General features: G+C 50.9%; 9 protein-coding genes and 1 pseudogene across 13 annotated transcripts; 2 read left to right on the top strand and 8 right to left on the bottom strand.

Annotated features, from left to right (window-relative positions):
• Window positions 1-4,397: 4,397 nt before the first annotated feature.
• Window positions 4,398-8,156, top strand: CDIPT (CDP-diacylglycerol--inositol 3-phosphatidyltransferase). Its single transcript, XM_082856159.1, has 6 exons — window positions 4,398-4,843; window positions 4,943-5,077; window positions 5,761-5,914; window positions 6,356-6,437; window positions 7,018-7,099; window positions 7,219-8,156. The coding sequence occupies exons 1-6, from the start codon at window positions 4,801-4,803 to the stop codon at window positions 7,362-7,364; spliced, it is 642 nt and encodes a 213-aa protein (XP_082712285.1). The 5' UTR covers window positions 4,398-4,800; the 3' UTR covers window positions 7,365-8,156.
• Window positions 8,157-14,874: 6,718 nt separating this feature from the next.
• On the bottom strand, window positions 14,875-28,490 carry MVP (major vault protein). The gene is made up of 14 exons (XM_082857199.1): window positions 28,349-28,490; window positions 27,957-28,152; window positions 24,466-24,589; window positions 24,228-24,359; window positions 23,237-23,331; window positions 22,758-22,994; window positions 20,756-21,037; window positions 19,655-19,899; window positions 19,373-19,570; window positions 17,812-18,198; window positions 16,872-16,988; window positions 16,543-16,669; window positions 15,830-16,018; window positions 14,875-15,126 (listed from the first exon to the last, which is right to left on the bottom strand). Exons 1-14 carry the CDS (start codon window positions 28,471-28,473, stop codon window positions 14,908-14,910), a joined length of 2,673 nt encoding a protein of 890 aa, XP_082713325.1. The 5' UTR covers window positions 28,474-28,490; the 3' UTR covers window positions 14,875-14,907.
• Window positions 28,491-30,660: 2,170 nt separating this feature from the next.
• LOC309972961 (cytochrome c oxidase subunit 5A, mitochondrial-like) lies at window positions 30,661-32,992 on the bottom strand (annotated as a pseudogene). Its single transcript has 2 exons — window positions 32,959-32,992; window positions 30,661-31,156 (listed from the first exon to the last, which is right to left on the bottom strand). The product of its transcript is annotated as a cytochrome c oxidase subunit 5A, mitochondrial-like (transcript).
• A 3,431-nt stretch (window positions 32,993-36,423) lies between these two features.
• Window positions 36,424-38,915, bottom strand: PAGR1 (PAXIP1 associated glutamate rich protein 1; the record flags this gene model as incomplete). The annotated part of the gene is made up of 3 exons (XM_082856460.1): window positions 36,424-36,791; window positions 38,151-38,233; window positions 38,434-38,915. The coding sequence occupies 3 exons, from the start codon at window positions 38,913-38,915 to the stop codon at window positions 36,592-36,594; spliced, it is 765 nt and encodes a 254-aa protein (XP_082712586.1). The 3' UTR covers window positions 36,424-36,591.
• Window positions 38,916-40,877: 1,962 nt separating this feature from the next.
• PRRT2 (proline rich transmembrane protein 2) lies at window positions 40,878-42,337 on the bottom strand (the record flags this gene model as incomplete). The annotated part of the gene is made up of 2 exons (XM_082856233.1): window positions 40,878-41,072; window positions 41,429-42,337. 2 exons carry the CDS (start codon window positions 42,335-42,337, stop codon window positions 40,878-40,880), a joined length of 1,104 nt encoding a protein of 367 aa, XP_082712359.1.
• Window positions 42,338-44,375: 2,038 nt separating this feature from the next.
• MAZ (MYC associated zinc finger protein) lies at window positions 44,376-49,140 on the bottom strand (the record flags this gene model as incomplete). Of its 2 annotated transcripts, none has more annotated exons than XM_082856157.1 (5): window positions 48,644-48,943; window positions 47,704-48,560; window positions 47,227-47,290; window positions 46,780-46,951; window positions 44,376-45,431 (listed from the first exon to the last, which is right to left on the bottom strand). In XM_082856157.1, exons 1-5 carry the CDS (start codon window positions 48,833-48,835, stop codon window positions 45,280-45,282), a joined length of 1,437 nt encoding a protein of 478 aa, XP_082712283.1. In that variant the 5' UTR covers window positions 48,836-48,943. The 2 variants fall into 2 exon arrangements, with proteins under 2 accessions (XP_082712283.1, XP_082712284.1); XM_082856158.1 differs by lacking the exon at window positions 44,376-45,431 and adding an exon at window positions 45,762-45,964 and having other exon boundaries at window positions 48,644-49,140.
• Window positions 49,141-49,992: 852 nt separating this feature from the next.
• Window positions 49,993-64,786, bottom strand: KIF22 (kinesin family member 22). The gene is made up of 14 exons (XM_082858261.1): window positions 64,710-64,786; window positions 57,942-58,137; window positions 56,269-56,396; window positions 56,024-56,178; window positions 55,587-55,796; window positions 55,276-55,506; window positions 54,986-55,139; window positions 54,724-54,859; window positions 52,676-52,844; window positions 51,990-52,158; window positions 51,539-51,606; window positions 50,541-50,753; window positions 50,388-50,447; window positions 49,993-50,297 (listed from the first exon to the last, which is right to left on the bottom strand). The coding sequence occupies exons 1-14, from the start codon at window positions 64,762-64,764 to the stop codon at window positions 50,250-50,252; spliced, it is 1,992 nt and encodes a 663-aa protein (XP_082714387.1). The 5' UTR covers window positions 64,765-64,786; the 3' UTR covers window positions 49,993-50,249.
• A 9,853-nt stretch (window positions 64,787-74,639) lies between these two features.
• On the bottom strand, window positions 74,640-76,038 carry ZG16 (zymogen granule protein 16; the record flags this gene model as incomplete). Its single annotated transcript, XM_082856655.1, has 3 exons — window positions 74,640-74,958; window positions 75,668-75,800; window positions 75,984-76,038. 3 exons carry the CDS (start codon window positions 76,036-76,038, stop codon window positions 74,640-74,642), a joined length of 507 nt encoding a protein of 168 aa, XP_082712781.1.
• Window positions 76,039-96,672: 20,634 nt separating this feature from the next.
• Window positions 96,673-98,080, top strand: LOC309973375 (transmembrane protein C16orf54). Of its 2 annotated transcripts, none has more exons than XM_082857597.1 (2): window positions 96,673-96,762; window positions 97,392-98,080. In XM_082857597.1, the coding sequence occupies exon 2, from the start codon at window positions 97,392-97,394 to the stop codon at window positions 98,064-98,066; it is 675 nt and encodes a 224-aa protein (XP_082713723.1). In that variant the 5' UTR covers window positions 96,673-96,762; the 3' UTR covers window positions 98,067-98,080. The 2 variants fall into 2 exon arrangements, with proteins under 2 accessions (XP_082713723.1, XP_082713724.1); XM_082857598.1 differs by having other exon boundaries at window positions 96,721-96,767.
• An 11,828-nt stretch (window positions 98,081-109,908) lies between these two features.
• On the bottom strand, window positions 109,909-123,462 carry QPRT (quinolinate phosphoribosyltransferase). 2 transcript variants are annotated; one of them, XM_082856929.1, is made up of 5 exons: window positions 123,399-123,462; window positions 116,912-117,015; window positions 111,636-112,171; window positions 110,928-111,059; window positions 109,909-110,848 (listed from the first exon to the last, which is right to left on the bottom strand). In XM_082856929.1, the coding sequence occupies exons 2-5, from the start codon at window positions 116,991-116,993 to the stop codon at window positions 110,630-110,632; spliced, it is 969 nt and encodes a 322-aa protein (XP_082713055.1). In that variant the 5' UTR covers window positions 116,994-117,015; window positions 123,399-123,462; the 3' UTR covers window positions 109,909-110,629. The 2 variants fall into 2 exon arrangements, with proteins under 2 accessions (XP_082713055.1, XP_082713056.1); XM_082856930.1 differs by lacking the exon at window positions 116,912-117,015 and having other exon boundaries at window positions 123,399-123,456.
• Window positions 123,463-123,765: the final 303 nt, after the last annotated feature.

Genomic DNA, 123,765 nt, shown 5'->3' with positions numbered 1-123,765 from the left:
CTAGGAGCGCGGGCTTCAGTAATTGTGGCACGCGGACTCAGTAGTTGTGGCTCAAGGGCTCTAGAGTGCAGGCTCAGTAGTTGTAGCACACGGGCTTAGTTGCTCCGCGGCATGTGGGATCTTCCCAGACCAGGGCTCGAACCCGTGTCCCCTGCATTGGCAGGCGGATTCTTAACCACTGTGTCACCAGGGAAGCCTCAGCCTGTTTGTCTTAAAGTCTTTCTCCAAATCAACTGAATTTTCCTTAATTAAAATTTTATAATTAAATATAATGAAACATTTTTAGGACACTCAAAAGAGGATTGGATTTTGGAACACGAGGCAAACCGACCTTGATAATAGCCTAAGTTTTTTTGGCATTTATTCTGTGCCAGGCATTGTGATGAGCATGTATGCATTATGTTTTTAACTCTCACAAGGCCCTTGTGAGACAGGGACAATTATTCCCATTTTTCAGATAAGGAAACAGAGGCTGGGAGATGTGAACTGACTTCCTTACGAGGCTCCAATAAGTGGCCAGACTGGGATTTAAATGCAAACGTCACAAAGCCTACTGCACTGCCGTCTGGTTAGTAACAGGCATGATATGTTCCATAGCCATGCGGCTCCAAAACGTGGAGGGGAGACCTCAACACTGACACTGGTGGCCGGAGGGGCTCCTCAGAAGCAAAGGTGGACCCTCTCAGACGCCACAGGCACCTTAAGATGCTGGAGTTTGGCTGGGAGGCTGGATCTGGACCCAGGAACTCATCTCTGCCAACAGGTTGATGGAGAATAGGTTGATATCTGCCTGAATTAGAGCCATTCCAGGGGCTTCCCTGGTGGCACAGTGGTTAAGAATCCACCTGCCAATGCAGGGGACACGGGTTCGAGCCCTGGTCCAGGAAGATCCCATATGCTGTGGAGCAATAAGCCCGTGCACTACAACTACTGAGCCTGTGCTCTAGAGCCCGCGAGCCACAACTACTGAGCCCGTGCGCCTAGAGCCCGTGCTCCACAAGAGAAGCCACTGCAATGCGAAGCCTGCATACCACAACGAAGAGTAGCCCCAACTCAGCCATAAGTAGATAAATAAATAAATAAATTTATTAAAAAAAAAAAATCCATTCCAGGGGAATTCCCTGGTGGTCCAGTGGTTAAGACTCCGCATTTCCACTGCAGAGGGTGCCGGTTTGATCCCTGGTCTGGGAAGTAAGATCCTACATGCCACGTGGTGCTGTGAAAAAAAAAAAACTAAAAAAGAAAAATCACTCAAAAAGAAAAAAAAGCCATTCCAATAATATGCCCAAGAAACTTAACACCCCATTGTAAAGCAAATATACTCCAATAGATGTTAAAAAAAAAAAAGGAATAGGAATATTGTAAAACAATTATACTCCAATAAAGATGATTAAAAAAAAAGGAATAGGAAATAAATAAATAAAATAATATGCCCACATATCTGGCAAAAAGGGGGAGGGGCACTCCTCCCACATCACCCCACAGAGAGCCCAGCCTGAGAGGAGGGAAGGATCTCTGTCACTTTATTAAAGTTTTTGATTTCTGGTGGTGTCCTTGCTAGCTGAGGGTGGAAAGGTGTGTGATGGTTCCAGAACCCTTTGGAGGCTTCAGGGGTGATGTTGCTCATGACCAGGAATCGCCCCAAAACCAAACTGTTGAATGAGTTGTGAAAGAGGAGCTTTGGTGCATGTTCTAGAGGAACAGAGTGGGGAGAGGGCACGAGAGGCCAAGAGCGGCACCAGAGTTGGGATCATCCTCCAGATGTCAAGTTGCTAGGCAGAGCTCCCTAGAAAAGAATAAGAGTCTTTTGACTTTAGATTCAAGGTTCATGTCTTTTTATCTTTCCATCCTTCACCTATCCATCCAACCCCTATCCCCCATCCATCTATTTATCCATCCACCATTCCCCACCTATCCATCTATCCATCCACCCACCATTCTCTTTCCATCCATCCACAAATCTACTCATCATTCCCTATTCATAATAGACACTCAATAAACATTTGCTGAGACTTCCCTGGTGGTGCACTGGTTGAGAAACCGCCTACCAATGCAGGGGACACGGGTTAGATGCCTGGTCCGGGAAGATCCCACATGCCGCGGAGCAACTAAGCCTGTGCTCTAGAGCCTGCGAGCCGCAACTACTGAGTCCGTGTGCCACAACTACTGAAGCCCGCGCGCCTAGAGCCTGTGCTCCGCAACAAGAGAAGCCACTGAAATGAGAAGTCCGCACACCACAACGAAGAGTAGCCCCCGCTCGCCGCAAGTAGAGAAAGCCCGTGTGCAGCAACGAAGACCCAACACAGCCAAAAATAAATAAATAAATTTTAAAAAGTCATTAAAAAAATAAAATAAACATTGCTGTCAGTTCCTTCTCTACCATCTTCACGAACCCCTCTCTCCTCCTCTGCCAACCCCTTACTTGGAGACGTTCTCCAAGGCTCCATCCTCAGCGCCCCTCGTCTTTCTCACTCTGCACAACCCTCCATCCCCCGACCCCAACCCCCACCAGGGCAACTGCACACCCTTCAACTGCCAACTTCCTCCTAGATCAGATCTCTATCACCAGCCCAGACCTTGCCACTGAGTTCTGAAGCCATATTCCCAACTGTCTACAGAGCATTTCCACCTGGAGTTCCCAGGGGCCCCTCACACATAATCTGTCCAAAGGCGGGAGCGTGCCTGCCACGCCCCAGGAAGAATGAGGAGGCTGGCATAACTGGAAGCAGGGACTGGAACTAGTGGTATCGGAGGGTCTCTGGACAGAAGGGTCCTGGCGTGGGGTTCACCGTGTTTGGATATCTGAGTCCCTTGGTCTTGTGTCTGTTTTTCTTTGATGGGCACAGGATTCATGTGGTAGGCAGCGACAAACAAGGCCTCGTCAGTGAGTTCTGCGCTGATCTGTGTCAGGAATTCCTCAGAATGGGAAACCTTCTGGAAAAGGGAAAGTCAGAGGGGCTCAGCCTGGGAGTTCCTACATGGGAGTCCTGGGTCTGGAGGCTCCCAGGCTGGGGGCTCTGGGTCTAAGGAGTCTGGTATTGGACGGCTGGGTCTTGCAATTTGGCCTGGAAGGTCCTGGAAGTGGAGGGCAGCCTTTGGGGACCTCAGGGGTGTAGTGCTGGGGGCTCTGGGCTCAGGGTTGAGGCTAGAGTTTCCAGGCTGGCGGTCTCAGTGCCCTAAGCCTAGGAGCTCTCCACTTCACTTCACCCCCACCCCAAGAACTCCTCTCCAATGCTCACCGGACCTCCACCCAAGCAGGCTGCAGAGTCTGTGGCTTGGGATTGCCCGCTGCTCTTTTTCTCCACATTCCTGGTAGCAGTGGATGCCATCCCCCTGGGGACAGCGGAAGCTCAGGTTAGGCTGAGAAACCAGCCCACTTCTCCCAAACCCAACACACCACCATTCCCCGCGGCCTTGAAGAACTGTGTCAGTTCTCTCTCTGAAAAAAAGAAAAAAAGAAAAGAAAAGAAATCGTTGCCTTAAGTCTTCCTGGGGGGGGGGGAGGGAGGAGGTGGGACTCCCACAACACCCGCCTCCCGCCCCCCTCACTTCGCCCAGCAGGGGCCTCTCTTCCCTTCTTCCCACCCAAGACCTTTCCCAAGACAAGGCAGACAACTTGCCGCCCCGACCTGGCAGATGGGTCGAAATCTTGGGCTACTCGTCAGGAGGGGAGACGGGGAGGTCTATAAGGAGCCCTTTTATGGGCCGGGGGACGGGGGACTTGGGAGCTGGGGAGGAAGGTTGGAAAGAGGGGAACCGGGAGCGGCGCCGCTACCCGTCGCTATAAAAACCTTGGCGTCTGCGGAGGTTCAGCAGCACCGTAGGGAGAGTAGGGATTCTAGAACCAAAGCTGGGAGGGCATTTTCCCCGCTTGTCGCATTCGCTCCTCCGGCCTCTCCTCCACCCCCTTTAGGTCCCTCCTTGGGGGTAGTGACCCCCGCGCCAGTGACCCCCGCGCCAGTGGCCTTGAGAAACTTGGGAAGATCAAGGTGGAGCCTGGCACCTAACCCTCCCACCACTAGGGGCACGCGAGAAGCAACCCCACCCGAGGCCGCCCTCCAACCTCTCTGGCTATCATCTTTTTGCCTGGAGCCTGTGAGAGCAAATGGGGCCAGAGAGAGGGGGCGGGGAAGAAAAGGTGTGGGCTGTGCCAAATAACCTGGCCTCTCGGGGGTGCAAAGAATCGGGAGGGCGGGATCTTTTTTCCTTATCTTTGTCTTCAGGAGTCATATCCTCCGCAGAAAGGAAAGTAGAGACATTTACCTAGGCCTCCTTCTCTTTTGACCTCTCCTTTTAAGTTCCTTCCTTTGCTCAGCGTTGATGGTTCTTTGCCCCCTCTCCTCCCTCTTTACTTTGGTACGAACCGATGGAAAGGGGAGGAGGGAAGAAAAGGAAAAGGAAGAGGGCAGGTCTTAAAGGGGACGCAGCCATTTCTTAAGCCTCTTCTTCCTTTCTCCAATTTTGCAAGGACGAACCCTGAAGAGTAGGTTCCGGAAGCTAAGCACAGCTGGAGGAGCAGGGGCCGCAGCTGGAGGCAGGAGAGCCGGCGGGGCAGGCGGAGGCCAGCGTCTGCTCAGGGGAAGGGCTGGGTGTGCGCGACCTCTGTGCCCCACGCACAGCTGTGTCGGCCCATGCTACGGCAGGCAAAGAGCTTTAACATCTGGGACCTGGCAGGGGCAGCGGGGACCTGCGCGCAGTGGGCGCGGCCGATGAGCCGGGCTGGAGGGTGAGCCTTCCGCCGGAGCTGGGAGAGAGCTGGCACCTCCAGATAAGGCCCAGGGCGGCCAGGGGACCTCCGCGATGCCAGGCGAAAATATCTTCCTGTTTGTGCCTAACCTCATCGGTGAGTGCTACCCGCGGCTCCGGGCCGAACGGGAGGGCTAGGGACCTTGGGCAGGCTCCCTGATCCTGCCCTGTCTCCCCCTGCCGTCTCAATCCCAAGGTTATGCCCGGATTGTCTTCGCCATCATTTCTTTCTACTTCATGCCCTGCTGCCCTCTCACGGCCTCCTCCTTCTACCTGCTCAGCGGACTTCTGGACGCTTTCGATGGACACGCTGCTCGAGCCCTTAATCAAGGTGACAGACACCTTTTCTCAGCCAGCCTTGAGACCCAACAACCCTCTGCCCCCTTTTCCTGCTTCCTTAGGACCTCGGGGTAGGCGGGTACTCGGGAATCAGAGGGCTCTGTCATTCCCATCTCTGTAGAAAGCAGAACAGAATGGCCTGATTTTGTAGCAGAAGGGATTTAAGCTCGCTGTGGAGAAGAACTCATTGATAGCGAGGGGTGTGGGATACCAAGACCCAGCATGGCAGTGCAAGTGCTGGAGGCCTCTCTGAATAAAAATCCATTCAACAGGTGTTTTGGGGGCATCTGCTGTATGCCAGGCACAAGCCATAAGGATTCCAGAAAGCATGTTTAGAGGGAGGATGGAGAGGGAAGGGAGATGGTTTCTGGAGAGATGATTAATTTTTTTAATCTGTTCTTCAGACCCACCTCTAAGACTTCCCATGCTAGCTTTCTCACTCCCTTCTACACTGTTTTCTCTACACTGCCATGCTTCCTTGTTTTATGATATGGTGACCCTTGCCTTTTGACCTTCATACTCCAACGATAGCAGTCTGCTTTCCTCCCCAGGCAGTGGATTGTGGGCCTTTTCTCTCTTAGACTCTGCATTAGAGTGATACACTAAATATGGCCTCTGTCACAGATGCATTGCCCCCTTACAGCCCCCATCCACCTAATAGTTGCCATTTTTCAGGAACCCGATTTGGGGCCATGCTGGACATGCTGACAGACCGGTGCTCCACAATGTGTCTGCTGGTCAACCTGGCCCTGCTGTACCCTCGCGCCACCCTTCTTTTCCAGCTCAGCATGAGCTTGGATGTTGCCAGCCACTGGCTGCACCTCCACAGGTCAGTGATTCTGGGGTTGTTGACCGGTTGAAGAAGACACTACAGTGGGGAGGGGTGAGACCATATGGGAGGTGTCTTCAGGCTTCTTGGGACGTCTCCTTTTTAGCTCTGCTTTGTTGAAGGACCCTGGGCAAATCTTCTCTGAATTAGCGTCAGTCCTGTTTTACGGTTGGATTAAGTAATCCCTAAAACCCTTCTGAGGATTCCAAAGAGTTAGCATCCCTTGGGAAGGGGCATGAGGCTTTTGAATCCTGATTCTTCCCCCAGCTACCCAGCTAGGTAGTGTGACTTCGGGCAAGACAGTGGTCCTCAGCTGTGCCCCAGTCCCTCCTCTGTTCAACAGAGGCAATCCCAGTACCTACTTTGTGTGGGTTGAAATGTGGATTAGGTGGGCATTCGTGGTAATGAAAGCTCATGGATTCCGCCTACTTTCTCCCCAAGTTCTGTGGTCCGAGGCAGTGAAAGTCACAAGATGATCGACCTGTCTGGAAATCCAGTGCTTCGCATCTACTACACCTCCAGAGTGAGCATTTGCTGCCCCTCCCTATTCACTTAGCTTATGGGCAAGTCCTGGGCTGAGCCCTGGGCCCGGGGTGGGATTGGTGGGAAGGGCTCCTGGGCTGAGCCCTGTGAATTGCTGGAGAAAGCAAGTGGGCCTGAGGCCCAGGTGCGCCCAGGGAGAAGGAACTGAGTGGCTTGAGGGGAGAGGGAGGGAGGAAGAAGCCAGGGAGGTGTGCAGAACCAGCTCTCAAAAGGCCTTAGGCTGTGAGAAGGAGTGTAGTCTTTACACTGGAGGCTCCAGGGTGGAACACCTCCAGGTAAGGCCCAGGGCTTCAAGGGGGCAGCCCGGTAAAAATATCTTCCTGTTGGTTCGTAACCTTGTGGTGAGTGCTGCCCACAGCTCCGTGCGGAAGGGGAGGGTGAAGGGCCTTGGGCAGGTTCCCTGATCTGCCCTGTTCCCCTCTATGCCCACCCACATCCTACCTGTACCGCCCTGCGCCCCTCTTTCTCCAGTACAGTTCCTGGCCCCCCGGCCCTTAGTTGGGGGATCGGGGGCACTACCCTACCCTCTTGCTTAAGCAGCCTTTTTGCTGTCTGTGCAGCCCGCTCTGTTTACCCTGTGTGCTGGAAATGAGCTCTTCTACTGCCTCCTCTACCTGTTCAATTTCTCCGAGGGACCTTTAGGTAGGAGATGAGGGGCTGGGCAGGAGGGTGGGAGGGGGTCGGGCCTGCCCGGGGAGTCAAAGGCCCCTCCCTCACCCGCATCCTGTTTTCTCTGTATCGCCCCTGCTCCCTTCCCACAGTTGGCTCTGTAGGTCTTTTCCGAATGGGCCTCTGGATCACAGCCCCTATTGCCTTGCTCAAGTCCCTCATCAGCGTCATCCACCTGATCACAGCCGCCCGCAACATGGCTGCCCTGGACGCAGCAGATCGTGCCAAGAAGAAGTGATCCTGGAACCTCCAGCCCCTGGCTACCCACCTGCCCTGGGAGTCTCACTGTGCCACGCGGCACCCCTGTCCCTCCTAGGAGGTCCCAGGCACATGTCTTCCCAATGTGTTGTCCAGCCTGCTGGGGAGGGGGACCAGCCTCTTTGGTGATGTCATGTTCTCCGTAATCCTGGGGACCAGTCCCACCCCTGTGATCTCCAGGGACCTGGACTTCAAATCAGGAAGGATGCTCAGGAGGCCCCGCCCACACGGGCAGTGCTCCCGGGCCCGAAGAGAGCTGTGTGAGCATCGGGCATAGTCACACCTGCTGGCTCAGCCCTGGGATCTGGCTTGGCTGAGACCTTAGGGACGCTTGAGTGAGGGAGGTGGGGCAGGGGCCAGGTTTCCCAAAAGGCAGGGGTTCAGACCTCTGCCCCTGGCTAGATGGAGGAAGCCTGTGGGTTCCATGGCCCAGAGAGAAGGTGCTGTCGAGATCCCCATTGCAATCTCTGTCCTGGCTCCGAAAGCCTTGATTATAAAGGTGGGAGCATCGCTGTTCTGGACTTGGTTTCCTTTGAGATAGTCTTGGACCAGGGCCTGGGTCGAGGGGAGCTTGGGGGAAAATGAGGATCCATCTGGATACTTTTGCCGCAGTAGTTTACTGGCTGGCTCCTTCCTGTCATTCCTCAGTGACCTCAGAGAGATCCCCTCCCTGCCACCCAAGCGCATTCTACGTCCTCCGCCCACCCGCTTTATTTTCTTTACGACACCGTCACTGGCTGTCTACCTTTACTTGTGTACCTGATATTTTCTACCCTCACTAAAATGTAAACTCCACGAGGGCACAGACTCTTCTTGTTCTTTCTCTATCCCTACAAAGAAGATTAACCTTGACCTGACATATTGTAGCGGCTTAAATACTCACAAATAGATCGGTTGGTTTCTCAGAATGTGGTCCTTAGACCACCTGTGGGATACTACTTGAAAATTCAGCTTCTTGGACCCTGTGCCAGACTTTCAGAGTTGGAAATTCTAGGGATGGCCCCAGAAGTCTGAAGTTTTAATAAACTCCAGCTGATTGATTCTTCTTCCCAGTTACACTGAGAATCACTGTTCCCTCTTAAACATTTTTTTGGGTACTTATCATAGGAGACATTGTTCCAGGCATCTGTCCCTGACAGCTATCCCTCCTATCTGAGCAGAAAGCTGTCTGGCATCAGCTTTCTTTTTAAGACTGCATTGAGCCTACCATATGCCAGACCCTGTGCTGGGGCTTCATTGCAGATAGTACTTATTTTATCCTTGTAATAGTTTAGCCAAGAGGGCCTCATGTCTGAGAGGGCTGAAATTTATCCGATGTGTATTGAGGGACTTCCCTGGCAGTCCATTGGTTAGGGCTCCACGCTTGCGCTGCAGGGGGCACAGGTTTGATCCCTGGTCAGGGAACTAAAATCCCACAAGCCGTGTGCCACTGCCAAAGAAAAAAAAAAGATGTGTATTGAGCCTCAGCTGCTCTAGGCCCAGGGGATTCAGTGGAAAGGAGGCCACAGGATAGCCAGGAAGGCGATGATGCAGTTAGGGAGGTGCTTGTTGGGGGATAGGGTTAGAATGTGCTGTAGTGCTTTGGGTGTCTTAAGTAGAAAACTGGTAATAGGAATTGGGGCGGGAAGGGTTAATGCAGAGGAGAGGACTGATTCTCAGCTGAGGGAGCTGGGAGGCCAGAGAGCGCCCTGAGCAGTTGCCAAATGGGAGCGGATTGATTTGCTGGAACGCGGAGCACTGGGGGTTGGTGGCTGGAGAGCTGAAGAGAGGTGGGGTGGAAGCCTGCAGCAGTCTGAGGAACCCAGGAGGGCTTTTGGATTTCACCCTGAGGGCCACATGGAGGAGCTGAAGGAATCTTTCAAAATAATAGGTAAGTTATTCACATGTAAAAATAGTAAATTGCACACATTACAGAAGGATGACAAGTCTGCCACTTTAAGCTCCCAGTTCTCCCCAGAGGCAACCACTGCTACTCACTGATTCTGTGTCTAAATAAATTCTTCACGTCTACACGTATTCTGTATTTTAAAATTCATTTTTTATATTTGCTGGTCCGCTAATGAAACCCAGCAGGACCCTGTGGGGCTCCCAGGTACAAATCCTTTCCGTGTCTCCTGTTTCTTGTTTGTAGGAAATAGGCTTCATTCAGCCTCCGTGACCTTCCCTGAGTTCCAAAGGGCAGGTTCAAACAGTTGCTAATCAGAAGGGGAAACAAGGGAGGAGATGTCGAGAGACAATAGTGCAGCCTTGGCGTAACAATATCTTTTTTAAAAAACTTTATTTATTTTACTGCACGTGGGCTTTTTCTCTAGTTGCAGCGAGCGGGGGGTGGGGGGGGTGGGGTGGGGGGGTGGGGGGTGGGGGGTGGGGTGGGGTGGGGTGGGGGGGCGGGGGGTGCTACTCTTCGTTGCAGTGCGCGGGTTTCTCATTGCGGTGGCTTCTCTTGTTGCAGAGCACAGGCTCTAGGTGCGCGGGCTCAGTAGTTGTGGCTTGTGGGCTGTAGAGCGCAAACTCAGTAGTTGTGGCACACGGGCTTAGTTGCTCCACGGCATGTGGGATCTTCCGGGACCAGGGCTCAAACCCGTGTCCCCTGCATTGCCAGGCAGATTCTTAACTACTGTGCCACCAGGGAAGTCCCAAGATAGATTATTTTTAACTCATGTTAAGGCCTAATCAGGAGCTCCTGACTGGGAGCTCCTGAAGCAGAGATTCAGGGACTCAGGCTCCTCCCGACTTACGGTTCTGTGATTTTCAACACACAGCTTCCAAGAGCACCCTGCTTGCCTTCATCTCATGCAGGCAGAGGTGCACCTGGAGGACTGCACGAGGCTGGTTTATGGGAAGGCAGGGAATTGGCACGTGCTACTGCCACTCCCGTTGCATTGGCTGCAACTCAAGTCATGTGGCCACATCTACATGCAGGGGAGGTTGGGAAAGAGATTAGTTGTGGGACTAGGAGGAAGAGCAGATAGATTTGGTAGGCAGTGTCTTACCATATAGAGTGTGGTTTTGCTGTTTAAAGACAAACTTTTCTTGTACAAGGCGTACTTCAACAAATCAATTTATTTGGTATTCAACCAAAGAAAAGCCATTTGCTCCAGTGCTGGAGGAAAACAGGCTGTGTTGATCTTCAGCACAGGTCACACCATTCTGTATTTAATGGGCAATTTAAGGGAACTTCAAGGATAAATTTGGTACCAAGGGACTGACTGAGAATTGGGCTCCGGTGTGAGCTGGAACTCCACTATATTTCCAGCAAGGCCTGTTTTCCAACCACAGAGGTATGTCTTGTCTCCCCCACTATACAATAAGTGCTGGGGAGACAGTGAAAACCTGTCTTAATGCAAAAAGCTTCTATTACCTTATTGGATTTCACAACTTTATGAGGTACATGTAGTCAGGATAGGCTAGATTATGCTGTGGTAACACCCCCCCTCTGCTCCCCCGCCAAATCTCACTTAATGCAGCAAACATTTCTCCCTCCTGCTGCATGTCTATTGCAGGTCAACTGTGGCTCTGCTTGGACATTTTTCTCTGGGACCCAGGCCAATATTTGAATATTGCTGGTTAACATGGGCAAGGAAAAAGTATGGTGATGTCACTCCGTCTTAGATTTCATTGGCCTGAATAGGTCATATATGTGGCCAAGCCCAATGACCACTGGAGATCTATGTGGAGACATCAAGTCATCAGTTGGAAATGAGCTTAGAGCTCAGGGGTGAGATCAGGGATGGAGAAATGGATTTTTGAATATAAAGCCATGAGACTGGCCAAGAATGTAGCTGAGTAAGAGAACAAGGCTCTGGGAATTCCCCGGCAGTCCAGTGGTTAGGACTCCGCGCTTTCACTGCTGAGGGCCTGAGTTCAATCCTTGGTCAAGGAACTAAGACCTCACAAGCCGCCCGGCATGGCCGAAAAAAAACAAGGCTCAGAGTGATTCATATTTAGCGGCTGAGCAGAGAAAGTAGAGCTGGCCAAGGAGGCTGAGACACAGCCAGGGAGGTGGATAGAAAAGTGCAGCAGGCTAGGTCATGGGAGCCTGGGGTGGAAGAGGGGTGGCCAACTGTGCTGAATGATGGGAGAGGCTGAACGAGAGGACCTAACTGCTGGGTTTAGCAACAAGGACATCACTGGTGATGCCGAACAGAGCCATTTCCATGAAGCAAGGGGTGGAGACAAGCTAATTGGAGTGGTCTGAGGAGATAATGAGACGTGAGGCAGGGAAACTGAGGACTTCGGCTGTGAGGGAGGACATGTGGCAGCTGGAGGGAATGTAGGGCTGAGAGAGGTGGTTCTCCACGGGAGGGAGCAGAGCATGTTCATATACCGGCGACACCGATCCAGGAGACAGGGAGAAGCAGACGGTGCAGGAGAGAAAGGAGGTGGGGACGGAGGAGTGGACCCTGAGGACCTGAGGAAAAGGGGGCGAGCTGGGGTCAGCGGGACACGTCCTCAGTGGGAAGAGGAGGGAGGACAGAGTCCAGATGGGGTCGTTTGTTACATGGGATGCTGGAAAGGGCCTTCCTGCCCCATGTGCTTCTATTTTCTCAAAGAGGTGAGAGAAAGTGGGCAGGGGTGTGGGAGGTGGAGAGGAGAGGGGGTGTGAACAGCTGTTCTGAAGGGGATCTCACGCAAGCTAGACAAGCAGAGTCAGAAGCCATTAGGTCTCTCAAGATTCGTTGCCGTGAGTTTCAAATGAGATCAGTCAGTGGGTGGGGTGTTCTTCCTCCAGGAACACGCAGCTGGTCAGGGCGGGTGGGGGGGCAGCAGCTGGCTCAAGTCGGGATGGGGCGTTTTCCACTGAGCACCGTGGGGTGGGGAAGAGGCGAGGAGTGAGGGAGGTTTTTTTTAATTGAAGTATAGTTGATTCATTTTAATTTTTTTAGCTCTCATTACTTATGATCACTCCTCATACATAATCTTAGGCAATCAGTCATGGGATATAATTTTTTAAACCTTTACCCTATTGCCCACCTACATCTAATCCAGCTTCCCCTCTGGCCACCGCAGGGTGAGCGAAAGGAGATTGCCATCCAAAGACATCTGGTTTGGAATACGGGGACAATCAAACATCCTCAGTGGGATGTCAGCGGGGATCTGCCACCACTCAAAACTCAGCCCTTATGTGGTCTTGAAATTATTCCTGGCTGCTCCGTGTAGGGGCAGATCTAGGCACAACTGTGTAGTCCGTGAAGTCTGGTTTCTGCACTTCTTCCATGGCCCCCAGAGCTGCGCTGCTCTTCCCTGCAGCTGAGTCCTCCCCTGTGGCTTGTGCTTCACGGGCAGCTCTGAATCAATATGATGTTAATTTCTGCTGTACAGCAAAGCGATTCAGTTATACATATATATGCATTCTTTAAAAATTCTTCTCCATTATGGTTTATCATAGGATATTGAATATAGTTCTCTGTGCTATACAGCAGGACCTTGTTAATACATCCTGTACATAAAAGCTTACATCTGCTACCCCCAACCTCACACACCATCCCTCCCCAACCCCCTCCCCCTTGGCAACCACAAGTCTGTTCTGTGTCCATGAGTCTGTTTCTGTTTCATAGGTTCATTTGTGTCCTATTTTAGATTCCACATATAAGTGATATCGTATGGTATTTGTCTTTCTCTTTCTGACTTCACTTATGATAATCTCTAGTTGCATCCATGTTGCTGCAAATGGCATTTCACTCTTTTTTATAGCTGAGTAGTATTCCATTGTATATATGGACCACACCTTTTTATCCAATCATCTGTCAATGGACATTCAGGTTGCTTCCATGTCTTGGCTATTGTGCATAGCGCTGCTAGGGACATAGGGGTGCATGTAGCTTTTTGAATTATAGTTTTGTCTGGATATATGCCCAGGAGTGGGATTGCTGGACCATAGGTTAATTCTGTTTTTAGTTTCTGAGGAACCTCCAAACTGTTTTCCATAGTGGCTTCACCAACTTACATTCCCACCAACAGCGTAGGAGGGTTCCCTTTTCTGAGGGAGGTTTTGACTGAGAGTGAGTGAATTACACAACAGACGACAAAATCTAAGCTGGGCAAGATTGAAAGGAAAGGGGTGTGGGGTGCAACGTTGAGAAAGTGGTTGAGAACAAGGTCGCTGAAGCCTGGAGTCGGAGGAAGATTTGTTGGAAGGCAAGGATGAGGCGGCAGGCGTTGATTTCAGAGGTGCTGTGGTTATTAGTAATGACAAGGTCAAAGGATGGCCACGGGAGCCATGGCTGAGACAGGAAGGAACTTACCCTCCATGGGCAACCTTACCTGCTGTCACTTATCCCCAGAGGCCCTTGGCTATAAACAGTGCTAACACAGCACTTAGCACATGCCAGGTACCAGATGAAGAGCTTTAAATCAGTTACCTCTCCTAAGGGAAGATGTAGGGGATTTGTAGGGAGCAGGGGTGGATGAGCTGACCCCTTTGCCTATTCTATCCACACTGAGATGACACCACCAAGTGCTGTGGGCTAAAGACAGCCCCCCGCCCCAACCAGCTCAGACTCGAGTGGAGCTACTGGTCACCAATGCAACTCGAGCTGGAAGGAGACAAGAGCTCATGGGGCCAGGGCCCAGTGGGGGAAAAGGAATAAGACCCTAAAAAAGCTTCAACCCTGCTCAGGAGGGGAACTGCTGGCCCATTTCACAGATGAGGAAAAGAAAGATCAGGGAGGTTGCATTCTCGTTGCACAGTTAGTACATCCAAGCTTCTCTCTCTACCCCGAGACTTTTTTGCTTCCTCAGCAGAGACCAGGCAGGCCTGGCACCTACAGCTGTACCTGGGTGGGAGGGCTGGTGCACCCTGCCGCCTCCATTTGTGTGCCCAGACTGATTGTACCTGGATCCGTCCCCCAAATAAGGGCTCCTCACTGGTCATGGGGGAGGGTGAGAAGGGGGCACCCCTTCCTCAATGCTCCGAAGACCCCAATTCAGAAGCCCAGGGAGGTGCTCCAGTTCCTATGGCCCTGGTGCAGTAACTTCCTCTCAGATCTGACACCCCCATACGAGAAGGGACGCATGCACAGGCACCACGTGCAGGTGTGTGATTCAACCAGCAGGTGGCGCCAGAGAAAGCCTCCCAAGTGCTGGAGGTGGGGAAGCCAGGATGGATACACCCACAGCCAGAGGGTTAAGACTCCAGAACTCCCAGACCAAGCTGGGGTCTGGGACGAAAGGGCAGTGAGAAGAGATGGCACAGGAACCATCCCAAGGGGTACAGGCCCATCCTGTCACCTGTGGCATCATCTCCCCCAGCTGGCGTCTAGGAAAGCTGACTGCCAAAAGGATGGTCTGACTGTTGAGCCAGATTTGGGGCCCACACTCCCGTCAGCCTGACTGGGTTAGTCTTCTTCCTGCCTCAGTTTCCGCTCCACTTTACAGATGAGGGTAGCCTCTAGTAATTATCAAGATTTCAGGGGTATCTCTTCCCCACCACCATTAAACTCCCTTGTGATGCGGACTTATGGCGACAGAAGAGGGTTTAAATGCCCAGAAGTGTCAGTTTTATTTGGCAGTGCAGTAGGGAGCTAAGGCATGACCTGGTTGCTTCCAAGAGTTAGAGGGCCAGCAGTGGAGGGGAGAAGCAAGCCCTCTTGGGCACTGGGCGCCGAAGCTGCCTTCTTGGTTGTGGGCTGGGCCTCAGACCCGAGCCCCAGCAGACCCAAAGCTGTGTTGAAGAGGTTGATGGGGGCAGAGCCATCGGTGATGAGGGCTGATTTCAGGCCCAGGCTCTGGAGCAGTTTTACCTGGAAGGAGCAAGAGGCAGGCGAAAAGTTAGTCAGACCCTGGTCCCTTCTTATCATCCCCTCGGCCGCCTCTCCAGGGTGGGCTGCCCCCCTCTCTGGTCTGACATTGTAGCCCAAGCCATCCTCATAGGACTAGTCAGTGACAAGCAAGGAACATAAGGGGAGCCTGAGGGTTGCATCCCCTCCGAGGCCTCGCGGGCCTGAAAGCTCTGGGAGCTTTCAGCCAGGTTGCAGCCGTCCAGTCCTTCCTGTTCCTTAAATGCACCAGGTTTCATTCTTTGCACTTGGACCCTCTCCTGGGAAGCTCTTGTCGACTCTACAGAGCACTTAAGTATCCCCTCTTCGGAGGGGCCCTCCTTCCCCAGCTAACTTGACATGTCACCTCCCCCTTCACCATACCACCCTGTTGACTTCTTTCAAAGGGCTTGTCATAGACTGATGTCCCATCAGTTTACTGCTCTCGCAGGAGCTCCCACTCACTGCTGAGTCTAGTACTGTACCTGATAGGACACCATGCTCGAATGACATGGGATACAGAGACAGTCCAAGTTACCACCTCCCCTCGCCCCTCTGTCCCTGACATTTTTCTAGGTGTTGTGTTTGCCTCCCCGGCTCTGCCTTCTTGGTTCCAAATATGGTCCCAAGACATACACACAAAGACATATACACACACACCCATGCCTGCACTCTCCCCCCACCTCACCTGCATCTCCGGTCCTGCCACAGCAAGGTCCCTGATGGTGCTGGGACCCAGGGCCTCTGTCATCTGCTTGAACTTCTTCACCTCTACCTCAGCCAGCTGCTGGGCCTTGCTCACCTCCAGCTCCAGCTGGGCCCGGGCATAGATCAGTTCGAGCTCTCGCACTTTCTTTACTCGCTGGAGCTCAGCCTCCTGGAAGGGGAAAACCCAGCATTCTTTTCATTGTGTGGCCCCTGGACATGTCCAGCAAGTGCCCCAGCCAGCAAGCCTGAGGGAATTCAGATGGAGGGGATGGAATGGTAAACTTACCATCAGTTAGGGGTGAACCCCGGCTATGCCACCTTTTAGCTAGTGACCCTGGGAGCCCCTTAATTCAAGCCTCGGTTCCCTCCTCTGTAAGATGGAGAGAACTCGTACCCTTAATGGGATTTCAAGCATTAAATAAGATCTTGCATGTAAAACACAGGCAATACCTAGCATAAAGTGGGCCAGTGTTGGAGCACATGTCTGTAAGATGGGCGTAATCATCATCCTTACCTTCAGAGCAGGTATTAAGTGAATTGAAATAGGGCAAAAGACTTTGTAAACCACGAAATATTTGGACAGGGCTTTCTGTTAGGGTACTTGGTTTCCCACATGGCTTCAAGGACTGCAGCGATCGGGGCTTCTTCCAGACCCCAAGGCCACACCCTTCCATGGGCATCTCCCCCACTCACCGTCTCAATGGCCAAGGCCTCTGCCTTGAGCTTGGCCTGGAGCACGGCGCCTTCTCCCTCAATGCGCGCCGCCTCTGCGCGGGACTCGGCCTCTGCCTTGGCGGTCCCAGTGCTCTCCACTGCGGTGCTGGAGACGGCGCAGAGTCAGAGAGACCCAGGAGAAAGCCCAGCCCTGCCCTCCTCTGCCCTTGACTTATGCTACAGCAGCACGAGGACACCTGCGCACGGACGCACACACACACACGCGCATGCACGCACACACACACACCCCTCCCATCAGCTGCTCTTCCAAGACCCCCTGCCATCTTTTCTTCTAGTTCTGCACCCACCTCAGAGCCTCCAGCTCCAAGAGCTCCCTGCGAGCTTTTTCAGCTTCTGATTGGTCTAAGATCTTCTGTCTCTCAAGCCGGCCGCGGGCTGCTTGTTCTAGTCTCTGAGCCTCGTGCCTGGGTGGGAGAGGGGATAGGTAAGACACTGGCATGGGGCCAGAGCTGGAACAGGCGCTCCAAGTGCAGGGACCACTGGCCCATGGGAGGCCCCTGACGTGCAAATGAAAGCACAGCATGTGCACTGTGCAAGCCAAGTGTGATTCTAGGTGCAGGGGCACGTGGCTGTGACCGCGACTCCTGGTTTCACACGAGTTACTTTCCAGTGGGGAAAAAAGGACAAGTAAACAGGGATGATTTCAGACAGTGACAATCTCCTTGAAAAATGGGTGCTACAATAACATGACTGGGCAAAGAGGGTGCTGCTTCAGTTGGGGTAAGAAAGAAAAGGGTTCTCCGACGAGGTGACCTTTGGAGGCCAGAAGGAGGAGAGAACATTCAGGGAGAACATTCTGGCCAGAGGGAACAGCCAGTGCTGAGTTCCCACCCTGAAGAGCAGAAAGGAGCTGGTGGGCCTGGAGCATGTGAGCCTGGGGAGAAGGCTGGAAGGTGAGGAGGGGGAGGCTAGGCTGGACCCCAGAGTGCCTGGAGGGCCACAGATACGAATCTGGGTTCCAGCACAAGCAAGGTGAGAAGCCACAGAAGCAGGGGTGGCATCTATTCCCACCTTAAGTAGCCCAGGCTATCTGCTGGGTAAGGAGGACAGCAGGCTGACCACCAGGGTGCCGTGTTACCCAGGTCCTGGCAGCAGGCTAGAGACAGGGGCCCTGGAGAGGTCGGGCCCACAGTGGGCATCGTGGAGAGCCGGGCCCACAGTGGGCATCGTGGAGAGCCGGGCCCACAGTGGGCATCGTGGAGAGCCGGGCCCCCAGGCCTCACTCACCTGGCAGCTGCTTCCTGGGAGTTGGTGGTGATCTCAATGGCCAGCTGGACGCTGCGCTGCAGGGCGTCCCGGGTCCTCTGGTCCACGGGCTCCACCGACTGCACATCCACACTGCTGACCACCAGCCCATTTTGGGGGAAGACAGCCCGGTCCCGGGGCTGGGGCAGGGCCATGCTGTCAGACTCCTTGGTTTCTGGTGTCTCAAAGCCAAAGACAGCAGTGCGAATGATGCGGGCCGAGTTCTTATGGAAGTCATCAAAGGTGACAGAGGCCACGGCCCCTCGCACCCGGGACGCGATGGCCTTGCAGGCATCACCCACGAAGTCGGGCACTGAGAAGAGCTTGGCCGTCTCTTGGGGGTCCTTCCGGTCACTCAGCTCAAAGTGCCTGTGAGCAAAGACAACTCTCTCACCTTCAAAAAGGACACTGAGGGCTTCCCTGGTGGCGCAGTGGTTGAGAGTCCGCCTGCCGGACAGGGGACATGGGTCCGTGCCCCGGTCCGGGAAGATCCCACGTGCCACGGAGCGGCTGGGCCCGTGAGCCATGGCCGCTGAACCTGCGCGTCTGGAGCCTGTGCTCCACAACAGGAGAGGCCCGCATACCACAAAAAAAAAAAAAAAAAAAGGACACTGACACCCACCTTCTGTGGTTGGGAAGGGTCTCACGATAGAGAACGCTAATTAGCATCTGCTATGTGTCAGGTGAAGTCTTAAGAAACTTACATATTCCCATTTTATTTGCTCAGCCGCCCTATGAGGTGGGAATGAGCATTACCCCCATCATAGACAAGGAAATAGAGGTCCAGAGAGGTTAAGCGACAGACCCTAAGTCACGCAACAGGTGCCAAGCCAGAAAGTTGAACCCAGGCAGTGTGGCTCCAGGGTCTGTGCCCCCAAAGATATCAGCGCCCATCTGCCTTTGTCACAGTCCTGGCCACTCAGGCAAGAGGTGAGAAACGCGTGCTTGGGAGTTGTTGAGTACCGCTTCTGCATCTGACTTACCTCCCCCAATCCTCATCACTGCCATCTGAGCTCTAACTATGGACCGGTCACAGTTCCAATTCTCACAGCATCCTTTCCACAGCCCCATTAGGTTGATGGTTATGTCCTTAGCGTCATTTTACAGGCTGGGAAACTGAGGAAAGCACCCAATACTTGCCCAGGCCCACAGCTAGCAAACGGCAGGGCTGGGATGCACACCCACCAGCCGCAGAGTACTTGCTCTTGACCACCCGGCCACTCCCACCAGTTGGGTTTGATTCTTCTTTTTAAACCTTGTAGTTACACGTTTGGCTGAAGTCACACTAGGAGTTTAGCTGAGGAGTGTCCTCCTGCCGTTTCCCCCCACGTTCTACCCCCAGGTGAGCCCTCATCTTTCCTGTCGCTCCCCCTGGGCGTCAGACTGGATTTGCATGAACCCCTGGGTTTCCTCCTTGACCGTGGCTTGGAGTCAGGCGTTCTGCCCTGATTGTGAGCTCAGCACTCGAGGCGGCATCTCTTCTCTTCAGGGTGCCCCCGGGGCTGCAGCAGCAGGGGCCCTGGCCCTCCCCTCTGCCCCTTACCAGTTGTAGGCAAGCTGCAGCTGGAGCCTGGCGTGGTCTGCGGTTTCGATGGTGATGATGTCCGTGAAGAAGTCAGGCCCCAGCAGCAGGCAGAGCACGCGGCGGGCGTGGGGACACTTGGGTCGCCCAGCCGAGAGGGACAACACCGTGAACTGCTCCTCGGGACCCAGCGACACCAGCTCTGGCCCAAAGACCACGCTGCAGAGGGAGCCGGGAGTCAGAGGCCCGGAGAGGCCCTCCCGCCACAGCCCCACACGGCGCAGCCCCCAGGCCGCCGCTCACCGGGCTCTCTTCTCCCGGTAGTCGTACACCTGCACCGCGGCATTGTGGGGTACACGGTAGCTGACCACGTGGGTCTTGTTCCGGGGAGCGGAGGGCCTAGGAGTCTTGCATGTCTCTTTCTCACCCCTGTCCGCCAGAGGGTCCTGCCCCTTGTTCAGCAGCCCCTCCACCCCCGGAGGCAGCTCCTTCTCCCACAGGACTTCATCCTGGGTCAGCATGTAGGTGCTCCCGATCACAGCACGCACCTCGAGAGAGCAAGACGAGGAGGAATGTCACCGGCAAAGGGAGGAGGGGAAGAGTCCTACCCAGCATCCCTAAGGCGGAACTGGTCCAGGAGGTAGGACAGCATCGTGGTTAAATGTGGTCTCTGGAAGGAGGCTGAGTTCAAGTTCACTCTCTGCAAGTTCTTTCGCCTTAGGCAGCTCTCTCACCCGTGTGCAACATGGACCTGATAGTGGCAGCCTCACAGGGTAGAGGAATGAATGACATCTCACATGTCTAGTGTCAAGAATTTGGCGTATAGTAAGTTCCCGATATTATTTCTTCTGGAATCTTCCTTCATGGGGCAGCCTGGAGGGCATCCCAGGGTCAGATGCAATCCTAGGAACTAGGCAGTACACACTAACATTTCCTAGGATTCTGAGCTCTGCTTGTAGGTTGGATTCTTAAAGAGGTTGGAGATGTGGTCCTAGGTCTGACCAAGATCAAGGTTTAGATGAGAGGCAGAGAGGAGGGATTCCACCAGGAAAAGGGTATGGGAGGGAGGTCAGGTCTTACTGTTCCTAGGCCACATCCCAGTCAGACCTTTATGCCAGAAGCCAGATCTGCACTGGGGACTAAGTTTCCATCCTGAAATCTGGTTCATCTTCTTGCTTGAGAGCTCTAACATTTGAAATTAGATATTTAAGACAAAGGGAAGGCAAAAACTCTGGAGAATGCCCTCATATTTAGCAGCCGGCTGGCTTGGATGCTACTAGCGACACTGTTGAGTCCCTTCTGTCACCTCCACCATGCATCTCCCCACCAGCATCACCCACTTGCCCAGACCAAGCCACCACCAGGGCCACATGGCAGCGAAGGCGCCCATCCCTCAGTGCTTACCCTTCCGGTTCTGACGTCCTGCACGTAGATGCCCTCGTTCTCATCCAGCGGGATGGCCTGACGCTCTTCTACCACCTCCACCTTGGCAGGTGGCACGTACTCCAGGGGTCCACGGATGAGCCAGCGGTCCCCCGCCTGGTGGGAGACCTTCTCCTCGCCCTCCCCCTCCTCCAGGGGCCGCAGGGCCCTCAGTAGCAGCCCCTGCTGTTCCGACAGCACGTATACGTTCTGGATGCCTCGTTCCAGCTTCTCCCCGGGCTGGAGGAAGAAAGACTTCTCTCCCTAGTGGGGAGAAGCGGGTCAGGAGCAGTCGCCACCCAGGGCTGTGGGTGCCTCTGATGGTACCTCCTTCAGCTCCATGTGACCACGGGCTTGTGCTGAGGACAGGAGCCCCCAAAAGCACCCTCCCCACCCTTACGTCATACAATGAATCATTATCTAGACTGTGAGGCACTCTACAAATGCCTGTAGATCTGGTCAAACCTGCCCTGGGACTTCCCTGGTGGCGCAGTGGTTAAGAATCCGCCTGCCAATGCAGGGGACACGGGTTCAAGCCCTGGCCCAGGAAGATTCCACATGCCGCGGAGCAACTAAGCCTGTGAGCCACAACTACTGAGCCCGCATGCCACAAACTACTGAAGCCCGTGCGCCTAGAGCCCGTGCTCCACAACCAAGAGAAGCCACCGCAATGAGAAGCCCGCGTGCAGCAACAAAGACCTAATGCAGCCATAAAAAAATACATTAATAAATTAAAACACAAAGAAAAAACCTGCCCTGAAAAGTTCTGTAAACTGTCAAGGTCTGGGTTCTCACAAGCTCAATAGTTAAGAATTAACCTATTATTGCTTTATTTCTCCCATGCTTTGTTGCCTTGGGATGGTGTAGTCCAGAGTTGGTAATCTCTGATCTTTGGGCCAAATCTGGCCTGCTGCCTAGTTTTAATATATAATATAAATACATATATGTGTATATATATATTTGATATAACCCACATATTATAAAATACACCTATTTAAAGTATACAATTCAGTTGTTTTGGAATATCCAGAGCTGCCCATCATCACTACTCCCTAACCCCAGAACATTATCGTCCTGAAAAGAAACCCTATATACACAGTAGCAGTTACTGCCCAGCCCCACCCCACCCACTACGCATGAATTTACCTCTTCTGGACATTTCACGTAAACGGAATCATACAATATGTGGTCTTTCATGTCTGGCTTCTATTGCCTAGCATGATGCTTTCAAGTTTGTCCATGTTGTAGCACATATTAGAACTTCATTTTTGATTTTTACATTTTTGAATTATTTCAAGAACATGAGTGCCCTCAACCCCAGAAAGATTACCCATCATTCTTTTGACTGATACTCCATGGTATGGATACACCATATGTTTCATCCATTCATCAGCTGATAGACTGATGGGTTGTTCCTATTTATTCTACCTCCTGTTTTTGCAAATAAAATGTTACAGGAACACAGCGGCAGCGGTTCGTTTACAAGCCGTCTACGCTGCTTTCATGGCACAACAGCAGAGTTGAGTAGTTGCAACAGAGACCATGTGGCTCACAGAGCCTAAAATATCTGCGATCTTCACAGGAAAGGTCTGCCCAGCGCTGCTAGTCCCACATATAGTTCAGAGAGGGGATGAGGTAGAGGATGCGGAGAAGGGTAAACCAAGAGATTTGTTTGACGCAGGATGACAAAGTTTCCAGAACAGAGGGATGTGAAATATTAGAGGGAGTTTCCAGGTTTACAGACACAGTGCAGGGCCAGGGAGGCACTCACAAGAGAGGCCATGTGTGACCTCACGTCAGGGAAGCCAGAAAGATCAATGGGACAGTGTCTCAAGGGATAGAGACAAGTGTGCACAGAGGCAGCAGAAACAAGCTTGGTGTTTCTAGAACATGTACCGAGGGTGGGAGGAGGGCAGGGACTGGGGTCCAAGGGCCTTAGGCCACTCCAAAGGCATTCACCTCTGGGTGACGTGGAGACACTCACCTTGACCACACGCTTTTGTCCCAGCTGGTTTTTGCCATCTGGTCCCACCGGGTCGAGAATCACACAGTAGTTGTGGGGACCCAAGGTGGTGATGGACACGACCCCCATCACCTCCTCATAGACATCTGGTACGTGGGCGTCTGTGTCCTGCGTGGTCACCAGCCACTCCTCCCCAGAGCGGCGGGTCACTCCCCTGAAGTCTCGGAAGTTCTGCCGCGCCCGGAGGTGCAGGGCTGTCTGTAGAGCGAGATGTCGGGGGGTTTGAATAAACCCACCTCTAACTTCCTTGGGGGATCTGGGAACCCTACTGGCCACTAAATGATCCAGGTCTAAGTGACAGTGTCTACTAATCCAAGTGGACTTCTTAAACCCTTTCAGGTGACCCAGGACACTCCTCAGGTGATCTTATTTTCACATTCTCTGACACCGTTCTCTGCCACTCTGAGAGTCTCCCACCCAGGGTCCTCCAGAGCACAAACCATTTCCGTAAGGATCACAGCATCCACCACATCGAGAACCTCCTCAAACACTGCGGGAAGGTACGCACCCACGGAACGGACCAGCCATTCTTCTCCTGGGCCAGGGGCAGAGAGGCAAGGGTCAAAGGTCACCCAGCCTGTTCCCCAGCTGCCCCTCCTGCAGCCTAGACAACAGGGGACCCGCAGAACTTTGTGGGCCACTTTGAGATGCCACTGCCCCTATGCTCAAGGCCTGACAGGAGTCATTGTTTTCCTTTTTTGAGGCCAGAGGAAGACCAATCCCTACCTCAGAAAGATAAAAAAAAAAAAAAAGCCCTTCCAAGTGCCCAAGTTGATACATTCTAATACTCTGCTAGGCCTCCTCTAAGCTCCAAAGACCGACTTTTTTCCTTCCCCTAAAATGGGCAGAACTGCCTCTATTATAGCTGCAGAGGTCATTGAGCCTACTGGAGAAGCAAGAGTGCCGGGGGGAAAGTTCCAGTCTGGCCCTTCCTGGCCATAAACCCAGGCCTCAGTGATGTCATATGGAAAATGGGAGTCGTGGTGCCTCAAGGTTGTTGGAGGACTAAAGAAGTTGCCGTTTGTAAAGCATTTGAACCGCACCTGGCTCAGTCAGCACGGCCTTTGTGAAGACCTCAGTTAATACATCACATTTGTCAAACACAATTGCTAGTTGTATATGAACACCTGCTTTGCTGACCTAGAAACAGACATGGCCGCTGCCCCCAGCTCATGGTAAAGGGTTGGGGGGAAGGAAGAGCCATGTCAGCATGATCGTGATCACAGGATCCGGGTAGAGCCTCCTGAAGGGGGTGGGGGGAAGCAGCAGGGCGCAGCCCAGAAGAGCTGGCAAGAGATACCAGGGAAATATTTCCTCCAGGCTACAAGTGGCTACCCCCAAACTTCCCCACTTCCCCCGTGGTCAAGGCACGGCCTGCCCACCCCCAACCCCCCCCCCCCCGCCACCGTCAGCATCCCTTCAAGACCCCACCTGTCACTCTCTCTTTCCCCTCCCGGTCCCAGCATTCCTTGCGGGCCCTCAGCCGCAGGGCCTGGTTCTGCTTGATGACTGTTGCCTGAATGATCTCCACAACCTCCACCTCCTTCCGGGGGATATACGTGCCTGGGAAGGGAAGATGAGATGGGTGTTGAAGGTCAGAAGATATCAGTGCTAGAACGGGAGGGCAGGAAACCTCTGACCCTGAGCCGGCTGGAGAGGAAGTACTTACCAGGTCCTTCAAATAGCCACTCATCTCCTGCCACCACCTTGTCTCCATTCTTATCCTCAAAATCCAGCAGCGCCTTAAGATGGAGGGCGGTGTTGGGCAGAACCACCTGCAGTGGGGTGATGTCCTAATAGGGGAAGAAGGGGGGTCGTGAGGTATTCAGAGCTGGGACCCCTGGAGTCAAACCTGACACCGTGAAGGTCAGAGTCCACAGCATCAATCTCTCCATGTCCCAAAATAAGACTCCGAGTGGAATGTACAAGGTAGGTGTGGCCCCCAAGCCATCTGGTCTGAAGAGCTAAGATGGAGTTGAGAGCAAGAGGCTGCCGCTGCTGATGGGCCAAGGGCACACCTTCCTCTGCAGAAGTGCTCAGATCTTGTTATGAACTAGAAATCCAGGTGGGAAACTGGGTAGAGGGCTTGATGGGAGATGTGGGAGAAACATCTGAGAAGCTGAGTGAGCATCTCATGGCCCAGTGTGCACTGGGGCTCTCAGGAAGTATAAGGTGGTGGGAAGGTATAAACTTCTATAACAGGCACATTTGAAGCATGAGGCTTTGTTTTCAAGGTTGCCTCATGGTCACAAGACAGCCATTGTACTCCAGCCATCACATCTCCTTCCATCAGGAAGGGGGACCCAGCCACAAGCTGCCAAACCTTTTTTAGAGGTTTGTACAAATATTTTCTACAAATAGGATTTCACTTGATCTTTGATCCGAGGGAAGCACGAAGGCAAGGAAAGAGGCTCATAGAGGCTAAGGGACATGATCAAGGTCACACAACTAGTAAGAAACAGAATCAGGATTTGAACCTCAGCCTTATTAAAGGTTACCTGCCACTCCTTACTCCAACTAGAGTAGCCCCCTGGGAGGAGAAGCTCAGATAACTACTTCATCCACCGGCCACACTCTGGGTTGGAGAGGCAGAGCTGGACGTTTACTGCCCGGGCAAGCCTTTGCCTGGACATCTTCTATGTGCACGGCGCTCGGCTGGTTGTGGTGGAGTCAAGACATACCCCCATCTTCGTGGAGTTGAGGTTCCAGTGGGTGATAAGACAAACACAGACCAATGCCTCCAAGCAGACTGTGGACCGGGTCAAGGGGAAGAGGTTGCAGAAGTCCAGGTGAAGAAGTTGGGAAAGGCCCTCAGAGAGTAGCATTTGAACTGGGGCTCAGAGGAAGAGCTGGTTTTTGATATAAAGGTGTAGAAGGAGGAGGAGGAAGGTGTGAGCATTCTGGGAAGAGCATGTATTCCAGTACGGTTTTCATTTCTCACATCTACTCCATCGTCACTTCCTGTCTGTCCACTGCAAATCCAGGTCTGCCTTTATCTATCCCTGCCACACCCTCACCTAAGCCGCCAACACCTCTCGCCTGGATGATGGAAATATCTTCCTAACTGGTCTCCTGGCTGCCTCCTTTGTCTCCTTCCAGTTTGCCCCGCACACTGTTACAGGCTTTCAGCTTGAGTGACTAGGTCCAGTAGTATCACCAAGTGAGACTGGGAATATGGGACAAGAACAGATTTGGGGGTAAGGGGAAGTGGTAGCTTGGATAGCCAGTATGAGGCGACTGTGGGACATCTAGGAGAGGGCTTCCTATAGGCAGCTAGGGGACTCACAGCCCGTAGTTCCCAGCTAAGGTATAGAGTTGGGTGTCTTCAACACAGATGAAGTGATCAGGCCATGAAAAAAAAAAGAAGGAACAGGATATTCAGGACAGAACCTGAAGGCAGAGGGGACGGGGAGAAGATGGAAAATAAAGACATCCACAGAGTAAAACACAGACAAGTTTTAGTAAGAGGGCAGATCAACAATGGACATGGCTGAGAGGGTCTGTGAGACACAGAATGACAGTCCACTGGGTCTGCACTTAGGATGTCTTGGGGTTTTGCCAAAGTGGGATCAGCGGAGGTGGGGGGCCAGATGCAGGCGCTTGTGAGGCAACAGGGCAGAGAACATCAGGTACAAGTTGTCAAAGTAAATAGGAAAGATTGTAAAGCAACTATACCCCAATTAAAAAAAAAACTAAATACAAAAGAGAAAGCAGATAGCTAAAAATTAGATTGACAAGGCCATTCATAAAAGCCCATACAAACTTAGTGTGCATATCCTGGGACCCAGAAATTCTTATTAGTTTCTACTCTTAAAACAAAAAAGAAACTAGGGCTTCCCTGGTGGCACAGTGGTTAAGAATCCGCCTGCCAATGCAGGGGACACGGGTTCGAGCCCTGGCCCAGAAAGATCCCACGTGCCATGGAGCAACTAAGCCCGTGCGCCACAACTACTGAGCCTGCGCTCTAGAGCCCGCGAGCCACAACTACTGAAGCCCAAGTGCCACAACTACTGAAGCCTGCGTGCCTAGAGCCCGTTCTCTGCAACAGAAGCGACCTCAATGAGAAGCCCGAGCACCGCAATGAAGAGTAGTCCCCGCTCGCCGCAACTAGAGAAAGCCTGAGCGCAGCAATGAAGACCCAACACAGCCAAAAATAAAAAACAAATAAATAAATTTATAAAAAAAGAAAAAAAAGAAACTAGCACGCACAAGGGCACACACACACAAGGATATTCACCACAGCACTGTTTTTCCTTATAAATTGGACACATCCTAAATGGTAACTCAGGAGAAGGGCTGAACCTCTATCATATGGAATTACAAACAATTAAACAAGAAATGACTTATGCACCAAGATGAGAAGTTCATTCAAAATGAATAGTACAAAGAATAGTACAAGAATAGCAAGAATAGTACAAAGAATTCCCTTACACCCTTCACCCCGATTCCTTAAGGGTTAACATCCGAATCATTCTTCATCACTTAGTGTCTCCACACACATTTTCCCCAAAGTGCCTGCAGCTAAGTGGACCGGAACACCTCAGAGCTCCCGGGTCACGCTCTTACGCTCCCAGGATCAAGAAGCACTGCTTAGTAGAGGAGCCCAGAGTGAACAGTGTAAAACGGCAAGGAGGTGAAGGTAAACAAACGTTATAGAAATGAAGGCGGGGTGCCCTCTCACTCCGGCCCAGGGCCTTAGGGCAACATGGACGAGGGCCTGGCTGGCACTCCAGGTCTGCGATGGCTTCCCGTGGAGCGGCCACAGGCGTCCCGAGCCTGGGCCTCACCTGGTCCACCACTGCTGTCACCGCCCAGCGGCGTCTGGCACTGTTTGAGAGAATGAAACGCTTACTCTTGGCACAAGTCATTTAGTGTCAGACTGGCCAGGAGCTTCAGGCAGGCTCTGGAGCCTGGAAAGTTAGGTCCGGAGATGGGCCGACAGCTCTCAAAGGTCTGACCTGGGCATGTGAAGAGGAAGGGGATGTTTGGGGAAGGTGAGTGGAGGGGCAACAGGTCAGTTCTGTCCCAGTGAGAACCAGCAAATGTCACCTCCCACCCCCTCCCACGGCCCCAGTTTGTTTTCCCTCCAGAAAGCAGTGCTGAGCCCTAGGTCAAGGTAGCAGGACAGGTAGAGTGGGTACGGGGAAGGTGAGCAGGTACCTTTTCCAGCACCTCCCCTGGATACAGGGGGAAGGGGTCCTGGGCCAGCCGGATCTCTAGGTCAGCGTGGCGGAGCCGTACTTGTCCCGTGACGTCGAACAGCACGGCGTTCTGGGCGTCCCGGGCCACCGGGTTGGTTACTGTGCAGTAGTGGCGTGGGGGGATCGTCACCATGTGCTTGGGGGCAAACAGGACCCTGTTGGAGGGTGAGAAGCAGTGTGAGGACCCAGGGGACCCCCCGTTCCTATTCCCGAAGGAGGCGGCGAATGGGAAAGAAAGCTTCCTGTCACCCAAGCTAGAGAACAGGAAGGAGGAGATGGACGATCATGGCAGCCAGGCTACCAGGCCCTCCTTGGCCCCAGGTGCCCACATAGCCCGGTCCCAACACCAACCTCTCATTGTCCTGCCGGATGTAAGTCTTTGGCCCGACCTCCACGCGGGACACGTTGCTGTTCTGGTCCAGCACATGGATGTAGTGGTATGGCGGGATGCGGATGATGGACTCTTCAGTTGCCATGGTGACTCCTGAGCCCAGGGAAGCACAGAGTGTGAAAGACAGATGGGGAGAAGACAAAAGATGAGTCCAGGGGGCTTGGGATGAGGTGGGCATGAAGACTGGCTGGCGCTGGGGAAATGGGCCCTTCCTCCTCCGGCTCAGATTATGCCATCCTTCACTGTCCCCACACCCATCTGTTCCTTTCTTCCCACCCAGGGCAGCCCATCCAGACCTCATCCCTGCCAAGAGATGCTTGATGCAGTTAACCGCAGAAGCCCAGGGTTCTCCGCCAACTCCTTTCCCTCATTCCCATCTACTTTACCTCCCCCAAGCTTCCTGAAGTACTGGGAGGGGCTTAAGATCAAAACTTCCCCAGTCTCCAACCCCCATAGCGTAGGAGGTGGAAGCACACCAAGCTGGGAGAGGGGGTCAGCCTCTGGCGGTGCTGTGTGTCTTCCCCAGCACGGTGGGGGGCAGAGGCTCTGAAGAGCTCCCTGGCTCCTCCAGGGGCAGCCTCCTTTATTTCAGGGGATCCCAAGGGCCCCAGCTGTATGCAAACATTAGCCCATAGCCCAAGAACGTTTGCATGATCTTTGCAGCCCTCCCGCCTTGCACTTTAAGCAATCCTGGGATGAACCGTTTAGATGTGGGCCGCCTCTCAAGGAAGGGGTCCCTGATGGAAATGATGCTCCCATAGAATCAGCTGGATTAGAAACACCTCAAAGGGGACTTCCCTGGTGGTGCAGTGGTTAAGAATCTGCCTGCCAATGCAGGGGACACGGGGTCGAGCCCTGGTCCAGGAAGATTCCACATGCCGCGGAGCAACTAAGCCCATGAGCCACAACTACTGAGCCTGCGCTCTACTGCCCGCGAGCCACAACTACTGAGGCCCGCGCGCCTAGAGCCCGTGCTCTGCAACAAGAGAAGCCACCGCAATGAGAAGTCCATGCACCACAGCGAAGAGTAGCCCCCGCTCGCCACAACTAGAGAAAGCCTGCGCGCAGCAAAGAAGACCCAATGCAGCCAAAAATAAACAAATAAATAAAAATTAAAAAAAAAAGAAACACCGGAGTATTCTAGTCCTTTCCTCCCCAGTTCTCTGTGGTCTGTTGCCACCTGTGACTCCCTGCCATCATGGGTAGAGGTGGGTGGGAAGGAGAAAGCGAGTGAATGAGTACTGCATTCTGTCCACCCCCACCCTAACTGCTTCTGAAACCTGGCTGGTTACCTCCAGTGCTTGGCCTGTTCAGGAATGTCACACCCCCTACTTAAACCCCATCCCTGCCTCCAGCATGCCTTGGACTTTGGACATGTCCCGTGGAGTCACACAAAGGGAACCAAGTTTACTAAGTGATTCAAAGCCTTGCCCTCCTAGACTTTGGTCCAACTTTTTTTTTTTTTAAGTTTTTGGCCACGCCTGCATTGGAAGTGCAGAGTCTTAACCACTGGACAACCAGGGAAGTCCCGGTCCAACATTTTTGAAGCCACCACCAAAAAGGAGTGGTACACCATCTAGTCCACCATCCATACAGCTTCCAAACTGGGTGACAAATGTGAAGTGAGAAGGAGGAAGGGGGAGTGGCTTCGCACAGGAAAAAGAGGCTGGAGCCACAAAATTACAGAATCAAGGCCCAAGAGTTTTACTTGATCCACACAATCTGTAAAATTTCTTTTGTTTAGAAATTGTGAGTTACCACAAACTTCCAATTCCTGCTTCTCTTGAAGAATGAGGAGCCAGGCCTTACATTCCCACGTGGCAAACTGACGAGAGCCACATAGCAGCCGAGCCCTTTAGAGGGGCCACAAGCTTTCCTGCTTAACCACAGTCCCCACCACTCCCAGTTGTCTTACCCCTGGCGCTGATGCGCTCACATCACCTGTGTGGCTCCTCTCTAAAACCTTCCAACTCAGCATCATCCAAAAGGACTTTCTACAATGATGGAAATATTCTTAATCTGTGCTGTCTTTGGACTGACCACATGCAGCTATCAAACTCCTGAAATGTGGACAGTGTCACTGAGGAACTAAAATGTTAATTAGTTAATTTTTTTTCAGTTCAAACTCATTTCCTTTTTATTAAAGTCCAAGTTATGTTACATGGTTTGGTACTTAAAGGAAAACTTGTTCAAATAAGGTAATATGTTATCATCAATATTTCCAGGTGATTGTTTACAATCAAGTAGCACTATCAGTAAATTCTCGGGAAGCCCATCCATGGGGTTTACACTTTGTCAAGAGCCAGTTCCTCTGGAGTGGAGATTTTCAGTTCTTTTAAAGTTGGTCTAAGTTCCTGGATGACATAGGGGTAGATTTCCTTATGAGGTTCTGCTTTGTCCTTAACAACCTCTAGGATGCGAACTGCACTAGCAAAATCATTTAAGCGTCTGCATGTCTGCAAAGCAACATCAATGATTTGGGGCTCTGGAACCAGATCACAGCCAACAATCGTGTTCATCCCTTTACGCAATTCCCAAGCATCAATATCTGGCTTATTGAAGTATGTCACCCAGCGAGCAGCAAACTCCTCCATCTGTCTCATGTGACCCATGGGAGTAGCAGCGAATTCACTGGGTAACAGCGGCGGGACCCGGGGGGCTGGTCCGGGAGACTGACTGCTGCTACCGAGCAGCGCAGCGGCAGGCAGCAGTGCCTAGCGTAACAGCGATGGCAGCACGCAGGTTAAGGCTGAGAAGCTGGGTGTGAGCTCAAGACCGCTCAGGAGCTGGTGTTTAATTTTAATTTAAGTAGTCAAATGTGGCTGGTTGATTCCATATTAGACAGTGTGGATCTAATTAGTTGAGTCCCAGGTAGGGACAATGAGTCATGCAAGGCCACACAGCAAGTTGGTGGTACCATCAGGATGAGAATCCCGATGGAATGCCTGGTCCTGTTTCTCTCCAGTGGCAGTGCAGTACAATGGTGAGGGGCATGGATTCAGCCAGACTACCTGGGCTTATTTACAATTCTGATTTGCTGCTTTGCCTGGTATTGTTTCCTAATGTCTTACCTCATTTTCAAAGAGGTTACAGTTTTGATCTGTTTTCTTGGTACACTTTCTACATCAGGGGGTTATTATTCTGCTCCTCAATTCTTTTTCTTGCAACTTTGTATGGGATTTGACCTTGATACTTTTCTGTTGCCTGTTTGTCAAGTTAATTTCCCTTAACTTTTCTAATATCAGAGCTCCCTCTTCTGTTGATTTCAGGGAGTGTTTGAAAATCCAGGTGCTAGTCTTCTGCTTTCTGTTCTCCCCACTCTTCCCTGGACCTTGGCTTTCCTTCCTCTCTACTGCCTGCCCATCCTGCCCGGCTGTGCTTCCATTCCCCAGGAGAGGGCCCCCCAAGAGCACCCCACCCCCACCCCGGGGCTAGGACTGCCTGGATCTTGGTTCTAAACCTTACTGGATGGGTGATCTCAGACGAGTCCCTTGCCCTCCCTATACCCGTTTCCTGGCCTGTGAACTGGGGATGGATAGGTCATCAACCCCAACGTATGAGGACTGAGTTAATCATAAAGCACTTGGAACAGAGACTGGCTCTTAGCAGCACTATGTGTGTGGCTTACAGCTGAGGGCCAGCTTCCCTATCCAGTTGGAGGAAGTGACCTAGCACCAGAGGCTCCCTACCCCATCTGGCATCTCGGCCTTAACCCTCACTTGTTTACGGATCAGGAAGGTGGCAGGTTTTTGTGTCACCCCAGCTGTGGGCCTAGAATAGCAAAGGAGCATCCGACAGCCCAGTGAAGCCTCTTCCTGGTTCTCTGCAGGGCGGAAGCCTGGCCAGGAAGCCAGATGGGGGAGAGGAAGGGCTAGGGCTGCAAGAGGAGGGTCTGTGCAGCCCCACAGGGAAGATTTAAACTCTAGAAGGCCACACGAGGCTGGGAAGCAGGCTCTGGGAACAGACTCCAATGGCTCCTTTGGACGATCCCTCACCCCCTACAGCTGAGGCCTCTCGACCATCTGTCACCCCAGCTGGGCCCAGTCAGGGGGGCCGAGAGCTTCGCCCAGCTCACTGACTCAGCTGAGAGTCATCCCTAAAGCTAATCAGGCTGGGCTCCTGCCTTATTCCGAGGCCATGCCCTTGCCAGCTACCCTTGTTTCAGTACCAGGACCCTGTCTCACCTCCCTGATCACCCACCTACCCAGCCCTAAAGCTGTGCCTTCCATGTAAGTTCACCTGCTAAGTTCACCCAAGAACAGGTTTTGCCTTTTCAATGTTGCCGTCCCCAGAAGTGAGCCTCACTAGAGGCCTCTCAGACCAGGGAGACCACCCGACTCAGGCAGCATGTTTGTGTCTCATTAGACTTCCGTGGTTTACCAGATAACGTGCACAGTTAGAGCATTTCACTTCCAACATACCAGGGCCCTCAAAAGACAACGGCTAAGGACCATGTTGACCTTTGGAAGGTCCTGCCCAGCCCCGAGTTTGGCCCCAACTCCCTAAATTCACCGACACCTCCCTTCAGTGTCTGCTTCCAAGATCTGCCCCGTAGTCTGCTCTCTGGTACCTGTCCAACCTTGCCTGATCACACTGATCCTCATGTGTTATGACGCTCCTGCCAGAACCAGCCAACTTTTACCCAAAGTCTCAGAGACCAGTGGCTCCCCCGCTGCATCCCACACACCAAGAAGGGAGGGATGAACAGAGAACAAAACAGCCTGTGAGAAGAAGCTGGCTTCATCCTCTAGTGAAGAGGCAATTCTGGCCCTGTTCTGGCTCAAGAGTAAACTTGCTAGAGCAAAATTCAATTAATGAATGAGTCATATCATTATGTATCAGAGTTTCAGTGTCAGTTGTGAGTGGCTGACAGTGAATCTTAAACAGCAGATGCCCAGGTGACCAGCCACACTGGGTATAGGTCTGCAGTGTCAGCATCACCTGGAAGCCTGTTAATAATGCAGAACCTTGGGTTCCCCCGACCCCAGAGCTGCTGAATTAGCCAGCATTTTAACTAGATCCCCAGTGATTTGGGCATACATTAAACTATGAGCAGCTCTAGTCTATAAGAGCCTCTCAACCCTGCCTAGCTGTACATCAGAATCACCTGGAGATCTTTTCAAACCACCCATCTCTGGGCATTGATTTAACTGGTCTGGAGTGGGGTCCTAGCATTGCTATATAGAAAAGTTCTTCCACTGACTCTAATATATAGCAAAGACTGAGCTCTGTCACTGCCGATATGACCTCGGGCCACGTGCTAGCCTCCAAGCCTCTCTTAGACTGGAGTGGGAATAAAAGTGACTGTTTCCTGGGGTTAAAGGGGTTAGAGACTGGAGCATGTCTAATACACAGTAGGAGGGGTTAAAGGGGTTAGAGACTGGAGCATGTCTAATACACAGTAGGAGGGGTTAAAGGGGTTAGAGACTGGAGCATGTCTAATACACAGTAGGAGTACAACGATGGCCTGGAGGAGGAAGACCAAAGATGAACCCAGATGGCAAACTGTTCCTCAAAAGCAGGGAATGTCATGTATTTTCCCCCAGCTCCTCACCCTCAGGTCCAAGTAGACCCCCAGCCAGCCCAAGTCCCCTTGTCCCAAGGCCTGAGCAGGCCTGAAGTTGGAGGAAAGGTTGGAGACAGCCTTGCCACCATCACGTCTATCAAACTTAGGTTTAGGAAAATGCACAGGAAATTCAGCACAGGCAGGGAACTCATCTTTGCAGTTTCCCTTCACTGATTTTAAACATTCTAGTCTTTGTTTAGAGAATGCAAGAGCCACATTTCTCAGGGACTGCAGAGAGGCTGTTTTTACCAGACAGCTTCCCAATTTAGGGAAATGATTTCCTGCTTTGGGGGACTATAGTGGAAATTCTTGAGAGTTTGTTTCACATAAATCACTTCTTTAGTAGCAGCAAAGTTTTAGGACCTTTTCTTCCTAGGAAAATCTTATCTGAGCTCTAGCCCAACTGGGCCACTTTTCGGGAGCAGCAGCTTTTTCTGGGGACAGAACAGCCCTGCCAGCTCCGGATGATGCTTGTCCTATTTCTATCCTACCTCCAGATGCTGCCAATTAATGCCACTCATTGAAGGCAAAGATTGGCTAGATTGGAAGTGACCCAGGAACCAGGTTGCAGAACCCCTGTTTTCTAAAATCGCCCAATCATGGGACTCAGCTGGTCGTATTGACGCCCAGGCCTCACCCCAGACGCACTAGGCTAAGGTTTCCAGGAACGACTCTGGAATTTCTATCTTTGGCAAGTGCCCCCCCATAACAGCTCCCACTTATTAAGAACTTAATCTGTGCCAGGTATTGTGTTAAATGCTTTTAATTAACTCATTTCATCCCCATAAGAACCTACAAATTAAGGAATTTGCTCAGGATCAAATGATCAAAGGATCAAAGGACGGAGCCGGAATTCCACCTCAGGTATCGTGACCGCAGAAGAAGTAGTGTGGTCTCTGGCAAAAATGGCAATAAGATTCTTAACTAGAACAAGGACTTAAGGACCTGGGAGGGGCTGGGTACTCTCCAGGAGATAGTGCCACTGCAGTTCAAAGGTATTTTCGGTAACCTAGGAGAGCAGCACCCAACAAGGAGGCCAGAGTAACCTTAGAGCTCTCTGGCTTTCCCTGGGCCAGCCATTCAAGGTGGCTGCCCCTACGTGCCCACGGCTTTAGAGAGCTGCCCTGTCCAGAAGGCCTCACCCTCAGGGGAGGCAGAGTATACTGTGTGCCAAGGGTGGAAACAGGCAGAAGTTTCTGGCAGTCAGTTGGCACCCGTGACAGCCAGCCTTTCTCCCCATAATATCTAGGGGCCCACCCAGACAGGGAGCAGAGAAAACAGGGCACACCTGCCTCTACTACTATACCCCAACCCTCCATGCTGCTAAGATCCCCAGAATCTTAGAAGCACGGCGGGTCCAAGAGAGCTTCCTGTTTTCACTTCCCAGTCCCAAAAAGAAAAAAAAAGAAAAAGAGCCTTGCTCACCAAACTCCACGCCTCTGGAAATCAAGCCCACCTTCAGATTACTCTGCCAATGATTTCTCAAATGATCTGCAAGGCCCTGAGTGGCATAGCCTATTACCAGCTGGCATAGCCCTGAGTGGGGTAATAGGAAAGCCTCGATGTCTGCAGAGTTGAGGAATCTCAACGGGGACAAGTCACATTTTCAAAGCTCAAAGGGACAGGCCAGAGCTCAGGTCCCCAGGGGGAGTCTAGCAGGGACCAATCTCACTCCAGGAGGGAATCTAAATGGACCCCTTAAGTTTCCTCTGCCCCTACTGCTGATGGGGGAGCTTAAGGTCAGAGAGGCCTGAGAGTTGGAGGAGTGAGGGTGTTGGCAAGATGACAAGTTGATCTACCTTTACTTCAGAAGCCAGAAGAAACTCCAAGGAAAGCAAAGCCTCCCAAGGCTAAGCTTCCACCCATCTTCTCCCGGTTCTGGTTCAGAGACCACCTGCCCCAGATGAAGCAAGCCCTAGAAGGCAGGACAGAGCTAGAGAGGGTCTTGAAGGACACAAGGTCCCACCAGCTGGTTTGGGGCTTTGAGGCCTGTATGAAGTACTCACATCCAGAAGTGTGGCTGGCTGCAACAGAGTCCTCAGATCAGGAAACTCCTTCACCCAGCCCTAGAGATGACTTCCCGGCAGGGCAGGGCAGACTCAGCGGGTGAGGCTTAGGCATTTAAAGGGCCCTTGCAGCTGCTTCTCATTTGTTTGGTTTTGTTTTTTCTCCTCTGGGCTGCTTCTACTGCAGCTGAAGGCACTGCAGCTCACTCAGTGCAGGACTTCCCACCTCAGAGCCAGCTGGCAGCACTGGCATGAGACTGGGGAGGGTCCTCGGCCCGAGGCAGGGGGCAGGTGCTGACCGAGTTCACTTCTACCCCATCTGGCTTTAATTTCCCAATCTGGGTGCGTACAATTTTGCCTCTCCACAGCTGTTTCGGTTCCAGCTGCAGTCCCTCCTCTAAGAGAAGATAACTTGGTATTTTTTATTTTAGATTCAGAAAATTTAGCCCAGGTCTCCAAAGAGATGTTCAATAGAAAACATAAACACATACACGTATGTCCTCTTTCTGGCAAGGTGCTGTGTTGGGAGCTTGGAGTGTCTCTCCTCTTCCCAAGTTTCCCAGCAGCCTGGGTTAGGGAAGAAGGGCCAAGGCCCCAGCAGGTAGGCTCTGCACCCTAAGGGCAGCAGCGCTCAGTATTTCCGCTGCCGGGGGAAGAGACTACTTCCTGAGGACCGGAGCGGGGGGCTGGTGGGGCTGGCATCCTCTGAGTCCAGGCTGAAGAGGTCCCTGCCAGTACGAAGGATCTGCTCCTCCAGCTTCTTGTGTCGCTTCATGTCTGAGAGGACCTTGTCCAGGCGCGCTTCCCGTTTCTGGCTCCGGGCTGAGCTTCCTGGAGAAGGGGAATGAGAGAAATGTGGAAGCGAGTGAGGCAGTGTGCACCAGACCTGCCTGGATCTTACTAATCACTTGGGGAGCTCATTGAACAGAGATTTCCAGGCCTGTCCTGGAGGTTCTGAGGTTTAGGGATGGGGCCTCAGATGGGGTGGGCAGTGAAGATCTGAATTATGAGAAGGGGCTAGAAATATGAAGACTGGGGAGAAGCATCCCAGGTAGGGGACGAGCAAGTGCAAAAGCCCCAGGGCAAGAACAGGGAGGTCTGTTCAATGAGAAATGTAGAGCTGGGGGAGACAGGAAAGATATGACCTACAGGCCACGATAAGGGGTTTGGATCTTTTAGTTTACATGGAAGCCCTGGGGGGAGGGCGGGGTTGGATTCTCAACTGACACACTCATACACCACCCCACCCCCACCCCCCAGAAATGGAATCCTTTGGAGAATTTAAAACAGAGAAGTGACACAATTTATGTTTTGAAACATAAACCCGTCTCTGGCTGCTGAGGCTGGCGACAGGAAGACCAGTTAGGAGCTACCACAACTATCTAGGCAAGAGAGATGGTGGCCTGGATAAGGGTGCAGGCAGAGCTAACAAGACTTGCTGCTGGCTTGAATGCTGGGGTAAAAGAAAGAGAAATCAACACTGGCTCCGAGGGGGCACTTCCCTGGTGGCACAGTGGTTAAGAATCTGCCTGCCAATGCAGGGGACATGGGTTCAAGCCCTGGTCCGGGAAGATCCCACATGCCGCGGAGCAATTAAGCCCGTGTGCCACAACTACTGAGCGTATGCTCTACAGCCCGCATGCCACAATTACTGAAGCCCGTGTGCCTAGAGCCCGTGCTCTGCAACAAGAGAAGCCACCACAATGAGAAGCCTGCACACCGCAACAAGAATAGCCCCCACTCGCCACAACTAGAGAAAGCCCGTGCGCAGCAACAAAGACACAAAGCAGCCAAAAATAAATAAATAAAGAAATTTATTAAAAAAACAAGCAAACAAAAAGAGAATGGCTCCGAGGGTAAATTCTAGGAAGGCACATGGGATGGGAAACTGGGTCAGATTAGGAGATGTACACAGTAGTGTAGGGATGTGGATCTAGATAATAATGATAACGACTTGGCCTTCTGGGGGGGACTGAGATCAAAGGAATGGGAAGCATGATGGAATTATCTGCGGAAGATAGGGGACCACCAAAGCTGGAAGGATGGCACAACTGGGGGCATGCTCTCTCCTGAAACAAGTTCTGTAGATAGCAAGGCACCAAGCAAAGGCATCTTTTAGGGAGTCACTTTCTGAGTAAGTGGAAGCAGAGGCCCTTCACCACCACCCCAATCCTCCCCTCTTGTCTGTACCTGGGGTGCGTCTCCGGTCAATCAGGGAGTCCTTTGGTGTCATTGGCTCATCATCAAAGTCAAATTCTGTGGGCATGTGCGGTCTGGGACAGGGGGACAGAGAGTGAAAGGTGAGGGTGGTTCCCCCCAAACACCCCCACTTCTCCACAGCCTGCTGGCTCTTCCTCTCCAGCTCTCTTCCCTCCCTCCACTACCCATGCTCCTGGGTCCCACCTCCCCTCCCTACTTCCTCCCGGCATCAGGGGAGCAGCGTCAAGGACAAGGTGTAAGGGCGTGCCCTCACTTTTCCTCTTCCTCCTCTTTGGTCTCTGGCTCCTCATCGGATCTCTCCTCTTCACTCTGGGCCTCAGGTGTGGGTGGCCGGCGGGGCAGGATCTCAGCCTGTAGCTCCAGAGTGCCGTGGGCAGCCAGCAGTTCATAGAGCCTTTGGATTTCCGAGGGGGGTGGCATCCAGGACTGCCCATCCGCGGGCAGCTCCACCTCTTCATCGCTGCAGGGCACGCACCAGTCCTCGGATTCTCCCTTGGCATGCTCTTCCCCCTCAGTGCTGGGGGCTTCTCCCTGCACCTCCTCGGCCCCGGACCCCTCATGCTCAGTCTCCTCCCGGCCTCCTTCCCCCTCTTCCTCGGCTTGATCGGCCGAAGCAGAGGGGCCTCCGGTATCCTCCACGGCCAGAGCCTGGAGGCCGGAGGTCACTTCCCCTTCTTCAGACAGAGGCGCCGCCGTGGTGGCTGCAATGTCTCCATGGCCCCGGACAAGGGACATATGTCACTAGGGAAGGGGCCCTGCGATGATAGGAGATGCAGGAGTACTGAACTGGGGATCCCCCAACCCCAAGGGTTGGGCTCCCCAGGGGTTTAGGGAATGTCTCTCTAACCAATCAGACTCCAACAGCAGTCCCTGCGAATAGACCGCCTGTTCCCAAGAGGGGTCGCTCCGTCCCCTCCAAGGACCCCGCCCCCACGGATCGAGATCCGATACTCCGGTGTTCCCAGGGACCGGCAGAAACCACTTTCCAGGAGGGAGAGGAGCGGACCCGCTCTTCTCGCCTTAATACCTCCCCTCTCTACACCTGGATCCGGCACCCTCTCCCCAAACCTCGAAGTTTCGCCACCTCAGCTGCCATACGCACCTAGGAGCTAAGACCCGCCTCCCGGGCTGCGCACGGTCACACTACGCAGGCGCACAGAGATCGCGCGGGAGGCTCAGTTTCAGTCAAAGCTACTTGGAAGAGGAAAGCAAGGGAAGGCTTGCACATGCGCAGATAGGCGCTCCGGAATGATAGGCTTCGGCCCATAGTAAAGATGGCCACCTGGGCGGCGCATGCGCAAACCACCCAATAGGTTCTGCCCGAAAGGAGGCAGTACCTCGGGCCCCAGCGGCGCACGCACGTACGGACCAACTGAGGCTGGAGGCGAGTCTCATGCAGTCTCCGTTTATTGGTGTTTCAGACTCATGCAGCATCCGGCATACAAAAAGGGAGAATCTGTTTGGCGTATCCTTTTGTTTTGTTTTGCTTTTAGACTTTTAGGTTTTTTCCCTACACTTTTCTTTTTTTAGGGGGAAAAAAGACCCCGCCAACTCGGAACCGCGTTGTGGTTCTGTCCCCGCCCCCCAAACCTCTCTCGTCCTCTTAAAAAATAATCATAGACCTCTCCGCCCCTCCCTTGCTCCCTGCAGCTGGGAGCTTTGGTCCTATTTTTTGGGTTCTTTCGTTACAAAGCACGTGAATGACCCCAGCCCCAACGAGTCCTCTGACTGGGTTAAAAAGCCCAGGTGGGGAAGGTCAACTGAGGCTGACCGGGGAGGGTCAACAGCAGCGCCCCTCCCTTCTCCCAGGTGCGTGTTCGGAACAGTACTGGCCACCCCTGCACAAGTCTCCAAACGAGGCCTGTCTTGCCAGCGCTGCGACCCCGAGGCACCATGGGGGCGTCCGGACCTGGGTGGTCCCAGCTGAGAACAGTCGGAGCCCGGGCTAGGGAGCCCTCTCCTGACACTGCTCCCCTCCCCCAGCCTGATCTAAGTGCTGGAGTTTTTGCAGAATGAACGGTGGAGGAGGGTGGAGGGGAGGATGCTGAGGGGCGATGAGGAGGCAGGAAGAGGAAGGGGGTGGAGGATGTGGAGAGGGAAAGGGAGATGAATAAGGAGAGAAGGAAGAAAGGAATGAGGGAGGATGCTGAGACAATGAAAGTTGGGAAAGGGAGACCAGGGTTGAGGTGCAGGAAATTCTCGGGAGGTTGTGGTGCAGGAAGGTGGGGAGAGATGCTGGGAGGCTGAGAGCAAAGAGAGTTTGGGAGATGTTCAGGGAGGTTTCCAGAAGTGCAAGGAGGTTTCCAGAAGTGCAGGAACAGGGAAGCCAAGAGGCTGGAGGGGATGCAGGCAGGAGTGCAGGGAAGTTGGAAACAGTGCAGGGAGAAGGGAGGCCTACGGTTGGCAGAGGAGCCTGGCAGGATGCAGGAGCAGGAAAGAAGCTGTAAACAAGGCCGCTCAGGCTCCCTTGGTCCCTATGGGTGCGGGCCTGGGCCATGGATTGGGCTCCCCGCAGGGGAGGATGGGCCCAAGGCAGCTCCCAACAGGAAAAAAAGTCTCGGAATGCAGGGCAGAGCCCCTCACTTATACACTGTGGGAGAGGAGAGGGAGGGACAGACAGAGACAGTTGGGGGGGGAGGGGAGACAAGGAGAGACAAAGAAGTAGGGAGGACAGACAGGAGAGATCAGGGGCAGGGGTTAGTAAAGCTGCCCTTGCCAACCCTTCCATTCCTCCCGGCCTGTCCCAGACCCCCACTCACCGCCTAAGTTGATGACGCAGGAGGCGATGATGATGAGGACCCCCCCTACCAGCGCCACGATGCTTAAGAGCTTGGCCACGCGACCCAGACGCTGGGCCCCATCCACGTCCCCCTGCTGCAGGCTGTTCCGGGACTGGGGTTAGGGTGAGGGGTGGGGGCACCAGCCCAGCCGGGATCAGGTGTGAGAGTCGTCCAAAGGAGACAGGCCAGTTGGTAGCAGTGGTTAAGGGAGGAAGGGGATTGGAGAGGCAGCAGGAGGAGGGCACAGGTCAGTAAGGCTGTGTGAAATGTCTCAACTTCCCTCCCACCTGAAGAGGTAGGGCTCAGAAGGTGAAATCCTAGGCAGAGGCAAGGAAAGGCCCTGTAATTGGGAAGTGAGGTCCATGCAGAAAGGGGAGGGAAGGCAAGGTTACTCCTGGGGCTCTGTCCCAGCACTGGCAGGAAGCTGGGAGCCACAGCAGGCCTGGGCCAGGGTCCCTTGGGGCTCACCATGACGGCATAAGCGAAGGCCACGATGTTGACAGGCCACATGGGGCAGAAGCAGGACAGGATGGCGAGGATGATGTAGTCCCGAGGTTTCTGGGTGCCTTCACCCCCCTCCACCCCAGACCCTGCCAGCTGGGAACTAGGGTGGCGGCTCAGGCTACCTCGGGGAGATCCGGAATGCCCACTGTGAGCCCTTCCTAGTCTATCCTCCTCAACCAGCTGCTGCAGCACACGGGGTGGAGCCCCATTGGCTGGGGGGGGTTTTGTTGAGGGTGGTGAGTGAGGCTGGAGGGCTGGACCCTCTTCCCCATCACCATCACCAGCCTGCAGGGGAACCACTGCCCCATTCTCCTGCTTTTCTCCCACGTTCTCAGTCAGGACCTCAGAGGTGGGGTCCTCCTGGGTAGGGGGCTCCGGCTGAAGGACTGGCTTGGAGGTGGGCTGGGAAGCTGGCTGGGGGTCTGGCTGAGGGTCTGGCTGGGGGTCCAGCTGGGGAGCAGGCTCTGAGGCTGGCTCAAGTGGGGCTGCGGATTCCAGGTTGGACCCCTGGTTTGCAGTGGCCTCTTTGCTCACTTCTGGTTTGGATGCTAGCTCTTGGCATGTTTCTTCGGTGCTGGAGTTGGCCTTTGATTCCCCTCCTGGGTTTGAGCTGAGGTCTCTGGCCTGAGCTGTTTCTGGGGCCACGGTTGGGATCTCTGTGGTTTCTGGAGCCAGCCCAGCCTTGGCCTCTGGGTCCACAGGGGCCCCAGTGATGTCTAGGCCTGGCTGCATGGTCTCTGGCTCATCTGGGACCCCAGCTGGGATCTGGGGAGGACCAGTTCCGGCTTCAGAATGGCCAGGCCCTTCTCCCTGGGTCTGGGGACCCTCCTCTACCCCCTTCATCTCAGAGACCTCAGAGCTGCTGGTTGCCATCTTGAGATAGGAGAGGGGAGAGGGCCTCTGTGGGAAGGATAGAGCAGCAGAGACAGCAGCAAATCCTGGAAGAGGAGGAGACAGGCTTAGTGTGAGGAGGGAAGAGGTAGCTCTCAGCACTGCAGCCCAAGAGGGCAATGCTCCTATCTCAGGGCCAGCCTTGGGCTGCCTCTGGGGAAAGGAAGAAAAGTTGGGGTTTCCTTTGCTTTGGGGTGGGACATCTCTGGGGAGGAGTGCTCTGCTCAGTCTTCTGGTTAGCGAACCCTGGGAAGATGAACCCTTTTGTAAACAGGATCCTCCCCATGGTCTCTTCCTGGGTCCACCCAACAAGATCCAGACTCTCAGATCCTAGGAGATACCACAGCGCCCCAAAATCAACAAGCTGTTCAGAGACGCATGCACTCCGATCGGCAGACTGGGCAGAGAACCCCGAAACTCGCGTTCCACTCCCTCTGCGTCCATCCTCCCTTCCTCCCTGGGCGCCCAGCGCGGTTTGCTTGATGCGCCTTTGGGGCGTAGACGCCCGCGCCCCTCCCTGGGGGACCTGGGCATCTCCTCTGAGCCCCTTCCCAGCCCCTCTCCCAGGGACTTCCTCGCCCCCGGGGGACCGGCGCCGCTTCCTCCCATTGGCGTGGTGCGCCCAGCACCACCAGCCAGTCCGCCAGGCGCCCGAATTCCCGTACAGCCCTCCCGGCGTCCGCTGTCTGTCCGTCCACTCCTACCCGCAGCCTCAGTCCATTCCCGTCTCACCTCGACGCCGGCCTCCAAACTGCTCCCGCTGCTGCCGCCGCCGCCACCGCCACCGCCGCGGTTGCAGCAGCCGCAGCCCGGGAGGGAGCAAGTCAGCGAGCGAGGGAGGGAGGCGGCGGGTCTCCCCTCCCCTCTGCTCATCCCCTCCTCCCCTCCTCTCAGGTCCCCTCCCCTACGCTCCGCTGCCGCGCACCGCCCCCGCCCCTTGCACGCCTCCCGCCCCTCTCGGCCAGCCGGAGGGAGCCACGCGTGCCAGGCCCCGCGTTACCTGGGCAACCGGCCGGGGGACCACTCGCGCCGCTCCCTGGCCCTTCCCCCGCGCGCCACCTGGGGGTGCCTCCTTCCCATGCCCCAGCCCCCTCCCGCCAACGGTCACCGGGGGTCCTGGCAGAAGCAGGGGGTTGGGGGAAACGGAGAGGGGTCTGCGAGGAGACAGGACCAGTGGGACAGGCAGGACCAGGTGGAGGCACCCCTACAAGCAGAAAGAGGAGATGAGGCAAGACTTGGGGAGGCTGCAGAGGATGACCGGGGTGGGGTTTCAAGAAAAGGGAGCCTGCCGAACAGGAAGTCCCTCTACCCCCAAGGAAGCAGCAGCAGAAATGGGTACTGGAAGGCTCAAGAAAAGGTCCTTGTAAGGGTCAGAGCAAGGACTGGGAAGGGAATTGCAGGGGGCAGGGTAGAGGCTGCAAGGCAGTCTGGAACAGCAGGAGGGGGCTGCGGCAGAGGAGCCCGAGTAAGAGCAGGTTGGGCCACACCAAGAATGAAGAGAACAAGTGGGGAAAAGTGCAGTTTGTATTCTCAACCTCATTGTTCCCCGTCTTAGGGCTCAGAGTTGCCCAGTCTTTTCGCAGCTACATCATCCATCAACTCCCAGGGCCTGAAGGGTGTGCAGGTATTTGGCTGAGCAGCAGGCAATCGGCCTGGCTGGGGGAAAGCAGCATTCATGGCCCACAACTGTTTGGGTTTCTGACCCAGGCCTCTTCAAACCTCCAGGGGCTATTCTGGGCCTGTGCTGACTAGGTATTCCCCAGAGACTCCGGAGTCCTGGAACGTGCTCTCCACAGTCACCGGAGCCTCAGCCCCACCCTGAATCTGGACTGCAGCCACTGATACTGCCTCTGGGGAGGAAGGAGCCAGAGCCCCAGAGCTGCACAAGGCAGAGCAAGACTGGGACAGACAACAGGCCTAAGAATCCCCTTAGGGGTGGGGACAGGGGGCTTGGTGAGAGCAATTCATTCACTGAGTCAGAGACAGGTTTTTATTTAAAATTTATTGTAATGGGGTCCGCGCAAAAGGAGGGGGTGAAGGGTGGGGAACATGCAGGGGACACAGGAACACGATGACATGGCCAGGGCCACAGCTTCTGTCGTAGGGGGAGGGATGAAAAGAAAAGGCCAGGGATGGAGCTGGGGTGGAAGAGGGAAGGGGGAGACACTGTGGCTGCATTCCCCCCACCCCCAGGAAGCACCTCTAGTCCCTGGATCCCCCCATTGACCCTGGCCCCCTAAGATTCCATCTCTTGTCCTGCCTCTGGCCCTAGTGGCTCCTTCTTTTGCTCCCCTTGACTTGTTTTCCCCTGACAGATTCTTAAGCAGGATGATGTTTAGGGCCTGACCCCAAACCACCCCACCTTATGAAAGTATAACCTCTGCCTTCCCTGTTTCTGCCCCTCCTCAAATCTCACCTTTCCCCCTCTCTGGGACAGAATCTTTGATTTCCCTCCTTCCTCTCCTCCCTCCCCCTGGAAAAAAAAAAAAAAAGCACCAACTCCCCAGGGAGGGGCAGCAAACAGTAGGGGGACACTGGAAGGAGGAGAGCAAGAAGGACCATCGAGGGAAAGGCTCACAAATCCCTGGAAGGGCAGGGCAGGGGGTTACAGAGAGGAGAGGGGGTGAGGGCAGTGGCCACTCCTGTCCTCTGCCACCCCTGCCCACTGTCCAGGGGGCCTCAACACAACCGAGGGGACAGGTGTGTGTGGGGTCAGGGCTGATAGGGAAAAGAGGAGCAGGAGAAACAAATCATTAAAACCTAGCGAATTCCCCTAAGAAAAACACTTCTTCCTCCTTTCCTTCTGGAGGCTCCTTGGTTGATGGGGGATATAGTGAGGAATTGGTGGGAAGAGAGAGGGGAAGAGGAGATGGTACCAAGGGACTTTCCTCCATTCTCCCCTCTCCCCCCCACCAACTTGGAGCTCACCAGGGCTGGGAGGGAAGTGGCTGAGAGCTCACAGGCACCCCCTCGGCCCCCGAGAGGGAGCCCACAGCTGTGGGAGGGGCTGCCACTGCCGCTGCTGCCGCTGCTGCCGCCGCCGCCGCCGCTGCCATTGGACAGACCTCACCTGTACCTGTAAGGTGAGAAACACCAAATCACAGTGCAATCTGAATGGCAAGAACCTTGCCCCTTGCCCCAGACTCTTTCCCAGACAGCCTCCCGTGGGACACAGCCGTTGCTCACTTCCTGTTTGGTCCCCAGAGATTTTGGCCCGCATCCTTACCCAGTTCTCCTGAAAGGCCCTCCCTGTCCCCACAAGTCTCCCTAACTTGGGTGATAGGTGGGCATCCCTGGCCTTCCTAAGATCCCCTATTGGGCCCTTTGAGCCCCCTCGTCCCACACGCCCCATCCCACCCCCCCCAGCCATGCCCCACGCCTTGCCTGGTGGGTGCGGGGGTCCCCCTCAGCAGGTGGGCTGTGGCTGGGGGGCGTCTCCCGGGACAGGGGGGGCGGCCCCCCCCAGATGGGTCTGCATGTGGCCGGCCAGCTGGGCAGGGGTCTTGCAGTGCACGCTGCACAGCTTGCACAGGATGCGGTCAGCCCGCGGGGCCTGGAGCCCATGGTCCTTCACCGCGTGGATGCGCAGGTATGCTGCCGTGGTGAAGCCTATGGGGGGGGGGTGGATTGGGATGGGGGGGTGGGGGTCAGCCAGGCGGAGACCCCAGAGACGGGGTTGTTCTCCTAGGCTGGGGACACCCTCCTCAGATGGCCCTGTCCTCCTCCCACCATATCCTTGGTAGCCTGGGGCCAACTACTCTGCTGGGGCTGGTGGGGCATAGTTCCTCCCTGAGCTTGAGAACTGGTTGAGTGGTGTTGTCTTTTGGGCCTTGGTATCCACAGAACCCATCCTCTGTGGCTGGGGGATCTCTCCTGGGGTGACCGGACACTGATTCCTAGCCACTTGAAGAGTTGACCCTCAGCAGAGACGGCTGTGTCCCCTCCCTCCAGTGCCCCATGTAGTCTCAGACCGGTTACTCAGTGAAGAAGTGAATTTGTTTAAAAGCAGCTTTCTCTACTACTGAGGCAGGGCGAGTACTTGTTAAATCCCTGCCATTGTACTCCACCTGCCCCAGGAGCTGAAGACAAGAACTTGTGGCTGCACAGCTGAAACCTTGCCTTCTGACCCTTGGGAACTGGCTCTCTTGACCACTCCTTCCCCAAAGCAGTTGTGTCCCCCTCCCATCTCCCCACACACACCCAGAAGTGGACTCTTTCTGGTAGATCATCTGCTCAAGCCATGACCTCTTTGAACTTAGTGATGATGTTTAGTCATCCCAATGTTGCTTCATTTGCTTTCTAAAGGGCTCTAGATGCCACGAGCTCTTGGCTACAGCACCTTTAACCCACATCTGTGGAAGGGCCTCTGGTTTTGTCCCCACCCTTTGTCCCCCACCCCACCCCCGGCACCTCTCAGCGTGTACCTTTGTTGCAGAGCTCACAGACATGGTGAGGGCCCTGGCTGTGCACCTTCATGTGGTCCGAAATATAAGCCGAGCTCAACATCTTGCCACACACATGACATGGCACCTTCTCCTCGTGTCGTACTGTGTGGGCCCGCAGCCGATCCTTCGTAGCAAAAGCTGCCTCACATTTCTGGGGAGGGGGGAGGGGCGTGGGGGGTGTCAGGAGAGTTAAAGCTTCGGGGAGTAGGAAGAGGGGGGCAAGAGGTTAAAGGAATCAGAGCCTTGGGGATCTTTGATCTGTAGGAAATGGGAGTGAGATGATGAGGCCTTGAAGAAGGGATGAAAAAATGGAGTGAAAAAGCAAAAAGAAGAGAGAGAAAAAGGGGGTCTGAGAGGCTGAACTCAGACAACTACAATGAGGATCAAAATCATGAAAACCAGGACAGGAGGAGGCGGGCTTCCTACCTCACATTTGAAGGGCCGTTCTGTTGAGTGCACTTGTCTGACGTGACTGTTGAGGTGATCCGGCCTGGGGATACGTTGGGGTTGGGGTTAGGGCCCTGGAGTGTGGAGGTGTCCCCGAGTCTGCCTAACACTGTACAGCAGGCCTTTCCCTGGGTCCCTACATTTTCTCCCAAGCCCGGGGTTTCAGAATCCTGGTAAGGCAGGAAATCCCTCTTCTGGTGCAGGGCTGCCTCGGCCTCCTCCCACTTGAGGCTGTCCTACAACCCAAGAACCCACCTCCTTTGCTAAGCACCACCCCCTGCTCCCTGGTAACCAGGAGAGGCTGTCCGCCCTCCTCCCTGGGAGTGGCTCCCCGTCCCCATTCTCAGAAACCTCCCTCCCTCCCTCCCTCCCCACCAGCCAAGGCCAGGCCACCTCCATCGCCGACCGTCCCTCCCTCCCCACCCGCCTAGTGGGCGGCCGAAGCCCCGTGCACACCGGGAGAAGCTCTTGCCACAGTGGGAGCAGTTGTAGGGCTTGTGCACAGCGCCGTCATGTGAGCGCACGTGGTAGCTCATGCGGTCCTTGCGCTTGAAGCGCTGCTGGCACACCGGGCACTGGTAGGGCTTCTCGTCCGAGTGCGACAGCTTGTGTCGGTTCAGGTGGTAGACGTCGCGGAAAGCCTTGCCGCACATCTCGCAGGCGTGGTTCTTCCGGATGCGCTTTCCCGAGGCGGTCGTGGTCACCACGCCACCGGCGGCCACTGCGGCCGCTCCGCCGCCGGCACCCGCTTCTCCCCCTCCCCCGCCGGCTCCGCTCAGCTGGGGCACGCTCAGGAGGCTCAGGGGCACCATGGTGGGCATCTTCATAGCACCCGAAGGGACCCGGCCGGCTTTGGCTCCCGTGTGGATGGCCTCGTGCCTCCGGAGGTTGTAGCCGTTCTTGAACTCCTTGGCGCACAGGGCACAGATGTAGGGCCCCTTGCTCTTTGTCTTCTTCTCCAAGGCAGATGCGACCGGGGCCACAGCGACCGTCGAGGTTGGGGCAACGACGGCGGTGGCCGCGGCTGCGGCGATGGTGGCGGCAGAGACAGGGGGCGCGGCCTCAGCGGCGGGCGCCGACACCGGAGGGGGCGGCGGAGGGGGCGCCGGGGGCTGCTTCAGAGCCGCTGTGTCCACAGTGGAGGCGGTGGCCGGGGCCGGGGGCGCAGCAGCAACGGCGGCGGCGGCGGCAGCGGCGGCGGCCGCGGCTGCGGCGGCGGCGGACTCCTGGGCGGCGGCAAGAACCGGGAGCAAGTCCACCTGGAGGGGCTCGGCCGCCGGGGCCTGGGGCGTGGGTGGGGGCGCCGGCGCGGCCTGCGAAAACAAGGCGCCGTGTGGGCCGCGGCCGCGGGTCGGCGCCCTCCCAGCCCGGCCCGCCACGGCCGGCCCCTACTCACCTGGAATGGACTCTGGGCGCAGCCCTGGGAGGCAAAGAAGCGGGACTGGAGCTCAGCCCCGACCTGCAGGGGGTTCTGGGCGTGACCCTGAGGTGGCGGGAAGGAGTTCATGAGGCCGCCCACCCCCCGGGAGTCCAGGCCCAGCACGGGGAAGGGGGGGGCCAGCAGCGTGCAAGGGAACACGGGGAACATGGCCTCGGCCACGGCGGGGCCCCCGGGGCTCAGCGGGGGCCGGGGGCGCGGGCCGCGCGGGGCCCGGGCTCGGGGCACCGCCCCCGGCCGGCCGGGCTGGGCCGCGCCGAACGCATGGCCCGCGGGCCGCCCCGCCGCCCGCGCACCCCGGCCGGCGGGAGGGAGGGAAGGAGGGCGCCTGGCGGGCCGCGGAGCGCGGCGGAGACGGCGGCGGCGACGCCCCCTGGGTGGGGGCGGGAGGCCCCGCGGGGCCGGGGGCCGGGGGCGGGGGCCCGGGCGGCGGCGGCGGCGGCGGCGGTTGGAGCCTGGCGGGGCGGGGTGGGGGGAGCGAGGGAGCAGCCTCGGCCCCCGCCGCGCGCGCGCCCAGCCGGCGCCTCGGGGAGGGCGGGGGAGGGCGCGAGGGAGGGAGGGGGACAGCTGCGCGCGCACCGGGCGCGCGGAGGGGGGGTGGGACGGGAGGGAGGGCGGGCGGGAGGGGGTGTGGGAAGGGGGGGTGGGGCGGGGGAGGGGGTTGTTACCTGGAAGATGAAGCTGCTCCAGTTGCCTGGATCCATGGCGGAGGGAGGGAGGGAGGTGGCTCGCGCTCACCCTGGGGCGGGAGGAGGAGGAGGAGGCGGCAGTGGGGGAGGGGGAACCCGGGGAGGAGGCGCGCGGGGCGGGCGGGAGGGGGGAGGAGGAGGAGGAGGAGGGTGGGGGGGAGCGGAGCACACTGCGCGCGGGGAGGGAGGGAGGGCGGGGGGCGCGAGGACACACAAGAGGCTGGAGCGGGCGCGAGCGCGAGCGCGCGCGAGGCCAGCGGGAGGGGGGAGGTACGAGAGGGACTCTGGCGGGAGGAGGGACGGGGGAGCCACCCAGCAGCTGGAGTCGCCCTAAGCGCGAGACCCCTGAGACGGCCGCTGATTGGCTGACGATGGCGCAGGTGGTGGGCGCGCGGGAGACGGGGCGGCTTCTCTTTCCCCCCTCAAAGATTCCACCCCCCGCCTCCCTCCACCAGCGGCCGTTATTTCGCGCGCACGCGCATAAGCTCGCTGTCGTTGCCGAGCGGGAGAGTAGGGGAGCGCGCGCCGGGGGTACGGATGGGGCGGGGCTAAACTCTAAGCGCGCGCCCGCCTAACGGTTGTCGTCCTCGGACTCTCGCGGTAGCTTTTTGTGTCCTCTCGGCCACCGTCCCTTCCCCCTCCCACTCCAGCGGTTTATTTACAATCCTGCGCTGCTTCGTGTTTTCCCAAAGATGGCGCCGAAAGAAGTTAACCCGTAAAGCTTGTGGCCCATCCCAAAAGCAATTATACCCCGGCCCCGCCCTCGCAGTCCCAAGAATCAGGCTGAAGCAACGGAGTGAAAACTGTATTTACAGGACAAGCAATTACACAAGGATTTAAAAAAAAAAAGGCAGAGGGAGGAGGACAGCCGGCAGTCAGGAGGGCCCACAGCGCTGGCCCGCGGCAAGACCCAGGATGTTCGCCTGCAACACAGGAGGGAAAGGGAGACCGGCGTTAGGGCCGGGCAGGGCACAGGCTAGAGGGAGGAGGGGGCCCGAGTCTCGTGAGCTCACCTTCAGGAACGACTCCATCTGTTTCCCGGATATGCCCTCGACGCGTTCCAGGTCCTCCACCTGGCAGGAGAGCAGCGATGGGGAAGGGGTCTAGGGAATGCCAGGCTCCCCCCACCCAACTCCATTACGGGGCTGTCCTCCCTGGGCCATTACCTGGCTGAAGGGCCCGTGGAGCTCTCTCCAGCCCACGATGAGCTGAGCCTTCTTTTGCCCAATGCGCTGCAGGCTGCGCAGATCCCGGGCTGACCCTTCATTCAGCAGATCTAATATTTTTTGGCGCCCATGGGCCAGTAGCTCCGGGCTGATCTGTAGCTCCCAGCAGTCCTCACCCTTCTCCTCCGGCTCTGAGGCATCCAGGGACTCCAGCTATGAGGCAGGAGGAGGTGAGTGACAGAAACAGCAGTAACAGCAGTGGTTTACTGCCGGGTGCTGTTCACCACTCTGGACTCCTCTGCCAAGGATAGGAACCTAACAGCACCTACCTCCCGGCCCTCCCCAGCCTCTCTTTCTTTTCCCTCCTGTACAGTGTCTGTCCCAAAACCCTTCCCTCCGGTCACTCTCTGGGTTGATTCTCATTTTATCCGACTTGTGAAAGAGTAGAATAGTGTTGCTGTGAAGATCAAATGAGTTAATGAATGTAAAACACATAGTAAGCTCTTAAATCTGGTTCCTCACTTCTAAAAGGAAAGAATAAGTTCTTTCACCCCTAGGAAAGCACATAGAAGGTACTCAACAAGTGACACACTCCCGATGTCATCTCAGTTTTTAGGTAGGTCTTTCAGTGTTGTTTCATTTCTTGACTGTTTAGGCTGTTTGCCTAAATGGGCTCTGAAGTTTGTAGAGGGCAGGACCCAGGCTGCACACTGTACCTAGTAAGTAGCTACTGAGAGTAAGAGCCATCACGAAGAAAGGAAAGTAACAGGTGATGGACACCCAACCCACTAAGTACATTCATATTACTGCATTTCATCCTAAATGCCCTGTGAGACATCACTGCATTCAGAGGGTAAGCAACTTGGAAGAGTTGTAAATAGCTGATAAGTGTTCTGACAGGCCATGTAACTCTTTGGCCAGTACTCTTCCCACTAGAGCTCTCTACCCCTTACTTCTCCTGGGTTCTAGGTATAGCCTAAGCCTTCCGCTAGTCTCACCTTTCTCTTCCGGCCTTTCTTCTTCAAGATATGGATCTCGGCATTTGGGTATGCTGCCTGCTCCTGAACTGAAAGCAAGAATTGTAAGCTGGAATCACAGCAGAGGCCACTTTTCAGCCCCCCAGTAGCCACTTGGTTCTTCCATTACTGATTCCCCAGTTCCCCTCCAGCCTGAGTTAATCTTCTTTTGTTCTGTTTCCACACGGCCTTTCTTATACCTGTATTTGAAACTAATCTCAGTTGGTCTTGCATGATAATCAGTCATGCACTGGTCAGTCTACCCCATGGTACTAAATGCCCGGGAGCAGTGCACCCAGCTCTTATTTCACATCCTCCTCCCCCTTCCCATGGTGGGAGGACATGAGTGACATGAGGACAGCTGCTCCAAACACCTCCTTCCTTCTAAGATCTCTGTTATCTGGGCCCTCCTGGCCGCCAGAGCCAAACTTACTCAATTGTAGGGGCATCACCACAGCCTTTTTGAGGGGCTTAGCCACTGTGACTGTGCGGCGGGCAAGGGGTCGGAGCATTGTGGGAGAGTAGTTCTCTTTCTCCTTTGGGTCTGCAGCCTCCTGGGCCAGCACCTTGGCTTCCAGTTCTTTTTGCTTCATCTTAAGCCTCTGTTAGAAAGGATGAGGGAGAGATATGACCCAGAACCAACTTTAGGGCAGTAGATTAGGACAGTGAGTGTGCAGGGCTCTGAGGCCTTAAAAGGGCAGGGCGAGGACCAACAGGAGAAATTACCAGGAGACAACTGGAGCCCAATGTAATTAAGGGCTTTCTAATGATCAGGGCTGTCCAGAGGTGGAACAAACTTCCTTATGAAATACTGAAGGGAAGTTCAAGCAGAGAGTCCTCACTTAATATGAACTGAGTTTTAGGAAATGGCAGTGTCTTGCATTTGTACTTTTACCTGGAATTTTTTTTTTCTCTCACCTTCTCACATCTGACCTCAATTATTTTTCAAAGTTCAGCCATGTTAAGGACACTCAAGCAGAAGCTGGAGAACTGAGGGATTCCAGTGTTGGGTGAAAACTGGATGCTGGTCCAGCCTTTCAGTGTCCTTCCCTATCTGAAGATCCTCAGGCTGCTTCTCAAGGCCAGTAGGAATCCCAGCCCCAACCCCCCAACACTTACCTCAATTTCCAGATCCTTCGCCTCCACTGTCTTCATAAGCACCATCCGCTCTCGCCTCGGGGTGCTCAGCAGAGGGGTCCCCTGGCTCCCCTGGGAGCCCAGCAGACGGTCCAAGCTTAGAAGGCGCTCCACCATAGCTGGGTCCATGCTATTTAGCTTCTGTAAGGGGCTGAGCAGACAAAGAGGTTACTCCCCACTTACCTCTTCTCTCATCACCCTCTCTAGCCGCAGATTCCCCTCATCCTGCCTTAACTTGGTGTTTCTGTGGTTCCAGAACCCTGGTGTTAACTTGCTAGGCAACCCTGAACAAGTCATCGAGACTCTCTGGGTGCTGTGCCTTCTTCAGGCGAAGGGGGATTGATCTCTACCTGCCCTAGTAACTTCTCAGGGATGCCAGGAGATCAGATGGGAAGAAGCATTTAATGAACACCTGAGTGGCAGGTATTCATGGGGTCTAGGACACCACCCTGCCCTGACGGCACTCACTGTCTAACAAAGTAAGAGACCGTGATAAGGTGATAGCAAGGGCCAGGTGCCTGTCCATTTGGAGGGGTAGTCGGTGAAAGATTCAGAGGAGGTCATCTTCAGCAGGGCTCTGAAAACTACTGAAGACCTCAAATGCCAAGCCTTTCTCCTGTGAGCAGTAGGAAAGGCCCATTCAAACAGAGTCCTGACTTAATCTGAACATGGTAATGTCTAACATTTGTTCCTTCTGTCTGGAATTTTTCCCCTCACACCTGATCTCAATTATCATTCAAAGTCAGTTTGATGCCCCCTTTCCCACGATGCCAGCTTGATTGTATATCTTCTTTCCTACACTGTGAACTAGCTCCTGGAGGACAGAGACTGTCCTGTTCTTTGTGTATAAGTGCCTAGAAGAGCAGGATCAGAAAATATGGGTGAACACAAGTCATTTCTTCCTTCCCGGCTCTCACAGAACAAGAGGATCCTCCTTCCTTATTGTGCTCTGTACTATCGACCTTGCATCATATACTGATGTTCCCATCTTGCTTCCTCTACTGAAACTTGAGCTCCCTGAAGGCAGGGTCTGTCTAGGTCTGATGTGCCCCATTCTCTGAGATTACCCAAGATGCCTATCTGACAGAGACCTTGCCTGTTTCACACATAATACAGATATATGGGTGTGTGTGTTTCTCTGAGTCTGTACACATAGGAGAGGGGACTGCTGACAAATGGCTTAAGAAGGACAAGGTTGAGAGATGGGGTTCCAAGTGAACACAAGCACCAGGCACCTTTTTATGTATGCCATCCTTCACTACAATAGTCCCCTGGGGCAGACTGTACACTAATCCTTGGCCACCTCTAGTCTTAGGACTTATAGAGTTTAGAGAAGCTTTATTTGGGTTAGGGATAGAAAAAGGACAAAGTTCAAACTGCAGCTGGTTCCTTGAAGGGCTAGGTGGCCAGACACGGAAAGCAAGACCACTAAACAGGGGTGACCTGAATATTAGTGCATACTGGGCCATGAGGTGGGGCTATCAGAACCAGGGAGGGAGGCCACACACCTCCCTGGGTTAGAGAGGCTTTGTTTGGATTGAGGGTAGAAGCAGGGCAAAGTTAGGACAGCAACTGACTCCATGGAAAGTCACAGAAAGGTTGGACTCTAACATACAGACTGAGTCTCAATGAGACATCTCTCTTCATCTCTTATCTCCTTTGCTTTGCTCTTACCCTTGGGACCTGAAAGACCGGGTCCTCATTATTCCTTGAACCAGAAGCAAAAGTACTCATCCTTGAAACATCGGTGCCAAAATGTGAGATTTTGCTGACTGCCTAAAGGGGTTGGAAAACAGAAAGGCGGGGCTAGGAGCTCAAGGGGGAGCCTCCTTATGGCCCCCAGCTGCAGCGTCAAGGCTGGAGGTTGATCTTAGCACTTCAGTGAATTCAGTAGAGGATTTTGGGTGAATCCAGTGGAAGAACAAGTTTACAGCTCAAGGATCCGACAGGCTAAACCCAATGCTACTCTGCACCCAACCCAGACACAACAGGAAAGGGAATATGCCCAAGACCCCTCCCTCTCTGCTCACCTGAGTTTCTGGGAGGTAGAAGATGGAGCTGCTGGGGGTTCAGGACTCCCAGTCTTCTCTTCCTCAGGGCCTCGGGCTCTCTTTGCTTCTGATGGGCCTAGCAGTTCTTTCTTAGACAGTTTAATAGGTGCCAAGACTAGGGGAAGATGGCAGAGTAGGGGAAAAAGGGGGTGTCAACTTCTATGCTGATGCTTGGTGGACTCAGCAAACTCCCCAGCTGTCCAGACTGGGCCTTTCCACTCCTACCAACCCCAGTCCTCACCATGAAGCTGTAAGCTCTCATTGGTAAAAGGCCGATTGATCACCTCCTTGGACCTGGCTGCAAAGTTGAGTGCAGAGACTGTGTCTAGGTAGAAGCGTCTCTCAGGGGCAATGTTGGCGATCAGGATGCTGTGGGCCGAGCCACCCAGAGAGTCCTAAGGGACGGGGATGGGGCAGGGTGGGTGGGTCAGAAGCCCCACCTTCCCCTTATCTGACTGCTGTTCCCCAACACCCCAGGAGGCCTGAGAACCCCCTTCTCCAGCTCCTTTTACCCGAGATGGGAGGCCTGACCTGCAACAGGCGAGTAAGCTTGCTGTCCCGGTAGGGCACCCGAGGGAGGCCCTGGTTCAGCGCATCGACCACCTTGCCCAGTACAAAGAGGGAGGTGTTGATGGCTCCACTCTCCTTCAGCCGCAGGCCCTTGTTGCCTGTGCGCCGGTTGTCCTCTGAGCCAGCCAAGTCAATCAGGTAGAGTTTTCCCTCCCGCTGGCGAAATGGGGCCAAACGTTCCCGCTGATCCACCTGGGGGTAAGAGCAAGGGCTCCAGTTTAGCTCAGGCTCCAGGGGCTTCCCTGGTCCTCACCCCTGTCAGTGGGCCTCACCTTAACCAGGAGCACAGCGTGACTGCGGGAGGAGCGCTGGTTGAGCCTGGTGGCTCCTACTGTCCGATTTCGACTGGCTGGCAGGAAATGCCGCTCAAAATCAGCAAAGCTAGTGATGGGCTTCTGCGTGAGGCCCGGAATCAGGATGTTTCCTCGGCAGTCTTCTCGGATCACCAGGTCTCCTGATGAAGGTTCCAAGAGGTCTAATACCTGTTTGAGCAGTGGGAGGTAGGGCCAATCCTCCAGTTACAGGCTGCTTACTTCCTGGCTATCGGGCTCCTTTTCTCTGCTGATTCTCAGAGTTGTGCCATCCACTACCCCAACCTCTGTCTTTCCAGGTCTTACGCCTTCTTGCTAGAGCAGAGCTTCATGTTCCAGAACTGGGTCTGATTTTTGACCCTTTGTCTCTTCCCTCCCCGATAAGAAAGGGGCCTCACCTTTTCCTGGTAGATCTCTAAATAGGACATAGTGACAGAGAGGGCCCATGGTCGGCCCTCAGCGCTCTCCTCCCTTGTGAGCTGTAGGAGGTCCATGAGAGCCCGGGGAATCACCCCAGGTTGCTCTGGGCTGCCCAGCATTGTGTGCGTCTTCCCTGGAAAAGGAGTGGAAAGAGCTGTGAGAATTTCTTCCCCACTCCCGAGTCCTTTCTGACCCATAGCTGTTCTGTATCTGGCTTCCTCACCTGCTCCTGTGGGCCCATAGGCAAGCACACTGGCATTCTGCCCTTCCAACAGGTGCCTTAGGATGGGCTGCACTGATCCTGCATAGATGTCCTGCTGAGAGCTCCTCTCCCCATAGAAAGCATCAAACCTGCAGGCAGGAAGAACAGAGGGGATTAGTGGAGGGTTCCATTCTCGCCCAGACCAAGAGGATAAAAGTGGTCTCAGATTTAAGAGTCTCTATCCTTTTTCTTGCACAAAGACCTAAGAAAGCACCCACTGAACACCGTTCCATCCCAGTCTCTGTATTGGCGTAGAAACACAGAGATGAATTTGATGTCCCTGCTCTTGGGAGTTCTGCAGCCTGGTGGCATAGATAGATACCATACTTTGCTGCAATTCAGGAAACGAAGGTGGGAACGCACAAGGAGGAGTAGCACTCTGCCTGGGGAAGGAGGATTTTGCCAGAGAAGAGAAAGATACTCTATCAAAAATAGCACACAAACAAGACATGGTATGAAAGGGCAGGGTATATCACAGGATATACAGAAAGTAGTATTTGTACACAGTAATGGAGTAAAGAGAGGATGCTGCTTATGACTAGATGAGACTCAACACACCTGTAGTCCATTCACTGCACTCCAGCGGAGAAGCTGTGGCTAAGGCCACAGCAGGGATTAGTATACGTGGAGTGTAGCATGTGTTAGGGGGAATAAGGCTGGAAAGAAACTGAAACCAAATTGTCAAGGGCCGAGAACAGGGTTGGCAAACTTCTTCCATAAAAAGCCAGATAGTAAATATTTGGGGCTCTGTGGACCACATGGTTCCCTTCACAACTACTCAGCTCTGCCGCTGCAGTCGGGCAGAAAACAGCCACAGATAATATGTAAATAAACGAGTGTGGTTGTGTTCCAATAAAGCTTTATTTACAAAAAGATTCTCAGCAGGGCTTCCCTGGTGGCGCAGTGGTTGACAGTCCGCCTGCCGATGCAGGGGACACGGGTTCGTGCCCCGGTCCGGGAAGATCCCACATGCCGTGGAGCGGCTGGGCCCGTGAGCCATGGTCGCTGAGCCTGTGCGTCCGGGGCCTGTGCTCCGCAACAGGAGAGGCCACAACAGTGAGAGGCCCGCGTACAGCAAAAAAAAAAAAAAAAAAAAAAAAGATTCTCGGCAGATTTGACCTGCAGACTGTAGTTTGCCACCCTCTGGCCTAGAATAACAGGCCAAGGAGGCTGAACTTTAAATCTCCAAAGGAATTTTAAAGTAGCTGCCCTTGTGAGTTCTGTCCCCAAACGTAAGTGGTTGTCTCCAACACCACCCAGCTGTAGCCTGGGTTGGCTAGCTGGTCTGTGCTCCCCCAACCCTTCCCACACCTCCCCAAGACCCGAGGTGGGGCTCCCCTGCTTACCTTTGCTGCTCCTTCCCCACTTTGTGCCTATTTCCCCTGTAAGACCATGAACAGTAACTTGTGTCTGATTCAGCCCCCAGCCTTCCCCACAGTATCCTACAGAGAACCTATCACAGTGGGCACCTATGAACATTTTCTGAATGGACAAACGAAGGTGTGGCGAACAAAGCTGTGCTAAGGAAGGAGCAAGGATCCTGAGGAGGAAGGTCTGAGAAACTGTCTGGGCAAGTGATAGTGCGAGCAGGCCTAGGAGAGAGAGGACAGGAGGGAGAGTGGCCTGAACCCTACTGGTATTTGAGAGTCTCCTGGTGGTTCCTCCAGTTGGCAATCTCTAGAGAACAGCTGTCCAGGCCCCGTGCACAGGGGGTATCACTTTCTCCAGCTGCTCCATCCACAAATGGCCGCAGTCGCACAGCTACCCTTACTCGAGCTGGAGGTGGGCGCCGGCCAGCTCCCACCTTGCTTAGCCGACAGCGACCGGCTCCTGGAAGAAGACAATTTTTAGGTGTGAAGTATGGTGGTAGCTTTGCTGAGAAGTAAGGGTAGGGGTCTTGGAGGAGGAGGTAGTTAACTTAGCTGACCCCTGAAGGATGAGTAGGGTCACTGCCAAGCATTCCAGGCAGAAAGAAAGGCACGTGCAAAAGCCTGGAGGTGTGAAAGCACGGCCCTCTCGGAGAACTGGTGAGGCAGGAGAACTGTGTGTTCTCTTGGTGACGGCGAGCACAGAAGGGCAGGATGGAAGAAAAAGATGAATCAAATACATGGTCTCAGGCAGAGTGCACTGGGGCAGGGTGCGGTGGGGTTTGAAGGAGAGAGATTATCTATAGGCTGGGACTGTAAACCAGATTGCGTACTTAGCAAACGTTAACATTTATGAAGCACTGACTACATGCTAGGCACACTTTAATCTCCATGGTGTCACTGAGAGGTAGCTTCTGTTAGTCCCATTTTACCAGTGAAGACACTCGTAGAGGCACAGCAGCTCTTCCAAGCACCTCAGTGTTTTATGCCTGGAGCCATGCGGCTATTACTTTATCTTGTACCATAATCTACATTGTGTCTTTTTGCTCTTCAGAGGAATAAGCAGAACAAAACCCCAGCATCTTAGTAGACTAGAGACCCCCGTAACCTTGACAACAGAGGCAGGGAAGGAGGCCTGGAGGCTGGGGTCCTGCGGATACCACTGGGAGGGCTGGGGGCCACAGCTCATTTTGGGGGAAGCTCTTTCCACCCTGGCCATGCTGTGGGTGTCCCCAAGCTTGGCCTCAGTTCCTATCCTACTTAGTAAGTAGGTCCAGTGGGGTGTAGACTGTAATGTATACACAAATAACCTGGAAGATCTAGTTAAAATATGAATTTGGCTTCAGTCCCTGGGGCGATGCCTAAGGTTCTGCATTTCTAGCAACTCCCAGGTGATGCTGCCACTGCTGGTGGGACACACTTTGATCAGTCAAGGTGTAGCAGACCAGGACCTCATGGGGTTGTTCTAGGATTAAAAGAGTTGACATATGCCCCTATCTAAAATCAGTCAATGAACTGCCTGACCTTTCTGTGCCTTTGTTTCTTACCTGGTTTATTATACATATAAATACATACATACATACATATGCCCACCGCCAACCTGTTAATGATGGTTTTCTCTCAATGGGGGATTATGTGGGTTTATTTTCTATGTTACCCAGTTCTGTAATGCTGTAATGTTTGCATTAAAAAATAATAATAGTAATGACACTGTGGACATCTTTGGAAGGGATGAGGTTAAGAAGCAGACCCCAGTCCCTTTCTGTCCCAGCTCAGTTTGCAAAGGCGCTAACATGCAATCATCTATGGTAAGATTTCTGTTTAGTTTGCTTCCCATAACTAAATCTAAGTCATTTGGCAGGGGGCTGGGGGGGGGGGATTATGAATTATTTTTATCATCAGAAAACACAGTTAAGATAAAACTAAAAAAAAAAAGTCTATTTCTGTGAGGATTGAATGGGCTGAAAAAAATCTTACGAGGAGGGTATTTCTCTATTTTATATTGGAGGATACCATGCTGTAACTCACAGCTAACAGCAGAATTCAAACCTAGATCTCATCTCTAAAAATCTGCTTTTAATGAGGATGTCATATTGCCTCCCTGTGATGTACCAACTGGGTACATGGGAAAGGTCTTGGTAGCTCTGACTCTCTCCTTTTTTGCTGGTGGTAGCAGCTGGTTGTTGGGAACCACAGGCCTCATATAAGGCAAGAGGCTGGCCACACAGAAACAGCAGGACAAAAAGGTAGACTAACCCTGGGAAGAACCTTATGCATAAGTAAGTTATACACATAGCAGACAGTCCATTCCAAAAACTGGGCCTTGGACTTCCTTGGTGGTCCAGTGGTTAAGAATCCGCCTTCCAATGCAGCAGACGCAGGTTCGATCCCTGGTTGGGGAACTAAGATCCCACATGCTGCAGGGCAACTAAGCCCGCATGTCACAACTACTGAGCCCGCGTGCCGCAACTACTAAGCCCGTGCACTCTAGACCCTGCATGCCACAACAAAAGATTCTGCGTGCCGCAAGGAAGATACCACATGCCGCAGTTAAGACACAACGCAGCCAAATAAATAAATATTAAAAAAAAAACAAAAACTGGGCCTCTGTTCCTTCATCTGACAAATGAAGCTAGTAACACCATTTCTCACTGTAAGGTTTACAAAGCACTTGGCATCTAGTTTTCACTTGACCCTCATGGCAATCCTAAAAGTCAGAAGTAAGTAGAAACCTGCAGATGCACCTGTGCAGATAAGAAAGCTAAGATGCAAAGAGGTTCACTGACTTGTCAAAAATGTGTGCAGGAGCCTCTCCTTTCCTATCTTTCCCAGGGTTTTTTTGGTGAGCACAGAGGAAGATGGCAGATACAGAAGCACTTAAGGAAGTTCAGTGATCAATACAAAGGGAAGGGGAAGTCTGGTGTTGAAGAAAGAGACTCTGGCTAGACAGAGCTGAATTTAAATTCCAGCTCTAACACTTATTAGCTTGTGACCCTGGGCTAGTGATTTAACATCCATATGCCCCAGTTTCCTTGTCTATAAAATGGGGTGGGGAGGGCCTTGGAAGAGCTTAACAAGGATTGAAAGAAGTAAAATGTCAACAGAGTAACTAGTACATAGTAAGCAGGTTGGTAATAATTCAAGGTTGGAAAAAATTCAAGGTAAGATGGCCTGGGTTCTAATCCCAGCTCTGCCACTTACAACTAACTAAATAAACTGGGGAAATGATTTTCCATTCCTGTGCCTCAATTTCCACACCTGTAAAAGTGGGAATAAATAAAAATAACTACTCGTTGGGCTGTTAAGGCAATAATAAGGTAATTCATGTAAAAGTGCTTAGCACAGCACTGGTACTTGATAAAAGCTCAGTAAGTGTTTTATTATATATTCATCCATTTTCCAAATGAGGAAACGTCAGTATAGAGAGGTTAGCTAGGTTGCCCATAGTCAACAGCTAGCTAGTGACAGTTTCAGATGAAGGTCTAACTCCAAAGTTCATTATGTGATTCCTCGGGCCTTCTCAGCCCCTTCATCTTTGTATCCCCATGGGCCTTAGAGTCGGAGACAAGTTCCATCTACCAGCTGTATGACCTTGGGAAGGCTTCTTAACCTCTTCAAGCGTTAGTTTTTTTTTGTTTGTTTGTTTTTGGATAGTTACCTTTTTTAAAAAATTAATTATTTATTTTTGGTTGTGTTGGGTCTTCGTTGCTGTGCGCGGGCTTTCTCTAGTTGTGGCGAGCTGGAGCTACTCTTCCTTGCAGTGCGTGGGCTCCTCATTGCGGTGGCTTCTCTTGTTGCGGAGCACAGCCTCTAGGCGCGTGGGCTTCAGTAGTTGTGGCTCAGGGAGCTTAGTTGCTCTGCGGCATGTGGGATCTTCCGGGACCAGGGCTCCAACCCGTGACCCCTGCATTGGCAGGCGGATTCTTAACCACTGAACCACCAGGGAAGCTGAAGCCTTAGTTACTTGTTATAAAAATGACAGTATCTACCCTCATAAGACTGTGAGGAGTCAGAGAAATAATGTACATACAATGTTTAGCACAGTGCTGGCAGTAAGTACTCAGCAACGTAAGCTATTGTTATTGTTATTATTACACTTTCTCTTGCTACTCACTCCCCTCAAGGCAGCAACTCACTTCTGCCCTCAGCAGGGTCACCAATGACCTCCTTACTGCTAAATACAATAGGCAAGCTAGGTCCCCATCCTGTTTGACTTTGCAGCAGTATTCAACACCCTTGATCTGCTTTCCTTTGGGAAACTACTTTTCCCTTAGTTTCCCTGCCACCCACCAGCTCTCTATTCACTCCTTCTCAGTTTCTGCCAGTCTTAAATGTTTTTCCTAAACTCCTTCTATCCTCTCTCCAGATCAGGGTTGCTCAATTTCTGCACTAATAATATTGGGGGCTGGACAATTCTTTGGGGGTGGGACCCCCTGTGCACTGTAGGAAGTGCAGCACATACCCCCCTGTCCCACCAGTGTAACAACCAAAAATGTCTCCAGACATCACAAATGTCCCCACGGGGAACAAAACTGCCCCTAGTTGAGAACCACTACTGACTGACTAATCATGGGCAAGGTCACCTGCTCTCTTGGCTTCAGTTACTGCCTCAAAGCTGATGACTCCTAATTGACACCTCCACACCACAGGCTCTCCTGAACTTCGGATCTGCATTCCCAGCTGTTGCCCTGACACCTCTTCTTACATGGTTCTCAGGTATTTCAAACTCCACCCATCTCAAACTGAATCCTTCCCCATCTCTCTGCAACCCCATCTTCCTTCTATGCTCTCTAATGTAAATAAATGGAACCAATCCCAAAGATGGGAGAGTCTTTCTTAACTCCACCTTCTCTCTCATTTCCCACACCAGTTCTTCATTAACATCTGTCAAGTCTACCTTTTTAAATGAGTCTACTTCTCTCCATCCCCACTGCACAATCTTTGCCAAGGTTGTCTTCATCTCAACAGCCTCCCAGCTGGTCTCCTTGCCTCCAGTCTCATTCCCTTCCAATCATTCTCCCTCCACTTCCTTCCTTGTATTGTAAGCTCTCAGTCATAATGAATTTCCTTCAATCCCTACAACACACCAAGTTCTCTCACACCTTTGGGCCTTTGCATATGCTATTCTCTCTCCCTGGAATATCTTCCTTACCACCTCCTGCCGCCTCCCAAGCAATTGAGGTAAATCCTTACACCTTACTTCCTCTAAAAAAAACCTTCCCTTGTAAAATTACTGCCCAATTAAGGCTCTGTTAGGTGAGCCCATGGCTCTCCATGGGCTCTCCATCCAAGCACTCATCACACTCCACTGTAACTGCATATTTGTCTGTCTTCTCCAAGTAACTGTGAACTCTGCTCACCTTTATATCCCCAATGCCAGGCACAGACTAGGCTCTCAGGGAATATTTGCTGAACAAATTAAGATCTGACTGACTAACATAAAACATTGGCTTGTTCGTTTCCTGTTTTCTTCATAAAAGTGGCCACTGCCATTCTTGCCTCAAAGCTCACAGTCCAGGGGAGGACAGATGGAGAGTCACATGCACACATCTGCCAATGGTCTAGCCCTTTCATCATAAAAGCAACTTCAAGGTTGGGCAAAGCTAGCACTTCTAATTATTTCTCCTAATTTTCCCCTCTCCCACAATTTCCAAGCTTCATTCAACTTAACTCTTCTTTTACTGATGAGGAAATTGAGCGAAAGAGAGCATCTTTGGCCTCTCTTTACATCATAAAAAAGAAATCGATCATTTGGTGGTCTTTTCATCCCACCAAAGCCTGGCAAACTCCTATCCAACCTTTGAAACCCACTTCAAATATCACTTCCTTAATGAAGTCTTCCCAGAATACCCAAGGGTTTACTTCAGCTTCTGCACTCCCTATAGCAGGTTATATATATCTCTCGTTGCTTTTCATGTTATAGATTTATATGACTATCTACTGAAACAGACTATAAGCTCCTCTAGGGAAGGGACAATGTTCATTCAAGCATTTTTATGATATCTACTGTGTACCAGACAGAGTGGGTCTTAGAAGGGTGAGGGGGTGTTGTGCGCAGACAGCAGGAATATCATGTGCTTGGGCATAATGGTTAAGGGCAGAGGCTCTGGAATCAGACTGCTTGGGTGTGAATTCAGACCCCAATATTTACTAGCTATGTTAACTTGGGCAAGCTTTTTAACCCATCTATGCCTCAGTTTCTTCATCTGTAAAACAGGAACAATAACAGTAAACCACCTCATAGCATTGTGTGGAGATTAAATGATTCATCACCATAAAGTACTTACAACTGTGCCTGGCACCTAGCAAGGGCTCAGCATGTGTTTGACATCCTACTAGATAGCTGTTTCTTCACAGGGGCTGACAAACACTAAGGTCTCAAATAAATTACTATGGTGCCCATTATAATCACTGATCAGAATTCAGTCTACAGGAAGAGAGCAGAACAAGATTCTGAATGTCCTAACAGCCTTTCCAACCCTAAAATAGCGCTGACTGCCAAGGCTAGAGCGTAAGGAGACAAACAGTCCCTTATTTCCCTTTTCTGTGAGCCCAGCACATCCTATGCTGTCAGCTCACCCAGCTGCAGCCCGTCTAAAACTCTTACCTCTCTCAGGGATCTCCCTGCACCCAAACAACACGTCATACATGAACCCTTCCCCCAGACGCGCATCCAGCTCCCTTTTGTCCCTATGGTTAGAGTATTAGCTACTCTTCGCTCGCTTTCTCTTGTAATCTGAGATGGGTCATTGTCCCCATTTGACGAAGAAAACTGAAGCTCACAAGGGAAAAGTGCGCTGGGCTCAAAAGTGCGCCGGAACCAGGTCTCAACCCGGGTCTACTGATCTGCGTCGAGAGCAAGAAACAGTGAGGAGGAAGCAGCCTACGACTCCCATACTCCCAGCTGCCCCCCCGCCCCCCGCCCCCGCGCTATTCCTGGGTCTCCCGGACAACTCGCGGAGCCGGGACCGGACTCCGACCTATCGCCCCACAAGTCTCCAGACCGCGGCACCCACCCTGCCCGGGCTCGCGTACCCGAGGTCGCCGTCGCCATCTCGCGTCGCCTCCGCGCCGGGACCCCCGCGTCCATCCTACTCCTTCCTTGGGCCCGCCTCTCCATTCGAATTTCCCGCTGCCCCGCCCTCTTTCCCGGGCTCCACCAATCACGGCTACTTGCCGCCGGAAGTCTCAGCTTGTGCCTCGCCCCTATTCCGCCCTCTAGGGCTCGCCTCCGGGTCTTGCAAGAAAAAGTTTCCCCCGGAGTAGAATGCATGCGCGCACGTCGGCTACGCGGCCGTTGACGTCCGACTGGCGCTCCCGCGCAAACTCCGGAGCCCGACGCGTTGGCGACAGTGGCCGTCGGGGGAGCTGGTGAGCGCCGCGCGGCACTGGATTTCTTTTACCTTCTGGGTTTCGAGGCATAGATTTGCGTTAAGTGTAGAGTTTTCGCTTCATTTTTTTACCCCCTCAAATAATTACGAATTTTGGTACGAATCAAGCAGAGGGTGGTCGAAGGCACTTCATCGATTTATCCCAAAATTTCTCTGAACTGAATACAATTTTTGCTAGTCTAGTGGCATAATTAGACACATTATAGGAATAAGGAAGATGTTCGCGGAAATGGGAATATTCCAAACGACTAGTAGTGGTCTTCGGTTTTACAATTTCTTGCTTCAGAAGTTGTTTCTCGCGCTTGTGAGGCGGGAATTGTTTTGTGGGTTTGGGGACTTGCCCTCAGGACAAGTCAACGGTGCTTTAACGTCTGGTCACTAGTTTAGGTCAGGCCCAGGCTGGCTGGATTGTGGACAATCACGCTGCACTCACCTCTTGCTGAGCCCACAGCCACTCTGGGGTGCAGAGGCCAGGTGACATTTGTGTCCCCTTATGTCGCATGTCTGAGCCGAGGAGACCAGTTCGGATGTTCTTTACTTTGTAACTCAGCACTCAACACGTTGGAGTGAGAGTTAAAGCATGGCTCGGTGTGTTACTTAGTCAACTTCACCCTTGGTCCCATGTCCTGTGGGTTTAGTCGTCTGTTAAGTAGTTCCCTATACCTTCTGGAAGCTAACCAGGGATGATCATCCCATCTTTGAGCTCCTGGTAGGGCCCTGATTTAGACATTATGTCCAGCCTATCAAAAACCAAATATTAGACCAGTGGTTCTCAAATTTTGGGCCCTTGGAATCCCTTTGAATTCTTAAAAACTGAGGCCCGAAAGATCTTATGTTTATATGGACTTTATTTATCCATATTTACTGTGTTAGAAATGAATACAAGTTTAAAACATGTATTAATGCACTTAAAAATTACAGAAACAAATATGTAGAGACAGAAAGTTGATTAATGATTGCCAAGGGATGGTAAGGGGTTGATGAACTGGGACTGTTGCTAACAGGTATGGAATTTCTTTTGGGGGTGATAGAAATGTTCTGGAATTAGACAGTGGTGATAGTTGCACAACATAGTGAATGTACTAAAAACCACTAAAATGAACACTTACAAATGGTAAGTTTTTTTTTGTTTTTTTTTTGCGGTACGCGGGCCTCTCACTGTTGTGGCCTCTCCCGCTGCGGAGCACAAGCTCCGGACGCGCAGGCTCAGCGGCCATGGCTCACAGGCCCAGCCACTCCGCGCGGCATGTGGGATCTTCCCAGACCGGGGCATGAACCGGTGTCCCCTGCATCGGCAGGCGGACTCTCAACCACTGCGCCACCAGGGAAGCCCCAAATGGTAAGTTTTATGTTATGTGAATTATATCTCCATTAAAAAAATTGCCCAAAATTACAATAACAAACCCATTACATAGAAAACATTTTAATTTTAAAAATGACTATTTTCCAAAGCAAAATATAGTAACAAGAGTGACATTTTTTACATTTTTACAAATCTAATGTCTGATTCAAGACAAAACACCAGGATTCTCATGTCTGCTTCTGTAGTCAGTCTGTTGTAATATCACACATCATATAACCTCTTGAAAACTCGGCAGTATACCCAAGGAAGAATGCAAGGGAAAAAGTCAAATGGCATCTCAGTTTTATTATGAAAATAATTTTGACCTTGGAGACCTCTGAAAGTGTCTCAGGGATCTCCAGAATTTCCAAGACCACACTTCGAGAACTATTAGATGACTAGCAGTTTGGTCTTCCCTGCGCTTTACACAGGGGCTCTTCATGTTTTCACATTTGTTGCCAGTTCCCAGATATTTGGTAAGTTACCTGCCAGAAATAGTGGAAAGAGCATAGGTCAGGGAGTCAGGGCTTCTGAGGTTGAAAGAATAGCTTATGTACGGGGCTTTGTTGCCAGGCCGCCTGGGGTAGAGATATTTAGCCTCTTTGTGCCTCCATTTCTTCAGCTCTTGAAAGGGAATAATGGTTGGATCTGCTTCCTAGGGATCTGCATCTGCCTGGTGGAAATTAGGATTGTTAAACAACTGATATTCAAACAGAATAAGGTAATTCCGTTCACAGTGTTCAGTTGTAGTGTGCTAGCCACTGTCTTAGGTGGTGGGGATACCATGGTGAACAAGAAGACAGATGTGGTTCTTATTTTCCTGGAGTTAATTTTTTTCGCCGGGGAGATGGGTGTGGGACTGGGTGATGGTGACAGACAATAAACAAAGAATTATAAGGGGAAGGTATCAAGATCTGCATCTGCCTGGTGGAAATTAGGGTTGTTAAACACCTGATATTCCAAGAGAAAGAAACAGTAATTTTTTAAAAAAACTTCCAAACTAGATCCTTAAGTAGCAAAGGAGAGCAGAGGCAAGTTGAATACAAGAGCTTACGCCATAAAAATTGGAAAGAGACTAGTGGATGAAGCAGATAATTCTGTCCTTCAAGCCTGGAAAGATTAAATGAGGGTCATCTGGGACAGCAGGCATAGCAACAGTGATGAGGAAGAGAACGCGGGCTGGAAAAGAGAGAACCAGACTTGGGGGGCGAGGTGGAGAAGGAGTCCTCAGATAATAGAGCACCATGGGTGTCCAAGAAACCATGCCAGTCTCCCCCACGTGGACAACCTTTCCTTCATTTCATGTACAATTAATTACATAAGAGCCACAGGGGGTGGGGTGGACACTACCCAGAGGAGCTCCCAGGGGTCCGGCCGAGCTGTACACAGGCCCTGTCCTAAAGGCACTGGGGTCACCTTTGGTGGCTGCTGTGCATAGGCAAGTTTGCTGTGCTCACTGGAATGATGAGGCTTGCTCTGCAGAGGTTGCCTTGAGAAGACAAAAAAGAATATTAACGTTTAAAACAAAACAAAATATTGTAATCTCTAGAGCAGGTATTCTCAAAATGGGGGTCCCTGGTCTCTATCAAGTTAAAACTATTTTCATAACAATACTAAGATGTTTGCTTTTTCACTCTTATTCTCTCATGAGTGCAAAGGCTACATGATATGTAATAACAGATTGAATGCAGAACAAGCTGAACTAGTCTGTGGTGACAAAGTCAGAAAAGTGATTGCCTCTTGAGAGTTGGGGGCAGGAAGTGGCTGGGAAGGGCCCAGAGGGAATTTTCTGGGGTGATGGTAATGTCCTATGTCTTGATAGTAGTTTGGGTTACACAGGCATATGCATTTGTCAAAACTCGTGTGTGGAAGCATGACATGATTTCCCAACTGTGTGATCCTCATATTGGCATTCCTGTAAGATTTTGTTTCTAAGATATTTGAAAATCAAGGACATGTGAAAAATGCCCAGGTTTTAACATCAGAAAGACCTGAGTTTAATCCTGATTTTGCTACATACTATGTTTGTGACTTTGAACAAGTATAATAACAACATTTAGCAGAGTTCCTGGTACATCACAGGCACCTAATAAATACTTGTAATATGACCAAGTGAAGTAATGTAATTTTTCTTAGCTCTAATTTTGTACTAAGGATAACAGATCTCATTTTCATTTGCTCTACTAAGATTCATAGTGTTTCTGGGTGAATTTCATTTTGATGGCAAACTGAAGCAGAGAATTGGAAAAAAAAGTTTCTTTTTGCTTGGGTTTGCTCAGTTATTAAATACTAATGGGGAATAGGCAAGGGTGTAAGTTTGTGGGGAGGGGACACAGTGACCTCTGACATGTGTCCTTGTGACTCTCATCACCTACAAACATATCAACTGCCTTCTGACTTGGTGACTTCATCTGAAAAATGGGAACAATGCTACTACTTTCCAATAGAATTGTAGTCACAATTAAATGAGGTAATTTTGAAGAGTACCAAACTTAAAATGGGTGCTCAATAAATGTTAGTTGTCTCTTCCATTTTTCATCTCTCCCTACTGTTTTCCCTGAAATAGATAAACATGTATGACATGTTAACATGTAAACATATTAATATAGTCTTCCTACCTGAAGTCATCCTTAATGTTCTCTCATATAGCCTATGTTAATAATTGGTCTGGGCTTCCCTGGTGGCGCAGTGTTTAAGAATCCGCCTGCCAATGCAGGGGACACGGGTTCGAGCCCTGGTCCGGGATGATCCCACATGCCGTGGCATGTGGCAACTAAGCCCGTGTGCCACAACTACTGACCCTGCTCTCTAGAGCCCGCAAGCCACAACTACTGAAGGCCCCGTGCCTAGAGCCCATGCTCCGCAACAAGAGAAGCCACCGCAATGAGAAGCCTGCGCACCGCAACAAAGAGTAGCCCCCCCTCGCCACAACTAGAGAAAACCCATGCACAGCAACCAAGACCCAACATGGCCAAAAATAAATAAACAAAAATTTAGGAAAAAAAAAATTGGTCTGTATTTGCTGTCTTTCCCCAGCACATACAGGTCCACATTCATGATAACACCAAGAATTGCACACTTTCATTGGCTAGACTTGAATTTTTTGGACCAAAAACTTTCTTGAAATCCATGAGCTGTAGCCTAAAAGGGAGTCTTCTGTTACTAGAGAATTGGTTCTGTCGGGATGGTTGTTTAGGGATTTGACCTCAGCTGTCTCCTGGATGACTGCATCAGCTTGTGCAGGTTGAGGCCTCTCTATTCTTGGGGCTGCTCAAGAGGCCTGGCCCTGTGTTCCCTTGACATGGCTCTCCCTGTTGCACTCTGCAGTGGGGGCTTGGGGACTCACTATGTATATCAAATCATCACTTTGTACACTAAATGTGTTACAATTTTTATTTGTCAATTATATTTTAATAAAGCGGTAAAACTTTTTTGAAAAATAAAATGAAGTTACTAAAAGTGTAGGTTTTGATAACCTAATAACGTATTCTGAAGGGAAGAAAAGAGAGCCAAAGTGAGGTTTCCCTGAGGAAGAAGAAATTCCACCTGCAGACTCTGCACCATCTCCTCCTGCCTGGAAGTTTCCAGATTGCTGGCCTGCCCTACAGATTTCAGACTTGCCTAGCCAGCCTCCACAGCTGCATAAACCAATTATTTGCAGTAAATCTCTTTATGTATATATGTACATATAACTCTTCATGGTTCTTTCTCTTGTAGAACCTGACTGACACAGCAAGTAACTTTACTTATTTAACTAAACAAGTAAAGGCTAGGTGTTAACTCCCTCAAGTTTCACTCTTTACCTACTCCACATACAAACTTACCTATACCTTCACTCTATTTTCTTCTCTCTTAAAGTTTCCTGCTCCAAAACCTACATAAAGCATCCTTGCCAATCTCTTCTGAGACCTTGCTCCATCGATTATCTCCTCGTTCCTGAATCTTCAGCCTCTACTCTAACTCATGCTCACGTCTCCCCTGTCTAGGAAAAAACAAAAACAAAAAAACCCTCCTTCCTTACATTCCCCATAAATATTACTTACATATTTTCTGCCTTTCTAGAGCCAGACTTCTTGAAATATTCAATTCTTGCCGCTGTATTTCCTCACTTCCCATTCATTCCTTAACCAATTGCAGCCTGGCTCCAACTTTCAGGTTCCAGCCAAAACTTTCTTTGTCAAGATTATAAGTGACCTTCTGATTGCCAAAGCTAAAGAAACTGAAGTCTGTCCTTTTCTTGACTTCTCAGAGGCATTAACCACTCCTTGAAATTTCTGTCTTGCCTTTGAGTGCATCACTCCTCCTTCCCTTCACCTCCAAGAGCACTCCATTCTCTATTTCTTTAACTGATTCTTCTTCTTCAGACCAACTGTCAAACTCTGGTGTTACCCAGTCCACTCTGACTTCAGCCTTTTATCATTTTATATGCCTACAGTTTCCCTGGGTGACTTCTTCCACACCCATCACTTGAACTTCATTATCTGTGTGCTGGTGACTCCTGAATCTAAGCCCTATATCAAACTCTTATCAAAGCTTTATTCCCAAATATCCCTCTGCCCAATGTTGTATCCAGACATGTCCCCATTCCAGAATGTGCCACAGATACATCAAAACTCAATGGGGAGGCTTCCCTGGTGGCGCAGTGGTTGAGAGTCCGCCTGCCGATGCAGGGGACATGGGTTCGTGCCCCGGTCCGGGAAGATCCCACATGCCGCGGAGCGGCTGGGCGTGTGAGCCATGGCTACTGAGCCTGCGCGTCCGGAGCCTGTGCTCCGCAACGGGAGAGGCCACAAGAGTGAGAGGCCCGCATACAGCAAAAAAAAAAAACAACTCAATGGGAGGGCTTCCCTGGTGGCGCAGTGGCTGAGAGTCCGCCTGCCGATGCAGCGGATGCGGGTTCGTGCCCCAGTCCGGGAAGATCCCACATGCCGCGGAGCGGCTGGGCCCGTGAGCCATGGCTGCTGAGCCTGCGTGTCCAGAGCCTGTGTTCTGCAACAGGAGAGGCCACAACAGTGAGGGTCCCACGTACCACAAAACAAACAAACAAAAACCCAAAAAACGCAATGGGGGAACTTCCCTTGTGGTGCAGTGGTTAAGAATACACCTGCCATTGCAGGGGACACAGGTTCAAGCCCTGGTCTGGGAAGATCCTACATGCTGCGGAGCAGCTAAGCCTGTGTGCCACAACTACTGAGCCTGCTCTCTAGAGCCCCTGTGCTACAACTACTGAGCCCGCGTGCCACAACTGCTGAAGCCCGCACGCCTAGAGCCTGTGCTCCGCAACAAGAGAAGCCACCACAATGAGAAGCCTGCACACTGCAATGAAGAGTAGCCGCCGCTCGCTGCAACTAGAGAAAGCCCGCTCGCAGCAACAAAGACCCAACGCATCCAAAAATAAAAATAAATGTATAAGAAAAAAACAAAACCTCAGTGGGTCCAATGAACCTATCTACAAAACAGAAACAGACTCACAGAGAACAGACTTGTGGTTGCCAAGGGGGAGGGGGCGGGGAGAGAAGGACTGGGAGTATGGGGTTAGCAGACGCAAACTATTATATATAGGGTGGATAAACAACAAGGTCCTACTGTATAGCACAGGGAATTATATTCAATATCCTGTGATAAACCATATGGAAAAGAATATAAAAAAAAGAATGTGTGTAACTGAGTCACTTTGCGGTACAGAAGAGATTGGCACAGCGTTGTAAATCAACTATATTTCGAAACTCAATGGGTCCAAAAGCTAATTAATTTTTCTTTTGTATTCCCCATCTCAGAGAGTAACAGTCTTCCCAGTTTCCCAAGCTACTAACATGGTAGTTCTCCTAGATTCTCCTTCACTCACCCTCGTGCATTCAGTTATCAAGTTCTTCTGAGCCTATCTTCCACCTCAAATCTCTCAAATTCTTCCCTTTTCTCTTTTCCTCATATTACTGCCTTTGTATAGACATCATTTCTGATCTAGAACTAGTCTCTTAACTATTTTCGTATCTCATCCTGCTTTACCTTTAGTCCATTTTCCCCACTTATACCAGGAAAATTATATATTCTTCTAAATCTTATCAATCCCCTGGACAAAGTTTTCAGTGGCTCCCCGTAACTCATAAGATAAAGTTTAAATAGTTCAGTATGATATTCGCGTTTCCTGCCTTTCCATGAGGCTTCATCTTTGGCCCAATTGTGATTTGCATTTTACCTGTACTGAACCACTTGTAGTTCTCATATCTTCATATTTCTGCATAAGCTGGGCCCAGTACTGTTCCCCTACACCACACACACACACACACACACACACACACACACACACACACACACACACACACACACACACACACACACACAGTCTTCCCTGACCTCCCAGAGAAAGTTAGTCTTCTTTTTGGCTCCTTTAGCATCCTATGAAAAACACCTTTGTTATGGCACCAATAAAACAGTTTGACTAGAGGGAAAGAACCAGATCCTAGCAGGGGATATTTGGTAAATGTGTGATTAGCTTAATTCAGCAATTTTAAAGCTTAAGTTTTTAAGTAAGGGGATATTTTCTTCAGTCATAATCTCCTGCCAAAACCTAATGTGTAGACTAGATAAGAGCCAGCAATCCCTCCCCTTAGCCCCCTTGTGCCATGCTGCCTCTGAGGTGCCTGTGCCTTAAGTGGGCATAGTGTGAAAACAGAGGCTTTCCTACAGTTGACCAGATATCTGATCTGTCAAAAGTCTGTCAGATTCAGCCATAAAAAGGATTGAAGTACTGATACATGCTATAACATGGATAAAACTTGAAAATATTATGTTAAATGGAAGAAGCTAGACATAAAAGGCCACATTGTTGTATAATTTGATCTGTATGAAATGTCCGGAATAGGAAAATCCATAGAGACAGAAAGTAGATGAGGGTTGCCAGGGCCTGGGGGAGAGGAGAATGGAGAGTGACTGCTTAATGCGGATGGGGCTTCTTTCGAGGCGGTAAAGGTGTTCTGGGATTAGAGAGCGGTGATGCTGCCCAACTTGTGAACACACTGAAAGCCTCTGAATGGCACACTCCAAAAGGGTGAACTTCACATTATGTGATTTATATCTCAATAAAAATATAATTACAGTGGCACAGTATTCCATTCCATGGAATTGAGAGAAATAAAGGAATTTTTATAAAAGCAGACTAGGCATAAGTTTGTGTAATGTTAATATTTCTTTATAAAATTACATGTGCATAACTGTTATCTTCGTCTAATTGTGAAGAAATGTGACTGGGATTCTCTGGGATGTGTATAAACTTATAGGGAGCAGTGAGTAAGTTCCCCCACCCCCAGTCACCACCACACACACACAAAAGAAAACAAACAAAAGACTGTCAAAAATTTAGCACCGGGAGCTAGAGTCCTAAGAACTATTTCCAAAGCAACTTTGTATCCTTGCTCAGTCTATCCAGTCACCCTAATGCTTCCCCTGGACTCTAACCAGCCCCTTCTCTTCATGGAAACCCATGATGGAAACCTCTACCCCCCCACCCCCCACCTTGGGATGTCCTTGTTTTGAGGGTAATATTGGCAGAGTAGAAGCTGTTGAGGAGGTGGTGGCTTCCTGAGGAAAGAACTGCGGTCTGAGAGAGCTGAGCAAGGACACCAGGGCTTATGAGTAAAGGTGGGGAGGAACTAGGCTGGGGTAATAGGCAAAGCCCTTGGCAGGAACTTAGGCTAAATTTTGGGAGTCAGGTGGGTTCTGGGAAATAACAAAGGATGATGGCTCAGGCCACCCATGTACAGTGAGTGGGTTAAGGTCAGGAGAGTGAGGTGACAGCCTTTTGGTGGAGAGGCACTATCTCAAGGGGAAGACAAAGGGGAGAAAAGGGCTGGAGAGTGGAACATCTGGGGTTTTCGCAATAAACCACAACTAGGTCTTACCTTCAGCCTTAGAACTCCAGTTTGGGTAAACACTTGAAAAAAAGAATTGGTGCAGGCCAGAATCTTATCTCCTCTTAATAAATTATGAAGAAAAGCCCAGGATTCTTACACCTCTCTCCCTCATCCTCCCGCTCTTCCCCAGATTGACGTCTGATGAATAGCCAGAAATGAGAGTCACACATCCATACCCAGAGTCAAGAGGTGAACCCCAGCTGCAGGCACCCATACACACACTTTAGCCATGCCCTTTTATTATTTCTTTTTCATTGAGACAGGTGGATGGTGGTTAGTGGTGAGGGGTTCCCATACCCCCACTGCAGTGTTGCAGGACAACTCAGCAGTTCTCGTGTTTACTGGGGTAGACATCCCAGTGGAAGCCAATGGCATTGATAATGGATTGGCCAGATCGGCCACTGATGAATCGTAGCACAGTGTTGGGGTGCAAGGGGACAGCTTTGAAATTCTTGCCTCTGTTTTTCCCAAAAGTCAAGACGCGGGACTTGTCAGTCACAAAGACCAGCTTTCTCAGGTAGTTCCTGTACTTTCCCGACACCTGGACCACTGATTCCCCAGGGTCCAGGGAGATCTCGTGCAGCTTTCCCAACTTGCCACCCACGTAATCGCTCCACACCTTGCCGTAGCGCACCTGGAGACTAGGGGCAGGGGTGAGGAGGGAAGAAAGGGAGACACTGAGTAAGGTGATCAGAATTCAGGACCTCTTGGCCTACAGGCTGAGACCTTCAGACTAGTGACAGGGATGACAAACCCCCTGCCAGTCCCACAGAATGTGAGGGTTGGGTAAGCCCTTGGAGATCATACATGGAACTTCAACTCCTCATTTTGCTGACAAACAGGCTCACAGAGGGAAAACAACTTGCCCAGAATCACCTAGACAGTGAATATCAGAGCTTGAATTTGAAGTCTACACTCCCACCAGGCCCCCACCCCCTACTTGAAACAAGAAAAGGGATTTTTCAAACATCTGAAAGGCTCCGATGAAGGAAGAGACTTGTCCATGCTGTGCTAGGATACAAATCCAGGATCAGAAGGATAAAGTTTTGGGAGAGCCATCAAGCAAAGATGGAGGATGCCAGAGGGGATTTAAACCTTGGGTGGGGGAAAAACTAGACAACTTCCAGGTCCCTCTGAGTTGATGGTATATGATTTACCCAAGATCACAAGTGTGGGTGTGTTAGGGGTTTCGACAGCACAGGTCTCAAATCCAAGTCCTCTAATAATTTTTCCATATCCTGTTATCCCTGTGACTTGATTGAAACAGATGTGACCCAAAGTGACTGAGAAATACACAATTTAGTAAGATCCTAGAAGGTCCCCAAACCACCGAAACGCAAAGAATCTTACCCTATGATGTAGTAGCTGTTAACTCGGACACGAATGGCAGTGATGGGGCCATCCAGCTGGTTTGCAGAATGGGAGAATCGCTTTCCTCCGTAGCCTCCATACTCTCCACTGAAAGAGGAGGAGCTGGCCTGAACTGGAGGGAAAGGTGGAGTTGGGGGGAGAAATCCCCTAAGAGCTCAGTTTCTCCCCACCACCCTTATTCCCCCCACAACTCAGTTCCCACCACCCCAAGTCAGCCACTGACAGCCTTGGCCACCAGCAGTACAGGAAGCTGCTTCCCCTGACTCTAGTGCTGGGCTCCTGGTTTCTCACTTACGCTTACTGGCAGAGGCTGATGCACAAAGAAGGGCAAGAAAAGCAACGGTCAACATCCTGGGGCTGGAGTGGGAAGAAAGGAGAAAGTGAACGTTTACCCTTATTCCCCCAGATATCGTTTACCCAGGCACCCCTGACCTCCAGCTGAGGCTCGGGTTTCTTGGTCCTTCAACTCAGACCTCATCCACCCAGTCTTGGTCTTAGAAAGAACTGTCCACACTCTCTAGTCCTGTTTGTCACAAATACTATCTTATGTGTCCTCAATCCCTCTGCCTCTCTCCGGTCTGGCTACAGCCGATCCTTCTCTTCCGTCCCAAGCCAGAAGATCAATCCTGACCTTCTAACTGGATTAAGCTGTGTCAAGCCCTGTTCCCTCCTGGCACAAAGCAGGAAAGGAGTTTTCTAAAGAAGAAGTGGAGGACATCTCCAAATCCTAGAGATGGTTGAGTTTATCAAACCAGGAGTCAGAGCAAAACCTAACTGAAGTAGGCCTGTGGTAGATTGGCCCAGTCTGTGGGACATCTGGGGCATAGTTTAAATTCCTAGTCTCATCCTAGTCTCAAATCAGAAGGAAAGGAGCATTTTAGAGGTGCGTCTCTGGGTCACTTGGAGAGTGAAGGTGGTGATAGAAGAAACAGCCAACAGCACTGTCCAAGCAGTTCTGGTGCAGGTGGGATAGACTGAGGAGTTGGAGAAGAAATCGGAACCGGCTTAAGACAGATCCCAGGCACCTGGTCTATTTGTCATACCTCCTTCTCCACTAACACAAATCTGGCCGTAGGTGTATCCCGGGTGTCCCCAGTCCTTCAGCTGTGATCCAGATATCCTTACACCTAAGACTAGCTCACAGCCAGATGCCCCGGTTAGCTGACACGCAGGTCTCCCCAGCCATTCAATCCAGGAAGCCTCTTCTTCAGCTCAGCGTGAATCCCCTCTAATTCAAATCCAGGCATCTCTATTACCCCTCAGCCCACACCTCTGTCACCCCTCACCTGGCACTTTCAAGTGCAAAGTAACCCCCTGGAAACTTCCAGGTCTTTTATACCTCGTCCAAGCCCTCCCCCTGCTCTTCATTGCGTGAACCTCACCTCCTGAGCAAACATGATCAAACTCTTAGGGTCAGTTGTCAGGCAGGGTCTGGAACATCTTATCCTGCCCCAAGGGTTACAGGTGGCAGGGTGGGGTCAACTCTGGACCAAAGCCCAGATCTGAGGAGAGGCAGAATAAACTTGAGAAAAGATCACCAACCGAAGGGCCAGCTGCTTTGTGTGGGCAAACTTCCTAATCACCTCTGGGTGTGGTCCAAGGTTCTCCTTCCCCTATTTGGTTTCTGCTGGTGCCCTCACCTGCAATCTGCCATCTTTCAGGATAAACATTGTCCTCTGCAGGTATTTGAAATATAGATTCTCCTGGAAAGGGATTACACTCCCAACACCTTATACTTAGGAATGCCTACTATTTGCCAGACACTTTTTTTCTCTCCCCTTATATTTTATTTGAAAAAATCCAGAGCATGGAAAAGTTGAAAGAATTGTACAGTGAACATCCCTATGCCCACCATGTAGATTCTATCTTAATATTTTGCTGTACTTTCTGTTTTTTCCATTCATCCATCCTCGATCTGTCGGACTCTTCACAAACTTTTTCTCTCTGAGAACGGTGACTTGAGGCCACAGGACACCTGGAGATCCCCCTCCCTGGAACAGGTAGAGTCAGCGCAGCGGGCAAGTGGGAAGCTGAGGAAGTAAAAGCAGACAGGTCCTCCTCTGGGGGCAGTTCTGGGCCCTCAGGACTCCTGGGCGCCATAGCTGAATCTTCCTGGGGCTGTAGCCCACACAGGGCAACGGCTCCCTCCTGTAGGTCTGAAACTTCCCCAGGGTTGGTGTCATCGATTTCTTCTCTTTGCCAGCCCTTCTCTTCTGGGGCCCCTCTAGGACTGGCCCTCTGACCCACTGTGTCAGCAGGGCAGAAAAACAAAGCCCAAGGAGGGGCTGGAACCCTTAGCCTTGGTTAGTAATGATCAGGAGCGTGGCATTTGGAGTACCCCACCCCCTTACAGGCTCACCATCTGGGACTGAGGACTCATCCCAGGAAACACAGGGAGCCCCACCCTGATGAGCCGCAAGTAGGGTGGGGCTCCTGGCAGGGAGATTCCGGGAGCTAGGAGGGCAGCCAAGGAGGCACTGTGTGATCTCCCCTCTCCAACCTTCTGCATGTCCAAAACGAGCACATCCTGGTGACAACTCATCTACTTCATTCCAGCCGTTTTGTTCTCGTATGGCTTTTGTCCTGTCTCGTGCTTGCCTTCCTTCCCTGATTCTCTCTCCTTCCTTTAATGTCTTGCTCTTTCCCTGACATCTCTTGCCCTGAGGTTTTCCCTTTATATTCTCTCTTTCTTGGTGCCTCTTCTCTTCTTTGTCTCTTCATCTCTCCCAAGCTCTCTCTCTAACTCCTCCCCCTCTCTCCTCTCTCATTATCATGCGTCTCTTCTTCTTTAACAGGGGCACATCACAGAGTCTGTGACCAAATACAGGGAATCAAAGATGGCAGCTCAGGGAGGTCTGAGGTGAACACCTTGGGAAAACACCCTCACATTTCCATGACTGACACATCTGGGACCCTCAGAATAGAGGCTCCTATACTTGTCATAGTTTCGGTTTCATGCCAAGATCCAGAGTCTCCTCCATGCCTGCAGACTGGTCCCTGGGTTCCGGGCAAAAGTTCCTGAGTCCCCTTTCCAGAGTGACAGATACGCTTCCTCCAGTGGGAGGGGTCTCAGGGTTCATCCTCTGTCGTCCTGGAGACAAGAAAGGCCACTGTGTAGCTAATGCTGGTACATCTTAGAGTTTGCACTGATGCTGTGCCTGAGGATCCAAAAGGAAGAAGGTGAAGGCCCTGGGACACCAGGCCCCCCTCTGCTTCTACCTCATTAGCTCCTATTTAAACTGGTTCACATTTAACCCATGTGCCAGCTGGGTGCCTACCTGCCCCAGTCCCTATAAGCAGTGGAAGTTACCCCTGCTCCAGTGCTACAGGCAGCGAAAGTCCAAAGCCTTCCCAAGCTTTCTGCTATCACAGGCAACTTACACTCACTGACTCCTCTGCCCCTTTAGCAAAGCGACTAACTCAGCACATGTTTATGGAGCATCTCTATGTTGGAGGCACCACCCCAGATGCTGGAGAGATAGTAAGGAGGAGGGGAGTCAAATCCCACCCTCAGGAGCTTTCACTCTAGCAGGGGGAGTCATCAAATGAATGTTACTACATGATATGTGCTATGAAGAAATCATCAAAGCAGAGAGAGAACGTGAAGAGGGATGGAGAGGCCGCTGCTCTGGCTTAAAGGGTCCTCTGCTCAGGTAATATTTGCAAAGAGACCTGATTGAAGTGATGGAGAGAAATAAGATATTTGGGTGAGGAGTGGGCCGGGCAGAGGGAACAATAAGTACCAGAGCCCTGAACAGGAAGCACGTGGGATGAATTCAGAAACAGCAAGGAGGGCAGGGTGGCTGGTGGTAAGTGAGGGAAGCCAGTGGGAGGCAAGGTCTGGGCAGCAGCCAGCGGGCGGAGGGCGCAGGGCCTGGGAGGCCATGGTCAGGAGTTTGGATTCCTTCCGAGAGTGAGGGGAGCCATCGAAGGGTTTTGCCTTTTAAAAGGGTTCCTCCAGATTTTGATAGAGTGGAGAATGGACTGCGGGTGGGTGAGGCTGGGGAAGGGAGGCCATGGCAAGAGGGGAGTGACCCTCCCCCCATTTTGCTGGTTCCCTCTCGCCTGCCCTCCTGGACTGTCCGAGAGACCCTCCCTCCCTCAGACAAAGCAGCTCTGTCTTCTCCAAGTCTTGGCGCATGTTCAGACCCCAGGGTGAGAATCTGCCCCTTCCCCCCATCAAGGAGTTTTCACAATATAGTTCCAAACAACGGTAGATCTGTTTCCTGTTAAGAAAAAAACATCCTCCACCTCCTCATTTATACGTTGGGCCTCCATGGAGGTTTCATTTGAGCAAAGGGTTTTACCATGAAAACAAACGTGAGCTTGCTTTTCTGCTCACTCTTCACTGTTCCAATGGATAAAGTCTAGAGAGCAGAAGTGACCTCACTAAGTTGAAAAAGGGGGTTCTACCCGCCTGACCCTCATGCCCCACACGCCTGCCCCTCAGTGGCCTGCAGTTTGGTCTTGCTACTCCAGCTGTTCCCAAAAACCGGCCTCTTCACCGGTGCCAAATAGAAATGCGAAGAGAAAGGAGGAGACAGAGTTTGGGGTGAGGTAGAAAAGAGTAGCTTTTATTGCTTTGCCAGACAAAGGGGGCCACAGTGGGCTAACATCCTCAAGACTGTGTGCCCCACCCCGGAGCGGGTAGTGAGGAGTCTTATAGTGTTCAAGGAGCAGGGTGTGGTCAGCTCGTGGACATTCTTCTGATTGGTTGGTGGTGAGGTAATCGGGAGTCAGCATCATCAACCTTCTGGTTCCAACTGGTCTGGGGTCTACGCGCTTGTAGACAGTGTACAGTTAACTTCTTCCACCTGGTGGGAGTTTTAGTATCTGTAAAATAGCTCAAAGGATGTGGCTTAGAATAATATCTATAGTCCTTGAGGAGGAACTAAAGGTCCTTGACTTTGATTAATGGCTAAAGTATTATTATTTTGTCTTGCTTGACCGTTTCCCTTTCTTTCTGCATTTTCTCACTTCTCTGATTAAATTTATTCTTTGACTAAAGTTTTTCTACAGACAAAAGGCAGGCGGAGGACATGGGTGGGGGTCTATTCTGGGAAAGCCTCCTAGGGTCCTGCTCGGTTACATGGCTGCCCAAAATGCTCCCCTCCTCTGCCCACCCAGTGCCTTCTACCCTCAAGATATTCTGCCCATACCACCAACTCGGCCACCCCCTGCGCCCACCACCAAGCCTGCTCTCCTCAACTCCCTTCTCTTCCCAGCCCCTCACTTTGAACAGAATTCATGGCTCCTTTCTCTCATGGTTCTGTCCCCCACTCACAGCCTCCAGCTGTGCTTCCTCCATCACTAGTCTGGTTCTAATTACCCTGCACCGCAATTTATCTGTTTACAGGGAAGCCTCCTCCACTGAAACGGGAGCCCATCCTAAGGCAGGAACTGTGTAGTCCCTACCTCTGAATTCCCAGGTCCTGCATCTCACCTGGCCCAGAGCAGGCGTCCCCTAGAAATGACTGTCAAATGCGTCAGCTGCAGCGAGGCTCCTATGAAATGTTCCTCTTTTGACTCTTCACACAGCTATGTCTCTCTTCTCACAGGGTTGCATATGGGTTTTCTTCAATTTCTCATTTACACTTCCTCTGAAGAAATTCTGTATTCAGAAGAATACTGGGCATAAACACAGAATTCTGTGTTGAGGTCCTCCATCCAATATTTCTTAGCTGTGTGAATTTAAGGAAGTCACCTCATTCTTTAGAGCCTATATTTCTGCATTTACAAAACAAGCAAAAAATATCTCAAGATCAACCAAAACCCTAAAGGACAGTGTTTTTCAAACGGTAGATCTTAACCCATTGGTGTGCCATGAAATCAGTTTAACAGCTCAAGATCAGCATATTTTCAAAGTGGAATAGAAAAGAAAATAGGAGAGCAGTGCATGTAACAAAGTTAAATATTGTTTTTTGTTTGTTTTTTTTTTTTTGCGATATGTGGGGCTCTCACTGTTGTGGCCTCTCCCGTTGCGGAGCACAGGCTCCAGACGCACAGGCCCAGTGGCCATGGCTCACGGGCCCAGCCGCTCCGCGGCATGTGGGATCTTCCCGGACCGGGGCACGAACCCACGTCCGCTGCATCGGCAGGTGGACACTCAACCACTGTGCCACCAGGGAAGCCCCAATATTGGGGGTTTTTGTTTGTTTGTTTTTTGGGTGGTTTTTTTTGGCCCTGCGGCTTGCGGAGCCTTAGTTCTCTGACCAGGGATCGAATCTGGGGCCCTGGCAGTGGAAGCGCCGAGTCCTAACCACTGGACTGCCAGAGAAGTCCCAATATTGTTTCTTGAAGTAGTGCACTTAAACACTCTATCTGTGTGTAGTGGGTCACGATATGAAATGTTATTTCCTCTTACAAATTGCAGTTTTTTAACTCAAAGGGTAAGGTTCAAATACAATTTCTTCATATACCAATGCTATTTGTTCAAAACTGTCAGGCTAGAAGTGGATTGGGACACATCTAGGGCAGTAACTAGAGTGGCTCTGGAGACCCAGATTTGGGTAGATAAGTGTACACTGTTAATAATTACTTTAAATTGAGATATAATTGACATATAACATTATATTAGTTTCAAGCATATAGCGTCATGATTTGATATGTGTATATATTACAAAATGATTATATATTAATCATTTTTGAAGTCAGAAACCTATAGCGATGTACCAAGAATTTGTGGACAGAATGTTGTATTATAAAGAGACATGGGTTAAAGCTTGGGTCCAGTCCTTACTCTCTTCATGACCTACTGAGCCTCAGCTTCTTCATCTGTATATTGGAGATAAGGAGATCAACCAATTTCTGTTGACAGGCCTGGCACGTGGTAAGTACTGGGTAAATGTTTATTCTCTTCTCCCTTGAGAATTTCACAAAACACGGCTTTCCTTTTTGGTCTCTTTCAGATAAAGGTGGTGTAGGCAGCCATATCTTTTTCATCTGCAGTTAGCTTTATCTTATGGTTTAGCTTGAGTTTAGATCCTGGAGATCTTGTCAAACGCATCATAAGACTTGAAAAAGAATTTTGTGTAAGTTGGCTTGAACAACTAAAGTTAAAGTCACTTGGGAATCTGGTTTTTATTTCCTTTTATTGAGATATAATTACACGGTAACTTTTTTTAAGCTCTGTTTTTGCTTTCAGTCTCCACACCTCTTACTGAATTATCAACTGCAACTTTTAATTTTTTTCCTTTGTTTAGTTTATTTTTCCTTCGTTTCCTTTAATTTGTTTTCCTCCTCCTCACAAAAATAATCACTCTCCAGAACATATGACAATATAATATTCAAAGGGATGAAATCCTTGTCCATCTGAGTGGTAGGATCAGCTATATCCAGTGCTCATATATGCTGGATAAACTATCAAAGTGGGAGTCGCTCCACCAGGAAGCAGTCATTCTTGCTTTGTGTCAGGAGGAATTCATCTAAAAATAGGAGCAGATTTGGTTTCCTTTACACATCACGTGAAGTTCAAACAGTCATCTGCTCTCATGCATGATGTGTTCTGCAAATGCATTAAGACAGAGATAGTGTGATGTGCTGGTGAAAAGCACAGACTGTGTTGGAATCCAGCCACCACTACACAGAGGGCACACGTGTGCCTGGGGCAAGTTATTTATTTATTTATTTATTTTTAAACAGGAGAAAATCAAAGTTTAATAACGTGTACATGGGAGAGTCCCAGAAAAATTGAGTAACTCGCCAAAATGGGTGAAGCCCTCATCTTAAATGCCACCCTCAGCTAAAGACAGAAGAGGATGTTGAGGGTGGGGAGAGTCCATTCTGGGAGGTGAGCAGGAAAACACACAGTAAACAAGGGTGATTGTGATGCAGATCTAAGCATTGTCTTCTCCACGGATAAGAATTTGTAGAGAGTTGGTCATAAAAATATGGAATGCTTTGGACTTCTCTGGTGGCGCAGTGGTTAAGAATCCACCTGTCAGTGCAGAGGACACGGGTTAGAGCCCTGGTCCGGGAAGATCCCACACGCCGCGGAGCAACTAAGCCTGTGCACCACAGCTACTGAGCCTGCGCTCTAGAGCCCATGAACCACAACTGCTGAAGGCCGCGCCTAGAGCCCGTGCTCTGCAACAAGAAAAGCCACCGTAATGAGAAGCCTGTGCACTGCAACGAAGAATAGCCCCTGCTCGCCGCAACTAGAGAAAGCCCGCGAGCAGCAACAAAGACCCAACGCAGCCAAAAATAAATAAGTAAAATAAATTTTTTAAAAATGGAATGCTTTACAAATTTGTGTCCTCCTTGTGCAGTGGCCATGCTACTCTTCTCTGTTTCTACGGTTTTAGAATATGTGCTGCTGAAGTGAGCACCTGTAGCAGGTTATTTTACTTCTCTCTGCTTTTGTTTTCTCATCTTAAAAAAAAGAAGGGTGGGTGGTAACCGTACCCAGCTCTTAGGGTTCACTCCAGAACATGGCCTAGTGCACGGTGAGTGCCAAGGGACTGTTTCCATATGAATCAAGTGTGCACAAGTAAAACAACACAGTCTCACATTCTAAGGAGGGGCTCCGTCCAGGGCAAGTGAGAAAATCATAAAATTTCTAATTACCCCTCGTGTTTTAGTTATACACCTAAATCATATATTCCTAGCCTTCTATACATATGCTTCGATTTCGTTTTCTTCCTTCCCAATTGAATACAGTGCAGACCAACTAAAGCCCATTGCACGTCCAACTGAGGCCGGCGTCATTGATTTTAGCATCCGCAGTTCTTCTCAGCTTTGTCCCTATTGTACCAAGGCCATGAGATCTCGCACCTTTTCTCTAGTATCGTCACTTTTTCATGTCCACTCATTTTATGAAAGTGTGAAGGCAAAATGGTCAACTAGCCACAACTAACCTGACACACAGGCCAGGGTAGCTTGAACTTGATGGGATCAAAAGCATTTACTGAGGGAACCTGGAAAACAGAAATGAAGTTCCCCACCCTGGAGGGGCTCACAGCCTTATGAGGGGCAAACATAAAGGAATACATCTTCAGAGTGCGGTGAATGAGCACAGCGGGTGGGCGTATGGGGATTCAGCCAAGCACAGAGGAGGAAATGCACATCCCACCTGTGGCCAGGGAAGTGTGGTCACTGATGCCAGGATTGCAGAGTGAAAAGAGAGAAGCAGGCTGAGGTCCATCCAGCGCTATCACTTGTCTTGGGCAAATTACTTAAAGTCTCTGAACCATCATTGATAAAGGAACAATAAGATTCTCTTCATAAAAAAAAAGATACAAATGAACTTATTTACAAAACAGAAATAGACTCACAGACATAGAAAACAAACTTATGGTTACCAAAGGGAAAAGTGGGGGAAGGATAACAGGAATTTGAGATTAAGAGAGACACACTATCATAGGTAAAATAGATAAACAGCAAGAATCTACTATATAGCGCAGGAAACGATATTCAATATCTTGTAATAACCTATAATGGAAAAGAATTACTTTGTTGTACACCTGAAACATTATAAATCAACAGTACTTCAATATAAATAAATAAATAAAAATTTTTTAAAAAAGATCCACTTCAAAGGGTTATTTTAGAGGATTAAATGAGACAGAAAAATGTGTTCAGTAAATTGTGAGGTACATAGAAGACACAATCATTTATGGCTGGGAGTAGGGGCATAGGAGGAATAGAGACATTTTAACAGGGTAGGACGGTCAGTGGAGGGTACAAAGTGGGAAACACCTTCCTTCACTACAGGAGGAAAGTATCAGAGCAGATAGGGCTGCAAGAACCGGAGGAAGCCAGTGAGAATCCCCAGGCAAGCCATGAATGAAGCCAAGAGCAGACCTTGATATTTATGATTACTAATCTCTCCTTGCTAGGGTGGGGATAAGGGGTAAGGGGGCCAACCCCATTCTGGAGGGCGGAGAATCAACAAGGAAAAGAGCTGGGGCTCCTGCCGAAAACCCCAGCTTTCTTCGTGGGGAGAGAGGAAGAGATTATCAGCTGATGGAGAATTGGTGGCATTGCGCAGGTCTCTTTAGGGAAGCTGTGAAATGTTTGGAAGAGCAACTGTCGGGAGGGGAACGAGAGTTGTCCAGATCCATGTTACAGGGTGACTAGAGGCACTGACTATCGTGGGTTGTGTGATTTTCTCCAATAGGACAAAGAGCAGGTGGTTGTATTGGCTCAAGGCAGAAGGTTTATGAGGAAGGCTGTAAGGAGTGGGGTTGAAGTGATTCACAATGAAGTCAAGGTTATAGAGGAAGTGGGGTGAGGTCAAAGAGGGCGGGTAGTCAGTGATGACCTCCAGGATGTGGGCTCCAGGAGAAAGAAGTGTCAATAAGATGGACCATCAGGTGGAGCAAGAGGAAGGGGAGGCTCAGTGCTTGGGGAATTTGATGGTCAATGTAGAGCAATCCTGAATGGTAAGAAGGTCTAAGGCGGTCCCTAGTGTGGACGGGCAGATCTTTATGGTCTTGAAAGATGAGATGAGAAGCAATGCTAGGTCAAGGTAAACAAGGACTGAAGTGCTAAATGAGGTTCTTTATATAAAGTATTTAATATTATCTCAACAGCCCTTCAAGTTGGGAATTTGGGAAAAATAGAAATTCAGGCACAAATTAAGAAGACTGCCAAGTCCCTTGGAGCTATTAAGATGGGAAGCTCAGCACAGAGTACTCTGCTCAATATTCTTTTTTTACATTTTTTGGCCATGCCGCATGGCATGTGGGATCTTAGTTCCCCGAACCTGCACCCCCTACATTGGAAGTGTGGAGTCTTAACCACTGGACCACCAGGGAAGTCCCTCTGCTCTGTATTCTGTAACAACCTAAATGGGAAGAGAATTTGAAAAAGAATACATGATATATGTATTAAAAAGATACATGTATATGTATAACTGAATCACTTTGCTGTACACCTGAAACTAACACAACATTGTTAATCAACTATACTCCAAAATAAAATTAAAATTTTTTAAAGTATAAAAAAAAAGAAAAAAAAGATGGGAAGCTCAGATTAAATCCAGGGCTGACTGGTTCCAAAGCCCAGGTTCTTTCCATCTCCCCAGATTTCCCCAAAGAGGTGGCACTTGGGACCTCTCTAATTCATTCTCATCATTTTTCACAGCTCTCAAGGTTGGAATCTCTGACTCTTGAGATCTTGGGGAGCCAGGTAGGTGAGACCGGGCAGGCCCTGACAGTGATAAAGCTCTCCTGAGCTCAGCGGCCCTGTCCTTATTCCCTGTAGGCATCAGGATGGCCCTGGGTAAGGGATGGAACCCTCAGCTGGTCTGGGCGCCCCTGCAGAGAGGGCAAAAGGGAAAGGAAGAGCAGCAGGAAACACCTGGATCTCTTGTTGCTCTGAATATATTTCACGTGATTGACCTGCTCAGGAAGTCATTCATTCAGCAGGAGGAGGACATGGGAGATGGTGAGATCTGGGTTCAGATTCAGCTCCAGCACTTGCTAGTTGTGTGACTTTGGAAGACACTAACCAGCTTTCTCAGTTTGCCCAAAATTAAGGGTATTTTGGGACATGGAACTTTCAATGCTAAAACCAGGACGGGCCCGGGCAAAATAGGATCGTTAGTCACCCCAGACAGGCTACTCAACCCTTCTAAGCCTCAGTGTCCAAGTATAAAATGTGCCCGTCTGCTGCCCGCTTCTCTGCTTCTCACACCTGAGGCTGCACTTTACAGAGAACACGAAGAGGGAGTGCGGTTTAATTCCATCTGGTTGGGAGAAGCTGAGGGTTGACTGCACGTTCCTTCATCTGCAGAAGCTGAAATTCTGAAGTGTAAAGCAACTTTTCACCAACGTTCTGCTTGGAGCCCTCAGCTGTGCTGATGTGGGGTCTGGAGCACGAATCAGGAACCTCCCCCACTGATCACGTCCCTGCCATTCCTGGTTGCTGCCTCTTGATCCCAGGTGGGCGTGGCAAGGTCCAAACACACCTTGCTCAGTAGGCAGTGGTGAGATGTGGGTTGTGGGTTGTGGATGAAGGCCACTTGAAGCATGAAACCCAGAACTCTGGTTGCAGTAACGTTGCTTAAGAAGGAGTCTTTAGGCTTCAGCCCGGATGGGTGGCGTAAGCATGGCAGGAAGACAGCACCGTCTTCCTGAAGGGTTGTCTCCCCTGGCGCCTGCTGCTGCTGCTCTTCTAGCCTGAGGTTGGTGTCCTCCACATTTTGCTCAGGAGCCAGGTTCATTGAGGTCCTCAACAATGTGGAAGGGGAAGGTGTGGAGCTGTCGTTGCTGGAGGAACGTGAGTTCTGAGCAGAAAGTAAGAAGTGGATGAACTTAACAGTTGTAAATTTGGCCACCCACAGTTCCTCAAAAAGTTACACATAGAATTACCATATGAATGAGAAATTCTACTCCTAGGTATGTACAGAAAAGGAACTGAAATCATATGTCCACCCAAAATCCTGGACCTGAATGTTTCTAGCAGCCTTACTTGTAATAGGCAAAGAGTGGAAACAACCCACATGTCCATCAACCGAGGAAAGGATAAACAAAATGTGGTACAGGTATCCCTCACTTTTCTTCCTTTCTTTCTTTCTTTCACTTTATTTTTGGTTGCATTGGGTCTTTGTTGATGCATGCGGGCTTTCTCTAGTTGCGGGGAGCAGGCGCTACTCTTGTTGCGGAGCATGGGCTCTAGGCACATGGGCTTCAGTAGTTGTGGTACGCAGGCTCAGTAGTTGTGGTGCGCAGGCTCAGTAGTTGTGGTGCACAGGCTTAGTTGCTCAGCGGCATGTGGGATCTTCCTGGACCAGGGCTAGAACTTTGTTCATGTCCCCTGATTTGGCAGGCGGATTCTTAACCACTGTGCCACCAGGGAAGCCCCTCTTTCTCTCTTTCTTTCTTTCTTTCTCTTTCTTTCTTTCTTTCTCTCTCTCTCTTTCTGGCCATGCTATGAAGCTTGCAGGACCTTAGTTCCCCAATCAGGGATCAAACCCATGCCCCCTGCAGTGGAAGTGCAGAGTCTTAACCACTGGACCACCAGGGAAGTCCCTTCCCCACTTTTCTTGAAAGTTCACTTTTTGCCACTTTGCTTTTAGGAAAACCTACATTAGTACCTGTTTTTGCTAGCCAAAAGAAATCTGAAGAGGATTTTCGCTTTTACAATAGTAAAAGCCAAAAGGTGAGAGTAGTATTCAGTGTCTGTTTTGCAGCGAGTGGTTATAGAGGCAGCACATACCCCAAGCAAGGGAGTGGCACAGCCAAGCTCTTTCCCCAGAAACTACACTCAGCATCTCAGCATCCAGCCACCATAGTTTTCAACTGTGTCTGTGGGCATCTGTGCTTTATCTCGGTTTATTTTGTGCATCCATTAGCAAGATGTGTCCTAAGATAATTACTTCTTCACTTTGTCATTTCAGTTTACGGAAGGCTTCATAGGAACGCTCTACTTTCAGGTAGTGGGAAAGACAAATATTCATATGGTGAAATATTATTTATTCAGTGATTAAAAAACAGGAGTGAAGCACTGATTCATGCTATAGCATGGATGAACCTTGAAAACATTATGCGATGTGAAGGACACAAGACACAAAAGGCCACAAATTGTATGGTTGCATTTATATGAAATGTCCAGAATAGACAAATTCATAGAGAAAAAGCAGATAGTGGTTGCCAGAGACTGCGGGGGAGGAGGGAATGGGAGTGACTACTAGTGGGTATACAGTTTCCTTTTGGGGAGATGAAAATGTTCTGAAATTGGACAGTGGTGGTGATTGCACAGTCTTGTGAATACACTAAAAACCACTGAATGGAACACCTGAAAAGGGTGAAATTTATAGTATGTGAATAATGGCTCAATAGAAACAATAATAAATAAATAAAGTCTGGCCACCCAGTGCTGCTACATGTAGAAAGTGCAGCAATGGAGTGATGTATTCAGGATCCAGTTGATACCCCTTGGCATTGGGATGGGAGAGCTAGAGGATGGATGAATTTGGATGGATGAGTTTTCTGGAACCAGAATACAAGTGAGTCCTCCAGCTGGATCTCAGGTGACTAATGACCCATAGAGGCAGTAATCCTTTCTGATGAATGAGACAGTGATAGTCAGGTATGTGGTAAAGGACATGAAGTTTGATGTTTTCTTTCTTTCTTTCTTTTCTTTTTGGCTGCGTTGGGTCTTCATTGTTGCATGCGGGTTTTCTCTAACTGCAGTGAGCGGGGGCTACTCTTTGTTGTGGTGCGCAGGCTTCTCATTGCGGTGGCTTCTCTTGTTGCGGAGCACGGGCTGTAGGCGCGCGGGATTCAGTAGTTGTGGCACGCGGGCTCAGTAGTTGTGGCTCACGGGCACTAGAGCACAGGCTCAGTAGTTGCGGTGCACAGGCTTAGTTGCTCCACGGCATGTGGGATCTTCCCGGACCAGGGCTCGAACCCGTGTCCCCTGCGTTGGCAGACGGATTCTTAACCACTGTGCCACCAGGGAAGTCCCTTGATGTTTTCTTGAGAGCATCCACCTCCGCCAGAATCAGGCTAAGAACCAGAGTATGGTCAGGCTCAGTACACATAGGACTTGGGGAAAGTTGTGGTAGCCCCTTGGGCCCTCCTTTCTCCTGGAAACATCTGTTGGGCAGCGATGCAACATAGAGTGTAGGTGTTGGCCACTGAGAGCCTCAGTCTGGAATATACCTCATTAACTTTTCAAGTAGCATCATGGTGGAGAAAAAGGACCCACAAAAGCCACCTTGTGGGCAGGGCCCCCCCCAAACATACTCAGCTCAAATGATCGTTTCCTCAAGATCCATCAGGTCCAGTTATCTCCAAATGGGGCTTCAGTTTAGCGCTACAGAGAACTATTAAGGTGTAGGCATGGCCAGATTAGGCAGGTGGGGTCCAAGCAGAAGTGAAGGGGGTACCAGGCAGTCAGTTAGCAATTCCTTTAGCAAGTCTAAAAGTGAGCAGAACCCCAGTGGGTAGCTCACCAAGCCGCCACATCTCTGTTCCTTTGAGGTCCACATACACTGGGCCTGGCATCATCTGGAACTTCTGACTGGAGAAGACATGGCCCAGAACTCCAGTTCTGCAAACAGATGTTTCCTCAGAGAGGCTGCACTGCTGGGAAAGCCTGCTTCTTCCCCTCCCCTGTCTGCCTGCTGCCCAAATAAATCAGGCAGTTTTACCCAGGAAGCCTTCTTAATATTATGAAATATTACACAATATAGAAAAGTACAAAAAAAGAAATGTTCTGTACAATAATAATAAAGCAGTTTTTTACTTAGTAACTTTGAGTTACCTGTGGGATCTAGTTGGAAATTCTGTTCCAGGAGTTCCTTGGCGATCCAGTGGTTAGGATTCTTTCACTGCCGTGGGCCCGGGTTCAATCCCTGGTCGGGGAACTAAGATCCTGCAAGCCATGAGACCAAAATTTAAAAAAAAATAAATTCTGTTCTGGAACATAGTTAACAGGCCTAGGATTATATTAAATAAACATTTGCAGGTTGCAGGTCACAGAAACCCAACCCAAACTATGAAGCACAAAGGGAAATGTATTATAAGGACGCATGAGCCAAGGACAAGACTCTAGCTGGGCATCTGGAGGGAAATGGAACCAGAGACTCAAACAGCATCAGAAATCTCTCTCTTTCTCCAGTGCTCCTCTCTCTGGTCCGCGTGATGGGAGAGGGAGCACTGAGAGTTCCCAACCCTCACATCTAACAGATTCAGTCACCCAGAGACATTCAGTCTCAGTTCCAAAATTCCAAGGGAAAGAACTCATTGGTCCAGCCTACCTGAGGCATTCAATCAACTCACGGTTAAGTGTGTGTGTGTGTGGTGGGGGTGACATTATAGGAATGTGACGGCTCTTACTGCAACCATTCAGAAAAGACACTTCCTCAAATAGTGGCGTCAGTCTAACAATCCCACAGGTGTCCACTGCAGGGCAGAAGCTTTTGGAGCCCCAGAGGATGTAGACCATAGCAGTGGGTCTCAACCTTGGCCGCCCATTGAAATCACCTGGAAAACCTTGAAGACTGTTGCCTGGGTCCCTCCCCAGACGTTCTGATTTACTTGGTCTGAGGTGTGGCTTCAGCCTCAGGCTTTTTTTTTTTTTTTTTTGGCTGCGCTGCACAGCACGCAGGATCTTAGTTCCCTGACCAGGGATCGAACCTGTGCACCCGGCAGTGGAAGTGTGAAGTCTTAACCACTGGACCGCCAGGGAAGTCCAAGCCTCAATCTTTTTAAAAAGCTCCCGGGGTGCTTCTAACATACGGCCAAGGTTGAGAACTGGCTAGTGCCGTGCTTTTCAGACACTCACGCGCCCACATGTCACTTGGGTATCCTGATAAGATACAGCTTCTGATCCAGTAGGTCTGGGCGGGGCCTGAGATTGTGCATTCTGATGCTCTCTCTGGGTGCTGCTGACCGTCTGGGAAGCCAGGTTCTAAAGCAGCACTGCCCAATAGTGCTTTCTGTGATGGCAGGAATGTTCTGTAGCTGCACTGTCCATACAGTGGCCACTAGCTGCAATGTAATTAGTGGATTAATTAAATGAAATGTAATTAGTGAGACTGAAGAGCTGAATGTTTTACTTGACTGAATTTGAATTTGAAGAACCACACCTAGCTAATGGCTACCGTATTGGACAGAGCAGGTCTAGCGGATTTCATCCACAGGGAGGGCGTATCTGAATGACCTGTGGGATTTCTTAACCAACTCAGTGCTCTCGTGGCTACCATGTTCCTCCTCACCCTCCCCAATTCAGGCCCTAAAACAGTGTAATAGAATGGGCGGGGGGCGGGGGGCGAAGAATAGGGATAAAGAGTGAACCCTGGAGAAGGCTCCACAGGTTATTCTGAAGTACTGTCCTTACTCACTTGGTGAGAAACACTGATGTAGAATGTTCCAGATTATCTATTTCTCTGCTACAAACCCACCCTCGAACTTAGTGACCTAAGACAGCAATATTTTTTTTTTCTCATGAATCTGCTTTTTGGCCAGGGCTGAGTAGGGATAACTCGGCGTCTGCTGACGTGGCTGGAAGCCTGGGACTGGAGTCATCTGGAAAGGAGCTTGCTTACGGGTCAGAGAGTTGACGTTGGCTGTCAGTTGGGACCCTTGCTGGGACTTTGACCAGGGCACCTACTTGTGTCTTAGGCTTCCTCACACATGGTGACTGGGTTTCAAGGATGAGTAGAGAGTGGGAATGAGCCCAAGCCACATGGGAACAGCACTCTCCCTATTTTTTAACCTAGCTGTGGCAGCCATACTGTCACTTCTGCTGAATTCTAGTCATTAGAAGTGAGTCATGGGACTTCCCTGGTGGCACAGTGGTTAAGAATCTGCCTGCCAATGCAAGGGACATGTGTTCAATCCCTGGTCTGGGAAGATCCCACATGCTGTGGAGCAACTAAGCCCGTGTGCCACAACTAGAGTCTGCGAGCCACAACTATGGAAGCCCTCGTGCCTAGAGCCGGTGCTCCACAGCAAGAGAAGCCACCGCAGTGAGAAGCCCGTGCACCGCAATGATGACCCAATGCAGCCAAACAATAAATACATAAAATTTAAAAAAAAAGAAAAAAGAAGTGAGTCACAACGGCCAGCCCATATCTACGAGGCAGGGGATGAGATTCTACCTCTGACAGGAGGAGTGAAAAGGAATTTGGAGACATGTTTTAAAACCACCACGTAAGGATTTCCCTGGTGGTCCGGTGGGTAAGATCCTGCACTCCCAATGCAGGGGCCCGGGTTCGATCCCTGGTCAGGGAACTAGATCTCAAATGCTGCAACTAAGACCCGGCGCAGCCTAAATAAATAAATAAATATTAAAAAACCACCACATACACTTAGGAGCGAAGAGCACCAAGGGCAGAACTCTGCACACAGCAGCCCATGGGCCAGCTGCACAGTGTATGAGAAATAGAGTTTTACAACACAACATTGTAAAACAACTGTATTTCAATTAAAAAATAAAAATAAGACTTCCCTGGCGGTCCAATGGTTAAGACTCCGTGCTGCTACTGCAGGGGGAACGGGTTTGATTCCTGGTTGGAGAACTAAAGATCCCGCATGTCGCATGAGGTGGGCCAAAAAAGAAAATAAAGGGTGGGGGGAAATAAAATGCATATGGAGTTCAAAGAAAATCCTAAAGGAGATGAAAGTGGAAGAGCTTTAAGGGAAAAAAAAAAAAGTTTAACTGGTTCCAAGCACAGCCAGGCTCATCCCAGAACACTTGGATCCAGGAGCACCCTGTCAACCAGAAGACTCCTGCACAAAGGCCTGTTTTCCAGACTCCTGACCAGAGACTTCCCTTTTACACACACTCCTTGAGTAACTTCCTGATTCCTTTTTTCAGAAATTCTTGCATGGTGGAGGGGGAGGAAGCTAGGGGTCAGAATACCTGGGTTTTGCTCCCTACCCTGCAGAAGCCTGTAAAAAAAATGCAGGTTTATTTGGGAGTGAGGAAATTGTAAGGAATCATTTTCCTCTTTATGTTTCAATTTTTTATACTATGATTTAAAGTTTTCATGGTGGTAAAATATATATACCATAAAATTTACCATTTTAACAATTTTTATTTTATTACCTATTTATTTTTTAATTTTTTGGCCATACTGCGTGGCTTATGGGATCTTAGTTCCCCGACCAGGAATTGAACCTGTGCCGCCTGCAGTGGAAGCACTGAGTCCTAACCACTGAACCCCCAGGGAATTCCCCCATTTTAACAATGTTTAAGTGCACAGTGCAGTAACATTAAGTGCATTCACATTGTTGTGCAACCGTCACCATCTTCCATCTCCAGAACTTTTTCATCTCGTCAAACTGAAATTATGTGTGTGTATATATATATACATATATGTTGGCAGCACCATGCGACATGCAGGATCTTAGTTCCCCGAACAGGGATTGAACCCGTGCCCCATGCATTAGGAGCGAGGAGCCTTAACTTCTGGGCCGCCAGGGAAGTCCTCAAACTGAAATTCTAGACCCATTAAACACCAGCTCCTGGCAACCACCATTCTACTTTCTGTTTCTTGGAGCCTGACCACTCCAGGGACCTCATATGAGTGGAATCCTACAGTATTTGTCCTTTTGTGTCTGCCTTATTTCACTTGGCATAACGTTTTCAAGGTTCATCCATGTTGTAGCATGTTTCAGAAGTTCCTTCCTTTTTAGGCCTGAATAATATGTATGATATAAACAATATTTTATATATAATATAAACATTTTGTTTATCCATTCATCCATCAATGGACGTTTGAGTTCATTTGAGTTCTTTCCACCTTTTGGCTTTTGTGAATAACTCTGCTATAAACATTAGTGTGAAAATATCTGTTTGTGTCTCTGCTTTCAATTCTTTTGCACATATGTAGACATATAATTGCTGGACATATGGTAATTCTATGTTTAATTTCTTGAGGAACCAGTTAGAATTTTTTAAGCCTTTTTGTAAGTGATGAAAAACAGTTAAGAATCAAAACAGCCAGTTTGATACCTTAGGAACAACAACAACAAAAAATCATACCTGGTCTTTCTGGTTTGTTTGTCTGTTTGTTTGTTTTTTAGTTTATTTAATTTATTTATTTTTGGCTGCATTTGGTCTTTGTTGCTATGTGCAGGCTTCCTCTAGTTGTGGCAAGCGGGCCTTCTCTTTGTCATTGCGGTGGCTTGTTGCGGAGCACAGGCTCTAGGTGCGCGGGCTCAGTAGCTGTGGCTCGTGGGCTTCGTTGCTCCGCGGCATGTGAGATCTTCCCAGACCAGGGCTGGAACCCGTGTCCCCTGCATTGGCAGGTGGATTCTTAACCACTGTGCCACCAGGGAAGCCCTGTGGTTCTGAATAATGTTTACTGTTCTAGAGCTTTAATTTTTTTAAAAAGAAAGACTAATTACAAGAGAACATACATAACAATTTTCAGGTTTTATTTATTTGGAATTTCTTTTAAAAGAAAACGTTTTATCGTCATGAATACATATCACACAAAAATTACCATCTTAACCACTTGTACATATCCAGTTCAGTGGTATTAAGCTCAGGTTTTATTTTAAGGCTTATAATCTCATCAAATTCTAATCTCGGTGGGTGATGCATATTAAGGCCAGAGACTTGGGACTCTCCTTTCCACCTACTCCTACCCCTGCCACACTTTGTACTCCTTCTGGCCCTTCCCTCCAAACCGCAAGGACAGAGCAATCTGAGTCAGGCTGCCTTTGTGACCTTCTTTGGTAAGACACTAACATTTCAACATATTTTTTGTAGCCTTTCACATTAAATGGCTGTCATTTTGCAAAACAAAATCTGAGTACGTAGGAAGAGTTCTGTTGTGTACACGTTGTTTGGCAGAGAAGGAATTTATATCTATGCTTCCCCCATCCTCCTATATACATGAGGTGTGGGACTTAGAACACAACACCTCCCTTATTTAGGGCTTACCTGCCATCTGTCAGTGAGTGAGTCGATTCTAGACAGTCTCTGAAAGGCTCCCAGTCCAGGAGCTGATGATTCTCTCCTTAACACTAAGCACCAGGAGAAAGGAGCCGAGATGACAAATGTTCGTGGTCTTGGAGAGAGGCCTCAGCATACTTTTTAGCCTTGGATCCTTCCCAGAGGCCTGACGTTTTTGCTACCTGAGCCTCACCTCACAGAGTTTCCAACCAAAACTGGGGCTAAATGGTCTGAGGACAAGAAGATATATGTTTGTGAAGTGCATGGAGAAGGTGGGCAAGCAGGAAGGTGTGTGGGGACAGATATCAGGAGTGGGTACGGCGGGGCCCAGTGGGCAGGGCAGGGACACAGCAGCCACCTGCGAGCAGGTAGAGCCACCTTGGTGGTCTGGATGGGCTCTGTCTCTCTCTCTTGGCTTCCAGGTAATTGTTCTGGGGCCTGGGGCCTGACTGTGGGGTGACACTGAGTACAACAGAACCACTGCCCATTCCGGCCCCACCTCTCACCAGGAAACGCCTCCCCACCGCAGTGACCACATCCCCCCAGGTTGCCTTGGAAACACTCTGTGGGGGCTGGGAAATCCAGGGCACAGTTGCCCAGCAACAGGTGGTGCCCTCCCTTCCGCCCTCATCTGAGGCAGCTGCCCTGCACCCTTGGCTCGCACAGGGAAGAGCGGCTCTGAGGGCAAGCCAGGAGCCCAGAGACTGACTGAGGTGAGGTGAGGAATGCAGGAGGCCCCTGCAGGTGGGGGACCTGGGGGACAGCCAGAGGCAGACAGAGACTGGGCAAAGCCAGAGAGGCGGAGACAGGTGCAGAGGTGGCACCTGTGACCTGGCACAACAGCAAACTCAGGGGAGCCTGCAGAGAACAAGACCAACTCCAAGGAGAGTTGTGAGGGCAAAGGAGCAGCCAGGGCGCTGCCAAGGTGGCCGGGAGCGGGGCCCACACGCAGGGGCAGCGCTGGGACGGAGGCTCTCATTTCCTCACCCAGCACTTCTTCTAAGCAAGACATGAGCGGGCTGAGACAGGAGGAAAGAAGTCCTTGGGTTCTTTGAGTTTGAGTTCAGTTTTGTCTGAGGCACTCTGGAGTCTGGGAGGAAAATGCAGCTTCCAGAAAGGGCCTGGGGATTCTGAACAGGAGGGCCTGGCTGCAGACCGAGGTGGGCCCCATCTCTCTGGCCATCTGGCTCCTTCCCGCCGTTTCTGGGTCCTCCGGGCTCCTCTGTCTGCCTGGGTCTGTTTCTCCAGCCAGATGTTGCTGAGCCTGCTCCCCTGGCCCCTCTCTCTCCTGATCGTGCCAACCCTGTCTCATGTGCTTCCTCTCCTGACCCCATCTCTCCAGATGCCTCCGACCCCAGAGCAGCCCTCTGGGCACATGGAGGGGCCCCCTGCATCAGAGGCCTCCTCATGGCCCCCGCTGCCCTGCGGGCCCTGTGTCCCCATCATGCTGGCCCTGGCCGCCCTGGCTGCTGTCTTCCTCCTGACCACGGCCGTGTTGGCCGAACGCCTGTTCCGCCGCTCCCTCCGCCCAGACCCCAGCATCTGCGCACCCACCCTGGTCTGGCGCCCGGGAGGAGAGCTATGGATTGAGCCCACGGGCACCCCCCGAGAGCGCTCCGAGGATTGGTATGGTTCCGCGGTCCCCCTGCTGATGGACCGGGCCCCAGACCCACCCACCCAGGGGGGCGCCTTGGAGGCACGAGTGACAGCCCCACCTGCCCCTTCGGCCCCATACTCCCCTCCCAGCTCCTTGGTCCCCCAGACCCCACCAAACGCCCCAACCCCTAGCACCTTCTGGAGGCCCCAGGTCTGGGAGGAGAGGCCCCACACCCCAGGCCTGGTGAGCTGGGCTGAGCCTGAACGGAGGCCAGAGGCCAGTGCGTATCCAGGGAGCCCCCAGGCCCGGAGGCTGCGGCCAGGAAGCCCCGAGCCTGAGTGGGGTCTCCAGCCTCGGGTCACCCTGGAGCAGATCTCAGCTTTCTGGAGGCGTGAAGCCCGGACCAGCGTGAGTTTCTGAATCCCCAGGGCCTGGAGGACTGGCCTCCCAGAGACCCCTGGGGGAGGCCCAACCTCAGAGGGATCCTAAGACCCTGAGGCTCCTGAGAACCTGAGCTGACAGCTGAAGCACCGGGAAAGAATGCCCCTCCCAGGCCTTTAACTTCTGGGTTTCAGTTCCCCTGGATCTGGGCCTGGGCAACCTGGGTGTGGACAGAGCCTGTGCTGCGGGGCAAGCTCAGAGGTGCCTTTGCTTAGCTGCCCGGGGCAGGGGCTTAGAGAACTGGAGTTGCAGCCACCTCTGGGCCAGAAACTGCCAAGATCACATTCCAGATGAAGAACTCAAGGTACCAGACAGACAGGGAATAGCATCAACGCCGCGGCTCCCACCCTCGTTCAGTGTGTGCCTAAGATGCCGACATCGGAGTGAGGGCCCCGAGGACGCTGAAGAACAGAGTGTGGTGATGACAAGGGTCAGCCGTGCTAGCAGGAGATGACGGGAATCCAGCTTCCCAGAGCCACATCATCCCTCCAGAAAAACACATACAGAGAGGTCAAGGTCAGGCAAAAGAGCATCTTATTACATATAAACTGTGGCCTTGACCCCCACCTCGCAACAAGAGGCCATCTCTTGCCTGCACCTGGGACCCAGAGTCGCAAAAGGCCGGCGGGCAGCATGTCCTCTCGAGGCCGCCGCATCCCAGCCCTCTGGATCTTACCCTTCCGCGGTGAGGGGAGCCCAAGCCAAGGAGATCTGAGTTTGATCCGGTGTGGAAAGGAACGTTCTCCCAGAACGTGGCCCCTGGCCGTCTTCCCTCCCAGCTTCTTGGAGTGGTCCAGAGAGACAGAGTTGCCCCAAGACAGGCTTACTTATGATGCTCCACCCCACAAAAATGGAGCCCCAATATCTGTATCAGCTGACCTCCCCTCTGGGCGCAGAGCCAGGTGTTGGGGGGAGGCGAAGGAGTTTCCATTCGCTGGGCTCTGACTTCTCAAACCTCAGTCCTGAACGTTAGGATTTTGCCACGTCAGTTACTGCCTGTACTTTATATTTTTCTTTAAATTGGTTTACCATTTGCTTAATAAATTCATTTTACAAGGAATCTGTTTTGTATCACTTCTGTAAATGGAAAACCAAGTATCACTTGTCAGAAATAGAAGGTAAAACATGGAAACGAATACAGTGTAAACAAAGGTATATGGTTCTAAGTAGACGTTGTTTCCTGCTGGAGGCATCGACCCTGAGATCTGCTCTGCTTTGTCGAAAGGCTCAGCAGGTATTAGGAAAGTGTTAGACATTCTGGTGCCACCCTGAGACCACCCTTGAGAAGTGCTGTGATGGATGAGAGCCCTGCATGGGGAGCAGCCACCCTGTGCTACTTGATGCTGGCCAGGAACTCCCCCGCCCCGCCACCAAGTTCACCCACACCCCGGAAATGCTGTCAGGCAGAGGCCAACACTCTGCTCTTCCTCCTCAGAGGGCCAGAGAGCACCTGGGCCTGGACCTCCCTTCTCACCCCTTGGATGCCAGGAGTTGGACGAGCAGCCAGGGCTTTAGAAGCCCCCTGGCTGAGGGACATCCACGCCCCACCCCCGGCTGCACTCATCCAGCCTGTGTTCCCAGCATCTTCCCTGAGCCAGGCCCTGAGGAGGGAGGAATCAGACCTGGCCCCCGCCCTCAGGGAGATCTCAGTCTCTCTAGTGGCAGGGGTGGGGGTGGAGGGAGGTGAGATAAGACAGGAAGACATAACTGATACAAGATCAGGGCTGCTGTCCCACCTCTGTCACTCACAAGCCAGGTAACTATGTCACTTCTCGTTGTCACCATCAGCTGACAGGACTGGGTTGTGGGGACTCTGCCCAAGAAGCATGAACAGTCCCTCAGGGACACAGAACCGAGAAACCACGCTCAGAGCTTAGAGGCCTGCATGCCAAGGGCTCAGCAGAGGCAGGATGGTGGGGAAGGGACACCAGGGACAAGGCCCCAGTTCTCTATCTGGTTCTATCACTCACTCTTGGAGAAAAGTACTTTTTGTATTACTGGGCCTCACATTCTTTCTCTTTACAAGAGAGTTGAAAGTTGAACAGATGCTCTCTTGGGACTTTTCTAGCTGTGACATCTAAGGATACAGTAAAATGAAAGATGGATACCTGCACCCATGCATGGGTGAATGTGATCTCCCTGAGGCAAAGTCCAGCTTGCTGTCCCCAAAGTCACCTTTATAGCCCCAGACCCAGAACAGGATCTAAAACACAGCAGGAGCCCAAAGAAAGGAGAATGAATGAATAAGTAGACGGATTCATAGATACATTTGTTTTACCGTTTCTCCTCTTTATTTTAAACATCTCCTCTTCATTTTGAACACCATCTTACTGGAACTTCCCTGGTGGTCCAGTGGTTAAGACTCCATGCTTCCACTGCAGCGGGTGTGGGTTCAATCCCTGGCTGGGGAACTAAGATCCCACGTGCCTTGGGGTGTGGCCAAAAATTAAAAAAAAAAAAAAAAAAACACCATCTTATCACTTTCTCATGTTGAGTTCTTCCTTTATGCTATTTGACATTTAAAACGCACTTCCTGGGGCTTCCCTGGTGGTGCAGTGGTTGAGAATCTGCCTGCTAATGCAGGGGACACAGGTTCGAGCCCTGGTCTGGGAGGATCCCACATGCCGCGGAGCAACTAGGCCTGTGAGCCACAACTACTGAGCCTGCGCGTCTGGAGCCTGTGCTCCGCAACAAGAGAGGCCGCGATAGTGAGAGGCCCACGCACCGTGATGAAGAGTGGCCCCCGCTTGCCACAACTAGAGAAAGCCCTCGCACAGAAACGAAGACCCAACACCGCAAAAAAATTAATTAATTAATTAATAAACTCCTACCCCCAACATCTGAAAAAAAAAAAACGCACTTCCTGGGCTTCCCTGGTGGAGCAGTGGTTAAGAATCTGCCTGCCAATGCAGGGGACATGGGTTCGATCCCTGGTCCGGGAAGATCCCACATGCCGTGGAGCGATGAAGCCTGTGCACCACAACTACTGAGCCTGAGCTCTAGAGCCCTTGAGCCACAACTACTGAGCCCACGTACCACAACTACTGAAGCCTGCATATCTACAGCCCATGCTCTGCAACAAGAGAAGCCACCACTCGCCAGAGCTAGAGAAAGCCTGCACACAGCAGCGAAAACCCAACGCAGCCAAAAGTAATAAATAAATAAATTTTAAAAATAAAATAAAATGAAACGCACTTCCTGTATGGCCCTTCACCCAATAATTCTGGAGTTCCAAGTTCTAGGGTGTCTGCTCACTCTCCTTCGTGACAGATGGCTTCCTCTTGTTTTCTAAGTTGGGGTTGTGAACTCAGCTTCAACAGGGCCTTAGTAAGAATCCAGGTGACTAGTTCCAGGGTGTCTCTCTAGCGAGCTTCTGTGTTTGCTCCTGCCAAGGATGCCTCAGGGGAATAACGAACCCTGGACCACATTATTTGTTCATTTTATTTGGGCTTCCGAGACTATGCAAATGGTATAAATTTGAACCCCAAATTTAAATGAGGGCACACCTTTGGTTATGAATTCTCAGGGGAGACTTTCTATTGCCTCTAGATCTCAGGGTGAGACCCACGAGGTTCTTTTGTGCTTTATGGGCTGATGGAAAGATTTTTTTTTTCCTAATCTGCTTTTCCACTGAGGGTTGCCACCCTTTAAGGGGCTGAGCTGTATATTAGGGTCTCAGTTTTCAACGCCCCAGGTAAGGCCTCCAAAATCTCCGTGGATATAAAACCCAAACCCTTCATTTTGCCAAGATCTACAACTGCCCATGAGCTCCCTTAGCTTTGGTTTTCAATTTACCTCTTCGTGTGTGGCTCCAGGGATTCCCCTTAGTTTCCTGAAACCCAGCTGTGCTTTGTAAAGGATGTTTACTTGATTTTATGTAGCATTTCTAGATGTTTCACAGCAGGGATGTGCTTGTCAGGTTATACCATTCAAAATATCACAAAAAACAGATGATTTCCTCTATAACCAAGTTCAAATCTTTGCAGCCAAACTTCTGGAAAGAGCTGTCTGTCCTAGCAGTCTACATTTTCTCATCTTCCCATCACTCTGCAACCTGCCACAGGCTTCTATACACTTCCTGCACTCTCTAGAAACTGCTTTCCCCCAAATCATGACCTACACATTTTAATCAAAGGATACCACTCAGCCTCCTGTGGGCAGCATTAGACGTTTTGATTCTTTTTTTTTTTTTAACTTTTTGGCCACACCGTGCAACATGTGGGATCTTAGTTCCCGACCAGGGATTGAACCCACGGCCCTTGCAGTGGAAGCACAGAGTTTTAACCACTGGACCACCAGGGAAGTCCTGATTCCCTTTTTGACATGTGCTCTTCCCTTGGCTTCTGTGACTCCACGTACATCTGAATTCCCTTCCCTCTGTCTGCCATCTTCTCTGATTCTTTTGCTCTCTGCCTTCTTCAGCCTTTGCTTTCCCTCGACACAGTCTTCCTGGGCAGTCCCACTGACACCCATAGCTTCAGCTCCGGGCCTGCCTGATGATCCGCAGGTCTCTGCCTCTGACTGTGGCAGATATGGTCCTCCTACAGACATCCTGCTATTATTCTAAAGTAATAGTACCAGTGGGAGAGAAAACAAGATGATTAACTAAAAGATTATCTCAGGGAGTTCCCTGGTGGCGTAGTGGTTAAGAGTCCACCTGCCAATGCAGGGGACATGGGTTCGAGCCCTGGTCTGGGAAGATCCCACATGCTGCGGAGCATCTAAGCCCGTGCGCCACAACTACAGAGCCTGCGCGCTAGAGCCCGTGTGCTACAACTACTGAAGCCCGTGCCCCGGTGCTCTGCAACAAGAGAAGCCACCACAATGAGAAGCCCCTGTACCGCAATGAAGAGAAGCCCCCGCTCATCACAACTAGACAAAGCTCGCGCACAGCAACGAAGACCCAATGCAGCCAAAAACAAATAAACTTATTTAAAAAAAAAAAAAAGATTATCTCAGAACCTCTCCACAGTCATCCTTGATTACAGAGTCAGTACTTACCCCAGTATTAAAACACGACACGCCCCCCCCCAAAAAAAAACAAACAAACAACCACAGGGGTCATGAATTCACATGCATAAATAGGCCAAGTCAGAGATATAGGTGAAGAGTGATGTGGACCAGGGGACAGAGGCGAGAAAAGACTTCACACCTGTCTGTAAGGGCAGCTGCCACTCGGCTCCACCAATCATGTCCATCCTTCTGATTTTCCAGCAGAAGCTAGAAATTTGGGTTTTTAGGTAAAATCAACCAAAATGTTAAGACCACTTTATATATACGTATATGAATCTATAAACCTATAAAATCCAAAGAAACAAGCCTGTAGGCCACATGTGGCTCAGGAAACACCGGTCGGAGATCCCTTCTGAACAAACTTGAGGGATTTTCCTGGTGATTCAATGCGTAGGATTCCACGCTCCCAATGCAGGGGGCCTGGGTTCGATCCCTGGTCGGGACACTAGATCCTGCATGCTGCAACTAAGAGTCCGCATGCTGCAACCATGAGCCCGCATACCGCAAGGAAGATCCTGCATGCCGCAACTAAGACCTGGCGCAGCCAAAATAAATAAATAAATATTTTAAAAACCCACAAAACAGAAAACCAAACTTGAACAAGTGCCTGGGAAGGCCCCTGAAGTGGGTATGGAGGGTCCCTCTTTGTGTTGGACTTTGGTGGTTGGAGGTGGGACGTCCTGCTCTCAGATGATCTTAAATCAGGGTTTTCCCCACCTTCACGCTGTTGACATTTGAGCCAGATAATTCTTTGTGTTCCTGTACATTGTGAGATATTTAGCAGCATTTCCGGCCTGTAGCAACTAGGTGTCAGTTGCATACCGCTAGTTGTGAAGGGATGTTTCCAGGCATTGCCAAATGTCACCTGCGGTGGGGGCGGGGAGGGGGACAAAACCCTCTGATGCTTCTAAGTGAAGCATTTTAATCAGTTAACACACCGGCCCACAGAGCTTGCAGCCTGTCCAGAAACAGGGCTGCTGGGGACCTAGAACCACTCAGCTGCCACGTAGAACAATGTGGGCCTCCTCTTACTAATTTTCAGTGGCGCCAAAAAAGCATTAAGGTGAAGAGACAAGACAACCAGCCTTGGAGGAAACACATAAATAAGATAATACACTAGGAAACCGGCAGAGGCTTCTAGGAGGGCAGTGCATCATAATGTCTTTTGTAACTGGAAATTCTAATATAATTTGGAAATTGCAAATTTGATTGCCCAAATGAAAAAGTTCCTTCTAAAGGAAGGTGTGGGAGGAAAAAGTTTTTAAACATCTCTCAGGAGGTAGAGGAAAATGACAAAGAAATGGAAAACAGGTAAGCAACATTAAAAGATAAAGGATCAATTCATTCAATATTTACCTAATAGAAGTTCCAGAAAAAGAGAACAGAGAAAACGGAGGGGAGGAGATAATGAAAGATTCTATGCAATGGAGAGAAGCATTTCAGGCAGAAGAAAGAGGTCTGTGAGGTGCCTCACACTGGCACCACCTGAGGAGCATCAAGGAATACGGGTGCCACCAGGACTCCCCTTTGCACCAAGTGGAGGAACAGGGACTGGGTTTACCCTTCTGCCTGAAACAACCTCCACTGCCACCACCAAACCAGACAAAACACACGGAACAACAGTTTTCAAAACACTGAACAGCAAGCAATGAAAGACAGTCATGAAAACAACGAAATCCCAGAGGGAAAGGAAAGCAAAGGAGGGAGTTCCCTGGGGGCCTAGTGGTTGAAATCCGGCACCATCACTGCCATGGCCCGGGTCCAATCCCTGGTCAGGGAACTGAGATCCTACAAGGTATGCGGCACAGCCAAAATATAAAAAAGAAAGAGAGAGAGAGAGAGAGAGGGAAGGAGGGAGGGAGGAAGGAAAGGGGACTTGTCCTTTTAAGATTGTCCAGCTTACTGCTTGAGAGAGTTTCCAACCTGCGGGCTCAGAGAAGAGAGAACTCCAAGATCTGCTGTGGGTCCTTCTCGTGTACTGTTCAGCAAAGAACTGATCAACACACGTGTGAGAAAACCACCTGAGGCCCAGAGAAGAGCCATGTGAAAGGGCTAAGGCAGCAGTGCCCAGGGCCTCACACGAAGCCAGGGCCTCTTCCCACCAGCCAGGCTGGAAAACGTCACAAGGCCGTGGGCAGTGCACTTGGGAAAGTCATGGCTTAGCAGTAGAAAATAATCCACTAGACAGAGCACTGCTTTGGATCTGCCTAACGAATCATACAGAAGACTATCTGGTGCTGAGCAAGGTGAAATTCACCGCATCCGGCAAGCAATAATTAACAAGTGAAAACACAGGAGAGGATCAATGATGTGTCAGGAAAGATGTATGGACCTTTTTTGGTTTTGTTTTAATTATCATACACAGAGCATCCCTGAATGGCTGCCTCAGATAGGTCACTGAAACAGTTCTTTTGCATCTTCTATCTTTCCCCTGACGGACTTTTCATCCATTGGAATGAATTAGATTGGAATTTTAAAATGCAAGACTTAGTCTAGCCCTTGAAATCTCCCATGCATTTGGGTAATTACTATACCAATAATACAAACATACGTTAGTACAGTCCTTTACCTAAAAGGCTGCCAAGTCTCAATGAATTCCCCTTCTGGCTTCTAATATTCTGAGAAAGCAAAGCAAATCATGCAAAACGTAAAAATAAGATATTTTTGGTTCTTGGTGAGATTACAGTTCAGGGGCCTTTATTGTTTGTTTTTTTAATGTGGGAAGCATGACTTTTTATCCAGCCTTTAAGAAACCAGCATTGTTCTTCATATACTGATGTGGTATTCCAAAAGAGAATCTTTCCCTTGGTTAAAAACAGCCAAATATCAAGAAGCAAGTGACTTATGGGATGGTTCTTTGTTGGTGCTAAGTCTTCGAAAAATTCTAGCTCAAGAGCTGGGAGAAGAAATAGGTGACCCAGTGACCCACCAGACTAGAGGTATACGTGAGGATCTCTGCCTCTGATCATTTTTTAAGTGTGCTATCCTAGGTCCAGGGATCCAAAGAGCACTACCTACCTGAATAAAGAAAGCCCACATTATCTGGGGTAAATCTGACGTGCACAGCGAGATGTTATTCACAGCTTCACGATCCGATTCTCTTCAGATCTTTGTAGTCTGGTCTTACAAGCTGAGTTACTTAGGGCCTCAGAAAGCAGGTCTTAAAAGCAGTTACTTACTAACTGCCAAAATGTTCTGTTCCTCAGGAAGTGATTAGAACAAAGTATGGAGGTACTGAAACATTTATGGAGTTTTACCTACCGTATTGTCTTGGAGGGCTAGCGATAAAATTAATATACGTGTCCACACCGCATAATAGCACAGTGGGATTTTTCAAAGGTCCAAAGTTGAATGTTTTTCAGATATAGTGTGGTTTGCTAATAATGTCTTGCCGTTTTTAAATGCTTTCAGCTTTCACTGGCCTTGGCTCACTAAAGCTCGTGCCCATTGAGTTCACTGACTCTGCCAACCCGGTCTGACCTCTTGTCTTCCCTGACCCTCTAGACTGAGTACCCCAGTAGGTGGGTGGGTGGAGGGGTGGGAAGGGGGATGGGTAGATGCAAGGCGGGGGTGGATGGGCAGGAGGGTAGGTGGAAGAGGGGTGGGCAGGTGGGTAAATGTTAGCAGGAGGGTGAGGGTTGGGGGGTGGATGGGTTGGTGAGTGAATGAGTCTTGGTCGTCTCCGGAGTACACAGGGCCTTGAAGTCAGTGAGATACCTTGGGTGGTTGGGTGGGGATCTGATGAGGAGATGAAGCTGGAAAAGTGGGTGGAAGATGAGACTGCTGCACACCCCTCCTCAGCTTTCCTTCTTGAGCAGATGCTATACAGTATTCATAGCCTCCTTGGCTAATATCTTTGGAACCCGGAAGGAAGATGGAATCAGAAGATGGAATTGGAAGGTGGTGTGACTGAAGTGTCCTCTGGTGGCCATAGGGGATTTGACGGTATTCTTAGCTATTTTTTTCATTGTCTGTTCTCCCCTCCCCCACTCCACACCCCCAGGCTCCCACAGAGCCCCGCTAGAATATAAACTCCATGAGGACAGGACTTCTTCACTGTTTACTCATTGTTGTGTATCCAGCGTCTAGAATAGTGCCTGGCACGTAGTAGACATTCAACAAATACTTATTTTTGAATCCTGCTTCACCATTTTATTGATCTATGACCCTGAGCAGCATTCTTAACTTCATAAAGCCTCAGTTTCCTCATGAGTCAAATGGAGACGCTAACATCCCTGCCCCCACCAGCATTAACTGAGAAAGAGACCTACGCGCGCTGAGCAGGAGCCCTCAGTCAAACGTGTGTTCCCTTCTCACCCACCAGCTGGCGGTGATGATGCGTTACATGCTGACCTGATTTGCACCTGATTCGAGGGGCACATTTGCTCTAATGGGCATGGGCTTTATACTGCATGTGGGGCAGCCTGGGGAAATCGTCCAAGCCTAGTCCCAGGCGGGTCAGGCAAGAAGGCAGTGTAGCCAGATAGACACCAGGTGAAATGGGAGATTCCTCTCCTGCCACTCACCCCGTCTCCCCACCCTCACAGCCACACCCAACTCTTCCCACTGTTCTGAACCCATCAGGCTCCATCTGCCCTCTGAGCTTTTGCAGATGCTGTTTCCCTTGCCTACCTTCCCTTCTTGCCAACCCATTGCCGTGACCCCCATTCAAGCCCTCTGAGTGGCCACATCAGCCTCCTCTTGGTCTGCCTGCAGCCACCCCGGCCCCCACAAATAGATCTTCCCGCAAATATGCTTATCTCACTTTCCAGCTTCAATCTGACTGTTCTCAGGACAGAGTCCAAGTCCTCTGACCTACCATTTTGTGGTCTGGACCCAGCCCAGCATCTAGTCATCTCGCCTCTCCTGATTCCAGCTTCAAATCTTACACCAAACAATCCTAGCCATTTCCCACTCCTGAACCTTTGCCCACACAGTCTCCTCTGCCTAGAAATCCATCCCCTGCAAGGAGGGCATGGATTGCTTTTGTCTGCCCAGGATCCATTTTCTTTTCCACTGGTGAGGGAATCCCCACCCAGGGCTCGAATCTGGGATCTTCCTGTAGGGCTGGTTCACTTCTGTGATCAAGGGCGAGCTGGAGACAGCCTGGGAGCTTGCCTTTTCCTTTTTTAATTGGGATGCTGTGGGTGCAGCCTGCATTCTCCAGTTGGCGACATGGGCCCCTATGTCTTATTCTAACCTCCCCCGTCTGTCACATCTGCTTGAGTCCTAGAGGCATTTGAGTTTGAGACTCCTGGTACACACCTCCCTTCTGCCTCTACTAGGCTCTGATTCCCTCCTAGATCCCCAAGGTTTTGCCTTTCAGTTCCCTGCTCTTCCTGGGTCTCCATTTCCCTGTCCTGTCCTGACACCCAGAAGTGCCCCTAGTTCTCTGAAGTTTCAATTAATTCCCCTTCAGATCTGAGGAGCTGGGACTCAGAGATCTAAATTCCCTGGAGCAGGGAAGGCTGCCTAGCTGAGCGTGTCCATGTTTTCCCTGGAAAAAGGACAGGAGGGCCCCGAGATGGAGGTGTACATTACAGAGCACAGGTACAGCCCCAGGTGGCATCTCTGGGCTGTGTCCTGTGAGAATGGCCCCTTCAGTTCAGGACATCACCAAACGCAGTGTCCACTTCTGCCCAGCGTTGTTGTGGGGTTTTTGTTTGTTTTGTTTTTGACTGCACCAGGGATCGAACCCAGGCCCTCAGCAGTGAAAGCACGGGGTCCAGGGTGCTCCTCAGCGTATGTTTGGTGCTTGAAGGGTGAAGGTCCTGGTCAGTCTGGAGCTTTCGCATCTGAGGTAGCTCATCTGCCCCTGGCCCATCGCTGGTCTCCACGGTTAAGAAAGGAGCAAAGGGGTAGAATGGCTCCCTCGGGGCAGACTGGCACCCCCAGACTCCCCCTGAAGAAGGAACCTCTGTGGATGAGACCCATTCTTCTCTCCTCCTGGCAAAGGGCAGAGGAGAGAGTAGGTTCTGGGAGGCGAGAGGCAGCTCCAGACTGGAGCCCTTCCAGGAGGAGTCACCTTGGGGACCACCTTCACCCTTGGGAGCCCTCATGCTCTGGTTCCTCCCAGATCCATCCGGAAGGGTTAGAGAGAGGCGAACCCTAGGCTTGGGGTGAGGGTAGGAGGGGCCACACAGGTGGGCAAGACCTCAGGGGTGTGTGTGTGTGTATGCATATTTGGGGGACTGCATTTAGACCCACTGCTTAGACTTCTGAGTCCTGACTCAACATGGAAGGAAGTTTGACGTCTGAACACGGACTCCCACCACCCTCCCTTACTCCCTAACTGACCTTGGCTCTGGCCCCAGCTGCTCTGTACCTCTCCCAACTAATGATATCCCCATGGAACCAAATCCTAAAGGGCCTTCAGCACCCAATGGGGGTCTCATTTTGGGAGGGATGCGTGATGGAGTCCATTTGGGAGCCCAGGAGTGAGGAATCAGCGGGTTTCTCACCTCCAACCAAAAAGGCGGTAACAGCAGCCACAGGCAAGAGGTGAAATACTGAGTAACCAGTACAACATGGGCATCGACCACGTGTAATGTTCCAGCTGAGCATCAAAACGGGTATCACATATCCTCACATATAAGATGCCATTGATTGTAAAACACACATACTATTACTCAAAAAGAAAATTGTCAAACCAGTGCTTTCTTATCACTTACAATTTCTATTTTATACTTGTTGAAAGAGTTCTTTTCCACATAGATCGTTATCATGTTCAATCTACAAGCCACAGGCACAGGCCACACGGCTACGTGACAACCAATGCCTGGCTGACAGTGACCATTAGACACCCTTGACTACACCATTTGTTCCCACACACCAAATATGACTTCAGTGTGTGTGGGGAAAAAAGTGCTTCTTAGAACAGATGAATGATGGTAATTTCTTTTTTTTTTTAATAACTTTATTTATTTTATTTATTTATTTTTGGCTACTTTGGTTCTTTCTTGCTGTGCGCGGCTTTCTCTAGTTGCGGCGAGCGGGGGCTACTCTTTGTTGCACTGCGCGGGCTTCTAATTACAGTGGCTTCTATTGCTGTGGAGCACGGGCTCTAGGCCCGCGGGCTTCAGTAGTTGTGGCACGTGGGCTCAGTAGTTGTGGCTCGCAGGCTCTAGAGCACAGGCTCAGTGGTTGTGGCGCACGGGCTTAGTTGCCCCGTGGCATGTGGGACCAGGACTCAAACATGTGTCCCCTGCGTTGGCAGGTGGATTCTTAACCACTGTGCCACCAGGGAAGCCCAATAATGGTAATTTCTAACATTTACTAAGCACTTACTCTGCGTTAATTATCATCCAAAGAAATCCATAAGGTTGGCTAGACCCATTTTACAGATTAGGAAACTGAGGCGAGCAGAGGTGAAGTCAGTCCTTTGAGGTCCCACAAGCAGTACATGACAGAGTGGGACTTTAGCCCAGGCTAACTTGAGAGTGTTCTGTTGGCCACTGGACTTAAAGAAGTGAAATCGTGAGAGTTGCACGAAACCGTGTTATCCCACTGCCAGTGTAGCCTCCTTGGCTTCAGGAGCGGAGGGCGTAGGGCACTGGAGTGGCCCCTTCGGCAAACAGCTTGAGGGAGAAATCGAGGGCCGGGGCAGCCTGGGTCAGCATCCCCAAAGAGATGACATCGATATGGGGCCCACAGAACTGAGGGAGGCTGTCCAGCGTGATGCCCCCGCTCGCCTCCACGCCCACGTTCGGGAACCGGGCCTTCAGCGCCGCGGCCGTGGGGTGCAGCTCCTGTGGGACACAAGCCAGCGAGAGGTGAAAGCCCCCGCCCCAGCCCCTTCCTCTTCCCAGGAAGCAGACGCCGCCTCACCTCAGGCCTGAAGTTGTCCAGCAAGACGAGGTCTGCTCCTGCCTCGGCCGCATCCACAGCCTCCTGCAGGCTGCTGCACTCGACCTCCACCTTCAGGGAGAAGTCGGCCGCCTGCCGGGCCCCCCTCACCGCCTGTCAGGTGGCAAGGGTGAGAGTGAGAATGGGTGGCAGCCAGCCCTGGGCAAATGAGCTGGGACTGGCATTCGAGAGGCTCCAGATGGATAACGAGCTTGGGGTTAATGAGGAAACGAGGCATCGAAATGGCTTCTCGCATATTAGGTGAAACCACGTGAAATTACCACTCTTGTGGGTTAAGAAAATGGCCAAATCCAGCACTATTTGGCATTTGGACCTGAGTTCAATTGACTCAGAACATTAAGACTGGAAAGGGTCTTCAAGAACATTTTCATAGACGGGAAACAGGTCCAGGGAGCTAGAGTGACCTGCCCAACACTGGGTTCCCAGTAGTTCGTCCTTTTCCCTTGAATATCATACCGACCAGCAGAAGAACGCTGGTGAAGAAGCAAGTCCAACCGTTCATTTTACAGATGGAACCACTGAGGGGTCAAGGAGTCTTGCATGCCCCAACTCCCAGGCCATCACTGTTTACCAGGGAGTGGTTGGGGGTCCCTGGTAGAGGGGAAGGGCAATGCTGGCGGGGTGGCTGGAGCAGGGCCAGGGCAGGGGCTCAGCTGGACAGACAGACACCTTTTCCACACCACCAGCTGCCACGACGTGGTTGTCCTTCACCATCACCAGCCCTCCCAAGTCGTAGCGGTGGGAGGCGGCCCCGCCCACTAGGAGCCCATACTTCTCCACCAGCCGGAAGCCTGGCGTCGTCTTCCTCGTGCCTGCCACGTGCCCGGCCCAGCCGGTCCCCCTGGCGGTCTCCACAGCAGCAGCGGCAGCACTGGCAACTCCACTGCAGCGGGCCAACATATTAAGGGCCACCCGCTCCCCCAGCAGCAGGTAGTGGGCAGGGCCCCGGACCTCGGCCACCTTGGCCACAGGCACCAGTTTTGATCCCTCGGGGAGGAACCAGGAGACCTGGCAGTTGACTTGGGCAAAGATGGCATCAAAGAAGGGCCTCCCAGCCAGCACTCCGGGGGACTTGGCCCACAGCACCGCCTGTGAGGAGGCTGCCCCCGTGACCAAGGCCATGTGGTTGAGGCCTGGGCAGTCCTCTCGAAGCCAGCTTTCTGCCAAGGCGGCTAGAGTGGCAGGGGGCAGCAGGAGTGCCAGGCCTAGGAGGGAAAAAAAGAGAGCAGTGTTACATTTTGGCTGCCTTTCTGGTAGTCAGGGGTGATTGTCAAAATACCTAACAACAGGCTGAACTGGGCACTAGCCAATCAGGGTGAAGACCTGGGGGTTCCAGGAGAGGGGCTGAGGCACTGGGTGGGCCTTGTGAGCTGAACAAGGTTGTCAGTTGACCAAATAAAAATATAGGACACCTAGTTAAATTTAAATTTCTGACAAACATCAAAGCTTTTCTGGTATAAATATATTCTAGGCTATATTTAGAACATACTTATTCTTAAAATTATCTGTTAGTTATCTGAAATTCAAATTTAACCGAGTGCCCTGTAATTTATCTGGTAAACCTAGTGCTAGACCAACAGCTATTCACCAGTGGAAGAGAAATGCAGCCACCTAAAAGCCACTCTGGGCTTCCCTGATGGCGCAGTGGTTAAGAATCTGCCTGCCAATGCAGGAGACACGGGTTCGAGCCCTGGTCCGGGAAGATCCCACATGCTGTGGGGCAACTAAGCCCGTGTGCCACAACTACTGAGCCTGAGCTCTAGAGCCCACGAGCCATAACTACTGAGCCCATGGGCCACAACTACTGAACCTGCGCGCCTAGAGCGCATGCTCCACAACAAAAGAAGCCACTGCAATGAGAAGCCTGCGCACTACAACGAAGAGTAGCCCCCACTCGCCACATCTAGAGAAAGCCCGCGCACAGCAAGGAAGACCCGACGCAGACAATACATACATACATATATACATAAATAAATAAAATTTATTTTAAAACGAATAAAAAATAAATTTAAAAAGCCACTCTTGACTTTCCGTCTGCCTTGCATAGAAGGATCGGTTATTTACTAGCTGAAGCCCCCAGGAGAATGTAAGCTGTGTGTCTTTCCCATCCCTGCCTTCTCTATAGCACCAAGAATTTTAAAGCTGGAAGTTCAGCTTTTTACAGATGTGGAGACTGAGGACCAGAGAAGAAAGGCAAGTCAGCTGAGGTCGCACAGCATATTGACAGCAGAGTGAGACTGGCCAGGCCTTGTGGCCATGGCCATCTGTTCCTCCACCTTTGCCCCCTAGCTTGAAAACCTCTCCTTCACCTGATGTTTAAAAAAACTGTCACCTCTCTAGAGATGGGGTTGTATAAGGAGGAAAGAGCACGGGGAAATTGGATTTGAGCCTCTGCTCTGCGAGACAGAGCTTCAGGAGTGTGGGTGAGCCCTTTGCCTGTAAAATAAGTGTTAAGGACAAGGTGGTCTCTGAGGTCCTTCCCGTCGGCGTGCCACGTTGATGGGCCGCTGCCTCTGTTGAAATGAATGGGGTGACCGCAGAGGCCGAGCTCAGGCGCAGTGCAACATCGCCATCTGTCGGCCAAGAGAAGACCTGCAGTCTCGTGGGCGGTGACATAGGTGGGCTTCGCTGCCCGGGGAGGGGTAGACAATTCGATAGCATGTGAAGGGGTATTATTTAGTTTAGTTTTGTTTCCCCCACTTTTGCTCCAAGCTGAAGTTAAGGCCAGACATTCTGGCTTGCTCTACTCGCAGAAGGAGGGCCCTTCTTGTCCAGCCCTTCTTCCCCAAAGACAAGAGCCTGTCCCCCACCAGCAGCCACAGACCTCAGTTATCGCACCTGACCCTCCTCCCCAAAGTTCCCGCCCACAGCTGCCCCACGTGGCTTTCATTCTCACTCAGAGCCAGCTGTGGGCCAGATGCTAAGAACAAAGTCGGTGATAGGGAGAAAAATATAGTTCCTGCCTCCACCGTTCGCGGTCCCGCCAGGCAAAAGGCCAGTGAACGAACAGCAGAGATGGATGCAAAGGCCCCCACTCCATTCAGACCAGGTGCCGTGATGTTTGCTTTTTTTAAAAATTTTTTATTGGAGTATATTTGATTCACATGTTGTGTGAGTTTCAGGTGTACAGCAAAGTGAATCAGTTATACATATACATATATCCACTCTTTTTTTTTTTTTTAGATTCACTGTTTGCTTTTAAAGTGAATTTGAATCTTTGGACTGGTGAGTATTGGATAAACAAACTGTGATGCATGTATACAATGGAATTCTACTCGGCAATAAAAAAAAAAAGGAACCAACTACTGATATACCCAATAGGCACACATCTCAAATGTATTATTCTATGAAGCCAGATTCAAAAGGTGACATGCTATTTGTGTCCATCTATATGACTATATTCTGGAAAAGGAAAAAAAAAAAGATAGCAACAGAGAACAGGCCAGTGGCTGCCTGGGGAGGGGGGAGCAGAGGGGCTGGCCGCAAAGGGGGCAGCACCAAGTTTTGGGATGTGATTGAACTAGTCTAGATCTTGTCTGTGATGGTGGCTATAACACTGATGCATTTGTCAAGACTCATAGAGCTTTACACAGAAAAGGGTGAATTTTACTGTCTGTGGTTATACCTCATTAATCCTGACTTTAAAATCAAACCATAAAAAAAGGAAATTTAAGCACATCACTCTCCTGCTTAAAGCCTCACTTTCATTGTATTAGCGCCAGCCCTCTTGACTTCTTTCCATTTTTCGTTGATTCTTTGGACAAATCCTTGTTGAGCACCTGCTCTGTGCCAGGTCTTCATTGCTAGGTGACAGAGAGAGCAGCTCTTTCTCTTAGCTTTCAGGCCTTCGCTTATGCTGTTCCAAGGCTGAGCCTTCTCCTAGAAGTCCCTTTCCTCACCCTCACCCCAAACTGCCCCTTCACCTCTCACTCAACTTCAGACCTTCTCTTAGATATCACTTCTTCAGCCGGGTGCTCTCACAGACCTCCTAAATCAGGTCACATGCTCACCCAGCTCCTTGTTCATCCCCCAATGTCATCCTCTGCTGGTGTTTTCTGTCTGGGGCCAAAATGTCCACTGAGTTGTCTGCTGTATCCCAAGTGCCTAGCACGCTGACCCAGACAAAGACAAATGTGCTGCTTGTATAGGTCAACGGTCAAATATTGGCAATTTCATATTGTTTAGTTTAATACTAAGTGTTTGATGATAGTTCTCTGAGCAGAGAGGACGCACTGTGGAATCACAGCCCAGACTCCGGGGCCACTCGGCCTGGGTTCCAATACTGCCTCTGTCACTTTTAGCTAAGTGATCTTGGGCAAGAGACTCAACCTATCGGGGGCCTTCGTTGTCCCAACTGTAACGGGGATAACACCTCATAGGCTTCTTATGAAAATTAAGGGAGTTAATATTTGCAAAGCCTTCAGGAACATTGTAGGTGTGTTTGCTGGTGAGATGACTGAAGTATTTACCAAGAGTCGTGGGAGCAAAGAGGAAGAAATGACTAAATGTCCCTGGGGAAGGGGGAAATTTTAGTGGCCTTGAAGGATGAGTAATGTTTGCCAGGCAGGGGTGGGGGGGGTGGGGAGGAGGGAGGGCAAGACATTTCGGACTGAAACAGCACGTGTTCAAGGTTCAAAAGCAAGAAAATAGAGCGAGGAGGTGACGGGGTGCTGAGTAGGATTCATGGGAGAAATGTCTCGGGCCTGAGGCCAGAGTGAAAAAGGGACTAAACCAATTACCTGAGGAATTTGCACAGAGCCCGGGAGCCATCACAGAATTTTAAATGAGGGAATGATATGATTATGATTTTGTTCTAGAAAGGTCACTTCAGCCACCAAATGGAGATGGGCTGGGAGACAAAAGGAGGCTGGGGCGGTTGGCCAGACAGAAACTGATGAAGGCTCGAATTGGGGCAGTAACCAAAGGAAGAGCAAGCCGGGGCAAATGGGAGAGTTTTTTCTAAGGTAGAATCTACTGGAATTGGCAGCTAATACGACGTAGAAGCCTGGGGTTTCCATCCTGGGTAGCTGAAAACTGACATAAGGAATTGTTCAGGGTAGGCTGGGGAGGAGGAGGGGTTTGGCAGCAATCAGCAACCCGCACAGGCTGCGCCCCTGTGATGGCCCGTCGACGGCACCTCAGCTCCCTGACGCTCTCTCGTTTGGAACTCACCACAGAGGCTCATTCCCATTTTACAGGTACACAAACTGGATCTCCGGGTGGGTCAGAGCGTATGACACAGCGGCAGAGCTGGGGAAAAAGAATGACTTTGGGGGAATTTCCCAGAGGTCCAGTGGTTAGGACTCCACGCTTCCACTGCCAGGGGCGCGGGTTCGATCCCTGGTCGGGGAACTAAGATCCTGCAAGCCATGCAGTGTGGCCAATAAATAAATAAATAAACAGAATGCCTTTGGTCTTGCAGATGTTAAGGTCGAGATGCCATCAGGGAACGTGGATGGCTGTGCACAGAGGACAGGTAGAAGAATGTTCTGGAGTTCAGAGGAGATTTGGGGGTGAGGAACGGAGAAATTGGAGCCACCAGCCTGTGCAGATGGTCACTGAGTGGGTAAGATCACCAGGGCAGGGTGAAAGAGGAGGGCTGTGGGAAACGCCAGGATTTGAATGTCACACAGAGGCGTGGCTGTCAAAAACAGAAGTCCCACCAGGAGGGAGTGGACGTCTGGAAGGAGAAGAGGGTTGCAAGTAGGGTGTGAGCAGAAGCAAAGCAGAAGAAAGGCTGAGAGAAAAAAAAGAAGAAGAAGAAAGAAGGCTGAAAGTGAGCATTGCACTTAGCCCCTGGGAGGGCTTTGCCAGGGCAGAAGCCACATTGTCATGGTCAAGGAACAGACAGGAAGTGAGGAAGTGGGGGAGGGGTATGGACAGCTCCTCTCTGCAGAAGTTGAGAAAGCAGGGGCCCCCCTGCCTGGGCTGCACGTTGGAATCACCTGCGGAGCTTTTTGAACTCTGCTGCTCGGGTGCATTCCGGATCAACTGAATCAGAATCTTTCCGGGGTGGTTCCCATGCATCCAGGTTTTGGAAATGCTCCACCTGGGATTCAGATGCACAGAAAGGTTAACAACCGATGCTCACACAAGACCGTATGTTGTATCCCTCCGTTTATAAGAAACATCCAGAAAAGGCAAATTAAGAGAGACAGACATCAGAATAGTGGTGGTCTGGGGCTGGAAACTAAATGACGTGGGATCTTACTGGGGTGATGGAAATGGTCTATGATGATGGTGGCATAAACTCAGTAAATTTACTAAAAAGCTTTGAATTGTCCACTGGAACAAACGAACAAGAACCAATCCTCTGCCAAAAGGCAGGAAACTATTTTGCAACCCTAGTAACCCAGTGAATCCAGGTATTGGATCAAAAGCCAACATCAGAACAAAGACAACCAGATACTAGGCGCTCCTGATGGAACATCCCCCGACCTATGCAATACTCTTGCCAAAACAGCTGAACCGGAGTCAGATCAGACTTCTAGACGCAACCACCAATTACAAGAAAACCAGAAGACAGAGGAACATGTTAAACTATACCACGGGGATACAACCATAGGAAACTCTCCAGAAGATAACCTAATTTCTTCAACACATACATTGCAAGGAAAACAAAAGATTAAAAGAGTCGAAAATGCATACTAACCAGCGGCAGAGCTGGGGAAAAACTAATGTATGGATCTTATTTGGATACTACTTCAAACAAACAAATTGAAACCAAATTAGAACTTTTATGAAACAACTGAAAATCTGAATGCTGACTGGGTATTTGGTAACATTAAGGAAATTTTTTTTGAAGTGGGTTATGGTTGTGATAAAAAGAAAAGTCCTGGGCCTTCCCTGGTGGCGCAGTGGTTAAGAATCCGCTTGCCGATGCAGGGGACATGGATTCGAGCCCTGGCCCGGGAAGATTCCACATGCCGCGGAGCAACTAAGCCCGTGCGCCACAACTACTGAGCCTGTGCTCTAGAGCCCACGAGCCACAACTACTGAAGCCCGAGTGTCTAACACACGTGCTACACAACAAAGAGAAGCCACCACAATGAGAAGCCCACATACTGCAACGAACTGTAACCCCCGCTCGCGGCAACTAGAGAAAGCCCGCGCGCAACAACGAAGACCCAACTCAGCCAAAAATGAAATAAATAAAAATTAAATTAAAATTTTTAAAAAAGACCCAATGCAGCCAATAATTAATTAATTATTTAAAGTCCTTATATTTTAAAAATAATAAAAAATATTAAAATACTGAGATGTTTATGTATGAAGACACTTGACAACTGGTTTTACTTTAAGGTAATCTTGGAAGGTAGAAATTAGAAAGGGTGTGGGGACATCCCTGACAGTCCAGTGGTTAAGAATCCATGCTTCCACTTCAGGGGGCACAGGTTCGATCCCTGGTTGAGGAACTAAGATCCCGCATGCCGTGTGGCGCAGCCAAAAAGAAAAGAAAAGAAAAGAAAAAGGTATGGATGGGACTGGCTTGGCCAAAACTTGGTGGTTGTTGAAGCTGGATGATGGGTACATGAGGATTCATCATACTTTCCTGTCTATTTTTGTGTATGTTTGAAATTCTCTATAATAAAAAAGTAAAATAAATAGGTAAATAAGAAAAGGAGAGAGAGGGCCCTCACTTAAGATAGGGTGAAGGAAAGTTTTTTGTTTTGTTTTTTTCAGCCACACCGCATGCCATGCGAGATCTTAGTTCCTTGAAAAGGGATCGAACCCACGCCCCCTGCATTGGAAACATGGCGTCTTAACCACTGGACCACCAGGGAAGTCCCAAGGAAGGTTTTTTTAGGATGAATAGAGCAGTGATTCTCAACCTTGACTACACAATGGAATTATCTGGAGAGCCTTGCCAAATGCAATGTCTGGGTCCCACCCACAGAGATTCTGATATAACTGGTCTGGAATGTGGTAATTTAATTCTAATTTGTCGCAGAGTTGAGAGCTTCTGAACTGCAGGAAGAGAACAATAGCTACCATACACTGGTGCCTACCAGATGCCGGGCACTTGCTATATATACAATGTCACAAATCCTACCTGTCCTTCTTCATGGTAAAGGCCATTTGTAGGCAGAGAACCTAGGCTCAGAAATGCAAAGGGAAATTACCTAAAGAGCAGAGCTAGAAAATGGGAATTCCCTGGCTGTCCAGTGGTCAGGACTCTGTGCTTTCCCTGCAGGAGGCACGGGTTCGATCCCTGGTTGGGGAACTGAGATCCCACAGGCCATGCAGCGAGGCAAACAAACAAACAAACAAACCATTCAAAACATTAAAGAAAAAGAGAAAAGAAAATGATTGACGTGGACCCTGGTCTTCCCTGTCCACACACAGAAGGTGGTTTTAGAACCACACAGCCTTCACCCATGGATTACTCTCTTGCCCACTTAGGCAAGATCAGCTGTTCTGATCGCCTACTGTAAATGCAGAATGTTCGTGAAAAATAAATACATCTGGTTTTCTTTAGGCCCCAACTCTCTCGTGCATTTCCAACAAAAGGGATTCCTGTGGGTAGCTTTGAAAATAAGGGCTCTCCTAATTAGCCACTGTCGCGAAAGGAACTGCAGAGAGGAGTGGGGCTGTTTTTGCAGCTGCCTGAGGAGAAGTGACTGCACAGAGGAAACAGCTGTAACGCCCTGTCCCCTTTTTATTCTTGCCGTTGTTATATGTAAATATTCTCTCAAGATGCCTGGACTTCAGAGATTACAGTGTTACCCTGTGGGGTATAACCTTGATCTCTCAAGGCAATCCTTTCTTAATGGGTTATTCCAGAATTTTATTAAAATTGGTGCCTCTGTTCTTGAGGGGATCCAAAGCATCTGGGGAAATTTCCTGCATTTGTCTCTTTACAAATAATGTAAAATGATATAGATATAGATAAACTGACTCTGGCAGAATATTTGAAGATTTTTTTCCCCCACTGGCACTTGTGCCGTTCTTGTCTGGATTGTTGACTGACTTTTACTGTGTTTCTATATTGCCCTAACTGGCCAGTGGCTCTGTACCGGGAGAGACTGGGCCAGAATCAGAACTTCCATCCCTGCATCTTTCCTTCAGTCACTTAATAAACACTCATTCGTGCCTTTGATGGACGGACACAAAGTCAGGGTCTGCAAATGGACCTAAAACAAATTATCACAAGTTTTTGTTCTTAATTTGATGTGTAACCACGTGTAACCATGTGGCCTGTGCTTGCAGCAACAGTGATGTTATACGAGGCTGACAAAGTAATGATTGTTTTCCCCAATTTACAGGAAAAAAAATTAAATAGATAGACATCAGTTTTAAAGGTTTTGCCTTTATAAGTTTTTCTTAAAACTCTGGTGCTGGGCTTCCCTGGTGGCGCAGTGGTTGAGAGTCCGCCTGCTGATGCCGGAGACACGGGTTCGTGCCCCGGTCCGGGAAGATCCCACATGCCGCGGAGCGGCTAGGCCCGTGAGCCATGGCCGCTGAGCCTGCGCGTCTGGAGCCTGTGCTCTGCAACGGCAGAGGCCACAACAGTGAGAGGCCCGCGTACCGCAAAAAAAAAAAAAAAAACCAACTCTTGTGCCTGCTACCACTTGTCTATAATAGAATCTGGAGTGACATCATGTGTAATAATAATAACAGCTAACACTTTTATGGTCCTTCCCAAGCACTGTTCCCAGCATATTCTATATATTAACACATTTAATCCTCACAACAACCCTCATAAGGTAAGTACCATTATTATCTCCATTTTACAGATAAGGAAACTGAGGCACTGAAGAAGCAAGTAATTTGCCCAAAGTTCACACAGTTGGGAAGTGTGGAGGCAGGATCATAAGTCTAGGCGGGCTGGCCCCAGAGTCCCCTCATGTACCCAACCTCACCACACTGAGCACAAAATTATACTTTAAATTATTATATATTTATTATATCACTATTCACAGAGCTCTACAAGCCACACCCAAGATCCAGGGCTCTGTCCCTGGTGTAGTAGGAAGAGCTTGGGTTGGGGGTTCAGAAACGCCTGGTTTGAATCCCAGCTCCATCACCTACATGCTGGGTGACCCTAGGCAATTTCCTAACCTCTCTGAGAGTCAGTTTCATGAGGAAGTCACAGGGCTACAACGAGGAGGGAATGGGCGATTCACGTCAAGTGCCTGAGCCAATGCCCAGCCAGATGCCTTTGAACCCAGGTGTCTGACTCCCAGCAATTTTGTTCTCCCATCTATTTATTTGTTGATCCATTTGGCAAACACCAGAGGGAGACAGAGGCTGGTTAGCACCCCAGCTTCCAGATAAATGTTCTTTCCTTTTCCGCTTCTCTCCCTAGAGAGGAGAAATGACCTCCAAATAGAGCCAGATGCGATTGCCCGTCACACAAGTGGTAAAATGACCTATAGGGTTTCAGAGCAAGGAGAGATGACCTGTCGTTAAGCTACAAGAGCAGTAAGAGAAGACCCAGGAAGGTTGGCTCTGAGAATAGGCTGGCATTGGACAGGTGAGAGGAAGGGCCCCCCAAGCAGAGAGAACGGGAGAGAGCAAAGGCCCAGCATTGGGAGGCCTGGGGTATATGTCGGTGAAGTTGCACGTGGAAGGTAGCGAGAGGGCTGAGTGGTAGGACGGGGCCAGACTGAGCAGGCCCTGAATGATAGGAAACAGGTTCTCATTCAATAAGCAATGGAAAATCCGTAAGATTTTTGATCAGAAGTCACTTGATCAAAAATGCACTTGTGAGTTTAAATGTTTAAGTTGTGCCTGGCATTTTTGAAAGATGTAAGTTGCAAGGCTGTTGCAACAGCCTGGACCAGGAAGCAGTGAGTCCCGGTAAAATGTAAGGGCAGGGCATCTGTAAGGGGACCGCTCCCTGCACACCATGCCTCCGGACCTGGCCCCGCCCCCTCACACCTTGGCCCCTGGCCTGCCATCTGCTTCTGCCCCAACTCTGTCCTCACCCCTCATTTGCCCCATGTCCCCAGCCTTTGCCTCACCCCCTGACTCGACTACTCCCTCCTGGTTTAATTCCCGCAGGTCAGTGACCCCAGAGCCGACACTTCTGGCCTGGCCCAGAGTTAAACATCAGTGTCATCGCGTGCGTGAAGGCTGCCAGGCAGAGGAAGGCTCCGTCAGAGGGAGGTGGGAACAGAAAGACGTGGAGGTAAATCCACAGGATGCAGCAACTGTCTGGATATTGGGGTTCAAGGGAGAGTGACCCTGAGGTTTCCAGTCCGAGTAGGAGGCTGGTGAGGCACGAATAGAAACGGAACTGGTGTAGGGGAGGACTTTGATTTTGACACGCCAGGGACATGTCCCCAAAATGGAACTGGAACCTGGGGCAGGCTCAGGACTGCAGAGGCAGACTGGAGTGATGGATGTGACTCCAGCATAACCGCTGAGTGATTTCTGTGCCAGGTGCTCGACGTGTATGATCTCATTTCATCCTCACCACAGCCCAAGGGAAGACACTGCTTTCACTTGATCAATGAGGAAACCGAGGCACAGCGAGGCTAAGCATCTTGTCTGAGGTCACACAACTAGCAGGTGGCAGGGATGGGACTTGAACCCAGGCTCTGACTCTGAGGTCATTTCTAAACCAAGAAGTAGTCTGGACCCCCAAAAGCTGGTTCCACTGACAAGCCAGAGGGTCTGGGTATGGGGCCAGCAGAAGCCCTAGACCAGGGGAGGAAGGTCAGAGCTGGGGAAGGAGAAGCCCAGGGAGGGGAATGTGAAACTGCAGGGAGCCCTCCATGCTCATGTCATTTCCCGCCCGCCCGCATCCCCAGCCTGGTGAGCAGGGAACTATTATTGTCATTTTGCAGATATTGCGATACAAGGAAGTGAGGCTCTGAGACATCAAGTGACTTGCTCAAGAACACACTGTCTGTTCCTGGTGGAGCTGGGATTCAAACAGGAGCCTTTTGACTCCAGGGCCTGGCGTGTATCATCCTGCATCCAGCCTCCTTCACAATGTCACTCCCCACATGCACAGGAATCACAGGGATCACAGGACTCAGGCTCCCTTCCCCCACCCCGAGGCGGATGGGACAGGACTTTGCCTCAATCCTCCAGAGCTGCTGGTGAGGGGCAAAGTCCAGAGCTGCTCCAGGTCCAGCTTCCCACTGCCCGGCCCCTTCAGTCCCCAGGAGACGTGGCCTACTCCAGGCCACCCCTGAATTTCCTGGGGCTCAAGCCCCTTTCTTCCCCAGAGCTCACTTGGGAACCTATTGTAGAGGATAAAGAAGAGAGAGAAGAGGTCTTTGCAGGGCAGAAAGGAGTGCTTGGGTTCAGAGAGGTTGGAGGGAGATGGGGGAGGGGTAAGAGAGTAGTTAGAGACCAGCGAAGACTTGGGGAAGGTGGGGGATGCGGACGGAGATAAGATGGGATGGGTGATGGGCAGGAGAGGGGCAGGTGGTGATGTAGGGATACAGGGGAGAGAGATCTGGGAGGCTTCTTTACCTTCAGGGTCCATGACAGCCTGGAGCTGGCCGACTGGTGTGCCCACAGCTCCGTCTAGTGTTTGGAGAGGCCGGAGACTGGGGGAGGGGGTGGGGCGGGAAGGGGAGAGGGAGGGGCCGGTCTGACCATCACTGACAGGCCCTGCCCTGGTTCTCTGGGGCTCCCTCTGGCCTCCAGGACACTCAGTCATATAACTCAGAAGTCCTCTCCTCTCTGAGCCTCGGCCCTGTTCTCTCCACTCGCCCAGCCTCCTTGACCCTGCCCCAGGGTGTGCTCCCTGTGATGGCTGGAGAGAGTTTTTGATGGTGCACTGGGGAAATCCTACTTCCCTTCTTTTTGATCTCAAATACTTCTTTACCTTTTTCTG

The sequence above is a fragment of the Leucopleurus acutus genome (genome assembly GCF_964270905.1).
Source record: "Leucopleurus acutus genome assembly, chromosome: 16".
NCBI classification, from domain to species: Eukaryota; Metazoa; Chordata; class Mammalia; order Artiodactyla; family Delphinidae; genus Leucopleurus; species Leucopleurus acutus.
The sequence above is the reverse complement of the archived record's forward strand: the minus strand, read 5'-3'. Positions and strand labels throughout refer to the sequence as shown.

Coding starts and splice junctions, on each gene's coding strand:
- LOC309973375 (XM_082857597.1), top strand. CDS start 97,392: ATGCCTCCGACCCCAGAGCAGCCCTCTGGGCACATGGAGGGGCCCCCT.
- MVP (XM_082857199.1), bottom strand. CDS start 28,473: ATGGCAACTGAAGAGTCCATCATCCGCATCCCGCCATACCACTACATC. Junction 19,900..20,755: donor AGGACGTCAGAACCGGAAGG/GTAAGCACTGAG, acceptor TGCTCTCTCGAG/GTGCGTGCTGTGATCGGGAG. Junction 18,199..19,372: donor CTGCAGCTTGCCTACAACTG/GTAAGGGGCAGA, acceptor CTTTGCTCACAG/GCACTTTGAGCTGAGTGACC.
- CDIPT (XM_082856159.1), top strand. CDS start 4,801: ATGCCAGGCGAAAATATCTTCCTGTTTGTGCCTAACCTCATCG. Junction 5,078..5,760: donor TGCTCGAGCCCTTAATCAAG/GTGACAGACACC, acceptor GCCATTTTTCAG/GAACCCGATTTGGGGCCATG. Junction 6,438..7,017: donor GCATCTACTACACCTCCAGA/GTGAGCATTTGC, acceptor CTGTCTGTGCAG/CCCGCTCTGTTTACCCTGTG.
- KIF22 (XM_082858261.1), bottom strand. CDS start 64,764: ATGGACGCGGGGGTCCCGGCGCGGAGGCGACGCGAGATGGCGACGGCG. Junction 55,507..55,586: donor ACGCTGTGCTCCTGGTTAAG/GTGAGGCCCACT, acceptor TCTTACCCCCAG/GTGGATCAGCGGGAACGTTT. Junction 50,298..50,387: donor AGATGGAGTCGTTCCTGAAG/GTGAGCTCACGA, acceptor CCTGTGTTGCAG/GCGAACATCCTGGGTCTTGC.
- QPRT (XM_082856929.1), bottom strand. CDS start 116,993: ATGCATGGGAACCACCCCGGAAAGATTCTGATTCAGTTGATCCGGAAT. Junction 111,060..111,635: donor CAGCTGGTGGTGTGGAAAAG/GTGTCTGTCTGT, acceptor GCCACCTGACAG/GCGGTGAGGGGGGCCCGGCA. Junction 110,849..110,927: donor TGGACAACTTCAGGCCTGAG/GTGAGGCGGCGT, acceptor TGTGTCCCACAG/GAGCTGCACCCCACGGCCGC.